At 53.6% G+C, this 140,997-nt stretch overlaps 2 protein-coding genes across 3 annotated transcripts in view; both read left to right on the forward strand.

Moving 5' to 3' along the window:
• The first annotated feature begins 10,897 nt into the window (after positions 1–10,897).
• On the forward strand, positions 10,898–117,469 carry SHB (SH2 domain containing adaptor protein B). Its single transcript, XM_004580966.4, has 6 exons — positions 10,898–12,028; positions 55,154–55,274; positions 85,347–85,562; positions 98,103–98,274; positions 100,997–101,116; positions 116,741–117,469. Exons 1-6 carry the CDS (start codon positions 11,318–11,320, stop codon positions 116,922–116,924), a joined length of 1,524 nt encoding a protein of 507 aa, XP_004581023.2. The 5' UTR covers positions 10,898–11,317; the 3' UTR covers positions 116,925–117,469.
• Positions 117,470–128,992: 11,523 nt separating this feature from the next.
• Positions 128,993–140,997, forward strand: part of SLC25A51 (solute carrier family 25 member 51) — a 12,569-nt gene continuing 564 nt past the window's right edge. The window contains exons 1-3 of one of the 2 annotated variants that reach the window (XM_058672710.1): positions 128,993–129,172; positions 132,879–133,004; positions 139,948–140,997. The exon at positions 139,948–140,997 is cut by the window's right edge and continues 564 nt beyond it. In XM_058672710.1, coding sequence (XP_058528693.1) covers positions 139,961–140,869 — 909 coding nt within the window. In that variant the 5' untranslated portion in view covers positions 128,993–129,172; positions 132,879–133,004; positions 139,948–139,960 and the 3' untranslated portion in view covers positions 140,870–140,997. Of the gene's footprint in view, positions 129,173–132,878; positions 133,005–139,933 lie in introns of both variants that reach the window. The other variant, XM_058672709.1, reaches the window with a different exon arrangement.

A 140,997-nucleotide genomic window follows, 5' to 3' on the forward strand; every position in this document is an offset into this window, starting at 1 on the left:
GCTGACCTGTAGCACAGGCTCCTTGGGGCAGAGCCTCAGTGGTAACCAGCCTGCCCATCCACCTGCTGCCAAGCTTTCATGCCCATCAGAACTCCCTGGAAGGCCACCACTTCATTTCCGGCTTCAAGAGCCTGGAATCTGCATTTATACGCGACTCATAGGTGGGAGTGAGGTCTAGGGACCTCACTTTGGGAAGGAACCCCTGCTCTAGCAAGACTCACCTGGGAGTTTATTTTTTAAAAAATACCTGAGTACATCCCACAGAAATTCTGGTTGAATTGGTCTGGAACCCAGCAGGTCACAGGAGAGATGGTTGTAAGCCTGACTTAGGGCTGAGAAACTCTGTTCTTGTCAATTTACTTGACAGAGGCTAGCGTGGGGAATCCCCTTTCCTTTCCATAGAGACCCCTGAGGATGGGTCATGGGGGCATCAGTTGAATTTGAACTGCAGATAAACAACAAACAATATACAACTATAAATATGCCCCCATTGCTCCTTAGATGCCAATTATTGTCGTTTTGTTTTTTACTAAACCTGTCAGGAGACATTTCCAGAGCACAGAAGGGACAAGGAGCTGTGGTTATCATTTTACACATAAGGAGACTGAGGGCCCAGAGGTCAGCCAGGATGTTGGGAACAGGATACAGCCTCCTGTGACATTGAACTATATAGAAGGCATGTGTCCTCATCTTGTTAGAGGTGACCAGTTGCCTGGAGGGCCAGTATGATGGAGATCTACTCAGACCTGCATTGTACTCCATCTCCATGCCCCTTCCCATCACCATCCCAAGCAATGGCTGCTCCCAGGGCCATATCAGTATTGGCCATCTCAGGGAGGAAGCTGGCTGGAAGTGGCCCTGGCCAGAGATGGCTGTGAGCAAGAACCCGTAATTGGGTAACACAAAGACAAGTGGGATTTGGCACAGGCAAAGCATGTTGGGAGAGGCCCACTTAATTCACAGAGACACTTGGAATTAGTAGTAAATTCTCTGGGACGAGATCAAGGCAGCGGCATAAACAGCTCAATTAAACTGTCGGCTCAATGCTCAATGTGCAGTAATGGTCAAAACACAGTCTTAGTCTTTAATCTAGATGGAGAGGATTATCTTTCCACCCATAATGAGATTCCTAAGACTAGTTGTACCTGATGTGAGAATAGCAGCTGGTTTCACGACATCACCGAGGACAGGCTTTGCGTGTCAGCAGGATGGGGAACCACATGGAAGGGGCTCTACTGGGTGCCACCACATTCCCAGAGCCCCCTCCAGGTGCTGGAAAGACAGGCACCAGCCACAGTCTGCCTTCCCCACTTAGGAGTCTGCATCTAACAACCAAACCCCAGGACACATCTGCTTCAGCAATGCAGCGAGTCAACACAGCATGGTACTGGCATCAGACACGCACATAGAGCAATGGAGCAGAACAGAGAGCTCAGAAATTAATTCAAGCTTCAACAGTCAACTAATTTTCAATAAAGGCACGAAACACACACACACAATGAGAAGAAGATGGTTTCTCCAAAAAACACTGTTGGGAAAACTGGATCTTGTTGTGCAAGAGAAGGATCTCGGGTTCTTGTCTTCTAACCATATACAAATATCAACTCAGAAATGAATCAAACACCCAAACAAAAGGCGTGAGACTGCTAAGACTCCTGAAAGAACACAGAGGAGAAAAGTTCCTTGAATCTAGCCTTGGCAATGGTTTTTGTTTTTTTGTTATTTTGAGTTTTTTGTTTGGTTGTTTGTTTGCTTCTTTTTTGTGTTTTGTTTTGTTTTGTTTTGTTTTGGATATCACATCAAAAGCTCAGCCAACAAAAGCAAAACCAAAAACAAGTGAGAGTACATTGAAACATCAAGCTACTGTACAACAAAGGAACCATCAGCAACATAAAAAGACAGCCTATGGATTGGCAGGAAATAGTTGCAAACCATCCAAAAAGCAATTAATAATCAAAATACATATAGAACTCATACAATTCAATGGGGAGGGGGAAAGCCAAATAACCTAACTCAAAAAATAGAGACTCTGAATATATATTTCTGCAAAGAAGACACACCAGTGGTTAACACGTAGAGGACAAGGTGCTCAAAAATGACTAATGAATAGGGAAATGCAAATTAAAACCCCAAGGAAGGAGCCTGCCTTTTGGTGGAGTGAGTTAAGCCATTGCCTAGGACACAACATCTCATATTGGCATGCCACTTTGAGTCCTGGATACTCTGCTTTCTACACAGCTTCCTGCTAATGCACCTTGGAGGATGATACCTCAAGAACTTGAGTCCCTGCCACCCACATAGGAGACCCAGATTAAGTCCCAGGCTTACGACTTTTGCCTGGCCCAGTCCTGGCTGTTGTGGACAATTGGAAAGCGAACCAGAGGAAAAGGTGTTCAGAAAAGGGAGCTGTTGTCCACTGCTGGTGGGCGAGCAAATATTTGCAGTCACATAGAACATTAAAACGGAACTACCATGTGATCCAGCAACCCAACATCTGTGTCTACACTCAGAGGAAATGAATCATAACTGTTGCATCATTATTCTCAATAGCCAAGTGTCTGGAGATGGATGAATGCATTGCTATATATACATAATATGTGTTTCAGAAAGTTTGTGGAAAGTTTGCCACAATTTTTTTAAGATTCATTTCTTTTTACTGGAAAGGTAGATATGCATAAAGAAGGAGATACAGAGAGAAAGATCTGTCCACTGGTTCATTCCTTAAGTGGCCACAACAGCCAGAGATAAACTGATCCGAAGCCAGGAGCCAGGAGTTTCTTCTGAGTCTCCCACGCGGATGCTGGGTCCCAAGGCTTTGGGCCAGCCTCCACTGCTTTCCCAGGCCACAAGCAGGGAGCTGGATGGGAAGTGGAGTAGCCAGTATACGAACTGGCACCCATATGAGATCCCAGGTGTACAAGGCAAGGATTTAACCACTAGGCTATCACACTGGGCCTGGTATAAACATTTTAAAACCCAACTATTATGAGAGGTCTTTGAAAAACTTATAGAAAATGCACACCATAAAAAAAAAATCCAGGCTACAGTTTCATTTTCCCAGTAATTCCTTGAAGTACATACATACACACACACACACACACACAGAGAGAGATATTATTCTACCCTTTTTTAAAAGATTTATTTTATTTTTATTACAAAGTCAGATATACAGAGAGGAGGAGAGACAGAGGAAGATCTTATGTCCGATGATTCACTCCCCAAGTGACTGCATCAGCCAGAGCTAAGCTGATCCGAAGCCAGGAGCCAGGAACTTCTTCCAGGTCTCCCACGTGGATGCAGAATCCCAAAGTTTTGGGCTGTCCTCAACTGTTTTCCCAGGCCACAAGCAGGGAGTGGATAGGAAATGAGGCTGCCATGATTAGAACCAGCACCCATATGGGATCCTGGTACATTCAAGGTGAGGACTTCAGCCACTTGGCCACTGCGTCGGGCCCTTTTCTGCCTTTAAAAAGAAGATCTTGAGGCCAGTGTCATAGTGCAGCAGGTTAAGCCCTTGTTTAGGAGTACAGGCATCCCATATCAGAATAAGGGTTCAAGTTCAGATACTCTGCTACTGATCCAGCTCACTGCCAAAGTGCCTGGGAAATAGCAAGTATGGCTCAAATGTTTGAACCCCTGCCATTCGTATGGGACAGTAGGATGGAATCCCTCGTTCCTGGCTTTAGACTGACCAGTCCCAACAACTGATGTCCTTTGGAGAGTGAACCAAAGGATGAAAGGTCTCTCTCTATTTCTCTCCTCTTTGCTATCTCTATCACTCTGCCTTTCAAAAATTAATAAATGGAATCTTGTTCAAAGAGACCATGCCACAACATGCATGAAATGAGAGGATACTATAGTAAGAGGAATGAGACAGACACAGAAAGAGAAAACATTGCATGATCTCACATGTACACTTGTTCTTTTTTTAAGTTGAACATATAGGGGGTGAGCATTTGACACAGTGGCTAAAACACTGCTTGGGACACCTGCATCCCATATCAGCCTCCCTCCCTGAGTGAGGGGCCCGGTTCTCTTTCCAATTCACCTTCCCACTCATGTGTGCCTCGAGAGGCAGCAGTGACTGCCAACCAATGGGGATACCCAGCCCAGCTTCCACCTAGGCCAGAAAATGAATCAGGTAGTGGTTTGGGTTTTTTTAAATAATAACTTTAAAATGTTAAAAAGTTGAATACACAGAAACAGAATAGAATGGTAGCTATTCGAGCAAAATTGGGGGATAGGATAGGGAGATGGAGGGATGTCAGTCAAAGGGTTTGGCTTTGCGGAATGAATGAGTCTTTATCATGAATAGCATTGCACTGTATACAGAACATTTCTGAGATATTTCAGTGCTGATACTACACACACACACAAAAGCAACTATGAGTACTATGAGTTTGGGGCAAAATTAATTGGCTAGAAATGACTGGAGAGGAGCCAGCTTTGTGGCATAGCAGGAGCACTGGTTCAAGTCCCAGCTGCTCCACTTCTGATTCAGCTCCCTCCTAATGGCCTGGGAAAGTAGCGGAGGATGGCCCAAGCACTTAAGCCCCTGCACCCACATAAGAGACCCAGAAGTTCCAGGCCCTTGGCTTTGGCTGAATCATTTTTGGTCATTTGAGGAGTGAGCCAGCAGATAGAAGAGCTCTCTCTCTAGGTCTCTGCTTCTCTCTCTCTAACACTGCCTTTAAAACAATTGATTTAAAGAAATCATTTCACTAGGCATGTGAATATCAAAACATGGTATACAGCTTAAATATCTGCTAATACCCATCTGTGTAACTATCCATATCCATGCATCTGTCCATGTCTGTACCTATCTCTACGAATCCTGCAAGTCTAACATGCTACCCGCTCCAGCTCAGCATCAGCAGTCAATGAACCCGAATCTGAACAGAGATGCCAAGTTGTGGCCCACAGCTCCTCTATCCAGCATGGCCTCCTCCACTCCTCGTCATTTATTCATTCCGCAAACAGCAGGTGCCTACCACCTGGCAGGCACTGCTGTGGACAGTGGGGACTTGCAGTGAACAAAAGGACCTTTCCCTACATGGGCCAGGGCAAAGACTAAACAAGAAACACAAAGAATTATGCAAAGGGGGTGGAGAAAAGGAGATGAGTGATGCTGAGTCACAGGACATGGAAAGGTAACAGGGAGGGTTATTGGGGGCTGCAGTGCTAGCCTCATGGATCACGTGATTCTCAACCGTGGCTTGAGAGAAGCCAAGGGTAAGCCTTGGGGATGCTGGGGGAGACGTTCTAGGTAGTACTGTCCAGGCTGTAAGGAAAAGATGTGTCTGGAGGGGCCCGGGGACTCTGCTGGAGGAGCAGAAAAGGGACCAGGTCCCAGAGGGACACTGTAGTCACTCTGGCCTTCACTAGAAGGGAGATGGGAATTTCAGCAGAGGGAAAACAGAATCAGACTCTTCTTTTCTTTAAGATTCTTATTGATTTATTTGAAAGTCAGAGCTCCAGAGACAGAAAATCTTCCATCTGCTGGTTTAATACCCCATAATGGGCCAGGCTGGAGTAAGGAGCCAGGAACTTCTTCCAGGTCTCCATATGGGTAGCCAGGGTCCAAACACTTGGGGTCATCCTCCACTGCTTTTTCTAGGTCATTATTAGCAGGGAGCTGGATCAGACATGGAGCAGCCAGGACATGAACTGGCACCCCTATAGGATGCCAGTGTTGTGGGCACAGGCTTTACCCGCTCTGCCACAACCCAAACTGGCACCCCTATAGGATGCCAGTGTTGTGGGCACAGGCTTTACTTGCTCTGCCACAACCCAAACTGGCCCCAATTGAATCCTTTCGGAAAAACATAATCTATCTGAGAGGATGAGAGACAGAGCTCCTATCTGCTGGTTCACACCTCCAAATGCCTGCACGACTGGGCTGGCCAACAGCAGGAAGAAGGAACTCAGTTCCAGCTTCCCCCACAGGCAAGCATTCACCACTGCTTCCCAGGGGCTACAATAGAGGCAGCCAGAGCTGGGAATCAAACCCAGACACTCCCAAAGGACACAAGCATCTTCATTGTGAGGTCAAATGTCTGCCTAGAAGCATTTTTAACAGGACCACTGGCTACTGTATTGAATTGGAAGTGGAAAAAGTGGGTATGAGATCCCGGCCATCAATCAGGCAGAGATAGAGTCAGTCCAGGGTGACAGCAGAGAAGCAAGCTGGAAGCATTTAGATTCTGCATCCTGCCTTCAGAGAGAGCACAAATGAGTGAGGTTTCTGATCTAGCATGTCAAGCAGCTAGAGCTCAATGCCTGCCCATCTACACGTCCAGCCCAGATTCCTGCCCTAGATTTTGTATCTACAGGTGGCTGATGCCAAGTCAACCAATATAACCCTTACTGTTCCCTTCAGTGTTACTACCCTTAGGAATGGGCTACCATCATTCACTGGTACTCCAAAGCCAGTGATGTGGGAATCAGGCAGAATCCAGCCTCCAAAACAACGCAGTGTAACGCAGGCTTCTGTTGTGGCACAGTGGCTTAAGCTACATGTCAGCATGCTGATTTGAGTCCCAGCTCTTCTACTTCCAATCCAGCTTCCTGCTAATATGTCAGGGAAGGGCAACAGAAGATGACCCAAGTAACTCGGGTCCCTGCCACCCACTTGGGAGACCTGGATGAGGTTTCTGGTTCTTGGCTTTGCCCTGGTTTAGCTCTGGCTGTTATGTGCCAAAATATGGAAGAGTCCTCTTTTTGTCTGCCATGCTGCCTTTCAAAATATAAACCTCTTAAGTCTTTTTTTAAGTTTTGCATATTCCAATGCCATTTATTCATTCAATAATTAAGGACAGAGTGCCTTCCATGCACTAAGTACTGTTCAAGACACCATATTAAGGTTTTTGAACAACTACAAGAGTGCACTGGCAGAGGGCACAGCACAAGCAAAGCAGTTAAAAGCCTGCTACATCTGCTCATGAAAGGCATCCTCCACAATGCCTCCCAAAGGAGTTTTATAAAATGTAAGGAGGGAAAAAATGAGACAGGGCCCAGAGCAGAGGTTCAATGGTTAAATTCTCACTTTGCAAGCACCAGGATCCCATATGGGAACCAGCTCATGCCCCAACTGTACCACTTCCCATCCAGCTCCCTGCTTGTGGCCTGGGAAAGCAGTTGAGGATGGCCCAAAGCCTTGGGACCCTGCACCCATGTGGGAGACCCGGAAGAAGCTCCTGGCTCCTGGCTTCAGATCAGCTCAGCTCTGGCCTTTGCAGTCATTTAGGGAATGAACCAGCAGATCATCTCTCCCTCTCCTCTCTCTTTCTCTCCTCTCTGTAAATCTGATCTGCTTTTCCAATAAAAATAAAACAAATCTTAAAAGAAGAAAGAGGTATTTGCTCTAATACCTGCAATTGCCTATAAGATAAAGCTCCATTCTCCCTACTTGGCACGTCACAACTGAGGGGCCATAGACCATTTTTCCTATGTGTCTCTTTAAACTACCATGTCGGGCCTGGCGGCGTAGCCTAGCGGCTAAAGTCCTCACCTTCAACGTGCCAGGATCCCATATGGGCGTTGGTTCTTATCCCGGCAGCTCCACTTTCCATCCAGCTCCCTGCTTGTGGCCTGGGAAAGCAGGCGAGGCTGACCCAAAGCTTTGGGATCCTGCACCTGTGTGGGAGACCTGGAGGAAGTTCCTGGTTCCTGGCTTCGGATCAGCACCGGCTGTTGCGCTCACTTGGGGAGTGAATCATCGGATGGAAGATCTTCCTCTCTGTCTCTCCTTCTCTCTGTATATCTGACTTTGTAATAAAAAAAAAATCTTTAAAATAAATAAATAAATAAACTACCATGTCATGGTTTCCTAAATTCTCAACTGCTCATCTCCTTCCTCAGTCACTGCTGCCAGCATGCACCTGTTTCTATGCCTTCACTTGTGTCCACGATCAGTTAAGCTGCCTTCCCATGTGCCTATGGCTCTTTGCCCCTTATTCTGGTCTGTGCTTCTCTTCTCTTGCCAGGCCATGCACAGGGATTGGTGAGAAACAGAATGGCCATGTCGACCATCTGCATCCCCTGGGGCCTGGCATACAAATGGGGCAGAGGAGGGGATACCAACCAAATTGAATGATGCTTCTGTAAAAAGATGTAGATGAGTCTGGTAGCTTGGCAGCCATCATTTGTCTGGGCCACAACAAATGACCCGGCCTGGCCTTCCTCCACACACAGTGGAAGGAGCTGCAGTCAGGAGCTGCCCAGGCCCTGTCCTTGGGGAACTGTTGGTCTAAAGCGAAAAGGTGAAACAACATGGAAAGAGAAGCAGGGCCATACCCAGCCCTTCTAACAAGAAATCAGTGTCAGGGCAGGCAGAAGAGCACCAAAGCAAAACTGCCAGAGATGACAGACATGGTCTGCAGCACCCCAGGGTGTCGGGTTAGCGATGTCAGGGGATGGGGGACCCATCCCAGCTGTGCCTCTGGTCCTCACTGCCTCAGTTTTCTCGCTCTGAAGTGGGCTGGTTGAGAAGAGTCTGTCCAGCTGAACACCCTCTATTGCTCTGACTCTCCCTGCATGACCCTGTCTCCCCCCAACCACTGGACACAACTGCTTCTGTGGCAGCTCCCTGAGGAAGACTTTTGGTGCCTTTTACCACAATGCTTTCTGCATCCGAGTCTTGGAACACAGGTCTCTTCAAGCTGCCCGACTATCTGTAGGCTGGGAAGAACCCAGAACAGCAGAGACGTGCAGGAGGTCAATGATAGAGCACTTGGAGGCTGCACAGATCCACAAGGACATGGGCAGCTCTGGGCATAGCCCTGTAGTGTGACAACAATTATGGCTTGCAAATTACACCTCAGCAGGGCCATCGCACAGGACAGCTGGCAGGTCTGATCCCAAGGCCTGCTCAAAGTTGTGGGGGGAGAATAGGGTTGTTAAAAACAAAACACAATTTTTCTCCCTAAACCTTTGTTTGGGAAACACAGAGGTAATGTTTTTTCATATAAACCGCACGTGGCACGTCACCGCAAAGGACCAGTGCCAGCACCTTTCTCCTGGGCCTAGCCAGGGAGTGGGGAAGGGAGGGAACGGAAGACCTGTGTCTGGACCGAAGGCGGGGCTTAAGACAAGGAAGTCCTGGTCTTTCAGGTTTTCTGCTGGGGCCTCCCCACATACAGGATAATTAAGTGCTGGTGCAGCAGAGGAGTGACTTAATGGGTAATTTGAGATATTTAAGTCTAGGGATACCCAAAATAAACATCTTAGCTAGGTCAGCTTTAGGTCTCCTCCCCATTTCTTCAGACACAGTATACACACACACACACACACACACACACACACACCTACCTCTTAAATGATTTCCTTGAACTACTAAATAAATAGACTTGTATTTACTTCGGCAAGGACAGGCTGAGTCACCGGTGCTGTTTTCTGTGACTGTGAGGGTCTCAGGATGCCAGGATGGTTTGCAAAATCCACAGTCCAGTCTGACCAGCTGGCTTGAGTGGCAGGCAGTCCTGCTTTCAGCAAGTGGCTCCGTGGTGCCAGCACAGCCCTCAGACACCCATCCAGGGCACACAGATGGTAAACACAGGGCACCTAACTGGGCTACGGTTTTAGAAGTCAACATTTTTAGATCCTCAGACACCCACACTTTGGGGGCCTGCCCCAGCGGGAATCACAGTGGCATTCAGCTCCTGGCAGCCACATATCCTATCAGCATGGAGCATGAGGCCTGCCATGGGTGTTGACCTTGGGAGTTGCTACACTCAGCAACCTCCACCTCCTCCTTCAGCCTTTTGTAAGTACCCGCGAAAGTCACCAAAAAAAAACCAGACTAAACACGGAATGGCACTAGCATGGCGCCAGCACCCTCAAGACTTGGAACCCAAGTCCACCTCCATGAGCGTCCTCTGGGCCTCGTTTCTCCACGTGGTTGACCCGGAGTCCAGCCACCGCCTACTACCTCATTAAAGGCTCCCATAGCCTCGCTCTGCCAGGTTGGCAGGGAACCCGGGTTAAAGGGCCGACTTCCTCAGGGGTGAAAAGGTAAGAAAACATTCCGACCGCCCCCCTAGTCCTGCTTTCCGATTGGTGCCCCGTGCAGCCGCCGCCGCCTATCCCGGCCGCATCCGTCATCTGGGTTGCTAATCCATCTCTATTAGCATAAATTTCTCCAAAGACCAGGCGCACGGGGGGCTGAACCGGAGTCTCTGTCCCTTTAAGAAAGGGGGGTGACACACAGCCACTCTGTCCCTTAGGGCGCTCCGCAGCGCATTTCCTCAGCACGCACCGGCGTCGCGAACTAGACAGGTCCAGCGTTCATCCGCCCCTGCCGCTCAACTCCATTCTTGGAGACCCCCTCCGACCCCGCTGAGGGGGAGGGGGACACAGCGCTTCCAGTCCCGGGGCTGGGGGACTGCGGACTGGCACGGCCGCGGCGCGCTGCAGGCGCACCCCGGATCCCTCTCACCCGAGGCGGAGCTGTTCGCGCTGCGGGACCCCAACGCGCCTACTGGCACGACCCGGGGGCTGGCGCCGGGACAGCCGCGGGAGGTGGCGCGTGCTGGAGCGGACCCGGGCGCCCCGAGGGCGGCGCTCCGGCTCGCGGGCTGGAGGCGGGGCCGGGCCTGCGGGGGCGGGCCGGCGAGGCGGGGCGCGCGGGCCCGGGGAGGGCGGGGCGGCGGCGCGGGGCGGGCGCTGGCCGCCCGAGTGTCACACACGCGGCGGCTTGGGAGGCGGCGGCAGCGGCAGGCGACAGGCGCCGCCGGGACGGGCACCGGGGCACGGGCGCGCGAGCTCCGGGCGGTCGCCGCTGCCTCCTTCTCACGGCTCGCTCGTTCTCTTCTAAGCTCGCTTTTCTCGTTAGCTGAGAGGGCCGAGCTCTCGCTCGCGCTTTCGGGAAGGAGGCAAAGGAAGGGTGGTGGTGGGGGGTGTGCTGAGGACGCCAAGTTCCCCCGCAGCAGCAGCCGATCCCCTGCCGCGGCGGAGGCTGCGGCTCCGACGGGACCAGGAGCGCGCGTGGCGGCGGGGCGCACGGCCAGAGCGCGGGGGGCGTCCGGGCCTTCCCGTTCTCGGCGAAGCGGAGGGCCGGGACCCCATGAGACGCGCCCGCGAGGGGCGCGAGATCCGAAGCCCGGGCGGCGCGCGGCGGAGGGCGGTGCTGCAGCTGCCGGAGCCCGAGAGCTGCCGGCAGGCGGCGGCGAGAAGTTGAACTTGGCGTCTGGAGCGGGCGCCCCGGACGCCCCGCGCCGGGGGGCCGGGGCGCCGAGGGACCTGGGCGGCAGCGCTGCCCTCCGAATGGCCGCGGCAGCGGACCCGGCACCCGCGCCGCGGCCCTAGGCGGCCTCTCGCCATGGCCAAGTGGCTGAACAAGTACTTCAGCCTGGGCAGCAGCAAAACCAAGAGCCCCCCACAGCCGCCGCGGCCGGACTACCGAGAGCAGCGGCGCCGGGGCGAGCGGCCCTCGCAACCCCCGCAGGCCGTGCCGCAAACGGCCTCGGCGTCCTGCGGTCCGGCCGCCGCCTCTTGCTTCTCAGCCTCGTCGGGCTCGCTGCCCGACGACAGCGGCAGCACGAGCGACCTTATTCGCGCCTACCGCGCACAGAAGGAGCGCGACTTCGAGGACCCCTACAACGGGCCGGGCTCGTCGCTGCGCAAACTGCGCGCCATGTGCCGCCTGGACTACTGCGGCGGCGGCGGCGGGGAGCCAGGTGGGGGCCAACGCGCCTTCTCCGCCTCGTCCGCGTCGGGCGCCGCGGGCTGCTGCTGCGCCTCCTCCGGCGCCGGCGCCGCCGCGTCTTCGTCGTCGTCCTCCGGCTCCCCGCACCTCTACCGGAGCAGCAGCGAGCGGCGGCCAGCCACGCCGGCCGAGGTGCGGTACATCTCCCCCAAGCACCGGCTCATCAAAGTGGAGAGCGCCGCGGGCGGCGGCGCGGGGGACCCTGCGGGGGGCGCCTGCTCCGGCGGCCGCACCTGGAGCCCGACGGCTTGCGGAGGCAAGAAGCTGCTCAACAAGTGCGCCGCCGCGGCCGCGGAGGAGAGCGGAGCCGGCAAGAAAGACAAGGTAAGACGCTACGTGGGCTCGCCCCCCACCAGCGGCTGCTGCTGCTGCTGCGCGCGGGGAACGCGAATCCACACCTCCACGTCGGACTAGGACTCGCGTGCCCTCAGATTGTCCCGTTTGAGTCCACAGCCCAAGAGGGCGCCTGGTTCAGGGCGCCTTGCTGGAAGTACTAGGACTCTGCGCGCCGGTTGAGTCGTAATCCGACCTGTCACCGACTTAGAAGGCGTTTACTCTGGTGTGCTTCTGCCCCCGACCCCACACACGCATTTGAATGGGAACCACCAGAGCTGGCTAAGCACTCGCCTATTTTGCACAGCTTTCTCTGTAGCACTGACTTTAAATCTCTGTCATTCCCTCTTAACTGCCCCCGTCCTGCCTCCCACCTCCCACCCCTGTGCCAGCTTCCAAATCCGGACGACCCTTTGTACTAAAGAGCTGCCGCGGAAACCCCCGTGTTAGAGCACTACACGCCTGCACTCTTGGGGGTCCTCCTGCCATCCTCATCCTTCCTGGCTCCACCCCCACCGCCCTGCCCTAGGCTGAGGGCACCTTGTGACATCAGTCTGCCCAAGTAGCAGCCCGTCTTGACCCCTCCTTTGAAGCAGGCATGTTAATTGCAGCCGGGCTCCACTCCCGTCACACGTCCCTCCCTCCTCCTTTCACACTCTAGGGACGTCCTCCCTTCCTCCATAAAATAATACTTGTTCTGTCTACTTCTGGTGGAAGGCAGTGTTTTGATTAAATCTGAGGCCCAGTGGGAGCAACGGGCGCTTAGGGCAGGGTTGCGTGGCTGTGAGCCCACTGCCTCTCTTGTTCTCCCAACATTCTTCTCCCCGAGGTAAACTTGGGCTCAGGCCTGGCTTGGGGGAGACCGATTGAAGAGTCTGGACTCTTTTTAGGTCTGGGTGATAGGAGGAAAGCAGGCTCCTACCTGCCAGCTGGTGCTTGGAAAGGGATCCCTTTTTTTGTTTTCCAGTAGGGAGGAGTAAGAGGGTACCTCTCCTCTGTGTGCTCTTTTCCAGTAGGGAGGAGTAAGAGGGTACCCCTCCTCTGTGTGCTCTGGGTCCCCACTCCCTACAGAGACCCTAGGGGACCCTTCCCATTGGTCTGCCAAGGGTGGCATGGACCACCTGCACCTCTCTCCCAGGAACCAGTTTAGGGGAAACCTGTCTGTAATTTCCTAGCCCAGAATGCCATGCCTCCATGACAAGGGAACTAGGAGCCAGGTGGCCACTCAGAAGCTGCCCAAGAGAGGGGACAGATTCCCTGGGAGCTGCTGGGCCTGTACTGAGGTACCAAGAGGCTCTTGGCAGTCTTGGGAATGGCCCAGGAGCTGTTTGTCATAGGGACTGGGGAAGCCTGGACCTCTCCCTTGCAGCCCCTCCACCTTTGTTTCCCATGACCACCCCAGACCAGGAGCCAGAACTCTGTGCCCACCTCCAAAGGTTCGGCTGGTTCCCAGAAGGCATCCTTCACAGCTTTGAGAACTTCAGTACATTTTACCCCCAAAGTTGCAACCAAAACTGTTTGGCATCCAGTGTGTTTTATGGTTAGAATGTTAAGTGCACGGAGGACTTGGCTTAAGTCCATCACCAGATATTTCTTGTGGATATTCTGGGTCCCTTGCCCTGCCAGTTGCTACTAGAGCAGGGCCTCTGGCTGAGGTGACCTGTGTGATGAATGCTGGGACAGAGGCCGCTGTGTGCTAGAATGGGTGAAACAGTGTTCCTTCAAGTGGTGCCTCACCAAGAAAGTGCTCATGACCGCAGAAGTCGAGGTCAATGACTTGAGGGGGAAGACCTTGTGTGAAAGGCAGCTTTAGAATGAGGGGTGGGTGTACACTTCAGGGGTGGGGCCATTGTCTTAGAAAAGGGGTGCTCACCAGGGGTGGCTGCAAGAGAGAGCCTGTGGCTTCAAGAAGCACAGGTGCAGGCCACAGTGTGTGGAATGGGTGGGGTAGAGGGGCAGCAGGCCTGAGTGAAGGAGGCACTTGTTTAGCAGAGAGTGGTGGAAAGGGATTTGGCTTGGCTGGAATGGTGTATCATTGACCCTGTGTGGGTGCTGGGGGCAAATGGAACTGAGAGTTGGCCTTCTCACAAGTTCCCAGAGACTCTTGGCTGCTGATCTTGCACCGTACTTTAAGCAATGTAGTGGAGACTTCTGGCTCCTCGCCCTGGGACTTTTGTAATGTCAGAAGGTCACTTGGGATGCAGAGGCTGTTGCTGCCCTATCTCTGTCCTCTGTGTGTGGCCACCTCCAGATCCTGGGCCGGTCATCCCCTGTCCATCCTCACTGCATGCAGTCTGGAGGGAGTCTACTCTTGACGGGATTTCCAGCCAGGAAGACCAGGCCTACTGCAGCTCCAGTCCTGACCCTGCCCCTCACCCATGGATGCAGGGGCACCTGCTCCCAGCATTCCACTTGGGCTGCAGCCCAGCCTGCTTTGATGAGGTGTGCGGTAAGAGTCCCAGACTCTTAAGTTCTGTGTTAAATGCCTGCGTGCCAGGCCCCTTGTGTGTGTGGTTTTGGGCATCTTTTAATTTTTTGTCTTTTTTTCTTTTTCAATGAATGAATTATTTGAAAGAGTAACAGAGCAAGAGGTCGCCATCTTCCATCCTCCGTACACTCCCTAAGTGCCCATAATGGCCAGGGCTGAGCTAGGCCGGAATCAGGGAGCAGGAACCCAGGTCCTGGGGCCAGTTTCTGCTTCCTCACAGATGCAACAGCAGGAAGGTAGGCCGGGGAAGGAGGTGGGACTGGATCCCAGGCCTGCCATCTGGGCTGCAGGTATTTTGGTAACTTGTTTCCTGGTGTTTCTGCCTTGAGAATCTGGGGTAAGAGCTGGACCCAGAGACACAGGTGGGGTTCCAAGGAGGGGCTGCAGAAGGCTTTCCTTGTCACAGTAAGCATGTGTGTATGTGGAAGGGTAGTAGGTGTGTGTACACATGAATAGAAGACTGCAGTGTGGGCCGTGTGCTCACAGATCAGAGCTTTTACGCTATGGATGGCCTTGCTTGGGGATGGCTGTGAAGTGGGGTCCCAACTTTGGCCCCATATGGGGTGCTCTTAAAAATTGGGGTGCAAGAGAAGAATGTGCTCAGAGCCATAGCCGAGGACATTCCTCCCCAGAAACAGCTGCCCTCCTCATCCAGGGGCTTGGGCTGGGAGTTAGGGGAGCGATCTGTGCAGTGCAAGGACAAGGTGGAGAGTACCCCCAGTTGCTCGGTAGAGAAAGGGACATTGCAACAGGGTCTAGAATACCTTTCGTTCAAGTTGTGCTTTATAGGAAAAACTTGGTAGTCCTTTTCTGCTCCCATTCCCAGCTCTAACACCCCATCTTTACTCCCTCAGCCAGGTCTTGTCCAGTTGGGTTTTCTGCTGAAATCTTGCTGCTTTTTTTTTTTTTTTTAATCATAATTAAATAAAGCCTGACATCAGTTTTCCCCAGGGGTTTAAACACATGCTAATGTGCACCGACACTTTTTATTTTGTCAGCATCCACAGCATGGAGTTAAATAACACGTCTCCCAGAGTTACAGAATAAATAATAGCATGGCTAACTTTTTCTGTTTTTGAGCATCCAGCAGTTTGGGAGCTGTCTGGTACACGGGAATTCAGAGAGGCATACTTGACAGCCAGTGTTCCAGGGAAGAAGTAGGGGTAGTCGGCGCTCTGGACCTGTAATGCTACATCTGCAGATTCAGGCGACCATGGGGCAGAATATATATTTTTGGTGGGAGGGAAAGGGGAAGTATGTCTGGATGGAACACAAGGGCTGACTTTTCTGGATTGCTGGCTCTGTAAACAATCCAGTACAGCAGTTATTTACATAACATTTATACCGTAAGAAGGATTTAAAGTCATTTAGAGTATGCAATTTAGAGAAAGTATATAGGAAGATGGGTGCAGGTTATATGTAAATATTGATATCCTGGACTCGGATTTGAGTGTCCATGGGGAGTCGCAGACCCAGTCCCCTGTGGATTCTGAGGGGTAACCAGACTAGCTTCACTCAAGGCTGTTCAGAGAGACAGGTGCAGCCAGAGACTGGGGGGATTGCAGCTTGCTGAGGGCTAGAGCCCAGGAGTACACAGCAGGCTGTGAGCCACCTGCATACTGGGAAGCCCAGGAGGGCTTCTTGGAGCAGGCAACCTCTGCTGACTCTGCAAGGATGAATGGGAATCAGATCACTAGCCATGACTCCCTGCATGTGCCCCCCACCCCGGAAGCCTAGAGGCTCAGTGGGGCAGGGACAGAATGGCGAATGGAGCCTATCCGGGGAAGAAAGTGTTCCCCTGCATGCCCAGTTGCCAGAACTTTTGACTTGCCTTTTGCTCGTTTTCAGAGAAGAGCACTGGTGTCCTGTGGGGGCTTGCTGGAAGCCAGAGTCAGACAGGAGAGTTCAGTCATTCCTGTTTGGTTAACAGCTGCAATCTCCAACTCTGACAGTGTCCTTGACGGTAGAGGCAAGGGCCAGACCCAGACCTGGTCCATCGCTGCTGTTTGGCTTGGGTCCTTTCTGCCTTTGCTGTCTCCCATGCCTTGGAAGCCAATGGGAGACATGCTACAGACAAGCTCCAGGGCTCCCTGGGAGGGACAAAAGGCTTCCTGCTCCCCACAGGCTGTTTCAGCTGTAGCTGCTGAACAAATCACCCCAAACTCTCTTCTTGCCAGCCAATATCTGTAAACTTTCCTTAAAGGGCCAATGAGTAAATAGCTTCAGGCTTGCCGGTCCTAGGCTCCGCTATCACTGCTCTGCAGCGCAGGCCTTGTCACAGGGAGACAGTGCAGAGATGAGGGGAGATAGCTGCCGTGCAGTGGGACTTCGCTCACAAGATCAGACAGCTGACCTGTGGGCAGATCACAGCCCTGGATGGAGCCTGCACCTCTTGAATGGTTGTTCTGGTCTCAGCTGGGCTTGCTTGCTGACGTGCATGGGGCTGCCTTCCATGTTTGGTTGGCTGGTTTAGGATGGCCTTGGGCTGTGACAGTGCAACTCTGAGTGGAGCCTCATTTTCCAGCTCGTGACCCTATGGGTGGTGGCCTATGGTTACAAGACGGTGGAAATGCCTGAGGTTCTTTGACGTTGGAGCCCAGTACACAGGGGTCCCTTTTCCTGCATCGTTACCTAAAGCGGGTCACAAGATCGGCCGAAGTCGGGAAAGGTCTGGTTACAGGAGCAAAGAGCAGGCATCCAGGCAGCTGCCCACGGCCTCGGTGCTGTCTGCCTGCTACAAGGGGCACAAAAGCTGGAGATGAGTATTCTGAAATAACTATGTATGCATAAGGTTCAAAGTTTCTCATACCAAAATAATTTTTTTAGATTTATTATTTAAAAAGCAGTTATAGCAAAAAATAGAGATCTTTTATCCACTGACTTACTCCCCAAATGGCTGAAAGGACTAGAGCTGATTCAGGCCAAAACCAGGAACCAGGAACTCCATCCGGGTTTTCCACATGGTTGGCAGGGCCTCAAATGTTTGGGCCATCTGCCATTGCTTTTCTCAGGCATATTAGCTGGGAGCTAGATCAGAGATGCCAGGGCCAGAACTGGTGCCTGTGTAGGGTGCTGGCATTGCAGGCTGATGGCTTCACTGGTCACTTAAACAAAATGTTTTTAAGAAAAATATTTATATACTTCTTCATTTGAAAGGCCAAGTTACAGAGAGAAAGAAGGAGAGGTACACACAAACACACAGATCTCCCATCTGCTGGTTCATTCCCCTAGACCACCATGACAGCCAGGGCTGGGCCAGATTGAAGCCAGGAGCTTCTTCTATGTCTCTCACCTGGGTTTGGGGGCCCAGTCACTTGGGCTGCCTACTACTGCTTTGCCAGAGAGTGGAGCAGCCAGGACTCTAACCAGCACTCCCATATGGGATGGTAGGTTCACAGGCAGCAGCTTTAGCCAGTTCACCATAAACATGGACCCCCCCAAAATAAACTTTTAATCCATTCTTGCACAAGCTTTTGAAGGTTCTCTCCTATCCACCCCCTTTGGCAGGTAAAGAAACCAAGGCTTAGAAATGTGAATGGCCTGCCAGAGTACGGAGCAAGGGTTATACCGGGCAGCCTGAACACAGAGCACACGTGCCTCATCCTGATGATTCCCACCATTGAAAGGGAGCGTGCAGGCTCTAGGGGTGCAGCAAGGTGGGTCCCTCTGCCCTGATAATCCCCCTCCAGTCTGGGCCATGGCAGTTGAAGCAGAACTGGAGTCATTTTATAGAGAAATTCCACACACAGAACTGGCACCTCCCAAGGGACTGCTGCATAGACCACATCTCTTGTAACTGTCACGTCTTCTCCTTCTAACACCAAGTGTCCCTGCCATCTAAGGACTGGCAGGTGTGTGTGTGTGCATGTCTGCTCCAGGGGCTAATATGGATGATGCCTCAACCCTCAGCCACAAGGAGCTTGAGTTTTCTCCAGGGAGATCAGATGGCTCCTCCGTCTAATACAACATCTCAGAACATGGCTGATGACCCCAGGCCTTGACTGTACCACACACACACAACAGAACCTGTGCCCACCCTCTTCCTGCGTCCTGTGACTTACCCCAAAGGTCAGCTCTCAAGAACAAATGTGCAGCAGGTATGACTTCCTCCCATCCCTCAGCTAAGCCACACCTGCTCATGGTCAGACACTTCCTCCTGTGCGGAGTTGAACTTGGCGTAGGGACAGCCAGGAAGTCATGGCCTGTGGGACAGTGGCAGCTCAGCAGGTTCATGTGCAGCAGAGCTGGGATGTCATGCTAGGGGAAGTGGGGAGGGGTGGTTTGTGTGTGTGTGCGCGTGCTCACATTACCTGGAAAGCAGAAACAGGCTGCAGTGGCCTGTGCCTTTGGAGCATCTCTGGCCTGTGTTGATTGAGCAAGTGCTGTGCACAGGCTGCTGTCAGGAGCCATGTGGACGCAGGGATGGGCCAGGTGCTGAGAGGTGTCTACCCTGAAGGGGCTTATCTTCTGGCACACATTGAAGTGAGCCACCAGATCTGCAGGACTCAGACAGAACTTGTTAGTCAACCCAGTGGCACGGGTCAGCTGAGGATTGACCTGGCATAGAGGCTGTTCCAGGCAGGATCTTGATTGCACTGACCTGGAGAAGGCAGGAAATCGTGGGGGGCGGGGAGGGGTTTGTTTTAGCTCAAGGAAGTAGGGAAGGCTTCTTGGAGGAGAAAAGGCACTTGAATCAAGGGACCATCCACAGTAATCATGGTAGCATTGCTCTCAACCAAGTGCTGCCCCATGTCACTCACTTCTCACAGTCTTTTGAGTTAGGTGTTGTTATTGTTCTCATTGATACATGTGAGAAAACTAAGACATAGAAAGTTTATAAACTTGTCCAAGGTCACACAGCCAGAGATGACAGAGGTAGGATTTGAGAGGCCAGATCTAGAGCTGGGTCATCTTTATTTGAAAGGCAGAGTTAGAGAAAAGTAGGGAGAGAAGAGGGAGACATATTTGTGTACACAGAGAGAGAGAGATCTTGCATCAGCTGGGCCTGTCTGCAGCCAGGAGCATCTTCCAGGTCTCCCACAGGGGTATAAGAGCAAATACGTGGACCACCCTCTGCTTTTTTCCCCAGGCATGTTAGCAGGGAGCTGGATCAGAAGTGGAGCAGGCAGTGTCCCAATGTGGTACGCTGGTGTTGTAGGCTGTACCTTCTTCCCCTGCTGCAACACAACAGTACCCCACCCCACCCCTGCTGCCCCAGAGTCTGGTCTTCTGACTGCCAGATGGTACCACCTCCGGCTGCCCAGACTCATGCCTGAAGGTTCCACGGCTTGCGTGAGGCTTGACTTCATCTTTGGGAGAGACCTCCATTGCCACAGTGTGAGTGACTGACTTTTACAGCCAGTGTCCCAAATGACTGCTCCCCGGCTGCAGCCCATCGCTGGCCCCTGAAACGCCCCCTTCCGCACCCACAACAGCAGAGGCTTGGTGGATAGGAGGTGGGGAGGAGGAGGGAGTGGGCCCCGCCACACTGCTGGTCCCGCTGCAGCTGGCAGCCTGCCTCTCCACATCAGCCCCTGCGTGTCGAGTTCCTCAGCGCTGGGGTGGTATGAGGTGGCTCGACCAGCACGTCGGATACAGGAAGAGTGACAGCCTGATTGATTTCCGTCTCTCTCTGTGTTTTGATTCTGGAACACTTGGCCCAGACGATTAAGGAACTTCAGCCGAGGTCCCTGCTTCCACAGTGGAATTTTTCCTCTTCCTGTTTGGTATTTTCCAGTAATATTTCTATTAATGTTTCACTTTCAGAGGCATTTGCTTCCTGAGCATTTGGGCTTTCTCACTTGCCAGCGCCTTCCTCTCAATCACTCAGTTCCTGTCCATTTTCTCTGAGGGGATCTCTCTGGATTTCCCATTAGGCAGCAAGGAAGGATCTGGGAGGTGGATCCAGGGACTCAGAGAGAGTTAGAGGCGGAGCCCAGGAATGACTCAGCCAGTGTTTTCCAAGCAGCCCTGCAGAGTAATGGTCAGGATGGGGCTCCAGGAGAATCCTGCCTTCCTCCTAACTGGAGGGGTTGGGAGAATGGGGAGAGCAGGGTGGGCCATCCCTGAGCCATGACCCACAAGTCGGACCTAAAATCCTTGGCTGCACCGCAGGGGCTCATGCCCAGCCCCTTGTCCTGATTTCCTCATGTATCACTGCCATGCAAGTTATTGCTCTAATCAAGGGCTGGGACCCTAACAGGGAGCAAGGGCAGAACCTCCCATGCTCTCCTGAACACAAGGCCAGTTGTTTGGGGCCAGGCATGTGGGGGAGAAGTCAGGCCCATTACAGGGCAGGGTAGGGGCTGCTCTACATAGCAGCTGGGCTACATAGGGCTGGCCGAGGGACTTAGGGGCAGGGTCACACAGTGGCTTCTGGAGAAGAGTATTCCAGACAGAGCAAGCACCAGGCCTGGGAGGTTCAGGGAACAGCAGCGCAAGACTAAGCATAAGTGAGTGAGGAAGTGAGCTGAGCAGGTGCTGGGGCAGGTGAGGCTGGAGGGCCTGGCCCCAGGGCACCGGAGGAGCCAGCTCTCTCCCTGTGGCTCAGAGCCGGCTGGCCCCAGGGTTAGCAGGCTGTGTCTTGGGTTTAGCTGCCTAAGGGAGGATGGGGTGAAGGGGATAAGACCCCTTGAGCCCAGCTGAGAGCAGGTACCAAAAGGAGCCCAGGTGGGAAAGTGTCATCAGACAAGGACTACAGGCTTCTCTGACGATTGCAATGTAAGAAAGTATTGCTGGGGGTGGCCATTGACAGGGTGGGGAAGCTTCTAAAGGGGCAGCTGCAACTCTGCAGAGGGGGTCAGTTAAGCGACTGAGTCCTGGGGACACAGGGTGGGATGCACTGAGGGGATGGGTGGCCCCAGATCCCCAGGGGTTCAGGAGAAGAAGTGAGCAAGGAAGGGCAGGTCCAGAGGGAGGCACAGACTGGGCGCCCCAGGCAGAAGGAATCTGGTCCACAGCACTTGGGTGGAGCAATTGTTGTTCTGTGCACTCATTGTGGCCAGAGCTTTGGGCCTGCTGTGGTGCTGCAGCTGCAGGTGATGGAGAAAGGGAGCAGGAGTGGAGTGTTGCATGGCTGAGCCAGGCACCTGGGGAAGGGGAAGTGAGCACACCACTGCCCGAGTGATGGTGGTGTATCGCTGCCCGCTTGTTGGGGTTCATCTGTATGCGGCACACAGAGCTGTGAGGGGTGGAACCCCCCCAAAGCTTCTCCAGGCTGTGGTGAAACTAAATGTGAAAATGCGTAGGAGCTGGGGACGATGGGACTTCACTGTTTTGTAGAGCATGCGTGCCCTGAGAGCCAGATAGCCCTGTAATCCCTCCAGTGCATTCCACAGCCATGCATGTGATGTGGGGACTGTGGGGCATTTGTGGAATGACACAGCCCCTCACCTGCCATCCTGCATGGTGCTGGTGCCAGGTGGTCATGCACCGAGCCTGCTTTCTCCTGGGCAGGGTGAGCTTAGATTTAGGGATGTATTTCAGTGTTTATCTCTTTGGTCACTTGTCTCCCTCTTGTAATAAAGTTAAGACAAGTTTGTTAGAGCAAACACAGACAAGTGAAGTTAAAATAGAAACCAGCCCCACTTCTACCACCCAGAGAAGCCAGTGTTAACATTTCTCTGTCTTTCCATCTCGTCATCTTTCCCTGTGTAAAAATTGATACTGTGCGTATTTTTGTCTTCATTTCTCCTGAAGACACTCACTGATCAGTGCCTACCTCATCTTGGACATTTGACAGCAGCCACTGGACAGCTGCACTGTGTGCTGGCTGCCAATTTCAGCTCTCCCTGGTTTTTGCTAACCCCACAGCGCTGTAAATGAACACCTTTGTGGCTCCGTTCCTGGTGTGGGTCTGTGATTACTTCCCTGGGATTGATTCCGAGAAGGCGAATTGTTGGATCAGACAGCGCAAGTCTTGATGCATGCTTTCAGGTTGTATTCCAGACTTCACGAGTTCACGCCTGTTCTCACACAACCCTGGGAATTCTAATGCAGTTTAAATTGTGGTGTCTGGGCTCACAGGTGGAGACCGGCGTTGACCGATCATGCTGCTTTTCTAGAATCATCCATCTTCTGGCCATCCATCTCCACACAGAGTACCTTGTAGATGAAGGAGACAGCTGTTTACCTGCTGGTTTTCAAAAGTTTGTGATTGTTTTTAAGATTTCTTTTTATTTGAAAGTCAGAGTTACAGAAAAGAGACAGATCCACAGAAAGATCTTCCATCCACTGATGCACTGCTCAAATGGCTGCAATGACCACAGCAGGGCTGATCCAAAGCTGGAAACTGGGAGCTTCTTCTGGGTCTCCCAAGTAGGTGCAGGGGCCCAAAAACTTGAGCCCTCTTCAGCTGCTTTCCCAGACACTTTAGCAGGGAGCAGGATCAGAAGGGGAGCAGCAGGGACACAAACCAGCATCCATATGGGATGCTGGTGCTGCAAGTGGAGCCGGCTGTACCCTGGCACCAGCCCCTGTGTTTGGTTTTGTGGTTCTGTCTGTTGACTGCTGCATTAGGTGAATTACTTTCTGTTGTTGGAGCCCTTCTTGATCGTACCATATGGAAAAGCCACCCTTTTGCCATTCATTCTGTGTGCTAATGCTGCAAGGGGTTCCCCCACCCTTCCTTTCTCACTTTGAAAGTTTAATCTGTCTGCAGTGTGATTGCATGGTACAGGCCAGGGTTGCAATTTTGTTTTCTAAGCAACTAGAGTGTTTTGGACATCCTCTCCTCTTGCTTGCTCGTGATCTGTCTGTGTTTCTTCAGGTGCCTTTCAGACTTAAATATTTGGACTCCGTCTCCTCCCGCCTGTGTCTAGATCTCGTCGGCGATTATGATCACGATGGAGAAGGCGCGTCTTCATAACATGATACCTCTCGTCTGCAGCTTATTATAACTTCACCTCCTGACACCTAAGGGAGATAACTGGGTATTAGCTCCATGGATTTGGATGTGGTGAGTGGGTTGTAGCCAGGAAAGCCTTACCTCATTCCTGAGAAGTGTCGGCCTCCTCCTCTCGTCCTCCTTATCCTCCTCCAGGACCCCGATGCTGGGCTATCTAGGTATATGTGGGGTGGTCTATGCTGCCTATCTAGCTCTAACTGGGAGAATCTTATTTGAAAAGTAGTTACAGAGAGGGATATTTCATGCACCAGTTCACTCCCAAACAGCTGGAGCTGGGCTGATCTGAAACCTGGAGTCCAGAGCTTCTTCTGGATTTCCCATGTGGGTGCAGGGGCCTAAGCACTAGGGGCCATTTTCTGCTGCTTTCCCAGACACCTTAAAAGGGAGCTAGATCAAAAGTAGAGCAGCTGGGGCTTGAACCAGCACAGGTATGGGATGCTGGTGCCATAGGTGGAGGCTTAATTTGCTGTGCCATGGCATTAGCCCCTGTTTCCAGACTTTTGAGGAGGGAGGGACAGAGGGACACGAAGTCTGGTTGCCTTCCCAGCACATTTTTTAATGTAGAAGCCTGCCCAGCTGTGTTGCTGCAAGCTACCAGGCTAAGGCCTGGGGTCAGTCAGATAATTAAGCCTGCCAGGAGCTCTAACTTCAGCCCCTAGGAGGGAGTGTTGGAAAGGCCCCATGGGCATGTCTCAGGCAAGACCCAGAGAGTCAGGGGAGCGACCCCCCACCCCACACCCTCAGTAGGGCAGCCTGCAGCCAGCTGCTGGGAGGAGACACAGCCAGAGGTCTTCTGGCGTCCTGCGGTGTCCAGCAGTGAGAGCCCCTCCGGGACCTCTCTGCCTGTCTCTTCTCTGGCCCTGGTCTTCTGTCTGGGAGTTCTGTCACCGTATCTGCTTGACACTGCTGTCAAAGGAGCAGTGCCCTGCAGGAGTGTCCCGGGGAAATAAATCCAGAAACTCAGGGGGCTTCTGGAACACTGGTGGACACTTCAAGGGGCCTCAACAGCTGGGGGTCTCTGCCCAATTTGCTGCATCTCCACCACCAGAGCCCTTTTTTTTTTCTGGATCCCTGGGCTCCAGCTCTGTAATGATGGGGCTTTGATTTCCCAGGAGAGAGCCTGGGTGTTGGTGTTTTTTGTTTGTTTCTTTGGACATTCCTCAGGTGACAGTGGCCGCAGCCAGGGCCACTGCCTCATGTCTCTGGGTGATTTGACCCATCTATCTGTGCCTAGAAACCGCTGGCAATGAGGAAAGATTTGTCACCTCCCAGGTCCGCTGCATTTGCAAGGCTGGGACTGAAAGGGGTGAGGGGAAGGAGGAGTGTTTCTTTTGAAAGGAATTTATTTATTTAATTTGCTGGAGTGATAGAAGGGAGAGATGGCTCTTCCATCTGCTAGTTCACTCCTCACCTGCTACCCTACAGCCTGGACTAGGCCACGCCAAAGTCCAGATCCTGGAATTCCATCTGGGTATTCCATACATGGAGAGAGCCGGGATAGGCATGTGGAGATTCAAGCACTTGAGCCATTGCCTCCTGTTGCCTCACAGGATTGCGTTAGCAGGAAGCTGAACCACAAGCAAACCAGGCTCTCTGTTATGGGATGTAGGCAACCCAAGTGGTGTTACTTGAAAGTTTGTTTTTCTGGCGTCTAGTCTGGCTTCATACGCATCTGCTGGTGTTGACGGGAGCTCTGTTGCCTGAACTCACGTCTCCTGTAGGGTCAGCTGCTGCCTTGGTCTGAGTCTTTGAGGTCCAGTCGGACCAGTCCAGCCCAGCTCCTCCCGCATGAGAATCCTTAGATGTGTGATGGTATCTTCAAGGTCAAGAGGAACCACAGGCTGCAGCGCCGCCCCACAGAGCCAGCTGCCCAGAAGGGACACCACCTGCTCAGAGCAGGGGCCCTTCAGTGTCACAGGTGAGGAGGGTCTTGATGTGGCCCAAACCCCAAATGCACTGCCTGAAGGAGGGAGTGAGTGGGCCACTGAGATGTTAACTGGGCAGACCAGTGATGAGATGGGGAACAAGTTTGATGTCACAGGTGGGTTTGGGGGAAGGAGAGGAGGGTAGCTCTCAGGGGTGGCCTTACCATCCATCCAGAACCTTACAGCCTATGTTGATAGCAAGTGGGACAGCAGTTGCTCAGCTGAGAGCTGCCTGGTGGCACGGGGCTGGGTGGGCCAGTGTAGGTGCCCCCACTATCTGCTGCAGACACAGCAGGACCCTGAGACTATTTTGCTGAGGTGGCGCAGACGAAGCACTGGCTTTAGGGTCAGAAGTCCTGAGCTCAAATTCTAGTCTGATGTTTGACAACTAACTCAGTAGCCTAGGGCAGGAGGAGACCGCCGCCACCCCCCAACCCCCTGGCCCCCCACCCTCGACCCAGAATGACAGATAGCATTTTCCTGTTGGCTCTGTCGGTCTCTGAAAATCGAGAATGATTCTCAAAGAGGATTGGAGGGGATGGAGCTCCATGTGTTGGGTCATTGCAAGGGCTGAGTAAATGGCCAGGCATCGTATCGTGCTGGAGCAGGGTCTGAGTAGCTGGGGCCCAGCTGGTGTTGAGCAGTTCCTGGGCGGATAGGTGCCTGGGTAGAGAGCAAGAGTGGCTTTTCGGGTAGATTGTAAGGATTAGGGGTGGGGGAATCCCGGGTTTCTGTGTTGTCTTGGCCACAGTCCATCTCAGGCCTCAGTCCAGCCTTGAACTCTGGACTTCCAGTTGCCACTGCCAAGCCAGTGCTGCTGCTTCCCTTTCTGGCCTGGGGGAGGGGTTGGAACCCCCCTCCCTGCCCCGCCAGTGGCCCAGGTCCTTGTTGCAGTGGGTCAGTTTGTGGTCAGTCCCCACAGCTGGAGAGAGGCTCAAACTGTCATTGGGGTCACCCCTGTGTGGAAGGGGCCTGTATGTGCACCAGCTTCCTGACCCCCACAGCACTCCCTTGGAGGTGAGACAGGGAAACTGAGGCAAGCAGGTGAGCTGGGGGTCAAGCACAGGCAGACAGTCTTGTTTCTGTGTCCATCCCTTGATCACCATGCTCCGCAGATGCAGATAACGGTGACAGAGGTTAGATCAGTGTCATCTGACCACCTCAGAACCACGAGACCAGAGCAGTTTAGAAACCATAGCTCTCTGCTGTGGATGAAATTTCTGGTGCCTTGGGATAGTGCTGCTATGAAGTGTCAAGGAAGGCTTCACAGAACCAGTGGCTTGTGAACCAAGCCTTCACAGACGAGGAAGGTTGGGGCAGGGGCCACCTTGTGGCATAGCGGGTTGAGTTACCACTTGCCATCCTGGCGTCCTGTTGGAGCATCTGCTTGAGTCCCAGCTCTTCCACTTCTGACCCAGCTCCCTATTACTGTGACCGGAAAGACATCTGAGAATGGCCTCAGTACTAGGGCTACTGTGTTCACTGGGGAGACCTAGGTGGAGTTCCTGACTCCTGCCTAGAGCCTGGCCCAATTCTGTCCATTTGGGGGGTGAACCAATGGAATTAAGGAAGATCTTTCTCTCACTCTCTATAACTGCCTTTAAGTAAAACAAATGCCTATTAAAAAAAAAAAAAAACACAAACCAGTATAGTCTAGGAGGGGTCCTGTGATGGTCCCAGTGGCTGATGGTGATGCAGTGGGTGTGGGGAAGACCTTCAGGGCCAGGCACATCTTGGTGTGGTTTCTGTGGGTATTGAGAGCAGGTGGAGCAAGGCTGCAACAGAATGGGCTCTGTGCCTTGGGAAAACCAGGGTGTCTGCAGCTTGAAATGGTGGAGTGGCGATAGCAGGTGTTTTAGGTGCAGGCAGGAAGGGCCCGGCCTGTGTCTGCATCCCCAGTACTACAACAGTCTGCCCTGCCACTCTCAGATGGCACCGGCCCATTGGGGGCATTTATGGAGCATGAGTCAGGAAGAGGGATTTTTCTGGATGGCCAGGTGTCTCATAGCCAAGACGCCCTCTCTCAGAGTTTGTCCATGACTCGGTCTAGCCAACAATTTATCCACCGCCTGTTAGAGGCAGACAGAATGCTTGCCCAAGGGTGCCATGTCTGGTCAGGGGTTCAGGGTGGGGTGGCTATGCATGATCCCTTCACTTCGTGCTGGTAGAGAGCTATACAAAGGATGATCCTGAACATATCCCACATCTAGTCCCTGCAGAAACATGGAGCAGGAAAGGCCAGAGCCACAGATGGTCAACCCCTGAGGAGAGTGTACAGACCCAAGGAAATGGGGTACAGGCTGGAAGAGTCCCAGGATGTCCAAGGCAGTGAGAAGGAAACCAAGGATGACTTCAGGCTGTTGCCGACCTTGGGAGGTTCGCCAAGGAACACTAAGTGCTTAGGATCCTTCATGATGCCTGGAGGGAAACATGAGCCTGGAGGAGGATGTTTGCTGAGCTTTCTCAGGGAGCCCTCCAGGACCCCAGGTCAAGCCTGTGACCCAGCCACTCCAGGCCTGCAGAGTCCAGGAGTCAGGTGGCCGCCAGCATGCTCTTGCTGCCCGCCTGGCTTCCACAGGGCTCCAGATCCCTTGGCAGACCATCTGTGGTGTGACTGTGGAGTGACAAGGTGTGAGGTGGTGTCATCACCCCCTAGGCACCTGCCAGAACAACCAAGAACATCAAGATAGCCTGCATCACAAGATAGCCTGGCCCGAGGACTGACAGAGCCTGCGCACACCTGGGGTCTCACCTACACATCCCAAGATTTGCCTGCACACTTGGTTCTGATTCCGTAATCCCCAAGAGTCTGACTTTGAAGTCACAGGGGAGCTTCCTGTCATTGGGAGGATCCCTGGGTTTGGAAAGGCCCTGGATAGTCATTAGCTGGGGAACCTCCAGTGAGAGCCACTAGGCTTGCTGATGGGAGGGCTGGTCTGCCTAGGCAGGCAGGGAGTGCCGGGGTGGGGAGACGCTGCTCCTCCTCCATCTCTTTCTAGTGCTGCTCAGCTCTCTCTCAAGTAGAAGTGCTCTGTCCCTGAGGGAATAGTTATCTGTCACTCCTGAGTGGTTATAAGATATACTTTTTTTTTTTTAATTCTGACTTTCTGCAGCTTCATTCCCCAAATACCTACAAGAATCATGGCTGGTCTGGCCAAAGTCTGAAGCTGAGAACTTGACCCAGGTCTCCCACATGGATGCAAGGACTTCCTTGCACCTCCCAGGATGTGTGCCCCAATATGGGATGCAGCATACACACGTGCCCCGGATAAAAAGCTGTGATCAGTGGCTGCTTCTGGCTTCAGCTTGCTTCTGTATGTGCTGGCATGCCAGACTAGGAGATTACTCTAGGTCTGGCAGCCTGTCGTTCCACTTGCACTCCAACACTTTCCTTAGTCTGAAAAGAGATGTTAGTGGAGTACTTTGATTGCTTGGGAGTTATTTGACACTGGGACAATTCTGGTGGCAGCCTTCCTGGTTATGGACGAGAGATTTTGGATCTTCAAAACCTGCAGCAAGGGAAGTCGGGGCCTGCCGAGTAGGAAGAAGCCTGACTTCCTTAGGAGATCAGTGGGTTGGAATTTCAAAGCCTCCTCTGAACCTGAGATGGAATTTATAGTCGCAGCCTGAAGCTTATTGGTGAATTCAGTTGTCATTGCTAAATCCTCTGGTAACCATCGTGGAATGCCACTTTCTACTTCCTAGTTCTCCTGTGGCAGAGAACTTTTTTCACATGGCTAAATAAGAGAGAAATCACTTAAGCCCTTGAGGGAAGGACAGGTGGTGGCATCTGCCTGAAGTGGTCCTGGGCCTGGAGGCTCCTAGTGTTGCCTGCTGTGGACAGGTGGAGCTAAAGTCACACATTGTGGCTGGGCACTGTACATCAACATCCACTTGATTTGAAAAAGCCCACGTCGCACCTGCATCTACTGAACCCCTGGCCTCTTAGTCTGGGTTCAAGTGGGTGGGGCTGCAACTTACGGCAGGTTACCTGACCTTCCGCTACTACCACCCCACCAGTTTTCCATTTTTGGAATGAGGCTGTTGCTCCCTATCCTGATATCCATCTGTCAGCCAGGAATGCAGCTCTGGTAGGACTTGGTCAATCAACGTTGCCCTAAAAATGCCATAGACTTGGTTCTGAGTGACAGGAAGGGGACTGAAAATGGAGAACAGCATGGACAAAGCCAACCCCATGTTGCTGCTGTGGCACCCCCTGGAGCCCTCTTAGGGACTTACCCTGAGGATGGAATGAAAATAGTGACTCTGTAAGTCCCACAAGAGCATTTGGGGAAAAAACAAACAAGCACAAAGAGCTGGGGATTCCCTAAAATATCCAACCTCGGGCACCAGCTCACACGTGATGCATGCCACTGGTGAACCAGTGAGAGCTGGGTTGAGCAACTCCGGTGCCAAACAGTCTCCAGGAAGCAGGAGAGAAGAAATGTTGGTGTTCTTGGCCCCTTACCCCATGGCCTACCTCTATGTGGAGATAAAAGGGCCAGCATGAAACTGGCCAGGAAAACTGGCAGGCTGGAAGAGGTTGCAGGTTTTAAAGAGATTGTTGTCTGGTGGCAAGTGTGAATTTAAAAGACTCTTGAGTTGGGAGGTCAGGAGGGGAAAGGGGAGGGAAGGTGAGGAAGTTGGGGCTGTGTCCTCCCAGCGGGGAGCTTTTGCTGGGGCCATCTGAATGAGTTGTTGAACTTCAAAGCCAGGGCTCAGAGTGTCTCACAGTGTTGGAATGCTGGCGATGAGGATTGCAGGAAGTGGTGACAGGCCCTTTGTTATATAAGCTCACCAGGCTTGCTCATGGGTGCCAGCGCCAGCCACTCCACCTCCCTACCCTTCCAGCCCATGCCCTCTCCCTGCCAGTGCCCACTTACTATACCGGGACCTGTATGGGAACTGCACAGTCAGGTGCCGGAAGCTAAAAGTCATGCCCTAGATCACACGGGACTGTTCTACCATAAGGTGAAGGGCCTGAGTGACTGGCATTCATTGTTAATAATCCAGTCTGGACTTGGGGATCTTGCCAGGAGAGAACACTTCCCATGGCTGCCTGCCGAAGTCAGAGCGGCCTGCTTTGCTTGTGGACCTGCTGTTGGCAGGCCCTAAGTGCGCTGTTCATGCAGAGGCCAGGGCTGGCCTAGCCTCCCCGCCCCCTCCCCCATCACACCACCCCAAGCAGATTGCAAGTCTCCCTCCTTCTGCTAACTTCCCTGTGGGAGGCCCTTGCACATGACAGGTGCCCAGTGATGCCTTGCAGCCTCCAAGAGGTCTCTGTGCCAAAGGGGTGTGTGCGGACATGCTTCTGGGTAAGAAGAGCCATGAGGCTTCAGGTGGAAAACAGCCCCGCCTCGTGCCTGCCTGAAACTTTGTGCTGCTTCTGATAGAGGTGTGGGGGGAGGGGGAGCACCTGCTGGACACTGCTCTGCTGGGCATTGTGATCCCTGCGGGAAAGTGGGAAGGAAAATGGCCTCCCCTTTCCATACAAGGATGCAGAAATGGAGGGGGCCAGGGGACGTGCCCAAGTCCTGCCTGCTAGACTTAGGTTTTTGTTGACATTCCTGTGTTAGCTTGGAAACTCGGCACTGGGCTCCTTGAGAACATGTTCTTGTTTTTTATTTACCCACCTCTCTCTCTTTCACACACACACACACACACACACATATTGAGGGGGCACACAGAATCCAGGACACCAGTATGAATAGAACTCATGGATGTCCCATGGCTGGGTAACTTTGGGCAAGCAGCCTCCCATCTCTGGACCATTTGTTAAGATGGCCAAGAGTCCTCTCACCAGACCCTCAACAGCTACCCCTGGACCACAGGTACCCTAGGAAGAGGCAGTCATAAGCCCCAAGTGACTGAGGGGTTTTTGTTGGTGGTAGTTTTTTTGTTTTGTTTTGTTTTTTCATGTGCAGGCAAAGTCCCAAATGCCAGGCGATTCTGTTGTCCCCAGTTAAAGAGACCATAAGAAGTCAAACTGCACAACATTCTCATGAAACCACATCTCTCCCCGTGATTGCAGTCCCTCCTGGGTGGAAGGCATGCATCCTGCCCCCAGCAGGCCAGCACAGTTCTCTGCTTGGTAGTATCACCCACCTTCTCACTTGAATGGGTTTGGAGAAGCCCTGGGCACTTTCCACTCCAGAGAGTGGAAGATTTAGCACCCGAAGATGTTATAGGAAAAATGTGAGACCTCCTCTGAGGGCATTCCTTGGAGAAGCCCCATCTCCCCGAGGGACCTTGGGCATGAATCTGACTCCCTCGGTCACGGTGACTGCCCACTCTGGTGGGCACATGTGAGTTTTTTCATGTCTGTAACGGAGTCAAGAGGTATTTCCTGTGTGGAACATAGCAGACTTACCTGGGACTTGGCGGCAGCCCAGCTTTTGCTGCAGGGACTCCCTTATGCCCTTGTAGTGCAGAAGGGAGAGTGATGCGTGGAAGAACGGGTGTGGTGGCTGTGTCCCAGGTGTACTTTCACTGATCCTGGGTCTAAAAGGAGGGTAGGCACCTTTTCTGCATGGTCTCACAGGATCACCTTGTAAACCTATTTGGCCCTCCAGATTGCATAAAGAACCCTTCCCACCAACCCTGATGTCTTGCCAGCTGCCTTTGGCTACACAGACATGGCCAGTGTCCTCATGTCAGAAGGCATTTGTGTCTTCAAACACTGCTGGCTTCCTCTACATGGAGGAACCCCTGTCCATTGGGTTCATAGTAAAGAGGTGGACACTCCAGGTCCCCACATTGTAAGACGCTGTCAGGACAAAAGCCTCGTTACTGATAAGTCTTGAGGCCTGAGACTTAAGCCTCCCATCCTCCAGAAGTGGCTCCAGACAGGTCGTGGCTTCCGTCGCGTACAGGCTTCTGGTCTGGTGCTCCAGTTCACCCTCTCTTAGAGAAGCTTTTCGTTGGCCCCATCACTTCTCCCCCTTGCAGCAGGATGAAGAGTACCTTCCATGCTTCTGTGTCCGCAAGTGCCTGCAGCATCTTTGTATCAAGCTTCCTCCTTGAGGGCTGGCTCAGCTGTCCTTCCTTTTCAGGACATGTCCCCTTCTCCTGCCTTCCCTGTCTGCAGGTACCTGTGTCCCAACTGTGTGCCAAAAGCAAAGCACATCGTTGTGTGGTGCTGCCCCTGCAGGGTCACAGTGTGAGTCTCAAAGTCTTCAGAAACTCCAGCATGAGGGAAAGCGCTAGTAGTCCCACCCAGAGAGCCAAGACAACCTACGTTCCAGGTAGCTGGTGGCCACCAATAGGCCAAGGGACTGGGCTGCCTGACTCTGGGGTGGCGGTCAGACTTCGGGGAGCATCTGAGAAGAGCAGTAGGTGGGAGTGGTGCTTATGACCAAGTGCTGAGTGATGCTTGCAGTATGCCCAGCTTGTTGTTTTTTTTTTTTAATGCTGCTAATGTAGTTGATCAGAATGAGAGGGATTAAGGGTTAGGGAAGAGTGGGTATGATCATTGTTTGCAGGTTTTATATTTCTTTTGCCTGTGTCTAGGGGAGGGATAGGCAAGAGGAGAAGCCATACCCAACTTCCCACCCGCCCTAGCACCCAGGGATCGGGGACGGCCACCCATTATTGACCCAGAGTCCTAATGTGGTGTATGCTGCAAGGGTTCTGCCCAAGTGGTTTAAAAAGTTCTGAAATGTTGTTGATCTCACCAATCCAAGAATGAGAGAACACTTTCAACGTTCACTGGTGACATAGTCCTTCTTGCAGTCTCCTTTCGCCCAGATATTTGGTGTCGTCATTGGCTGGGATACATGTTCAATTTGTTCTGTTCTCCTTCCAACTACTTTGGTAACAGATGTCTTCTGAAGGCCCTGAAGTATGCCCAGCTTTTAAAACTTCAGAACTCACAGGTATGATTTGCACCAGCGTCAGGGCTCCTCTAGCATCCACCTGGCACAGATGAATGAGGCTAGGAGATTTTTCTGAAAAGATTTGGCTGCAGCCAGATATGAAAGGCTGCAGATACCAAGGAGTTCATTGAGGCCTCCTCCCATAGGAGTGGGGACACTCAGGGACAGGTGTGTACAAGAAGGGGCGACTGCGCCACATGGGACATGCACACCCCATTATTTGCCCTTTGCAGTAGGACTGAAATGCCAACTAATGAGGTACTGGGCTGGCTGCACAAAGCGTTTCCTTGTGCCGCAGAGGCAAGGCTGGCCTCAGAGCCAGTTGGCCACAGGCCTCCCTGTAATTTATGTGCAGTGGCAGGTCGGAGTGGGCTGCCAGGCAGAGCCAGGGCTTGCCTGCCTCTCCAGGCCACTGCCTCGGCTTGCCGGCTGCAGCTCAGGGGCTGTGGTCCTGCTGGGAGGCCTGCCCTGGGAGAACTGGCCTTGCTGTGCTAGTACATTCTGGAAGGATTAAGAGCACCCAGGTTTGGCCTGGTCATTCCCTGTACTTGCTCATGCAGTTAAAGATTCTGCTGGGGTGAGGGTGGGAGGTACCACTGATGCTTGATTTCCTTCTCTCTGCTACTGCTCCTCCAGCTCCAGGTGGTCTCCGACTATCCCCCTTGTCTCTCCCCCACCCCACCCTTCCCCAGGATCACCAAAGGAGGGTGTGCTTAGATGGGGAACTGAATGCCCAGTTCAGCTGCCAACCCCCAGAATCTGAGGTGGGTATAAAGGGGGCAGGGTTGTGTTACATTGTTTACTGGGTGCCCCTTAGTGTGGGTGCTGTGAAGAATGCAGAACAGGTTGCTGTGGGGTAGGCAGAGGCAAGGTGGGGACGGAAGAGCTGACACCAGCCCTTCCTTCCCCAGCAAGGCCAAACAGAGTGGCTTCTAGGAAGGGAAGCTGGGGAGTCTTCTTGGAGGAGGTGGCCTTGAAAAATGGTTGGCTGTGGAAGAGTTGATAGGTCTCCAAGCAGAGGATAGAGCCTGGGTCTGATCATGGCAACCGGCAAGGGCGGGCAGGGACTGGTAGGAAGGGTGTGGGGGCTGGAGTGCAGCGTGGACAGTGGAGCCATGAGCACCTGCCGTCCGGGGCCCTTCAGGGGGTCTGCCAGGCCCCTGGATGGGCCTTGGTTCCTGCATGAACCCTAGGGAATCCACAGGGTCCAGCCCACCATGCGGGTACTTGGCAAGCACAATAGGAATTAATAGACACTCGACTTCTAGGCTGGGTCAGGTCGCCCCGGAAAGCCAGTGCCTGGCCAGACTGGAATTGGACTCCTGCTGCTCTGGCCACGGCTGCCCTGCTCTGTTGGCCAGAGCCTGTCAGAAGCGATTTCCGAGGGACAGCGACAGATGGGTGAGATGGCAGATGCCTGCTCTGACACCCCGCTGCAGCTGGGGCGGGCAAATGCTGGCTCCTCAGGCACTTCACAGCTTGCCCCCTCCCACTCCATGAGGCGGAGAGCACAGGAACTTCCACTTCCTGTTCCAGGGCTGGAGCCTCTGTGCCCACGCATTGTCCGCAGTTGGCACTGCCCCCTTAGCAATGTAAGGGCGGGCGAGCTGTCTGCAGGGAAGGTTTGTCTCTAGGTGACAGTTGAATACAGTGGACAGCTTCTAGTTTGCCTGGGACATCAGGAGCTCTCACTGCAAGGCTAGCGTTGTGCTCTCAACAGCTTTCCTAGATTTCCTGGGGACGGCCACCAAAGCTGGACACAGACACAGTGGCCCCGCCCCAGGACCTCCGCCCTGGACCTGCTTGAGGACCACCGGTGCCTCTGGGAAATCAGACAGCATCCTCAGCACGTTCTCCTTGTCTGCCTGATGCTCCTGGGCGGGCTTTATAATTAGAAACCCCGGCAGCTGCAGCTAATGACTTTCCCAGGAGATGGATAAGGCACCGACCCAGGAGAAAATTGAAGAACAGAAAACAGGCAGGGAAAGAGGTGGGTTGCTTCCCAGTAAGGCCCAAAGCACCATCTGAAAAACATGTTTGCAACCGAGTCTGGCTGGCTACGCTCTGGCAAGTGGGAAACCTTCCACCTCCTCACCATCTCCCCCCCACTGTGCTGCCATAACAGGACTCAGTGTGTGCCTTCCTCACTGGGCCGGCAATAACCTCTGCCGACATCCTGTCCCTGTGGAAAAATCACCACTCAGGGCATCGCTCCGCTTCTCAGAAACCCGTGGTGCTTTTACCAATAACATTCAGTTATTCAGCACTCAAGCCCCACCCACTCCCAGCACACACTTGTCCCTGTGTCCTCCACCTGTCGCACCAAGACTGTCTTCTCCTGCCCCAGCATCTTCCCCTATGTTCATGCCTGATCCCAGTTGGGAATGTAATCTGGGCTCAGATGGTGCCCCTCGGGGAAGCTGTCTGTCATCCACTTGTGCCCTGGGCCTGGCTCAGGACTGCCCTGCCCCCCTGCTTCCTGGCTGCTGGCCTGACTAGGAGGCAGGCTTGGGCTCAGGGGCAAGGGCTTGCCTGGCACCAGGACATGTGGGACCGGGGTCTGTTGTCCGTGTGGTGGTTGTGGCACTCTCTTGCTAGGGTGTGTGTTGTAGTTTGAAGAGAAGAGGGCATGTCCCAGCCCCCGCCCAGGTCACCGGTCTCCTGGAAGCTGACCTCCTTCTGGGCATCAGTAGCATTCTGGGGGCAGCAGCTGCATTTTTCCATCCCACCCTGCATACTGCCCCCCTGAGCAGGTGTCACACCTCTGCTTCATCACCAGGCCCCGCCGAGGTCAGCATCAACCTCTAACTTCACCCTAAATTCCCATTTCTACCATTGCACTCCTCACTTGCTTCCAAACCCTCCAGTGTCATATACTGAGCTCTTTTTTAAACTGCAAATTGAGTGGTTTTCATTTTATTTGAAAGGCAGAGATACTATCCAATGGTTCACATCCCCAGTGTCCACAACAGCCAAGGCCAGGACCTCAGGTCTTTGTGGGGCACTGAAGGCATCAGCTGCTGTCCGATTCCCCCCTTCCCCATCCCCATGTGTATTGGCAGGAGCCTGGCGCTACTCCCCTCGTACCTGTGTGATCTCCCTTATATGCCTTGGCACTGACACTCCCACCTGAATCCATGAGAAACTACCTCGTCCTTCAGGAAGCAGCTTTGGGCTGTCTCTGCAGCCCCTCCCCCACGCCACGTCTGAGGCAACCCCAGCCTTAGTGATAACACGAACTTGAACATGTGACTTGCCACACATGCATTCGTTTCCTTCTCTGTCACCTTCCACAGATCATCCTGTTTATGGTGCTCACCAAGCCGCAGAGATTGCCCAGGCCAGACACATTGCCAGCCCGGGGCCTGCAGCCTAGCCCTTCCCCATCTTGTCTTGCACCCTCTTGGTCTCTTGCAACCTGGCTGTGCAGCCTCAGCACACAGCATAACAGAGAGATTTCAACTTGACTTTAGGAAGAACTTCCAACACAGAAAAAAAACATCCTCCTCACTTAGATGCTATGACCAATCAGGAGAGAGTTGGGTTGTTTGGTGGAGTTTCAGTCCCCAGCACTGGGGCAGCCTCGGAGGCTGGCAGGCCTGACAACAGCATTGCCCTGTGCTGTGCCTGCCCTCTGCTTCCTCTCCAGCCAACAGTGTGAAGAATGCCCACACCACCAGCCTGGGTCAGCCTGGCCTACTCAGCAGGTGCCTGGCTTCTCACCCACAGGCCATTCTCATTCATGCCTTTATGCTCTGACTGACAGCTGTCCCCTTCTGGAGTTTGGTCTGCCTCTGCCAACTCTTGCTTGCTGTCATCTTGTCCCTTTTCCAGCTCCAAGAAGCTTAGGCAGCTCCTAGGCTGGCCAACAATCCCTTGGGCAGGGAGCAGAGTTGAGGGGATGGAATGTCTCTGTGTTTGCAAGGAAGAGGTGGAGGGTGAAGACGAGAGAGCCTGGGAGTCTGTCTGCCTGTGCTGTGTGGTCGTGCGCTTGTTTCTTAACCTCTCTGGGTCAAGTTCCTCACTTCTAAAGTTCATATTTTTCATTGGCCATATGCCAGGCCCTGATACCTAGGCCTGGATCTAGACCCTATCTTGGAGGCCCCAGTTCTGGGCACCTTAGTGATCATGGAGAGACAACTTCCAGATGTATGAGATGAGCAGGTGACGCTCAGAACCGGAAACGTTTCATCAACTCTGCAGGGTGTTACCCCTGGAAAGAGGGCTGGAACCTGGGGCTGCTGGGTCCTATGCTTTTGATATTTGAAGGTCCTGATTAGGCTGCTTCCCAGCTATCTCCCGCCCCACTTCACCCCCAGCATGGACCACATGAGCTCAGGCACATCTGTGGAGGGGCAAGGGGTCAGACAGCTCCAGACAACCAGACCCAGGCTGGGTGGAGATGATCCTGGTAGCTGTTTGGAGTTCTCCAGATGCGGTTTGACCTGATTTTTTAGAAGCTCCTACAGCTCATCAGGAGTCGGTGAGACTGCTTTCAGTCTGTGGGAAAGGAGCCAGACGTTTTGAAAGTCTCATGAGAATGTGGCAGGCTTTGAAATGTCACTCTTGAGTCCCCCCTCCAGGCTGGAGTTAAGGCCATCTGTGGGCCCTGGCTGACCTGCAAACTCCCACAGGACCAGCATAGAACCCATTTCAGCTTCACTCCTACCCTCCCACCACAGGAAGCCTGAAGGGAGGGGTCCTCTGCACAGGGATGGGGGGGCAGTCAGGGTGATGACATCACACTGTGACCCAGAAAGGACAGTGGGCCTGGCTGTTCTGCCCACTTTACAAAGCAGCAGAGGCCCAGAGAGGTTGAACAAGCTCCCCAAGGTGACACAGCCACTGTTGGCATTCCTGTCCTCAAGCCCTGTGTTCTGAGGACTAGATAGAAACTAAACATCCAGTGACAAAAAAAAGGGACTATCCCCTGGGAGGACACAGCACAGGCAGAGCCTTTGGGGGAGGAGTTGGGGCTGATGAGTGCTGTGGGGCATGACATCACTGGGCTGGAAACCTAGACAGAGGTGAGATAGGGAAGTCTCCAAGTGTCACAGGGTCCCCCAGTCATGTGGTGCCAAGACAGGGCTGACGCTCCTCCCGCCACCAAGCCTTTAGTGCTTTGCTTGAGCCTGTCCTGAGAAGATAGCTAACTCTCTCTCTAGGAAGAGAGGGGTTCTTGCTAGCTTGCCCCAGGCCAAAAGCCAGGGTTTGCCAGGGGTGGTACAGAGAGCTGGGTTTCCCACAGCCTGTGTGATGCTACCCTGCACTCTGGCTCCCTTTGGGTCTGTCTTGCCATCTCTGAATGGGGGCAGTTTCAAGGTCATGTCTAAAGTCCTTTGAGCCTATCTCTGGGACAGAGCACCTGAATTTGAATGCCCAACCATCCTCTTGGCTCAGTAGAGAGAAGGGAAGGTCTGGGGCCACCCATGGAGCTCCTGCAGGCTGCCCCCCTCTGCCCCTGGGAGAGGGCAGGGTGCCCAGGTTTGTCCTGTGTGCTGGGGCTCTCAACTGCTCTGAAGACGCTGAGATCATCGCCTCGGTGGCTGCCCAGCCCCAACCAAGCTCTTGCAACATTGCCTAGGGCTGCAGGGGGTTCCTGGTGCCTGAGCCCTTTGTGTGTGGGCAGTGCCCCAGGCCGCTAGCACGTTTTGGCAGGTCCACAGTGGTGTCATTGGTAAAGAGTTTCCTGTGGCTGCAGTCGCTCATCAGGGCTGGAGAAGCAGAGATTTTACAGCTGCCTTTTGTTCTTCCCAGATACTAATAAACTTTTAGAAATTGGGTTCAAATGGTGCTTTTTGGGAGCAAGATAGAGGCTCTGGGAGCTCTTGGTGCGTCTGAGGTCACAAAGTTGGAGCCCCATGCCTTAGAAACACCCTGTGGCTGGTGTTTCTCTGAATTGTACTGGCTCTGAGCACCCCGAGCCCTGCTATTAGGGGGTTTTGTACACGTGCACCTGCCATGGTACAGGGCAGAGACCTGGGGCTGCAATTCTGCAGGGCAGAGCCCTTGCAGATAGTTTGGACTCACTGCACGCCTTGTGCGAGTCACTGGCCTGGGGTTGGGAATCAGTGATTGGGTAACAAAATGTTGGCACATGCCTGTTTCTGCTAAGAGACCAGTGTTCGTCCAGTGTGGGTACGCGGTAGCCCAGGTCCTCGGGATAGTTTGGAAAACACTGGTCACCCGCCCCATTTTGGCCTATTTCTGGGTGTGGAACTCAAGCCTTGGAGGATTGTGCAAGCTCCCCAGCTGGTGCTCATGTAGTATGCAGCCTTTTTGGACTGAAGCCGGAATTGCTAACCTGTTTGTACAGCAATTGTTCTGTATGTGGCCATAGTGGTGGGCATAGATGCTGAGCCCTGAGAGACCCTGAAGTAGCCACTGTTTAGATCTTTCTGGAAAAGGTGTGCTGACACCTTCCTAGACCTTGAAAAGAGGCCCTCCGCATCTTTGTCAAACTGTCCTCAGGACCTGGGACCATGGGAGTGTTGTGAGTTTCAGGACTGAGATGATTTGGAATGATCTGGTGCTTCCTGAGAAATGAGATCCCGTCCCTGAGAGTTGTTGCCTACCTCCAACATCTTGTTTCTGGGTGTCATGCTTGTCATCATGCCATGCTCCTGGGGAGGGAATTGTTTGCATGGCAGAGAGCACCTAGAAAGTGAGAGGGGATTAACCTGCAAATGCTGCTCCCCACCTCACCCTGGTCCTTAGTCCTGTGCTTGGGGTACAGAAAAACTCTCAGGAGGAGCCTTAGTCCCAGGCCTTCTTCCTGCCAGGTGCCATATCGCCTCCTGCCCCAAGCCTCTAAGCTCACTGTTGGATACTCTTCCTAAAGTCAAGTTTAACTTTTTCTGTAAGCTCTACCCACACTCTGTGCCCTCTGACCCCACATCTGCTCCCCTTTCCTCAAACATCCTCTTCCTGGGTCAATTACACCCATGAGATACAGAGTCCAGGCTGTCTGTCATTATGGTGACTGACAGCTCTTAATGTGCACGGTCCCAGGTGGGCTAGCCTTTTGGCACAGCAAGATGAGCCTCTGCCTGCCACACCAGCATCCCATACCTGCACTGGTTTCAGTCTCAGCTACTTCATTTCTGATCCAGCTCCCTGCCAAGGTACCCAGAGAAGTAGCAGAAGATGGCCCAAAAATGCATGGGTCCCTGCCACCCAGATGGGAGACCTGGATGGAGTTCCAGGCTCCCAGTATCAACCTGGTCCAACCTTGACTGTTGGGGCATTTGGGGGAGTAAACCAGTGGATGTCCCTCCCTCTCTTTAACTCTTGATTTTCATGTCTTTAAAAAAAAAAAAAAAGATTAAGTTCAGGACCAGTAGGCAATGTGGCTGCCCAAGGGCCTGCCAGTTTGTACAGTGGAGGGACCAGTAGTGGATACTGCCCGGTCGGCACTGTAGTCCTGTCAGCACTGGGAGGCTTGGCCAGACCACAGGAGCACAACTTTACTTGAACCAAAGTCCCGCATCACAGGGGTCCCACATATGTGTGGCACGTTGTGACACTATTTCCCCCTCCTACACAGGGTTGGTTTTACGGATGCCACAGGACTTCACCCAGGGGCCTGGGCCTTCCTGGCTTGCCCCCAGGGTGGGAGGGGCACACTTTCACCTGCCAGGGGGCGTGTGGCCATGAGAGAGCTTCATGTGGCCTGAACAGAGGTTAATGCTCTTAGTGGCAAAGGGTGGGAGCCCCATCATTACTGGGGCCTGCGCCTCAATGGTAGAACCCGTTTTACCTGTTAGATGCCCTCAGCGTGGGGAGGTCAAGAATGGGAATCCAATTTTCTCCTGAAAACCCAAGCCACTTGGGGAAGTGGTTCCTAAATCAAGGAGACAGTGCTGGGGAGAGCGTCAGCATTTTACAACAGTTTTGCCTGGGTGGAGGAAGCTGTGGTCAGCACTGGGGACCCCTCCTACCTTCTGCTCGCCAAACAGGCTTGCCCAGACCAGCCCATAGGCTAAAAGGCTGGGTCTGCGACAGGTCCGCTTCTGGGACGCAGGATCGAAGGGATGGTCTGTGGCCCTGCTGCCCACTGATCAGAGGATGACATGACCAAATGTGGGCACATGATCTCTCAAGCGGACTCTCTGGGCTCCCCCACCCCTAATCTCTAGCTAGCTGGGTCACTGGAACATTGAAGGAAATGCCTCAGAGGGTCGGCTGGCTTCTGGAGCTGCGGGTTGGCAAAGCCGCCTCCCACTAATCTAGTGGCCCTGGTGCCTCCTGTTATCTGCAAGAAATGGACGTTAGGCAGCACCCAGTAATCTTAGGGGGACACTGCTGTCTTAGGAGGACACTGCTTCAAGTTCATCCTTGACACACACACGCCCCCCTGGGCACCACCAGCAACCCTCAACTATCAACTCTATGTTGGTCTCTGGCTGGTGGCGCCAGCCAACATCCTTCAATCTTCACTTGCAGTTGGGCTTAATCCTAATATGATGAAAAATGAACCAGCTCTGCTGTAACATCCCCTTGAGACTGTTTCCGCCAAAGGCAAGGTGACAGGAAGAGAAGAAGTGAGAGATCTCTCATCTGGTTCACTCCCCAGCTAGGGCTGGGCCAGGCTGAAGCAAGGAGGAGCCAGGACTCCGTCTAGGTCTTCCCATGGTGACTGGGGCCTGGCCAAGATTTAGGGGTGAGGAGTGGGTGTTCGGTGCAGTGGTTAGGGTTTGCTATCTCAGTACTTGGGTCACAGTTTCTTACTGTGTGCACCCTGGGAGGCAGCGGGTGGTAATGCTTCAAGGCCTTGGGTTGTTGCCACTCCAATGGGAGACCTGGCTGAATTTCTGGCTCCTGGTTTCAGCCTGGCCCAGGCCTGGCTGTGGCTGGCATTTGAGGAATGGATCATTTGAGCAGTATGTGGGAGATTTCTTTCTGGGTGTCTGCCTTTCAAATAAATGAATTTTAAAAAATTTTAGTGGGATTAGGGTGTGGGGAGGGGGTGCCTGGGACTATTCATGGGGTGAGTAAGCAACTGGTATTGCTTCCTTCTAGTGTAAGGGAGAGGACTCCCCCATACAGTACATGTGGGTTTTTTTGTTTGTTTTTTGTTTTGTTTTGTTTTGCTTTGCTTTTTTGGTGGGTGGGGAGAGTGTGTTGAGTGGGATGCCCAAGGCAGGAAGCATAAGGCTGGTGGAGGATGGGGGAGGGGAAGAGCTGGAAATCCAGGAGCAAGTGCAGAGCAAGTACAGGCTGTGAGCGGAAGCCCTGCTTCCCTAGGTGTGGCTGGGCAGGTGCAGGGGTGTTGTTGGAGTCCCTGGGGCAGCTGGGGAAGAGGAAGGGTGGTTCCCAGCACCCGGCTGATGGAGGGTGTGTCCGGGTGGCCCTTTCCCAGGGTTAGCACCTGTGAGCCAAATTGGCAGAGCCGCCTCCTCTTCCTATCAAGCCTCGCATCAGAGGTGCTGTGGCTGCCAGGAAGGAGCTGGTACATGAGGAACTCCCGCTACAGCCATTGGGTGGTTTGGGAGAGCTGGTGTGCTGGTGTGACACCCACCTGGGTCAAAACCAGCATGGTCTTGGGTACTCTGAGACCTTGAGGAAATTCTTGTGGCTTCTTGGAGCTTTGGTTTTTCTCATCTGCCTCTTTGGGGATGGGCGGGGGCGGCCTCCCGGCCTCAAATAGGAAGGTGGACCCAGACAGAGACAGCCACACCTGTTAATCTAGAGTAGGAGTGGGGAACCGACCTCCTGCCAAGGGCCATTGGGGGTATTCATAACGTCATTCACAGGCCACAAAAAGCCATGAACTTAAAAGCTAGCCTGCTGTAGGTGTGTGGAGTTTAGAGTCCTGCCTGCCACCACCTGGGCAGTGCCAGAACCTGTGATTTCACAGGTCATATAAGCCTTCTAACCCTGGCTGTTGGGCTCAGCTGCTGTGAGTCTCAACTGGTGGAGATGGGGGACAGTGTGTTGAGGATCCCTGTGACAGCTGCAGCATCAGCCAGGGGCTATCCTCCTCCCTGCCCCACCCCCATCCCAGTGTACTCAGCAGTGGATCAAAGTTTGCTCTGTTGCAAACTTTATGCTGGAATCCAGAACAAGAGACCTGTTCTCCAGTCAGGAGGGATTGTTTCTTCCATCCTCACCAGTGACTGATGGCCTGCCTTTGAGAAGGGGCGGGGGGTGGGGGTGGGATGTGACCAGGGCCTGGTGCAGGGAGCGCTTGCTCCAGCCAGCACTGTTCTGATTTTCCCAGAGGACAAGCCAGGCAGGAAAGGCCAGCAAGCTTAAGCCGGGACTTGTCCACCAGACTCCCAAGGGGTCCGCCAAGGGACTTCGCTATTTTCAAAAGCAGGCTAAAAAGACTAAAATGCCCATTGGTCTAGTGTGTCCACTGAAAAGCCTGTGGTCCCAGGGCAGTGATAACATGTTAAAGTCAGGGAGGTTTGTTTGAAAGGCAGAGAGAGAGATTCTATCTTTTGATTTACTACTCAAATGACTGAAGTGAGGAGCTAGGAACCCTATCTGGGTCTCCTATAGCGGTGGCACCTTCTGCTGCCTCCCAGGGTACATATTAGCAGCAAGCTGGATCAGAAGCAGTCACTGGGACTCGAACACGGGCTGTCCAGTAAGGGTTGTGGGCATCCTGACTTGCACCAGGCACCTGCCCCATGGGTATTCATAGTGGAGTGAAGGTTTTTTTTCCCTCGGAAGACTGTCCTTCTGCCTCAATTCCTTTTTGCTGTTGCTTGATTGTTTTTATTCTTTCCCTTATAAAATGTGGGTGGGAGCAGAGCTGTCAGCTGTCTCTTAGTGGTCGTTATGGTGTGTTTTTCCTCTTGTTTGCTGTTACAGCAAATGAATGCCACCTTTTCCATTCTACAGATGGGGAAACCAAGGTACCAACAGCATGGTTTAGCTAAGGGTGCTTAGCCAGAGTGAGAGGAAGGAAACTCCCCGTGGAAACCTGTGGATGTCGGGAACCGTTTACATCAGCTTTGTAATTGATGGGGACCCTGCCCCGTGCAAAATAAGAATTCAGGGCCCTTCATTCCAGAATTAAGAATTTCAGGATGCTGATAGCAGAGTGTTCACATAAGGGCAGGACCCTATGTAATTCCACAAGGCCACACCACACACAGGTGAACCTGGCCCTAGGGACCATAAATGTCCCAGCCCCTGACATATGGGCATCTTAACATAAGAGCCTACAGTACTTAACCCAGGAAATCAAGTGTGTGGAGGCCAGGCTGTTTACCCTCTTCCAGGATCCCCATTCCAAGTGCATCCTCGGCTCTGACAGCCCTCTGGCATGAAGCTGGGGGAGGGGCATCCAGGCAGTGGGGGAGGTTCCTGGAGGAGGGCTGGCTGGCCATCTGGCCAGCAGAGTTTGCCCTGGGACAACATATCCGGGACCAGGGGGTCTGAGGTTGGATCCCAAGGTCATCTGTCCCTGGAGCCGAGGCCATACTTAATGTAGGCTAAGGTTGGGGGAGGGGCCAGGCAGGTGCTCTCTGACCAGGAACAAGCAGTAGTGGGTGTGGAAGAGCCAGGCCCAGTCCGATTACAGAGTTCAGTGGCCACAGTTGTGAGTCAGTGCCCCTGCTGGACTCCCCTTGCTGGATCGTTGGGTGGAGGGCAGGCTGCCATCCATCGCCCTGTTTTCCTGGGCTGTGCCAGAAGCTCGAACTCCCAACTCCATAGCACCTATAGAGAAAACAAATGCACTTTGTGCGGAGAAGTGCATGCATTATCTGCCTTTGTGTACATATTTACATGCAGGCTGAGGAAAATGTGCCAGGCACCAAGATGTGCTTGTCATGTGCACTGAGTATAACTTTTTTTAAAAAGGTATATTATTTGAGATAGAGATGGAGCTATAGAATGATCTTCTATCTTCTCACTCACTGCTGAAAAAGCTGCAGTGGCTGGGACTGGATCAGGCCAAAGCCAGGAGCCTGAAACTCCAGCTGGGTCTCAATCATGGGTAGCAGTGGCTCAGAGACTTGTACCAGCCTCTGCTGCTTCTCCCAGGTGTGTTAGCAGGGAGCTGGATCAGAAGTGGAGCATCAGGGACCTGAATTTTTCTGATACACTCTGATATGTGATGCTGGCGGCACAAGCAGCAGTTTAAGCTGCTGCACCACAGTGCCCACCTCAGCATGTGACAGGTGCTAATTAATTTAAATGTCCCAGCAACCGTATGAGGTCGGTCTTAGTACTAGAACGTTACAAATAAGGACAGTAAGGCATGGAGAGTTCCAGTTGGTCGTGTCATTTTGCCAAGGTCCTGCAGCCTGGAAGCAGGCCAGTCCTTGAGCAACAGCGTGACTGTTTGCATTGTCCTTGAGAGGCCCCTTGTTGGCACATAGGGTCCCCTCAGCAGACTGCCTGTTCTAGAATTAGTTACATGTTGACTTGTTAGGTGGATGTAGGAGTGACCAGGGATCCGGGGCGTGGAGGGAGGCTCCCGGATGAGAGATTTGCTGGAGCCTGTCAAAGCTCACTGGACTGTGCCCACCAATCCTGCTTCTGAAGTGCGATGGGTACGGCAGTGACTGGGTGGAGATTCTGCACATGTGGGTAGTAGGAGCCCTCCTCTGCTTTTTTTCCACGCCATGGAGCAGGTAGCTGAACGGGAGGTGGAGCAGCAGGACTTGACCCGTCAGCCCTATGGGATGCTGGCATTACAGGTGACTATGCCACAGCATCAGCTCCATGTTTTAAGCAGTGAGTAGATTCCTGGCCATTTGGTTCTACAGCATAGGATGTCTTCTCGGGCCTTAGGGCTGGATTTTACCTCCTCTATATTTCTATCTGGGATCTGAGCAGGACAGGGTACCTGAAACGGAAGCCAAGAAAGGTGCCAAGAAAGGGATCACTGGGGCCCAGCGTGATAGCATAGCAATTAAAGTCCTCGCCTTGAACGCGCCCCGGGATCCCATATGGGTGCCGGTTCTAATCCCGGCTGCTGCACTTCCCATCCAGCTCCCTGCTCGTAGCCTGGGAAAGCAGTTGAGGACGGCCCAAAGCTTTGGGACCCTGCACCCGTGTGGGAGATGTGGAATAAGTTCCTGGCTCCTGGCTTTGGATCGGTGTGCACCAGCCATTGTGGGCACTTAGGGAGTGAATCATCGGACCAAAGATCTTCCTCTCTGTATATCTGACTTTGCAATTAAAAAATTAAAATAAATCTTTAAAAAAAAGAAAGGGGTCACTGAAGGCATGTGCATATCTTGGGGAGTGGGGGGAGCAAAGCCGGATTTCTGGCATCTCCAGCTATGCAGAGTCTGGAGGAGGACTCTACCTAGGTAGGTTTGTGCACGGGCACAGGCAGCAGGTGCGGTCAAGGGCCCACCAAACTGGCCTTCTCCAGGCAGCTGGACACCACATCTCTGAGCCCAAGGGCTTTGTCCAGAACCTGGGAGTAGGGTTAGCTTTTACCCACACACTTGGGGACAGGAGAGGCCATGCCAGTGTCTGCTAGGGTGATATCTGATGCCCCCTCCCAAATCCTTCATTCTTGGCAGGATCATCCCAAGGTAAGGGCTGGGCACAGCTTCTTGGCGTTTCCCTTTGTGCTCAGTTCCAACTGTCCACCTTGCAAGGGCGCCTTCCCTTCTACAGCCTGCAGTGTCACCCTCCTATCTCCCCTCAGAGAAACCACTTGGTCTAGGATCTGGGTCTGGGGAGCTGAAAGGCTGAGTGCCCTGGGGGCCTCTCACTCTGGGGCACAATGGGGTCTTAGTGTTTGTTTCCTCTGCCTGGTTCACAAGCCTTGTGAGTAGCATCTGCCCTTGACCCTGCCTAGACGCTGCCAAGAGCAGCCCTAATAGAACCAGCTTTCTGATGGTTGATACATAGAACTGAATGATGCCAGCACTGATATGGGTGACATTGCAGAGCCCTGTCCACAGTCATTGTGCTAGACACTTGCGTGTGCCCAGTGCAAAAGGATTGTTTCTTAGCCTGGGTGACTGCGCATGACCAAGATCACCCCAATCTTGGTTGCGGGGTTGCTGGTGCTACTTCCAAAAGGGAACCAACATGGTCTGATCCTCCCCTGTCAGTGGGAGCCTCAAATGCTGTGTTGTACCCGTGACCGGCGCTCCCTATGACTTGCAGACGCCCCAGTCCACCTCGTGGGAGATGTGCCATGAATCATCCTGATTGGCCCCAACTTAGAGAGAATGGAGCCAGGTTCTAGTTCCCCTAGCTGTTGGTTATCGGTAGGCGCCAGGTTCCCATGCTCTGCGTCTGTCTGCAGCCCGCTCTCCCTTGGGGTATCTGCGGTGAGCGCAGGAAGTATACCCAAGCAGGTGAGGAGGGGGTCTCGGGGACTCCTGCTTACCCTGGGTCCCACACAGGGCATGGGGTGGGGGGCGGGGCTGTTGTTAGTGGTGCCCTGTTGTGCAGGAAAGGCCCTGGCTTTGGGAGCGCTGCTGTTTGGTTTTGCATACTTTTTCCATGAGCACATTGGAGTTGCTGCTGTTGCACAGAACCTCTGGACCCATGAGAAAGCCTCGCGGGCATTCCCAATCCTTTCCTGGGAAACAAGGAGGGGACAGACTAGCCGTGTCCAAGCAGGGTGGAAGAATGCCCTGAGTGAAGCTGCCTCCTACCCCATTGGGGAAGCAGGCTGGATGTTGAAGGATACAGGTCAGCCAGTGAAGGAGATTCTCTCCTGTTTAGGTTTAGCGGAAGGCAGGTTTTGTCACCATGTCACCTACAGTTCTGCTGGTGTCACCCATAGACTTGGAATTCTCCGGTGGCTACTTGCCCAGTCCACTGTAGGGCCTGTGTCTGTCACTGAATGGCCAGGCAGACCGCTCCTCCAGACTTAGTTTCCTCCATGAGACAAGGGAATCCATCAGACAAGGGCCGGATTAAGACAAAAGGGATGCTTGTGGAGCACCTGCTGTCTTCCAGGCCTCTACTCACAGGCTCCTTTCAGAGATGAATCGACAGAGGCACCGAGAGGGTAATAACTTGAGCCTTCTGCCACCTGTGTACCTGCTCTTGGCTGCCACATTCCCCTCACCCTCCCAGCCTCAGCCCTGCAGGAGGAAGATGAGGCAGACCTGGCTGAGGCTTCCTGGCTAGGGCTGCTCTGAGCATTTTGCAGACAGCAGCATAGCCCCAGGATGGGGGAACTTGAACTTGGAGAGGAAGGAGTGTCACAGAGTGAAGGTTGTCAGGGTCCAAGAAAGTCAGGTCAGAGCTTGGGTGGGGCTGGAGGGGAACTCCACATGGACCTGTCTTATTAGCATCAGACCCGCCTCCCGTGGGAGCCAGCTGTAGTCCTCCCATGGGGTAGTTATGCCCTGAGAATTTGAGAGATGGATAGAAGAGGACCAAAAACAAAATCCACTTGGGTGTCTCAGATACCGTGTGGACCTGGGAGTTAGCAAACACGAGTTTGGTTGCGTGTTTCTGGCACTGACCTCGCTAAGGTCATCCCTCCTGATCTGTCCCTTGTGAATTCAGAGATTGTAGCATTTTTTTTATTTAATTTTTTTATGGTGCAGGTAGAGAATGCAGATCAGAGTCCTTGGCACAAACCACACAGGCAGCAGTGGGAGGCATAAAGAGGCACATCTCCTGGTGAGGCTGCAGGCCTGTGGGTGCTTCTGTCCTCAGGCGCAAGGGGGTGGCGCCAACTTCTCCACCTGGAGGCCCTGGCTGAGAGCAGTTTGGGAGATTCTAGGATTAAACTGTGTTTGAGTGCAAACCAGAACCTTCTACTGCTCATGAGATGCTGTCCCTTCTGCCTGACCATGAGGCTCTGGAGTAAACAGAGTACAGGTCTCAGCTCTGCAGCAGGGGCCTCCACAGCCCACACTGCAGGGGGTTAAACTGAAAGAGTGTGGTGTATATGTGAGAGAGAAAGAGAGGCGGGCAGGAGGCAGAGCCCCAAGGAGCTGGCGGCAGAGGCTGTAATTTGGAGTGCATTTTTCCTGACAAGCTGGAGCCTGCAGGTGTCTCAACAAGCAGCTGTGGCGTGGGAGGGGCAGGACTGGAAAGACCAGTGGTGGTGACCCCCCTCTCCTCCTGCATATGGGGCAGGTCTGAAAAGAGGCATCTACCGTGGAACCCCAGAGGTCAGCATGAAGAGACGCAGCAGGAGGATGGCTGTGGGGAGGTGGATCCCCGCCCTGCCACCTTACCAGTGGCTGCAGACGCAAGGGGTAGCAGAGCCCTTTTAACAAGGAGCTCTCTGTGGCAGAGAGGGGGGCCCTGGCCCTGGACCTGGGGAGGGCGTAACTCCTATGTAGAAATGAAGCCAGGAAGCTGTCCTGGTGTGCACCCCCACCTTCCTCGTTGGCAGCTGATGGTGTGCACAGAGCTAATTAATCTTTCCCAAATGAGTTTCCTCACACGTCAGAAATGATGTATTGGCACACCTGCAAAGAGAGCTGGTCCACAATGGTCAGAGCCTGGGATGGGGAGAGGCGAGCAGGAAGCCTTGGCTTACATGGTGATGCCATAACCCCATTTGGTGTCACAGCCAGGTTCTGTGCAGCCTAGACATGGGGCGGAGATGAGGAGTGCACCTGCTCTGCCTCCCACACCCAGGCAGAGTGGCCATGAGGGTCCCCAGAGTTTCTGTGCCTCTTGGCCACATGCCCCAGTTGGTGCCCCAGCGTATCACAGCAGGGAGGGATGGTCCGCAGGTGAGTCTTTGCCTCAGTTTTCAGTCTCTCCTGGACCTAGGTTAAGTACTTGGCCAGGTCTTAGATGCCCAGGATGGGACGGGGGGCCCTTACCTGGTACATGATGGGCTGTGCCCCACATGACAGAGGCTCCCTTTTTCAAGTGAGCTGCCCGTTCCTGAGTGTCTTATGTCCTTCCTAAGTCTCCAAGCTTGGCAACTGGGACTTCAGAGCAGTGCAAAATATCTACCCACAGACCCTTCCCCACCAACTAGCCCCCTGCAGAACCCTGTGTCTGTGTTATCTTCTCTTGCTTGACCTCTCCTGTGGCCCTCAGGCCTGCTCAGCCTGGGATGGGACAGAGGTGTGGAGGTTTCTGGTTGCAGCAACCACCCCTTGAGTCTTCCAGGTCCCCAGTGGGCCTCACAGGTCCACTGCAGGCGGGGCACTGCGTGTTGAATTACAATGGAGTCAGCACCCTGCAGTTGCCTTGCAAAGACAGAGACAATGCATTCTCTTCCCTGATGGTGAAAGCAATTCTAATGGAAGGGTTTCCACTGGGGGTTTGTGACCTCGCTAACAGCACTTCCATAGCAGTCTCAACGTTATCAGTTGTCAAATTCTCAAAGATCCCATGACCCCAGTGCTCTCTTGGAAACTGACAGGCCTGATAACCCATTAGTGGGAAAACAGTCCCCCTGGAGACATAGAGCACCTTCCCAGATATGTTCACATGCAGTTTGCCTTGGGGCAGAGCAGAAGGAAGTCATAGGTTTGGCAGAAATTGGGGGCTTTGTAGGGGTGCTGCCTCTTCACTTTCCAAGGAGGTGCAAGCCATGCAGAACCTGCACTCCCACTCCATCCACAGAATCCAGGGGAAGGCTAAGGCTCCATGGCGTGGCTAGTTGCAATGGACAGCAAGGGCATGAGCAGGCGGCCTAGGGGAGCTGATGGAGATGGCATGGGTCTCTTGTCCCTCTTTTGAGCAGGTTTGGTGGCTTCAGCAATGGTTCTTGCTGGCAGCTCTTCCTGGGCAAGGCGATCTCCCTGGAGGGATTTGCTAAGGGCCAAGCAGAGAACTTGACCTGAAAGTGTCTGTAATAACAGAGCCATTGACTTTCCTCTGGGGGGCAGGGACCTTCTTCCCCAGGGCCATGTTGCTCAGTCTGGGACCAGCCCCTTACATCCCACCTTCTAGAAGTGAACCAAGGCCAAGGTGTGCACTAGGTCTGCCCTTACTACCACTGACCCCCAGGGGGAGGAAGCAGAGTGCTGCAGTTCACAAGACAGGTATTGCTTTGAGGAACAGGGCTGAGAGAAAGCTGGGGAAAATGAAAATTTCAGCATGCCTTTGGACCCTGTGGGGAAGGGACAGGTTCCAGCCTGCTAGTTCCTAAACTTTCCTGATGCAAATCGCCTGACTTGCTTGTTAAATTCAGGGATTATTGGGGGGGGTCTAGGAATCTGTTTTCTTAACAAGCATTCCAGGTCAGGCCTGTCTTCAGGAAGGTTTGGGAAACAGCCTGTCTGGTGTACCAAAGCTGCTGTATGAAAGGGGAAGTCTTTTCTTGTTCCTTTACATTAGAGCATGCATCTGCAGGTGCACTCCCCAAATGCCTGCTGAGGCTGGGACAGGGCAAAGCTGAAGCTGGGAGCCAGGAACTCATTCCAGTGGTGGAGTCCCAAGTCTTGGAGCCAGCACCACTGTCCACTGGGGTGGACATTAACAGGAAGTTGGAATTAGGAGCTAGAGCTGATTTCTGTTACATTTTTTACACATATGTAGTATGTTGTATTTCTCTTCTTCAACCTTTCTTTCCACTCAAAGGCATGGAGATGGTTTTCTTTTTAATTTTTGTATTATTCCACAGGGTGGACTAGTGCTTGGCAAGAGTAGTTACTGTATGGGCTCGGCAGCATGGCCTAGTGGCTAAGGTCCTTGCCTTGATCCCATATGGCCGCTGGTTCTAATCCCGGCAGCTCCACTTCCTCTCTGTCTCTCCTCCTCTCAGTATATCTGACTTTGTAATAAAAATAAAATAAATCTTTAAAAAAAAAAAAAAGAGTAGTTACTGTGCTGTCACCTCCTTGTTTGCTTCCGGGAGCATCCTTGCCCATATCTCCTTCTGCACCTTCGGGAATAAGTATTGAGAAGGCAGATAACTGGGCCAAGGTCTGTGCACCTGGGGATTTGAATAGACTTGTCCCAAAGTTAGCCTTGAAAGCAGCTCAGCCCCTGTACACCCCCAGGGAGGATAGGGTAGAGGGCCCAGTGGTCTACACAGGTGTAGCCATATCTTGCAAAAGCAACTGAAACACCTCCCCAGTGTACAGGCAAGTGTGGCCAGGTAGCAACACCTGCTTCTCTAATACCTCCCCTTTGGGGAAGAACAGGAAGACAACTTCCTACCACGAAACTAAACCCCTGAGCTAAAATTGCCAGGGCCTGAAGACTGTTGGAAGGGACCGAGTTGCACCCAACAGCATGTGTGGAATGGAGAAAGGAAGCACGAAGAAGAGGCCCTGCTGGTTAGGCAGAGGCAGGGGACAGCCTGCCCTTTGCTGCCTCTGCTCCCCACACTTAAATTCAGTGCAGCCTTCATTTTCAGGTCAGTCCTGACTTCTCTCCCCTCCACATAGCTGTGCAGACCCAGGAAGGGATCTGATGGACACCACATCTTTGCCAGCCTAAAACCAAAAGGAGAGCTTCCGGTGAGCCCGGGTAACCTGGACTGCTTAGGAGTCCCTGACTGTCCCTTTTGGTCAGATGGTTCCATTAGATCCAGGGCACTTGTTCGCTTACTGGAGTGTCATAAAGCAAAACAGAAGCAAACCTGGCAGGATCCAAGCCCACCTCTGGGAGAACTGCCTCCCTTTCTTTTGGAAGAGCAGCAGGTCTTGCTGGAGCCACCTCCTGGGCCATCCTGCTTGACACTGAGCCCCAAGCAGCTTGGACAGCAGTTACTGTCTGGTCCTGGTGACTGGTATCCACAGCACAGGGTCAGGCCCTCTGGAGAACTCTAGCAGAACTGTCTCCTAACACCTGGTTCTGTCTACTCCCTAAGCCAGTACTTCACTGTGTATAAGGCTGAGTGGAATCATACCATGTTTTCTGGGCTTCAGGTTCTTCAAACCTCCAATTCCCTTCCCCCCACCACCATCACTTTGAAGTTAGAAAGCAAATTGATTAAATATCCCTCTTAGGAAACTTCCTACTTGCTGCTTGAACAAACAAAATCCCGTACTTTTTTTTTTTTTTCAGATGTCAGCAGGTGTAACAGGAACCATATGTCAGCGGAGACCAGGGGTTCTGCTGGGTTTTAGGATTTGTAAATTCTTACAACGGAAGTAAGCGGGGCAGGCAGCTTGGGGGCCCTGTGACAGCCTGCACTCAGATCTCACTGTAATTAGAAAATAGAGATGGCGCCCACTGAATCGCTGAGCTCCCTGAGCTCCTGTCCCACAGCGAACAAAGATGTGGTTTATGTCCTCCAAGCCTCGCCGCTGACAGATTGCAGAGCCCTTCCAAGAGAGCTGGAGCACCAAGCTCCCTGCAGTTTTCTGTGCGCCCCAGTGAACACCCCCCCCCCCAATGATTATTTTCTTGAGGGAAAGATTGGCTCCTTTAGACTAGGGTGTTCATATGGAACGGTGACCACGAGGCTGTCTGGGAGGACAGGACTGCCATTCCATGCTGGCCACAGCAGGTGCCTCATCTTTACCCTGGGGTCCTCTGAACTCTGGGCCCCTGACTGTGTGCTCCTCACCCTCCCAAGCAGCTGAACCATTCTGTCAGACAGTATGGGTCTATCTCCTTATGTCATTTTCTGCCTAATGTGTTTTGCAAATGGCAGAGTAGAAATATCAAATGAAAGACATGGCCAGGCTAGCTCTCCACCACCCCCTCCTTTCCCCAGCTGGGCGTCCTGTCATTGGAGCCGGTGAGCCTTCAGAAAGGCTGCGATTACCCTGTCAGCATCTGGAAGTGGCTCCCCACTGGGACTCCCTCCTTGCGAGGCAGCCAGGGTGCAGCTGACACCCAGCAAGGCTTTCCACTTTGAAGCTTGTTCTTGTTTGGGGAGTAGAGACCATTGTGCACTCTCCCCCACCCTCCAGCGTACACCCCCACACACACCCACCACGCGCACCAGGGACTGAGCTGCAGCCTGCCATTCCTCTGTGGGACTTTACATTCCAAGCTGCTGCCCGCGGTCACTGGAGCACCCTGCCAAGTGCTGCCACAAGCCACCCTTTACCAGGCAGACAAAGAGGGGTGGTTATTCCCTCCCCCAGGGGTTTACAGCCCCTCAAATGCCTCACATTCCAGGGAGCTGGGAAAGATGAGACTCCTGGGGTTTCTAATTAAACCCACCATTTAAATAACAATGCCTAGGACACCCCCGCCCCTATAGGGTGGAGAGAAAGACCAGCCTACCCTTCCCCGAAAGAGCCAGCCCGGGTGGCTTCAGCCTGGAGACTTGACCTGACCCATTTTCCTTTGCCACTGTATGCCTGTGTGACCCTGGGGGCAGGCACTGGGGAGTCTGTGCCAAGACTGGGGTCCCTTCCCCAGCCTCTCCTATTTGCTACATCCCTTTGTGACATCTTGGGTGTGGGGTCAACATGGACCTGGCCTTTGCCCACCCCTAGAGCAACAGGCAGTATCCTCCGCCTCCGCCTGCCAGTCTTGTGTTGCTTGAGGCCATGGAGGGTCCTGGTCAGGTCCTGCCCCTCCACCTTCAGTTGGGGGAGTGTGTGTCCATCGGTCCATCCGTCCCTGAGCTGCTCTCGTGCTTTCTCTGGGCTTTGCCCTGTGTTGATGTCATCACATTGCTGTGTGATGACCCAAGGCATGGTTGTGTTCCAGCACCGGGGGACAGCACAGCACCAGCTGTAATCATCTCTATCCGAGCACCGAGCCTCAGCCCACACCAGGAGTGCCAGCATTTCTGGTCCCTCTGTGGTCTTCCTTCCAACTTGTCTTGAGTTTTCCTCTGTTTCCAAGCCACTGCACTGAGCGGTGCTCATTCTCTCCAGAAACACCCTTGCAGGCTCCATGCATTTTGTTGCCCCTGCTCCGGTATCCCTTCTGGTCTCACCTGACTTGTCCACAGCCAGTCAGGCAGTGTGTGCCCCAGACCCTAAGGACCCTCCCTCAGGCCCAGAGCAGTGTCAGGGTGGAGCACCACTTGCCACACCCCCTGCTTCTCCTAGCTCAGCTGATGTCTGCTGGAGCAAAATGTGGCTGTGAACCACAGAGAAATAGCCAAAGGTGGCCTCACGCTACACTGTCTTCCTCCTGCAGGTGACCATAGCTGATGACTACTCGGATCCCTTTGATGCCAAGAACGATCTCAAAAGCAAAGCGGGAAAGGGTGAGAGTGCTGGCTACATGGAACCCTACGAGGCCCAGAGGATCATGACAGGTAAGGCCATGTGACAGGTTCAGGGAGCCCCAGGGCCCTGTGTGTCTGGGGACACAAGCTGCAAGGGCCTCTCTCAGTTCCTCATTGTTGGCTGTTATGTCATTGAGTGCTTTCTCTTGATTCCTCGTGAATTAGAGGAAGGAAGGGATAGGAAGTGACACAGGACATTGAATGCATCCTGCACCTGTGCTGAACATCAGCTCCCAGGGCTGCAGATCATGCAGGACAATCAGTGGGGAGTCTTGGCTGCGAATCTAGGATCCACCTCTGGGTCTCTCAGCCTTATGCTCCCTGTGGAGACTGGGACAGTGGCAGGTGACCACAGGGCCCTGGGCCTGCCTTCCCAAGGCCTGCCCTCACCCTTATCCCATCACCCTAATTCCAGCTTCAGCAGAGAGAGAGACAGAGAGACAGAGAGACAGAGAGAGAGAGAGAGTGTGTGTGTGTGTGTATAGTATTGGTCCAGGGCCCTGAGATCCCCAAGAGGGGGGCTGATGTTTTCCTCCAGTTACTCAGGGAAGCAGGTCCACTGATGGGTGCTCAGGCCCTGTGGAAAGCTGCCACCCTCCACTGAGAGACATAGGCCGGGGCTACAGCCAGCACCTCCCTCCTTGTAGCTTGGCTGTCTGCAGGCCTGGCCTGAGTTTAGACGAATGGCCGTGACAGCTGCGACTTTGGGACACTCTGGCAGTGTCAGCGTGTCAGGCCCCCGAGGGCTCTTGGAAATCATCCTAACCCCCACAGCCTCATTTTATAGATGAGGGAGGCTGGGGGTGGGGGAAGAGAGACTTGCCAGAGACACACAGTGAGTTGGGGGCCAAATGCCAAGAGTGGATGGTGCTTTTCAGGGTAGACTTTGGGGTGGATGCTAAGGTTTCCCAGACACAAAGAAATAGCAGGTGGGCATCACACCTCCTACCCTTCCAGGCTCCTTAGCTGCATGTTAAGTGGCTCAGGCCTGGTACACTGGATACAGGGGCAGAGTTGGGAGTAGAGGTGAGGGGTGGCACATGGAGGATCTGCCCCTACCTGGCACCTTGGAGAGCTGGAGGAACAACTCCTCAGCTGGGTGGCATTGTCCTGAGGGACTTGGGCTTTTGATGAGGGTGTACCCCATGGGCAGGTGCTTAAGGGGCAGCCACAGGGCAGGGGGAGCCTTCTTCAGCATGGCAGTGTTCTAGGAAGGGACTGGCAGCGCAGAAGGTGGTAGGAGAAGCAAGATCCAGCTTTCAGGGTGACCCCCATGGGGTGATGTTACTTTTGATTGGGAGGGGGAAATGGACATGTGTGCACGCAAGCATGGGTCTTAGGTACAGGGCAGCCTCTTGGTGTAACAAGACCATGCTTGGGACAGGAACCCATGCAGAAGGATCCAAGCTGGGGGTCATGCTGGTCTGGAGTAGCCACTTGCCCCTACCCCTCAAACGGTTGTGCCCTGCATAGCAGTGGCCTTGACATGGGTAGTAAGGAGCACTTCTGGCTGCTAAACAAACATTTGACTTTGGTGATATGTCCTGTTTCACTTCCGGGTGGCAGTGGAGCGCCCCGTGTGATGGCTCAATGGCTAAATCCTCACCTTGCATGTACCAGAATTCCATATGAGTAAAGCCAGTTCATCTCCCAGCACTTTTATTTCTCACCAGGCTCCCTGCTTGTGGCCTGTTAAAGCAGTAGAGGATAGTCCAAACCCTTGGACTCTGAACCTGCGTAGGAGACCTAGAAGAGTCCCTGGCTTCAGATCAGCTCAGCTCTGGCCTTTGTGGCCACTTAGGAGTAAACCATCAGGTGGAGGATCTTTCTCTGTCTCTCCTCCTCTCTGTAAATCTACCTTTCCAATAAAAAAGAAAAATAAATCTTTTTAAAAAAAAAACAGTGGCAATAGAAGCACTAGCCCAGATCTCTCCCACTTGCTGGTAGCACTTGAGCCATCCCTACTTGGCAAGAACAAACAGGCACAGAGAGGTTAAGTAAGTAGCCTAGAGCAACCCAACCAGTCAGTCAGTTGCTGGGCTGAATTTCTAAGGCCCTCTTTTGTATGGTTATTAATGTTTTCATTTTTATTTGAAAGAGAATGGCTGTTTGTTTTGTTTTACTGTTTGTTGGTTTTACTCTCCAAATGCCCATAATAGCCAGAAGTGGGCCAGGCCAAAGTCAGGAACCGGAAGCTCCATCCAGATATGTGATGATGAGGTTTTAAGAGCATATAGAGTTCAGTTGGGATCGTGAGACCCCGGTTCACCCATAGGCACAGAGCAATTCTTTTTTTTTTTTTTAAAGATTTATTTATTTTTATTACAAAATCAGATATACAGAGAGGAGGAGAGACAAAGAGGAAGATCTTCCGTCCAATGATTCGCTCCCCAAGTGAGCCGGAACAGCCAGTGCTGTGCTGATCCAAAGCCGGGAACCAGGAACCTCTTCCTCCAGGTCTCCCACGCGGGTGCAGGGTCCCAAAGCTTTGGGCCGTCCTCGACTGCTTTCCCAGGCCACAAGCAGGGAGCTGGATGGGAAGTGGAGCTGCTGGGATTAGAACCGGTGCCCATATGGGATCCTGGGGCGAGTTCAAGGCGAGGACTTTAGCCGCTAGGCCACAGCGCCAGGCCCAGGCACAGAACAATTCTTCAAGATCTTTCCCTCTCCCACCACTGGCCTTCTTCCCCATCCCCTCCCCCCTGCTCCTGGGAATTCCTAACAGTACCCCTGGCAAGGTAGTGACATCTATGTTGGTCACCCAGTTTGTTTGGTGGGCTTCCCTGAGTTACCCTGTACATTTCACAGCAGCCTGGCATTTCACCCACACGATACATTCACCATGCCCATTTCAAAGAGGAGAATCCTGAGTCCCAGCACCAGGACTAAACATCCACTTCTGGAACCCTCACCTGCCGCTAACACACACCACTACCACCACCATGTTCATCCGTGTGCTCCATGGACAGAACTGGAAAGTTTGCAGCTCCCAGCACCCCTTTGCTGTGATCACCCCTTCATCTCCACCAGCATCCCTGATAAATCCAAGTGTCATCTCCCAGGGTGACTCACCTGAGCATCCATTGAGAAGTTTTTCATGTAATTTTTAATATGCAAGCAATTACACATAAAGAAATCCTTAACGTGTTTGTGTTATTAAATCAGCTTTATGGTGTAATAAGAGGAAATGAAAGGAAAGTAATCTTGACCTCACACACAGCCCCACTACCCTGACATGGCTCTCTCATATGTCTGTGCTGTGCCACCAACCACCCATGGCAACATTGTGCCAGCAGCAGGCATGCTCTATCTGGAGCCAGGCCCCAGTTTTCCAGAGAAGAGAGGTGGCCTTTCCCATCAAAGCCAGGCTTTCTGAGAGAACTGTGGCTTGTGCTGTGTTAAGTAACAGCTTTTTGGTGTCCAGGAGAAAGGAAGTGTAATAGGGGCGGGGTGATACTGGCTTCGGCTCTGCCCCTCACCTACTGTGTGGCTCTGGCACAGTGCGCATTTCCCTTCCCTCATCTGTAGCATCGGATTCTACCTTCTTCCTTGGACGTCTCGAGGACCCAACAAGGTAGCAGATCTGGGTTGTCTTTCGAGCCCTGCTTCTATAGTTCCAGGGTTTTCCCTCTGCTGCCCTTGGTAGGAGAGAGGTCTGTTTTCCCTTACCTGAGGCACCAGTCCACCCCTAGCCCCCATCTCCTCCCAGGGGCTCTTCCAAATCCTCTCACCTTCCAGTTCTGAACTAAACTAGCCCTCCTGAAGTTCAGCAGGGGCTTCTTGGAGGAGGGGGCCTTTGAAGCTTGACCCAGGTGTCAGGGGCTGGCTCTGCATCTGCTCCCCCAGATTCCAGCTTCCGCTGGTGTTTGCTGTCCTCCCTCCCACAGGTTCCAGGCCATGCTGTTTCTCGTTGAACTAGGGCATCAAAGGGTTTCCTGTACCAGGCCCCTAAGCTCAGTTGTTTCCATGCTGTGCCTAGGAACTACTCTATATAGTTAGGAGCCCGCTCTGACCCCCCACTGCACTCATACTTCCCTAACGTACTCTCCCCTCTGGGTGGCTGCAGGCTTCGGCCAGTCCTGCTGGTCACTGTGCTTGCCCAGCTGGTGTGTGACAGAATAGAACTGTCCTTTCCATCCAATGTCCTCTTTCTACTCGAAGCCCTGGGGGGTGGGAGAAAGCACATGCCAGCCAAGGTCACATAGCAAGCTATGAAGGCAAATCTGGTGTGCGATGCAGGACACAACACTGGGAATCTCACACGCACTTCCTCCAACCTGGCAGGCAAGGAGGCCCGGCCCCTGGACTGTGTGGAGTGCCCTGACAGGTCTGTCATTTACCAGTGACTTACCTACCGGACAGGAAGGAGATAATCGAGTGTAAATAGATCTCACGTTAGTCACCGATGACTTTCCCCTTGTTGAGAAACAGCCAGGCTCACACACCCAGACCAGTGGTGCTCACCTGCTAAGCTGTGGGGCCGGCTGGAAGCTGGATTTCCCTGGTGATGGTGACCGGGTGGGAGTGGGGCTGCACTCTGGGAACAGCTTCCTAATCTCTCCCCTCTCTCCCCTGGGGCACTTGGCACTTAGGCACATTCAGGTTTTCCAGAAGGTTGCAGTGTAGCAGGTCTGGGACAAGTCCAAGAGACAGATTGTCACTGCTGGCGCACCCAGCCAGGGCCATCAGCGAGGGTCCCTGCCCCCAGGGTTGGGGGTACACTGGTACCCTGCTAAGCCCTCGATGCCTGTGGTTGTATGGCACATAGGAAAGAGAAAACCTGGTATGGGAGGGTGGTGTTGTGGCTGTCTAGGCCAACAAAGCCATACTTGGTCGTCCCTTTCTGAGCTCAATCTTGATCTGTGACAGTTGGAACTGTTTACTTTGTCTCACTCAGCATTTCATCCTGTTGATAATTGGTCTCAACCCAAGAGGCAGATGTCACATGGACACAGGTATCTGTTTGGTGCCCAGTGCAGTGCCTGGCACACAGCAGGTGCTTGGTACATATCAGTCAAGTGAATGAATGTGTCTGTTAACTCCAAGGACCCAGGGCAGGAGTCCAGAGACCCCCTAACCTGCCCCTGAAAGTGCCAGATGTAGAAGGTCAGAGCTCAACTCATTCTTAAATGGTTGGCACAGGGTTAGAAAGGAACTGGCTTTGGCCTCAAGGGCTGGGAGCCAGGTGGGAGCTAGGCCGGAAACCTGTGGTACTATCTTCTGCCCAGTTCTGTCTCTAGCTGGCGGATCACATGGGGATGACAGGGTTGTGCCTCCCTGGGCTGGCAGCTCACCTAGGATAAGGGATGGATCTTACCCTGTCTTCCCATCTGTTCCAGCTCTATGAATGAGTGACACGCACACAGGTCTGTATGGGGAAGAATTAAGAAACCCAAAAACATAGTCAATGAATACTACAGATGACTGCTTTTGCTTGCCACCATTCCCTCACTTGAAAGGACAGGACCTGGTCAGAAGGGCGGTGACCATGTTCTTGGTGGGTGTTGATGAGCACCTGCCACATGTAGCACTGGCCTGGCTGGCTCTAGGCTGTATCCATGAACACCGTCCCTGTTCTCCTGGAGCTTGCAGTCCCAGTACACACCAATGGCAGGGTTTATCCAGCCACGACCTCCATCAATTCATTTCTCAGATTCCGGGACCCTATAAGGACCATCGCCTGCAAAGTCAGGGACTTTCTCCAAGTCAGGATCAGGTGGACACCTGTCTGCAGGTACCCCAGCCCCTTTCAGCAGGTAGGCTGTCTGAGCTGTCGTCTGAGGACAAGGGCATGTTCCCCTGTGTTCTTGGCCTTGGTTGGAGCTCATACTCTCAGCATTGCCCTTCTCCATGCTGCTGTTAGCCAGCCCCAAGGTGTGGGGCCCAGGGTGATGACTGTCCCATCAAGGTCCCGGATGCCTACAGATGCAACCAGATCCCCCCTTTCTTCCTGGTGACTGGGAGAGAAAAGATGTGTTTCACCCAAGGTGGCCCCACAACACACACTCTGCACCTGCGCAGCTCTGCACATCAGAATCCCAGGACAGCAGGCAGAAACCGCGGAAAACCACTGTCCCAAGATAGGCTCAGGGGGTCAGATTTAGCTCCTGGCCCTGTGTGTTGGGCAGACATGGAAACAGGGACAGGTTACAGTCAGGAAGTTGTTGATGAAGTTGCGTCATCTAGGGTTGTGGGATGGATTAGTGCCATGATGAGCAAGAGGCCGGGAGACTAGCCCCATGGCCCTGACAGTCAGAAGGTTGAGGTGGGTGCCAAGGCTAGTGCTGCAGGACCCTGGGGTGCAGTGTACAGGGAGAGGGGAGGAGCTCCAGCCAGAGTCCTCAGTGTGTGGGAGGGCAGGAGCATCAGTTATCCCAGCTGAGAGGTGGAAGGGAGGTTCCAGGAGGTGGGTGCCCGGGAGAGACTGAGGTACATTGGTGCGTTAGAATCAGGTCACAGGGCCTGGGAGCTGCTGGTCCAGCTAGTGGCTGCTTTGCAGGGCAGGCCAGAGGGGCCATCCAGCCCACCCCTCTGAAGTCTGAAAAAGATGCAGTGACTCACTCCACACCCTGTGATTTGGCTAATTAATCAGTCCCCTCCTGCTGGAAGCCTGCTGAGATGACAGAGCCCTGTATTTAAGCGGAGCCTTTGATGGATAAGGCCAGTCCCCCTCACCTCTCCACCCCCCAGGCAAAAGCAGGTGTGACTGTTTCCATGTTGCAGGTAAACAAGCTGAGTCATGGTGGCCCCCCTGCTCCTGCCCAACTGGGACAGGCGTGCTGAGTAGGAACAGGTCTAGGTCTATTTTGTTTTTTAATCAGGTGTTTCTTTTTAATACGAAACATTTCATGAATTTGCATGTCATTGTTGCACAGGGGCAGCGCATATACTAAAATTGGATTAATACAGAAAAGTATATCTTACAGAAATGTGGCCAAGATTCCAACAGGGTGGCCCCAGAAGAAGCTGGGCCAGGAACCTCAGTGCTGCATGGTGGATGGCAGGTGCCAGGCTTGGGCCATGAAGGCTGCGCTGCAGGCAGTCATGCAGCAGGTGCCTTGTGCAGCAGGTGCCTCGGGCCTGCTTGAGTCCCTTCCCTTGCACTGCCCTGCTGGTCTTTTCATGGACAGGCAGTGCAAACATAAATCAATAAAAGCCAGCCTCTCTTTCCCCTTTTCAGTTGCTTGCAGGCTCAGCACTGCACCAGGCCCCCTGAAACAGTGACACTGGAGGAGCAGTAGTCCCCAAGGGTACTGTCCTCCTTTCCACCCTGTCCATGATCTGTGTTTCTGCTGACACAGCACTCAGCATGTCCCTTGGTCATTAATTTATCTGCTGAGAACGGGAGGTCAGAATCCCGGGGATGGGGTAGGGTAGGGTAGGGTGGGGGATCAGGCAGGGGTAAGGACTCTCCCCTCAAGGCCGTCGACGCCTGGGGCTTTGCCAGGGAAGGATGCTGCCTCCCCAAAAACCTGCTGGCTTTTATGGGATGCTTGCAAGCCATCACCAAATTCCTCCCCAAATGACAGACTCTCCCATCCTTGCAGGGGCCTTGAGCCACCCCCAATTCCTGTTGGCCTGTGGTTCAGAGGGAGGCAGGAGGCATGCCTTCTGTCTGCTAGTCCTTGGGTGTCCATGGGGGGCCTGGCATATATAGTCCTTTCACCACGCTGCTTCTCACAAGGCCACGTTGTGCGACATCCCACTCCAAAATAGGGGATCCTTTCAAATCTTTGCACTGCTCTTGGTCCTCGAGACCACTCACAAGCAGGTCAGTGGTCCCTGGAGCCTGGGTGGATCTGTGCATGCAAGAGATAGAAGGCTGGAATCAGCATGGGCCACTCCAGCAGGCTGCAGAACAGCTGGCAGGGAATAGTGCCCACTTTCTCGGCCTATGCTGTTTCCCACTCTTGGTCCGAGCCACTTCTGCCACAAGGGCCTTGACTAGGGAAGAGAACCCAGAGCCATGGTCGAGGATGGGCACTGGGGTGCATGGGGCAGAGGAGCAGCCATGTCTCAGGTTTCTATTCTCAGTCTTTTGAATGTGAAGCTGAGGAGGGGGCTTTGCAGAACACCTTTTGAGTCCCTACTGTACTAGGATGCTGGACTCAGTATAGAGCTAGATGGTAGTATTTGCCTAAGGCCTACCATGCACCTGTGTGAGGCAGGGTGGCCATGTGACTGTGATCTGTGGCCCATGTGGACATAGAACCCTGTCCTGTAACGGGGGCTGCAGGGCATGTGGCCTCCATTTGCTTCTAGGGTGTAGACATCGGTCAGGGCAGTCTCCTCCACCTGGTGCTGGGTGAAGGGCATGGCCCCAGCCCAGGCACACTGAAGAAGAAATGACTGAGGATTTAGTCCCACATAGAACTACCCAAGGGCACCCTCTGTGATTTGCAGTAGGGGCCTCAGAATAATAAGGACACTACCCAGAATGGACTGGATGAGGCCACTGGCTTGCCCAGCCCTGCCCCCACTTTCTCTCCCAAGCATAGGCAATGTTTGCATTCTTTTCATAATTTATGCCCAGAAATTAAGAAGGCTGGGCTTGTGATTCATATACTCAGCCCGTTGACCCTGGACTTGCAGCTGATTTTCATCTGGACCAAGAGGTGTCATAAATTCCTGAGGTTCCCCATGCAGCTGATAAAAAGCTCCTGGCCACCTGTCATCTGTCATGCCAAGCCCTGAGCTCTGTGTCTGGCTCCTTCACAGTTACAGAAGCTTGCAGTCAAATCCACCATGTGGTATTTTTGCTGTTGTTTGTTTGTTTGTTTGTTTTGGCTGGTTTTGACCTGAACTATACCTGATGCTGAAGGGAAAACTTGCACTTAGCTCTCCAAACCTTTCCTGTCTATGGCAGTGTTCCTTGAAAAAGTGAGAATCTTTTCTTTTTTTTAAAGATTTATTTATTTTTATTGCAAAGTCAGATATGCAGAGGAGGAAGATCTTCCGTCCGATGATTCACTCCCCAAGTGAGCCGCAACTGCCGGTGCTGTGCTGATCCGAAGCCGGGAACCAGGAACCTCTTCCAGGTCTCCCACGCGGGTGCAGGGTCCCAAAGCTTTGGGCCATCCTCGACTGCTTTCCCAGGCCACAAGCAGGGAGCTGGATGGGAAGTGGAGCTGCTGGGATTAGAACCGGTGCCCATATGGGATCCTGGGGCGAGTTCAAGGTGAGGACTTTAGCTGCTAGGCCACGACGCCGGGCCCAAGAAAGTGAGAATTTTAAGAGCTAGGGTCTTAAGACCCTCTGCCCCAGCCCAGGGTCACTGCTTATGGCCTCCTGCAGCCAGGGTCCCTTGGTCGAGGGGGTGGCCTGGTTCCCTGTGACGAGTGCCCCAGTCTTTGCAGTGGCCTGTGCCTTAGGAGCTGCCACCCACCTATCCCTGCAGGAGTCCATCTGAGTCCTCCTGTCTGCTCAGGGTGCAGGTTCTCACCTCTCCCTGTGAGGGAAGCCCGTTTGTTTCAGGAGGTCTTGGGTTGTGTGATCAGTCAGGCTAGCTGGCCTTGCTCTCTGTCTCCTCCAGGAGCTTGGACTTAACTCCCATGTGGGGGGTTTTGGCCCATCCACATTTATATTTATTTATCCTTCCAAAGGACTGTAGAGCGCTCTCTTAGACATTATCTCATTTCATCCTCAGAATAACCCTGGAGGCGGCGCTTGTTCATCTCCTGTTTAACACAGAGAAACTGAAAAGCAGAAACCAAGGGCCAGCAGGAGGCATTCCCGGATGGGAGCCAGGGTCTCTCTCTCTCTCTCTCTCTCTTTCTCTCTCTCTCTCCCTCCCTGCCTTCCCGCTGCCGAGCGCCAGTCCTGGGCCCTGGACCAGGTCCTGCCAGGAGGGATCAGGGTCCATGAGTCACTCGCCACCTCACCTGCCTTCCAGAGCTCAGGGACTGAGGAAGCACATGGTCTCTTCTCCTCCCTCACACCTTCCCAGTCTGTGGAGGCCTCCACAGATCCATGTGGGAAAACTGCCTTGTCCAGGACTCCGTATGCTAGTGTGGGCTGCTGGGAAAGACAGCTTGTGGCTTCCAAGGGAACTCGCCCAGTCAGAGGGCCCAGTCAGGCTTCTTCCCACCCTCAGGGGCTGCCCATGGCCATGGACCCTGACCTCACCCTGCAGCAAAACAGGACTGCAGAGTACCCAGCTCCAACAGAGTTCTCCCCCAACCCGCCTTGAATGAGGCTTCCAGGTCGAAGCTTGCAAAGGGCATGGCCTGGACCAGCTGCCTTCAGTTGAAGGTCAGACATGTTCAGGAACTGCCCAGTTCACAGACAGCCTTGTGTGGGTTCCCACTTGGGGCGGAGAGGGCTCAGTCATGTCCATAGGGAGCCTGGGTTTGACACTAGATGTGGAGCTGAAATCATACAATGGTGCCTGCATCAGAGAGCTGGGCTTAGCCCTTAGCTCCTGGAGTGCCCCATCTGCCTGGAGTGCCCCCTGCAAGGGGTGGCTGCTTTTTTCTCCGGGACCCAGGGTCCAGCCTGGCAGAAACTACATCAGTATTAACCTGCCCACCCATTCTGGTCTCAGGCCATGAAAGACCAAGTCTTATCCTGATGCCACAAAAGAAAAGCAGTGGCAAGCAAGGAACCATGTCCCGATGTTGCTTCTCTGGTCTTGTTCCAGTCCTGCAGGCAGGTGAAGAGGGCTTGTTGCTGTCCACATGATACAGGCAGGAAAAGAGAGTTCCAGAGAGATTAAGGGACGGGGCTGGAGTTGTCTAGAGCTCAGACCCCTGCCCCTGCAAGCCAGTTGTGGTTTATTTTATGAGCTCTCTCAAACCCTGACCCCACGGCTCACCGATTTTGGAGGGCTCAGAGTACCAAGCATGCATTAGGACTGCAAGTGAGGGCCAGTGCTGCAGGCTAAGTCACACCAGAGTCCACATATGTACTGTACAGGTGAGCCCAGCACGCCACACAGAAGCAAGCTTGTCTGGCCTGGGGGCGGCCTCCCTAGGGGGGAATCCGTATATGTCTGGGGCTGGCTGGCTGGCTGGCTGGCTGGCCAGGCTCTCAACCCTGACCCAGGCCAGGCTGAAGGGCAAATTTCCCTGAAGTCCCTTGAGTGCAGGCCCTTCCATGTCAGCTCATACCACAGTCATAGAGCAAGCCAAGGGCAAGGTGGGTGGGCAGTGTCAAGATACAGATTCCCAGCCTGTCTTTGGTTCTGGTGCAGACAGCCCCTGCTGTAACAGAGGCTCCAGCCCAGAGTCGTGCCGCTCGGGCCTGGATGTCTATAGTATCCTTCTCCTCTACTTCCACTATTGCCATCTTTGTGTCTCTCTGTCCACTGTAGGGAGTGGACATTTGTGTTTTCCCACCATTCCAACACAAGTCTTAGAGACCTGCCTCAAGGTGCAGACAGCAGAGGAAAACTCTCACTCTGGGATTGGGGGTTCTGGTTGCATGGGCCCAGAGCCATAGTTCTTGCTATCAGCGGCAGGTGCATCTTTGTACAGCGAAGTCGAACAGAGCTGGAGGTGGAGGTTGTTGCCTGGGGGATGGTGAGCTGCAGGATTCAGGAGCCGATCCCAGCTTGCTCCTGTAGTTCTTGGTTGGACTTGATCGAGGCAGTGCCCCTCCTAAGGCCTCAGTTTTTCCTATCCCCAAAGACAGGGTCTCCATCTGACCCTGATAGGCAGTGTTGGGTGCTTGCCTGTCTTGCTGATGGTTGTATTATCAGTGAACACGCTGGATGCTCCCAGGCTTAGGGACACACCATACAAAATCCTCATGCATGTTGCCCGTTGGGCTTGGCCGCTATCATCTGGGAGCCTTCATGCATTTGTGTGTTCATCCCCAGCTGCCATCAGACTTGCACTCCGTGTGTGACATCTGGTGTCAGCAACCTCTACTTGGCACCCTGGAAGCCTGTTTTAAGAGCTGTCGGCACACCAGCCTCCCTAGGGGGATGTTTTTCCACAGAAGCCAGCTTCCAAATGAGGTCCTAATTTCACCATCACTTACTTTCAAAATAATTTTGCATGTACCTTAAAGGATTGTCATCATCACGTGCACCATTAAAGGAGCAGTTTTTAGTGACCCCTCCCTCTGCCCTGGTCTCCCCAGTGCCTGCATTGCCCTTCTCACCTTGCCCCCCCACCCTTGTAGGGGAGCTGGGGGGAGGTCAGAGGAGCACAAAGGAGAGGGGCTGGCAGGACCCAGCTCCAGCCCGCTGGGCTCAGCCTCCCTGCATCCTGCCTGCCCTCTGTCCCCTGATGAGTTTCGCAGGCCTAGAGGATCAGGTTACCCTCCTGCCTTGTCCCACACATCCAGATGCAGGCTTGCTTCAGCCACAGCAATCCCAGGCAGCCGCCCCTTGAGATGCTTGGAGCACCCCTCCCACACCCGCTGCTTTCCTGTGTGAACTCTCATTGGCCTCTACTCCCGTAGGACCTACCCAACATCCTCTCCTTCCTAATGTCCAGCCTAGAGGGTAGAAAGCAACACAGGAAGGACTTGTAGAGTTGGAATGGAAACAGTCTTTACCTTGCTGTCGTCCAAGCCTCTCCTTTGAACTGGGGTCTGAGGACTGCTCATGCAGAAACCAGCTGGCTTATTGTGGCTAGGGGTGCTCTCCTGTGGTCCCCTGCGAGATGAGCCCATGCCGAGGATTTCAACGTTGTCAGAGCACGTGCTGCTGGTATGAGTTTGTAGACGGGTCATGCGGCAGCACTTGTCTGGCAGGGATGGACCGTGAGCCTCCCGGGTGTCTGTCTGCGGTTATTGGAAGTTTACAGTTTACAGAAACCTTTGTGGTCAGGAAGCCTAGGCTGGCAGGAGAGCAATGGGACCAAGCACCAGGCTGGGCTTCCCGAGCCATACCCGCCACTGATCACTGGTGCCTGGGAATTTAAATCCTGAATTCAGGGCTGAGGATGCCGCACATCCTTCTCTGTGAGAAGGCAGCTCCTGGGGATGAGGTGGCACTGGATGAAGGCAGCTGTAGCTGTGCCACAACAAAACATGGCTAATGCCTGGGCACAGGCTCAGCTTGTTTGCCCACACACAGTGCATGCCTGAGTCAGGAACAAGCATGGTTCTGATCGTATCCACCCCTCATCTCAGGACCCAAGAGTCTGTTGTCCATTCTCATACTTGCCCTTGACATGTACTGCAAAGCTGCTATCCACCCTGGACACCTGCTGTTCGCCAGATTTGCCCATTGGCCTCAAGGAAAAGGAAAAGGCCGCTCACAGGAGGGAAGATCCGTAAGACTTCAGGCATGGCCTAAGAGCCAGTAGGCCTCAGAAGAGGCAGCAAGACCACCCGCAAGGTCAGCCACAAGACAAGATGATTATGGGGGGGTGGCAGATGTCACAGAAGGCCAGCAGTGCCATCCATGGTCATTTCACACCACCTGCTTGAGCTGAGCCCCTGTGTGACAGACATAAGTGAGACAGGCTGCAGAGTGAGGCAGGTATGGGTCCAAGTAGAGCTCCTTCACATGATGGGATGGGGATGCCCAAAGGGATGTCACAATTGCTTGGATCCCAAGGAAGAGTGGCAGGCAAGAGCAACATCCAAGGAGTCAAGGCTTTGACTTGAGTCCAGGAGGGAAGGAGAGCTGAGCTGGACCTGAAGGAGGGCTAGCATGGTGGCCTTGGGGACACACCCATGGCTTCGGAGGTGTTAGGCTGGGTCCTGGGGATCATACAGAGGTGGATGCCATGTGGGAAAGAGGATCAAGATGGCCGGAAGGGATGCCAGTAGCGCTGTGTGGCCAGCACAGCTGGAGCCTCATGGCCTGTTGTTCAGTGGGTACTTTCTGAACCCCCGAGAGGGTTTTTGGGCTTTATCCTCTGAACCTTAGCATTGTCTCCCTACCCAACCATCAGCTTCTCTTTTCCCCTGAATCCAATGATGGAGCTCATGGGACTCCTGCTGATACCAGACAGGCACCAAGGGCCACTTGAGACACACAGATTTATCCCTTGGAGCCTCTGCTCTGGATTGAAAAAAAAGACCTAGGTCAAGTTGGAAAATTAATCCAGGTCCAGAAATCAAAGAAGTCACAGGGCCGTGAAAGCCAGCTGTGTGGATGTCTCGGAATGAATTGGTGTGTGACTCCGACATCATTGACGCCAGCGTCGGGTGCTCTAGGGACAGACTTCCTCTCCAGGTGGTTAAGGACAGCACTTGAAGGAGGTAAGAGTGAGGCCTGGCCTTAAGGACCTTTGGGTGTTGAAAAGAGGGGCTGCTGGGGGGTGGGGAGCAGCCTGTGACCTTAGCCAGACGCCTGCACGTCAGCAGTTGCCCTGACGGTCATGACTCTGACTCTGCTTGGCATTCAGGCGGCAGGGGGAGGGGGGCAGTTAGTGTGGTGCAGATAAGGGCTGTTGGCTCCCACCGCTTTATCTAAGTGCTGCCCTCAGACCTACTTAGTGTAGGTCTGTGCCTTGTGAACACCCGCATCCCAGGATTCCACGCATGCTCAAGCCTCAGACCTGGGTGAAGGACCCTCTGTCTGATGGCCAGCCAGGCTGCAAGGCCATCATCCCTTGTTCCGTTTCTGCCCTCCTCAGCAGGCTCAGCAGGAGCCCCAGATAAGCACAGAGCCTGTGATGCAGACAGGATCCTTGACAGGCTGGTATTGCATAAGGTAGGGCAGGGTCCAAGTCCATCTGAAAACTGAGATGTTTGGTCATGGCTGTAGACAGGTAGTCCTGCTGGCTTCCCCGGGGTCAGGGGAGGTGGAGGAGGAGGGCACCCTCTCTGGACAGACCACAGCCCCCTGTGGGCACACAGAGTGGCAGTTGCCATTTCAGCTGGGACACTTTGCAAAACAGCCATTTCAGGTTATGTCCACCACAGAGGAGAATCTCTATGAAGCCCCCCTTGCCTTTCCCCTCCCTCCACCAGCAGCATCGCATTTGAAACAATGGGAGTTTCCTAGTGAACCTAGTAGGAGGAATTAGTGGCAAATGAAAACCCCCAGAAAGCAGAGTGATCTGACCTATTGTGTGGAAGTGATGGACATGGGCCAGCTGGATGCTAAAACACATCTGGCTAAAATGAGGATGACTTGGGGTCTGAGTGAGCTAAAAACCATTGCTTCTGGCGAACCAAAGCGGGTGCGGGCACTGTTGAGGGTCACAGGAACAGCCACCTTTGCTTCCGACGGTAAGCGCTGGGTGCCTTGACAGCTCCTTCCTGGCATATAATTAGGGCCTCGCTGGATCCAAGTGTCCTCCTCCACCTGTTGAATCCACTCTCCTCTTTGCTCCCCGGTGCCCAGCGCCTCCTGCTCCCTCCAACTGTGCATGATGCTGTCAGTGAAGAAGCAAACTGTGCAGGCAACTTCCCCTGCCTGACAAACATCCCGCTGGGACATCTGAGGACCTGTCCTCTCCCAGGCTGGAGCATTCTCCCACACTGACAGACAACGGCCAGCCCTTGGCTTCAATTGGCAGCAAGACCAGGAGAAATGGAGCCTGTCTGTCGCCTATGGCAGCCAGCAGGTGCCTGAAATATCAGGCCTTAGGGGCCAGTGGGTCTGCCCAGCAGAGTCTGAGGATTCCTCCAGAGGGTGTGGTGGGTGGGACTCCCCTTCTCCCAGAGGCAACTCGCCTCTTTGTCTCAGCCCAGGGAGTGAGAGCTGGATGTCCCCCACCCCCTCAATCATGTGGCCTGTGACTGGCGCCTCCCTCTGTCCAGGGTATGTGAGTGAAATCTGAAGTGTCACGTGTCTGTCTACATGGCAGCGACTGTCATGTGAAGTTTGCTTAGCCTGTCCACTCAGCTGTCCCTCCGCGTCAGTGTTATAGGGTCCCAGCTGCTGGCCAAGCACCTCATACAAACACATGAGTTACCCAGTGCAACATCCAGGAAGGCAGCCCCACATCTCCATATTAGGAGGGAGTTATGATACAATGCAAAGGAAGGAGGGTGCATTGTGGGAGGAACCGTGCCAAAATAGGGATCCAATGATGTCTGTCCAGAACTTTGACAGCGAGTCCTCGGTAGGCCATATATCAAACTTCAGATTCATGAAGCTGAAGCAGATTCTGTCAAAGGGTACCACAGAAGGCCAGTGTCACAGTTGTGTTCTGGTGGACACAGCACCGATTGGCTGGCGGTGTATTCATCCCGCCTGTCAGCCAGGACTCGGGCTCGGCTGTGCACACATGTGCACAGATTCTCCTGGAATGTGGAACACATGTGCAGGAGGACGTGGTCTGCAAGGCTCTCATATGTCCTTCATCTGACTTTATTTACCAACCCCCTGAAGTTGACATTAATGCTCTCTCCACAACACAGCACAAGCTGCTGAGGTTCCTCACTAGAGCTGGTCCCTGCCCCCGTACGGGCCAAGCTAGCAAATGGCAGAGCTTGAATCCACAACTCCCAGTCCTGTACTTGCAGGGTTTGGCTGATGGGTTCTGTTTCTGGAGTCTCAGCGGGGAGATACGGATGCTTTCGAAATGCAATTGCACTTATGCCAGTGTGAGTGAGATTGGGGGAGGGTGGGGAAGAAGAGTATCGTATTTTCTGTTGGCTTGTTGCTTACTGGGGTCTGCTGACATGGCACAGATGTCAGGGATCTGGGAGCCCAGAGAGGGTGGAGGAATTGCCGAGTCACCCAGCTCGGTGGCCCAACTTAAGAGTCCAAGGCATTTTTGTCCCTGAGGCTTTCTCATCTCTCTTGTTCATTGGTGTTGTTGCAGCTGTGGATAAAGCATTATAAGGAAGGCACAGGCAGCATGAGGATGACCGGGGTCCCTTTGCTGCTTGAGGGAAAGGGGCAGATCCTGGAGTGCTAAGGCAAGAACAGGCCAAGCTCCTGGCTGCCAGCCCATGCCCCACCCAGGCCTCCCTTCCTGAACTGAGTTTTCTGTGGGTTTTTGAGCCAGCAGGCAGTGCTGCTCTTGGGGTTGGCCTGTTTCTGTATAAGCTTTTCAGCTTCCTAGTTGGATGAGAACCCTAAATTTCAGGCTACAGACAAGCCCTCTTTACAGAACTGGACTGCAGTCCCCAGCTCCTACCACAGTTGCTCATGTCTCATCGCGAGCCCATACTTCCACTGTTGGTTATTTTGGGGTGGGAACTTTATCTTTTCCGTCTGGTGCCACTTGGTTGCCCTGTCTCGCTGGGGTTATATTTTCTGTCTAGCAGTCATGTGTGCCGCAGCTGCCGTATTTTTAACTTGATTCATTTTTTTTCTCTCTCTGATTTCCCTTCTCGTCTAATTAAAGGCACACACATGCACGCTGCCACCTTTCTCAGTTTCACCTAGTTCCCACTCACTGGGTCACAGGACTTTAGAAGGTGAGTGCTGACCCTCACCTGGTGCCAGGCAGAAGGAAGGGGCAGGGGCGGTGCCTCCTGCAGAAGCCCTCTGCCTGCTGCATCACTGGTCTCTCCACCTCTGCCACTCAGTGCTGGCTGAGAGCCTTGTGCGTGTGCATCTTGTGGGCCACCATACAAAGGGAACCTACTGACCAGCATGGGCTGGGTGCTCCAAGGGGCCTGGGACTAGAAACTAACCTAAGCATCTCCGAGATCTGTGGCCATCACTGGCACCCACAGAATTTGGCTCTGGTTGCAGGTGCTGGTTGAGGACCTGTGGTCAGTGGACTCAATGTGCTGGTATTATTCAGGTCATTTACTCTTCTCTGTGTGTGGCAGCCAGGCATCTGTGAGAATCCAGCCTGAAGTCTGAAGAAATGAGTCTTGGGAACAGGATTTACCCAGTGCTTAAATCTGCAATAAAGGTGATGGGTTCAGGAGGTTCAGCCAGGAGAACGAGCCGAGCTGACCGGCCCATCCCCTGCCTCACCCTCTCTCATCAGAGTCGAGATCCTCACCCCATTACCCATTTTGCCCCATTTCTTTTCTTCTTCTTCTTTTTTTTTTTTTTTTTTTTTTTTTTGCAGCTGTGGAAGGATTCCATTTATTTATTGGCAAATAATTATTGAGCATTTTTTGTTTTTGGGTTTTTTTGTTTGTTTTATGACAGTTTCATAGGTTCTGGGATTCTCCCAACCCCTCCCCATGGCTCCCCCCCCATTTCTTATATGGGGTCAGGCAACCTCTCTCATCCATGAATGTGAACTTGTCATACTGCCTGCAAGCATTCCCCCTCTGGCTGCACCCCACACACAGGCCAGGAGTCACCTTCCTGGAGATGGGCCATTGAGGCCCTCGCTCAATTCATCCCCTGCCTCTGCCCTGGCCTGGCCTGTCCCCGGGGCTCGTACAGTACTCCCAGCTTAAGGCCCAACTCGCTCACAAGTGCCGGCACTGACAACAATAATGCTCAAGAGGGTAGTGTGTGCACACACCATGTTTGCAACTTCCTGTCATACATGTATTTAATGATTCCATTGAAGAATTGCACCATTGAATAAGGCCATTCAGCACATGATGTATAGGAGGTAAGATCTGTCTCCAGAGATGAGTCTTAATCATTTGTGTATTCTCTTAGCTCGTCACTCGTGCACTTACAAAATTACACATCTCCTTATACTTATAAACATACTTGTCTATGTATAATCTGGAGTGGTGGAGCTTTTTTCTGTTGACAGGCCATACAAAAACAACCAAGTTTAAAATGAGCCTGCTGTGGATTTATTATTGGATTTCAAGTTCTGCCTGTAGGTGGCCTTGGCAGGGCCAGAGTAGATGATTCTGTGGGCTGTGTAAGGGGCTGGCTGAAACACCACCCCATTAAGCACCATTCCCCATTACCACTCCTGTCGGGGGGCTGTCTGTCGCCTCTTTTGTTTGGTCCTGTGATGCATCTGGGCCCAAGGGTGCCTAGTCATTCTCCCAAACATCCTTGCCCATTTGTTTCTCTGTGTGTGTGTGTCTGGATACTGTCATGGAGTAGGTTTCTGAAAGTAGAGTTTCATTTTCCTCCATGCTGCCAGGTTCACCTCTGAAAAGGCTATTTCCCATTTATAATTCCTCCAGCAGCCTCTGAGGACAGTGCTTTTTGCAAGGATAGACACCTGGTAAGTTAGGAATTTGAGGAAGGTGGTGTGTGTCGTTCAGAGCATCTCTGGAGTTAGGCTCTGTGCTGGGACTCCCAGGAGCTATGTCAAGAAGAGATATACTTGAACTGGGTTGGGGGTGGGAGCTGAGCATGCATAACAGCTGGAAAGTGGCAGAGAAGTCGCCACCAAACCCAAGGCAAGGAGGGACCGCCAGCAACCCAGTTGGGTTCATCTTTACCTCTGTAATGTCCCATGGGCCTTCAGTACTTGGTGTCCCACATTGAACACACAAAGGGACTTGTATTTCCTGGGGTAGGTGGCTGTATTTCAGGCTGGACCTGTACTGATCCTTGCCCCATGGCTTTGACCACTGCCTGGCCAGGTGGGACTCTCTTGCTATACTCTTGTGGCTTTGGTACTGTCAGGATCTCTTGGATGTGAACTTGCAGGTCCTCTCCAGGGAATTGCTGAGAAGGTACATGCCCAGCTCTTTGAGATCAGAAGGAAGAGTGACAGGTGGGCCCCCTGCCTTGTGGGACAGAGCTTTCCTCCTCAAGATTGTCTTCACCTGTGTTGATCTGGTATTTGTAGGAACTGTTCCACAGGAAGGGGAGCACATGCAGCCAGTCCAAGGACTCTACACAGAAGCAGGCACGTGTTTGTTAGGGTTCTCTGATGTGTGTGTGAGAGATAGGACTTGGCCCCCAGGACTGTGAAGCCTAGTGGGTCATCCCATTGGCTGGTGAGATTGCAGACCAACACAAGGGGAGCCATTTGTTGCGTTTCCAGACCTAGCCTGAAAGCCTGGGAACCAAGTGAGTCACAGGCATAGCTCAAGTGCAATAGCAGGCAAGGGGCCACTGCCCCAGTTCAGAGGCAGGAGAGGAGAGGGGTGGGGAGGTCCTGCCTGTTTGGGCCCTGTGCAGGCAGTTCTTTAGTGGATTGAGTGAGACCCATGCATGGGGCTGAGGGGCAGTCTGCTTTATTCAGTCTACCCATTTAAGTACCCTCACCAAGACATCCAGCATCAGGTGTGATCAAATATCTGGGTACCCCTTACACCATCCAGGTTGATCCACTGAACAAGGTTCTCATTACCCATTGAAGTTGTATTGTGGGAGAGTTTGCAGCAGGTGCCTAGGATGCTGAGGTCAGAGACCCCCACATGTGGGTTGGGTACTACTGGAGAGGTCCACTTTGGCCTTGACACGCCAGAGCCACCATGTGTGTCTAAGCATGAGTCAGAGAGTCAAACCCTAGGGACTCTGCGGTCAGAAGGACCTGTCAGGCCATCCAGTTGCACCCCGCTTGCCTCATCTGCCAGGGAATCTAGGCGCCATGGGTTGGGCAGTTGACTAAGGTCACCCAGCCAGTGAGTGAGGGCCACTCTGGCCCTGAGCTAGTAGTCTTATCACTGTCCAGAAGGCTCAGGTTGTCGCTAAGTCTGTCTCTTGAAGCAGTTCCAGAGTGGGAGGCCAGGCAGAGACCTCGCCAGATTTCAGCAAGTTGCTTCCTCCTGGGCAGCTGCCCTGGGTGTAGGGCACTATGCCTGCAGCAAGCACCTTGGTATCAACCATTGAGCCCATGGCCAGCCCCAGGCGTGCAGGCAGGATTTGACCCATTTGGCAGGAGAGCCTGGCAGGGGGAGGGAAGAGTCATGCCCAAGAGCGGGTCCTAGCTCTGCACCTGCTGCATCTTATGTAAGCAGTGCCTCAGTGCCAGAGTGGTGGCCACCCCTAGACTGCATCCCTGACGGGTAACCTCTTCTTCAGATCCTCTGTTTTCCTCCCAGATTGCCCATGACAGTTCTCATCAGGACATGTGTGTAGCCTTTGGAAAATGAACCTTAAGGCTGGGAGGGGCCTGCAAGATGACTCCCGTGACCCTGATGGGTGTACACCCTGACAGCAGAGGGGAGGCGGGGCTTGCTACAGACCTGAACATGTGCATTTCCTTTTGTACCTGGCAGGATGGAGGGAGCACCACCCCAGGTGGTGGAAAAGCAGTGTAGACAACTTCACAGGCAAGGACATGAGTCTCTGGAGTCAGGCTGGCTCTGGCCATCCTTGGAATGCTGTCACCTGGAAGTCCCACCTCAGAAAGCTGCTGGAGACCAGCTGCACTGCACATGGCCCAAGCCCCGGCACTTGGCAGTGCTTTGAGGTGGTGCCTCGCCAGCCCCAGCCCCAGCCACTCTGCTGCCCTCAGCTGCAGGCATATGTCACTTAGGTGGGAAGGGGTTGTGTGTGTTTTGGGGGCCTGGATGAGAACATGCAGCATTCACCCCCACTGCACCCTTCCCCCACCCAGGGCAGGCACCGCCACCACTGGTTCCATGTGAAAGCCACTCCCATGGTGTGATCCCATTAGAGTGGGTGTCAGCCCTCTCTGGAGCCCAGAACCCACCGTGCCCAGCAGACTGGAAGATTTGCCATCAGTATAGGACTGGCCCCCCAGTATGGGCTCCTCTGCCAGTACTTGGGAGCCCTGCTGCTGCTGGCCGTGTTTACTGAGGCCCCGACCTCTCCCTGCAGCATGGGGAGGTGAGCGATGTCCACCCCAAGGATGCCACTGCCAGTCTATGCCAACCTCTACCCCTTGTAAGTGCCAGGGCTGCTGCGTTAGTGCTCTTCTCAGTTTTTTTTCTGTCCGGAATCCTTGGCATCCTTGGCCCACTTCTGGGAAGGGCGGAGGCCTGAATGGTGTTATCAGTGGCCCATGACCATGCCCTGAGTTTCCTGCTGCCTTCTACTAGGGCTATGGTAAGGAGGCACAGGGCAGTAACCTGATTACGAGTCCTCCTCCAGCTTCCTGCCCTCGGCGTCTGCACCCACGGGTCCTCCAGAACTCAGCCTCATCTCCTTTGGGTGGCCTCCCCATTCCCATCTGCTTGGCAAACCCCAGGCATCAGGCAACATAAACTTGCAAAAGTTGAATTTTGCCTAAAAACCCCTCTGGGTTTTTTCTCTCCCTCCAAAGCTCTGTGTGTGCTTGGGCTGCCTCTGTCGCCTTTTGCCCGGCTTCTCCTGCCTCTTCCTGCCTCTTCCTTGAATACACTCTCCTCTCTTGTGAGTCCAGCAGTTGTTGGTGGTGACACGGCCAGCCTCCTTGGAGCATCCCTGACCAGTTTCCTTGCACACAGTTTGAGGGCCTAGGACTTGCCGCCTCCTCCAGGAAGTCTTTGTAAACCCTTAGGACTGAGTTCACTTTCTGCTTCCACCAAGCTGTCAGTGTCTGTGTGCTTGATGCTCCCTGGAGCTGTGAGCCCCTGCCACTGTCAGAGCCTCTGTTTGTGGATTATCCCTTGTTGGATGGCATCCAAGTCTGAACCTGAAATTTATGCATACCTCGTAGATACCTTCTACACATACCTGGAGGCCTTTTTGCACACTTTTTTTAAATTTATTGCACTTGTATTTTGACCATGACCTGTCAGGTGAGGTCAGGTGTTAGATTTTCTTCTTGTGGCATCATGTCAGCACCCAGAAAGCTTTGGCTCTCACTTGTGCATCTTGGGTCTGAGTAACTTCCTTCCAGTGTCTGGAGCAGCACCTGATGCTGCAAGCCTCCTGTTACTGACGTGGTGCATAGGGAGGTGGTGCCCAGCAGCACCATCTGGGTCCCTAGTCTCCCACCTAGGAACGCTGTAGGTGTTTGAGGAAAAATAAGCAGGTAGGGCTTCCCACCTGGTCAGCCTAGAAACCAACAGCTGTCTCCCAAGTGAGTGGCTCTTTTAAGGAGAGAAGTCCCATTCCCACCCTTCCCGGGGCCTGGAGCAACATTGAGCTCACCCCAGGAAGTCTCCCAGAGGACTTGCATGCAAAAGCAGCAGGTTGAAAGATGCGGAGTGACAGGCTGGGCTGATGGACTCAGTGGTCACTGCGCCCCTGCTGAGGCCTGCATAGCCTTGTTCTCCGTGATGAACGTGCAAGTGCACAGGCAGTGTCTCCCCTCTGCTGCCTCAAGCCAGAGAGGGCTCCTGGGCAGGTGAGAAAGGCTGGCTAGCGCCACAGCCAGGCCTTTTCCTCTCTCCCCCCTGGAGCTGAACATAGGCAAGCAGGCCAGGCAGGTTTGCCGGGAGCACCCGCCCGCCTGCCTGCCCTAGCCACTCTACACAGCTATTGTTCCTGCCCCACGCCCCTGCTTCCGCACAGCTCCCCCTCTGTTGCTTGGGTGTTGCTATGCATGCCTGGAAAAAAGATGGCAAAAGAACTCTAATTAGTCAGTCTCCTGGCTTCTGGACAGCTCCGGAAACGACTAGAATGAGGTGGGGCCCCAGGGGTAGGGGTGAGGGGAGCCTCCTGCTTATGTGAGCGTTGTCTCCAGGCCTGGCTCTGACCTGCCCTGCCCTGCCCTACCCTTCCCTTGCTGGGCCACAAGGGGCACACACAGGAGGCTTGCTAGCCCAGGCTGCCACCCTCAGCCTTGGCCCCTGACTTGCAGCACCTGCCGGGGTGGAGGGGAGGTCAGGGCTGATCGTTGCCTGGAAGCTGGCTGGGCTGCGGCTTGTGTGCAGTGAGCCATGGCTTCTGCCACTCATGCAGCTCATCCCTCAGACCGTGGTAGTGTTGTGCTTTTTGTGTTTATATTCTTATTGTTTTGCTTTTTTATCTAACATTTAATTGAAAGGCAAAGCAACACACAGAGATCTTCCATCCACTGGTTCATTCCCCCAAATGTCCACAATTGTTAGAGCTGGGCCAAACTGAAACTAGGAGCCAGAATCTTCTTTCAGGTCTCCCATGTGGGTGCAGAAACCCAAGTACTTGGGCCATCTTCTGCTGCCTTCCCTGTGCATTAGCAGGGAACTGGGTCAGAAGTGGAGTAGCTGGGACTTGAACCAGTTCTCTGATATGGGATACCAGCATCAACTTAATGTGCTGTGCCACCACACTGGCCCCCTGAATGTGCTTGTTAATACCTGAGGAAGATGCACCTACTTCCTGCAGATTCTTCCCTGCTGCTCTGTCCCCCTCTCTGGCCCTCAGTTTCCCAATCTAGCCAGTGTGATGATTGTAGACACACATGAGCACTCTGCTGCTATGGCTCCACTGTACTATACTGCCTCACCCTGAACATTTGCTTTTCTTCTAACCTTCTTATTAATAAATGTATCATAAATCATGTTACAAGTATATTTAGATGAATGACTACCTGCTATCAAAGTATAGATCTGAGGCTTCCCATAATGTCCACATGTAACAAGGCTGTTAGGGAAAGAGTTACAAATCTGGCTAAAACAAAGGACAGGTGCAGGGACCCTTCCCTAAGTTGTCACAGCTCCTGAGGTTCAGGGTCACAGCTAACTCAGTGCATCAGCAGCTAAAGCAGGAAAAGGAAAAAGGCACTCAGCAGAAGGTGTGGTGCATTGCTGGGAGTGCAGAAACAGAAGAGCCACTTGGGGAGACTGGGTGACAGCTTCCTACAAAACCAGGCATGCTTGTATCAGGATCCAGAAGTCATGCTTCAAGTGGAACGTCTGGCATCCAAAGTCTGAAACGCAAAAAGCTTGGAACAAGTTTTCAGATTAGGGAGGCTGAATATCCATAGGAACATCCCAGAATCCAAAAAAGCATTTCTACCTCAAAGCATTTTAACCAAGGGACCTTCAACCTGTAGCTTGGATTTACCCAGGAGTGTCAGAAACTTATTAGCCATGCACAAATCTGCACATAGGTATTTATAACTGGGAAACAACCAAGATGTTTCTTTCAGTAAGTGAATGGATACATCAACTTCACTATACGCAGACAATTGAGCACTGAAGGGAAAGAGCGAGGGCAGGCATTTGGCACGGCAGTCAAGCCACTGCTTGGGACAGCCACATCCCATGGTAGAGTGCCCGGGTTTGCATCCCATCTCTGCTGTTGATTACAGCACTTCCTGTTGCACACCCTGGGAGGCAGCAGGTAAAAGCTCAAGTACTTGGTGTCTCCTGGTAAAGAGACACGTAGCAAGTTTCTGGCCGTCAGCTTTAGTCTAACCCAGCCATGGCTGTAACAGGCATTTGAGGAGTAAACCAGTAGGTGGAAGAGTCTCTATTCATCTTTCTATCTCTCTGCCATTTAAATAAATTAGTGGTTTTTAAGTTTTTTTTTTTTTTAATTTTAATGGCACAGTTACAAAGAAGAACAGAGAGAGGGGGGACTCTTCCATTTGCTGACTGCATTCCTCAAATGGCCACAGCACCTAGAAATGGCCCAACCACTTGGGTCATCCTCTGATGCTTTCCCAGGCAAATGAGCAGGGAGCTGGATCAGAAGTGGAGTAGCTAGGACTCAAACCAGCAGCTATATGGGATGCTGGCACTGCAGGCAGTGAGTTAACCTGGTATACCACAGCCCCCAAACTGAAACCAGCACCCATACAGAATATCAGGCACTGTAGGTGGTAGCTTAACTTGTTATGTCACAGCCCTGGGCCCTAAATTGATATTTTTTTAAAAATGAACTATCAAAGCATGAAGAGACATAGGAGAAACTAAAGTGCATATGATGAAGAGAAAAGAGTCAACCTGGAAATCTATTCAGTGTCATTCCGCCTATAAGATGTTCAGGAAAGGGCCTGGAACAGTAGCCTAATGGCTGAAGTCCTCACCTTGCATGCACCGGGATCCCATATGGGCATTTATATATATATATATAAATGGGCATTTATATATATATATATATATAAAGAAGCAGTGATTGCAGGTGTTGGGGCAAGGGAGAAAGAGGTGGCTCACAAGGGTTTCAGGGCGGGGTGGCTGCTCCGTGAGACACTGTAAGGGTGGACACATGGCATTCCGTGCATACCCGGAGCTGCTGGTGACCACTGTGACTCCGAATGGTGATGCTGTGTCAAAGTGCAGGCTCATCCATTGTCACAGATGCCTCATCATCGGGGGTGGAGGGGGCTGTGAGGGAAGGGTCCCTCATTCAGCTCATGACCCACTCCTGGCCGCAGTCTGTGGGCAGCGCACCTGCCTGGCCGTCCCAGTGAGTGTGCCCAGGCCTTCCCTGCCTTCTCCGACTCTGAGGAAAAGGCCCCATTCTTCTGTCCTTGCTCCACACGCCGTTCCACTTGAAACCCTTTTGTGCTCCCGAGTTCAGCGGAAATCCCCACCCTGTCAATTTAATGTTTCTGCTTGCTGCCTAAGAGGCATGAAATCACAGCCTGCCACCCTCAAAGTAAAGGGCACTTTCTATAAATGCATAGATAGCAAGGCCCCAGGAACCTGTGACTTAAAACATCTGGTCCCCCAGCTCCTCTATTGGACCATCATGAATCAGCCTGGCTAATAAGGGGGACGGGCCTGGTCATTAGGCCAGAGACAGCGAGGGCTGCCGAGCGGGCCTGGGAGGGTGGCCCTCGGCTTCCCAGGGCTCTGGGCCAGCCTCTCCTGGGAGGGGAGCTGCCGCTTGGACAGGCAGTTTCCCCAGGGAGTGGCAGCTGCTTCCTAAAGCTGCATGGCTCCTCAAGGCCTCCCAGCAGGAAATCATATTTACTTTCATGTGTTTCTGCCTTAATTACATTCTTTCCTCTTCCAAGTATCTTTATTCATTATTTAAAAACAATTTTGAGAAACAACAAGGCCCTCAGCCCTTCCCAGCATGCAGTGGCTGTCTGCAATGCTGCTGCGAGCCTACAGCCCCTATTCCTGTGTCTGGATTTACTGCATTGCTGTCATCAGAGTGTAGCTGTGACAGGGCAGGATGGGTGAGGTCAGATGCAGCAAATTCCCTTTGGGGAGTCGCATTGTTGGGAATGTGTCCTGAAAACCTGCACAAGATGCTTTACCCTGGTCGCATAAACAGTCTCGGTGCTTTGCTTTTCAGCTCTGCATAATTTCATGCACGCTCGGCCGTTGGAGCTACATAATCTTCCAATTTGTCATCTTAATGGCTGCTTAATATTCCATCCAGTTAACATACCATCATTTACTTAACTGTTGACTATTGTCAAGGCCTTAATGAAAATTCCAATTCACCATGTAATACAAGGGGAAGGAGGCTGGGTTGAATGGTTTCCGTTCTCCCTGTGCTGCGCTTGCTTGCACACGTTAGCAGCCTGGCTCAGCTTCAGGAGGGCACAGATGCTCCCGCAACAGTAAATCCTGGGTGAGAGGTGTGGGACGTCACAGCTCATCTGCTTCCTGGGCTGCCTTTTGTCCAGGATCCTCACCTCTTCTGAGCACGGTGCCTTTTCACAGCTGTCAGGGACTTTCCACCGCACACTACAGTTTGGGGTCAAGAGTGGCTTCCGGCTGTCCATCCTACCCATGACCGCCAGGTGTTTGGAACGAGAGCCAGCAGCAGTAGTGCTCCTGCAGACAGGACTCTGGAAAGTGTGCGTGTGTGAACTGCTGCACGGTGCTTGTGAACAGGAAGGTGATTCACCCAGGGCAGGCCCCTGCTAGCTGTCCACCTGTGGTCTACAGCCCGCCCCCCAGATGGCAGCTAATGCTTCCAGGCCAGGGTTGACCCACAGCAACAGCAAGAGCCAGCCCAACAGTTTGGTAGACTTAGGAATTTACACCATTGTGGGCTGGTTTGGGTTTGGGATTTTTTTTAATTTACTTGGAAGGCAGAGTTACTGAGAGGGAGAGAAACACAGAGACAGAGGTCATTGCCAAGGTGTCCACAATGGCCAAGACTGGGCCAGGCTGGAGCCAAGAACCAGGAGCTTCTTCTGGGTCTCTCATATGGATGGCAGAGGCCCAAACACTTGGAGCATCCCCTGCTGCTTTCCCAGGCCTTCAGCAGCAAGCTGGATCAGAAGTGGAACATCCAGGACTCAAATGAATGTTCATTTGGGATGGCAACACACAGGTGGCAGCTTAACATACCTGCACCACAGCACTGGGTCCCTACAGCCTTTCCATGGCACTTACCAGTTGGTCTTCACCTTAGTGTAGCAAACTTCTACCTTGTGGCCCTTTCTTCTCATCGCCTCTCCCTCCCTCTGTGCCAACCATCCCAGGTGTCTCACACAACCCAGTAGAAGTCATGCTTTGCCAATGTTTGAAACACCTTCTCACAGATATTTCATTTTAGGATTTCTGAGAAACTGGTAGCAAAGTTTTTCTCTCTACACTCCATCTAGAGAGAAAAAATTATTCTTTGCCAAAGAAAAGATCTGGCCCCACCCCCAGGCCCACTGTGAGGGGCTTTTCATCAGGAGAGAGAAAGCCGCAGGCCCCTCCGAGCAGGCCCCACCAAGTGGTTTTTATTCTCATTCATTCTTTGCCTGTGCAGCACCTCTATTGTTTCACCAAGGCTGGGCTTCTTGTGCGCCCCACAAGCTGGCCTTGGAGCACAAAGCCTGAAAGCAGCGCCTGCTCTGCCTTGGAGGGGCTGTGTCCTTCCTTCCTAGCTTGTGTGAGCTGCTCCTCAAGGTGCGTGTGGGTTTCTGCCTGGTCCTTATGCCTTCAAGATTCCTAGCTGAGGAAGGAGATGGGCCCACCCTTCCTCCCCCACCACCTTCTCAGATTACTGGGTGTGCTGGCATGGATGGGCAGCAAATACCCGTGTGGCAGGATGCTCCCCAGCCTTGGGAAGGATGCCGTACCACACATGGTGCTCCAACATGCCAGAGACTAGGGTGCATCATGCTAAGTGGAACGAGCCTGTAGCAGCTGCACAAACACCAGATTGCAGCTGTTAGAGGCACCCAGGTCGGTCAGAGTGGGAAAGCACAGGCCAGCGTGCAGGGTGCCTGGCACCAGGAAGCTCAGTGTTCTGTGATGCAGGGTTTCCGCTTGGAAGATAACCAAGTGCAAAAGGCAGAGAGTAGCTGTGGTTGTGCAACTTTGTAGATGTATCCAGGCCACTAAATTATGCCCTCCAACAGAGCCAAAACAGTGAATGTGGTTAGGAGTGTTTTGCTGCTCTGAAACCTCAAGGAGGCAGCCAGCGTGTTCTTCTCATTGGTACTGCCTTGGCTTGCCTGGCCCTCCTGCAGGGCATGCAGCACCCCCTCTTGTCAGCTCCCTGGCCGTCTTTTCCTGCGACCTGGCCCCAGGGCCCTTGACCTACCAAGTGTGCTGGTGGCTAGGGTCCCTGTGGACTCCCTGTGAGTAACCTGAACAGCCCACCTTCCCCGTGTCTCCAACATGGAGCCCCTGCACACAGGTATGTCCACAACCCACAGCGAATCACAACTCACCCTCTACCCAGGAAGCCCCTGATGGCACATCCTAGTTTCTCTATTTCCAGCACTGTTACCATTCACATCCCTTTTTAAGCAGCAGCCAATACAGATATCCCGTCTAGGGCCTGGTCCAGCTGGGCGATCATCCTCCAGTCCACCTAAGCCCGGCCTTGGCATCCTCTCTGGACTACAGGAGCCCCTTCCTCTCTCAGAAGTTCCCGAATGTGTGGGTCCAGCTAGATGACAGGCTGGTTAGGGCGGGCTCTAGGGCAGATTGAAAGGCAGGGGAAGATTGCTCGGGCTTCACAGGGGAGAAAGGCGCCATCTGGGATCCTTCTAGTCAGACCCTTTGCTTGTTGGTGCTTTGAAGTGTGTGAGAGAGAATTGAGAATCAGTTGGCCCTGTTTGCTGGTTGTACAGCTTGTACAGCTGGGGACTGGGAGGTAGTAAGAACACACCTGTGACTTCATATTCATGTCTGGGCACTGCCCTGTAAAACTTAGGTTAGGGACCAGCATCACAATGGATGGAGGTGCTACTTGAAATGCCAGCATCCTGTAAAGGAGTGCCAGTTAAAGTCCTGCCCAGCTACTTGGCTTACTCTCCAGGTCCCTAGAAGGCAACAGGTGACAACTCGAATATTTGAGTCACTGACACCCATGTGGGAGACCCAGATAGAGTTCCAGGCTGCATGCAGGCTTGGGCCTGGCCCAGCCGCAGATACTTGGGGCGTTTGGGGAAGCAAACCAGCAGGTAGAAACTTGCTTTCAGTTTATGTAAGTGAACATTTAAAGAGAGAGAAATTGAAATGACTGATCTCAGTGGGTACATGTGTGCAGAGCCCAGAGCCTGTACTGTTTGTGTACAAGCTTTGCCCGGCAGAGCAGGATGCTGCCCTTGCCTCGCTGGCCAGCGTCTCTGAGCTCACGGGCAGGCGTGCCCTGGTGGGGATCCCCGGGGAGGAAGCGCGTGCTACACACCCAATGGCATCTCTGCTTCCTTCCTTGTCGGCCCGCAGAATTCCAGCGGCAGGAAAGCGTCCGCTCCCAGCACAGAGGCATACAACTGTACGACACCCCTTATGAGCCCGAAGGCCAGAGTGTTGACTCGGACTCAGAGAGCACCGTCAGTCCCCGGCTGCGCGAGAGCAAGCTGCCCCAGGATGATGACAGGCCCGCCGACGAGTATGACCAGCCTTGGGAGTGGAACCGGGTCACCCTCCCAGCCCTGGCAGGTAGGGAGCCCTTGTGCTGCTCAGCGTGCTCCATGGGTAAAGGGAGCGTACATGGGCAACAGTCGCCCCCTGCCCTGCAACAGACCCTGGGGGCTTTGACCAACCAGCCATTTTGGCTGGGATCCCCTCAAAGATGACATAGGTCTCAGAGGGTGCCAGGCCATGGAGAGGCTCCAGGTTTCTGCCCTGCAGGATCTCAAGTCCCTTCTGCAAGGCCCAACTGCTGTCATCCTTCTTCACTCTCTTGGTCCTACAGAGGATAACATCCTCACTCTGCCACATCCAGAGTTCAGACTAAGCTTTCTAAGAAACTAAGAGAAACCCCAGTCTACACTGCAGCTCCTACTGAGCTGGAGGGAGGCCGGACAGTCCCATCCTGGGCCAGCTTGGCTCAGGCAACCCAGCCCAGCTTACAGGATGTGGTCCCTGGCTCCGCCTCTCCAGCAGGAGCCAGCAGCATTGGCATGCTGCCCTTAAGAGGTTGAGCCTGGCCCTCCTCCTAGCCAAGAACTCTCCAAGAGGCTTTCTGGAAGCTGGGTGTCCATCATTCTGCCACAGCCCCTCTCATGCAGCCCTTCTGGCTCTGTGGCCTGGCCACAGGGGTCCCACATAGTTCACCTGTGCTCACACACCGCAGACCTGATCTCCTCTTTCACATCTTTGCACAGACTATGGTCTGAGAGTCAGACAAGGTGGGGTGTGTGATCCTGAAAGATAAGGTTCAGCCCAAGTGTCTACCGGGAGAGGTAGCTTTGCTGGGTGTCTGTCTATCCATGCGCAGCCATTGAACGGGGTGGCCTAGGAAAGTGTTCACTATTAATGCTGGGAGACAGCAAGCCACATGCAAACATGTGTTTGTTCACTTGAGATTTGGGGCCTGAGAGAAGTCAGCAACCAATTAATTCTCACCACGCTGAAGCTCCCATAAAGTACACTTGGACTTGAATCTGCCCTTTGTTCATAGACAGCTAGACCCATCTGCTCTTTCCAGCACCCAGCAGTGAACCCTGGTTCAGTCCTGGGCCCCTACATTATCAGCTGAGCTGTCCTGCCTCAGACATGTCACTGAACACAGCATGCCCCATGCAAAGCCCACATTCCTGTCCCATGAAACAGCCTCTCTGCCTCCCGCCACCCGGGACAATTCCGCACCTGCTATCAGAGCCAGCTGAAACGTAGCCATCACACTACAGCCTCGATGGCTTTCTCACCTACCCCTGTCCGCTGCCCCATCAGGTTTGCCACACACATCACTGGCGGAACATTTCTTGCACCACATCAAGATTAGTTCTGTAGGTGTTGCTATCACCTGTCAGGCCGCGGGCTCCCCAGGGACACTGCACCTCATCACCTCACCACATCCTTAGCACCTGGTGGAGAGCCATAATCAAGGTCTCACCCCACCCCCTCCCCACAGTGGCTTGAGATTCTGGCTCGGGCATGGTACCGGACTCCACGCACCCCTGGCTGATGGATAAGAAGCCGATTCCCTCCAGGCCTGGGAAGAGCTGTTTGCTGAAGGGGCTGACTGGCTCCTACAAACACTGAGGGCCAAAGGCTGTGCCGTGAGAGCAGCAGGTGTGGGTGCTTACCCAGGCATGAACCGGCCAGCTGTGGATCACATGAGGGCTCCTGGTACCCTGGGGTGCTCTTAGCTCGTGTCTGTTTTGCTGTTCAAAGTGTGGAAACTGCACCAGCAGCATCCACTCCCCTTAAGAGCTGGGGACAAGAGCAAGGCTTCAGGCCCCTATACCTGTGTAGAGTTAGTCTGGGTTGCTATCTTTTTTATTTATTTTTAAGAGTGACACACAGAATCCTTACACCAAGATAACCCCTAAGGGTGAAAAGGAACCCAAGCAGCTGGGAATAAAATTGGCCTTCTGATAAGGGATGCCAGTGTCACAAGCAGTGGCCTACCTCAGCACACTTAACATGTTTTAGCAACATGCCCAGGTAGGGGCTGGGGGTAGGGGTTGTGTGTGTGTGTGCACCTACCCTCGAGGACCACATCTTTCCAAAACTTCTCAGGCCAGAACTGCCCCCTTCTGCCCAGTAGAACCTAAGACTAATTTCTGAGCCCACAAGTGGGCACTGCCGCCCTGGTTCTGCATCCATGGTTACTGGTCCCCTGTGTCATGAATCAGCCATCCTGGGCTGTTGAGAGAAGACAGATGTAGGCTCCTGTCCCTGTCTATGTCCCTTCACTTCACACCTGCTGCTTCTGGCTCCACTTTGCCCACCATGCTGGAGGGATGCCATGCTCACACTGGCCACTAGTCATAGCCATTTCCTCCCCCAGCATGATAGAGCACAGCATAGGCAGGTAGGATGCATCTTCACAAGTTCCCACCCCCTTAATAGCAGAAGAGCGGGAGAGGTTGAAAGGCCTCCTGGGCAGATACAGTAAGGATGGCTGGCAGCAGCTCGCTGGGCTTGCAAAAGTGTCTTGCTGACCCTGTGTGTTCACCCAGCAGTGCAGTTACTCAGGAATGTAGGCCAGTGTTCCCACCTGCATCAGTGGTGTGTGTGTACACACATACATGGATACTCCTGCTTGAACAAGTCGCCTGTATGGTTAAGGAGGGCCTGGTTGGGCCCTGACCTTACTGCAGCAGCTGTACCTATTAGAAATGCCTCTCAATCCCTCTCAACTTCTAGGACTGGGCAGCCTGGGGTATGGGATCCATTGGGTGAATTTACCTGGGCAAAATCATCCCCTTCTGTGCTTAGCCCTTGTATTCTCTGATTCAGTGTATTTAGCCTGGGTGAGGGATCCTAAGGAATGTGTTCACAATTCCCAAGTGCAGAGCTTGTGAGAGGGCCCATGGGCCAGGTCAGGCTTGCCAGCCCAGGTACATGGACAGCATTTCCGAGAGACTTAACAGTGTGTCATGAGCTGCCCACTCCTCAAGGGTTTGCAAGCAGAAGCTCTGGCAAGGCAAGGTTGGCAACAGGAGGCTGGCCTGCCGCCAGCTACAGGAGTACAGCCAGGCTTCACCTGCACTGCCACAGTGCCCTCCTTCTTTGCCACTTGTCTTGCATCTGGGGAGGGAGCCCATGGGCTCTCTGCTTCAGGATGCAGCCCAGCACATGCACAGGTAGTGTTGATGCCCATTCTGTCCACTGCCTTAGACTTCTCACCCTCCAGTCATGAGTAAAACAGCCATCCTGAGGTATGCAGTGTCTTTGTTCCTTGGGACAGCCCTCCACTTCTCCCAGAGGTTGTAGACTGCTGGGTGAGACATCCCATGTGTTCTTCCAGGGACCCTGGGTGTTTCACACTCATTTATCCTGCAAGAGGTTGGTGTGGCCTCAGCTAAAGCCCTGTGACTTGTCAGAGCCTAGTCCCTGCCCCCTAAGGACACACAGCCGGTTAGACCATTCCCCACAGGCTCTGTCCACCAAGCTGCCAGTCCACCACCCCTCTCCCCACCCTCCCACCACAACCTGCCAGGGACAGCTGCCTTCCAGAGCTGGCTGGGCCCCACTGTGGCCTGCTGTGAGTCACCCTGTGCAAGTCTGCATGGCCACATATTATAAGGCCACAGGTAAATCCAGAAATGGCCTTCTTCCCCTCGATGTGTAGCCAAAGGATGCCACCTGTCTGGAAGTGAGTCTGTTGGAAAAGTGGGTCTTCCTGACTCCATGGCTTGGTGGTGCCTCTGGTGAGGGGAGCAGGTGGATCCTGCACACAAGGAGAGGCCACAGGCTGGGCGGGCAAGCTGGAGAAGCAGGGCCTAGTGGTAGGAGCAGGGTCTGCACCTGACCTGGGAGCCCCAATTCCCTCACCAGGAAAGTAAGGAAGGGTATCCCCACTGCAAGACAGCACATCAGGGGAGCAGGGTGGCGTAGCCAGTGCTTGCCATGTGCCTGCTGTGTGTACATTGCCCATTCCTCCTGGATCTTACTTCCTTCTCTTAGTTTCTTACTTTGGAAACTAAGGCCCAAAGACAAGAAATAACCAGGCCCTAATCCCATTGGATGTGTACCTCTCCCCTAACCCCTCGCCCCATGCCAGCCTGGATTGAATCCATGACCATGGATTGAATCCAGATGCATCCATGACCATCACTGAAGCCTGCCAGCAGCCTCCTGTGCCTTCTGTATCCTGCAGCCTCAGCTGGTGCAGGGCCTCTGGAGGGGCTGCAACTGAGGATGCTCTGAACAGGTGCCAGGGGTCACAGGAGTTGTGCTGCTGGTTGCTCATGTTCTGCCACCACTCAAAACAAGGAGGTACCCCACACAGCAGAGTCCCACTTGCACCTGACCTCCTGGGGAAAATGAGGCAGGCACAGGTGTGCCAGGGGGCTGCTGAAAACTCCATGGCAGAGCCAGCGAGGCCAGGCACAGGGGATGGAGCCACGTTTTCCTTTTAACCCAGCAAGTAGAGCTAAGGGTGTGCTAATCTGCGGTTGAGTCTGGGATGCAGGTAATCCGGGTGTGTGATGGAGGAGCCATTTGGATGGGGAGGAGAGGGGTGCGTGTGGCACCCCAGATAGAGATCCTCGGGAAACAAAATCTTCTCATGTGTGACTCACTGTCTGAAGGTGTATCTCCAACGAAATTACTTTTTAGGCACCGTCCTGGGCTCAGCCTGAGACAGGTCTGCCTGCTGCCATAGGTAGAAGACAGACATGACTCAAACTAGTTCTTTGGCACAACATGCTTATTTGGGGTCCTTGTCTTTCTCCCCGCCCTCCACCCTACTGCTTGGTGGGTTCCTCACCTGGAAGGCATCAGACCATGCATCTTTCACATAGATCGCAGCTTCGGGACCTCAGATGGGCTGTGTAGTCCCCCCAACCTTTAGTTTTCCCAGCTGTAGAATGGGCTTAGGCACAGCTGTGTACCATCTGGGGACTCCGTGACAATCCAGTGAGAAGATCGGGCAGAAAGTCATTGCAAGTCCCTGGAGGGTGTCGCGTTTGTCAGATCAGACTTCTTATAGTGTGCAGGGGAGGCTTGCTGTATTAAATAAAGCGTAGCTTCATATAGAAGCCATATTCATGAACCGACTCTAAAGCAGCCACCGAGGGCCCATTCACTAAGCTCATTCTGGCAGTGAGTGGAAAACAGCCCCTAGTCCTGTAGGAAACCCTAGGAATGTATCCCACCAGCAGTTAGCACCCCAAGTCTCCAGAGGCTTCTGTTCTTCTTCAGTCCCTCACAAGGATGAGGCCCCTGGGCGTGGGGAGCCCCTCCCCATTCCAGGGGTGACACATGTACATTGGTTGGTTTACCTGGAACAGGTAATCTCAAGCTTGAGTCACCCAGAGGAAGAGTTGAAGCCACTGTGTGGCCCCACCCTGAGTCCTTGATTCAGAAGGCCCAAGAACCTGCATTTTCAGCAGATGGCTATGGGGACCTGGGACCCCACTGTGAGAGCCAGAGTGGATAGAGTACATGCTGGCGGCTAGGTGAAGGGTCAGAACGGAGTTAGGGGGGCGTGTCGCCTACTCCAAGAAGTCTCCTAGGCTCACCCTGGTTAAAACCAGGTCCCCTCCTCTGGGTTCCCACCACAGCCTGAACCAGTGTCACCAGCCAGATCTGCACTTGTCACTTTTGGTGTGAGCAGGGCTAGCAGCTGTGCCATTCACCCCTTTTGAACCCCTTCTGGATTTCAGCCGGTGAGGCTGCAAGGGCAGAGATAGGGAAAGTGAGGTGTCAGCTGTGTCTGTTCCCTAAGCAGTCCTCAGTCACCTTGGAACCAACGCAATTAGAGACCTGAATTTAGAAAACCCTAAAGTTGACGGGGGCAGAGAAAGATTGGACACTGTGGCCCCGGGGGTGTCCTTGGGTGCTGTTTCAGTTACGCTTACATAGAGACTGCCAATAGAACCCTTCGTCTTGGGTGGGAATGGGGTAGCTGAGGCAGAAACAGAGCCACCTGCTCCCTGCTGTACGCTCCCAGTGTACATGCACGGAGGCTACACGTGGGGCACTGCCCTGTGCTTGCTGTGCCCACAGCACCCCGTGACTCAGCCCCGCCTGCCCAGGTAAACACGCCTGGACTCGGATTCTGTGGACTGCGGGGGAGGGGAGACCTTCGACCTGGCCACAGCACCTGCTGCACCCACCAATGCCATCTCCGCCCAGCTGGCTCCCGGGATGGTTCCTGCCCTCTGCATAGCCACCCAGAATGCCCTGGGCCCCGGAAGGAAATGAACAATCGCCGCTTGGGAGGCGGGAGCTTTGTGCTCTGTAATGAGTAACAGTTGTAATTAATGTTTAACACGTGTGAACAGCAGGTCTGACGAGGAAAGGGGGTGGGTTTCAGCAGGAGATCTGGATCGCCGGCTTCCTGTGGCTAATGTGTTACCGGAGACAGGTTTTTCCAGTAGGCTTTCTGTTTGAGACTCGCCCGAATTCACTGGGTGACCCACAAGGAAGACATCAGCGTCGCCTGCTAGCTGCACTGGACGGGCCTTTTTCGTCCCATGGTTGGAGGAAGAGGCTGAGGGGTGTGGTGGGGGCTCAGAGTTCTTCATGTGGATCTGAGAGGTCCCAGATAGCTGTCGTGGTCCCTACCTGGGTCCCACCTAGCTCAGTGTCCCCTGCAATGGAGCACTTAGTTGCACTGGGGCAGGGGGTTAGGAGTTGGATTATGAAAGAAATCGAACCTCAGGAATGCAGGAAGGCTTCAGGAAATGGGTAGGGGGCGAGGCTGCTGTCCCAGAGGGAGTGTGCGTAGTTCCTGCATGCCACGCACTGTCCCCCAGCTGGGAGGCCTGCAGGCGAGGGCTCTGGGTACTGTGGTCAACCTGTCTGAACGCCCAGGTGGAACGGCAAGGGTTCCTGCCTATGTGAGGATCAGCTGCAATCAGGAGGCCACGCCAGGCGGTGGCTGAGCTGTGGTGGCAGTCCAGGCATGTCAGGTAGCCTCTCAGAGCTGTGTGTACAGCTGGCGCCCAGCTTGTATCCTCCTAGCCCCCCTCGTAGCTGTGTGCAGCAGGCAGTGACAAAAACACACAGCTGGCCTGAGACTGTGAACCACACAGCTGGGGCAACTCGTCTCTGCATGGCCCCATGCAAGTCCTAGACTTGTCCATGATGGAGAAGTCACTTTCTCAGGGACTGGGGTTCCAATATCAGCATGGGGGTGCCTGCTGGTGGGCCACCCGCCTCAGTCTTGAGCAGGTCCCAAGTACATTAGAGAGGTGGGCTTGACCCCTAACTCAGGGAAGGGACTAAAGGAGGGATTGGGCCAGGTGAGCTGGTTATAAAGGCCTGTTCAGTTAGTTGCCTTTGCTTCTGCATCTATAAAGTGGTGTGGTGCCTGGCAGTAAGAGTTGAGGACATAGTGAATGCTCAGTGGGGGCTTCTGGCATCACTGTCTTCACCACAGCTGTCTCAAGAACATGGTGCTCCGTGGACAGAATTTGTGCCGAACTTGCTATGGCCTGTAGGATTTGAGAGAGTTGGGTCATGTCCAGGTTCAAGTGGAGCTGTTGACGAGGCAAGGGGTGGAAGGGGGAGTGTGACATCAGTTTTGCAGGCCTCTCTTTCTCACCTGCAACACAAGTTATGACAGGACAGTGGCTTCCTCTACCCATGGCCTGTGCCTTGGATTGCCTGTGGCCAGGTGCCCAGCTCTGGCTGTCCACGTGTCCCATGGGAGGGGATCACAGATCAGAAGCCAGAGCCACACCTCAACCAGGCCTGCCTCCCCAGCCCAGTGGCGCTCCTGGGACCCAGGTGGCGGTGACAAAGAGGGCCTGTGTTCTCTGCTTCTCCTATACTGGGTGGCCATGCAGTGCCCCAGGGCCTGCCCATGGTTGTGAGGTGAACACAGAGGCCCCTTGTTGGTGATCCTACAAGCACAAGCTGAACATTTGCTGGGGCACACGCTATCTTACAACCTGCCTGGAAGGAGAGCCAGGCTCCAGGGCCTCCATTTCTCCATCCACAAAATGGGTCTTCAAGGAGACCCTTTCAAGACATTCAAGGAAAACAAAGCTATGTTTTATGGGGTTATTCTGCTACACAAGGATTTGGTGTGCGTGCGTAGGTTTTTCAGGATGTTTACTTCCCAGGAGTTTGTCGGTGAGGATCAGTTGTGATTGGAAAGTGAGCAGCAGGAACTTGTGGTGCAGATGGAGTTTGTCATCAGCAGGTGTCTGCGTTGTTGTGAATGTTTCTGGCAATTTGCTGGACCTCGGGTTAAGTCATCCATTGCCTCCTCCCCAACCAGTAATACATGGTCTTGCTCCTTGTCTGCTCATAGGGACACAGCTGTAGCACAGAAGGCACACGGGGAGTCCCAGCTTAGGGCTTGCATAGCTCAGGGGCCCATGCCCGGGGCCAGCTCCTGGACCTGGTGAGTCGAGAGTGATAGACATCCAGGAGTGAATACCAGGCCCTCCTCTCAGTGTATGGTTAGCAAATGCAGCCCATGTTCCCTTCCAACTTCTCTTTTGCTCCCTTTCAAACAAAATGAATGAATGAATGAATGAATGAATTTTTGGAGGAACAGGTACCCCCTGAGTCTTCTACAGTGCCCGTCGATGCATAGGAAGCACTAAATAAAGTTTAGGCCATTTTTCCAAACTGTTAGTGCTCCTGTGGCCTTTCTGATTGATGAGTGGAGACTCTGAGGTCTCTCGGAGCTTCCGGCTCACTGGGGTATTGTGGTGGGAAGAAGGTGGCATCTAATACCTGGAAGGAGGGTTTGTAAGCTCACCTGTGACCATGGGCACTGATGGAGGTGCCTTGGAATTGACCTCCAGTCGTTGACGGGGATCACACTTCGAGATTGATGGAGGTCAGGTCTGCCAATTCCAGATGGTGGGTTCCAAAAGCCTGGAAGGGAAGCCAGAACAAGGGGAAGGTCTGAAGGGGTGTCAAAACATTCCAGAAGGTGTCTAGACCGAGATGGAGGGCTAGCCGAGCCCTGGAGTGTGTGAGCCAGGCCAGCCCCAGGTGCAGTGAGAGGGCCTCCCAGCACCTCATCTTCCCAGCTCCAACCCTTGCTTCTTCGCCCCTGCAGGGATCCCAACTTCCATTTTTAATTGCCTATAGGTGGGATTAATTAGGCTTCCTCATTTTAACAGCTCACGTGGCGGCGGGCGGGGGGGTGCACATTCTCTGTCTAAATGCTGATATTCTTCGGGGGAATTGTGTCTTTATCTTTGGCAGAGAAAAAAATCACTAAAGTAAAAGAAATTGCCACTTTAAATTGCAGATTAAAGAGAAACTTAATTAGAAGGAATGAAAGCAGTTGTGTTTGAAGCTTTTGTTCTTAATTTTTTTCTTTTGCTGCACCCGGGAGTTTGCATATTTGTATTTTAGGTGAAATGATTTTCCTAATTAAGCCTGTCAGTCATCACCACCTGTTCTCTCTAAACTATATGGCTGTATTATTAAGCTTGCCAGCGAATGTATAAATTAATTCAGTGGGGAATTGTGGTGTTGACTAGGACATTCGGAGGTTTTATCCAATTTACCGTATATGAAAACTGATATTTTTCTCTCCGATAAAGCAAAACAGCAGCTCATTAAGTCTCCTCTTGTCGTCTTCCCTTGAGTACCTGTTTATGTAAGCAGGTGTGTTGCTAGGCGTGGACACTGGGAGCAGAGGTGGCACAGCCCCCTGCCCTCAACTCACGGGCACCCTGCAAGAAGACTGACTGAGAAAACTGACCAAGTGGGTCTTGGGGGTGAGGTCAGGGACAGCATCCTGGGAAAGGTGACCCCCAGACAGTTAAGTGGAATCAGGTGAAGAGGTTGGGGACCGCTTCCTGATTGTTCCACGTGCACACCTCTGCCATCCCACCACAGAAATTCCTGCCCTGATCTTAATTGGTGCCATCCCAGTGTGCCTGCTGTGGATATGACTCACACCCCAGCCCCAGCCCTGCTCCCTGGGACAGCCAAGAGGCCTTCGCTGTCTGTATGTGGCTGGCTGCAGATAAGAGCCAGACAAGAAAGCCCGAGCCCTCAGCAAGTCCTCACCCCACCAGCTCCCCGACCTGGCATCCAGGGCTGTGGGCAGTTCTAGGCCAGCACCGGGCCTTCGTTCAACTTCAGAAAGTTTGAGAGTCTTCCTACCCCTCCATGCAGTGCCCAGGCCTCAGGGCCGTCCCCACTCCTGCGCTCATGCTCCATCTGGGACCCTGCACAGGTCCTGCTGTCTCTCCCTTATATCCCCCAGCACCTGCTCTCATCATCCATTAAAGCCCATTAAAAACACTTTTTTTTAAGGAGCTATTTTAGGCTCACAACAAAATTGAATGGAAAAGACCAGAGAGCTGACACATACCCCTGCCCTTCCTGTCTTTACCATGCAGCAGTCCTGTCACAAAGTATGAAGCAAATATCCCATTAAAAAAGTAAAACTCAGACCCGGGTTATGGTCCAGCAGATTAAGTAAGTCGGCCTGCCCAGGCATCCCGTGTGAATGCCCATTCAAATCCTGGCTGCTTTACGTCCAATCTAGCTCCCTGCTCATGGCACCCAGGAAAGCAACAGAAGATGGCCTAAATTCTTGGGCCCCTGTCACTCACAGGGAAGATCCGAATGAAGTTCCTGGCTCCTGGCTTCAGCCTGGCATAGCCCCAGCCTTGGCAGCCACTTGAGGAGTGAGCCAGCAGATCAACGATCTCAGTCTCTGTCCCTATCTCTCTGTCACTCTGACTTTCTAAGAAATAAGTCAATCTGACTTTCCCCATCAGAATGTCTCAGCAGCTCCCGCCTTTGGCACCATGTCTTCCTCCTTCCTCTCCATCTACTGAACCATGTTTCTGCTGCACTCAAAGCAAAAGCTTACCCCAGGGCCTTGGAGCTTGGTCTCTCCTCTGCAAATGTCTTTCCCATGGATGTATCTCCTCCCCCAGCTGTTTATACAGAGGCCTCCTTGCAGAGGCCTGCCCTGCTGTCCCCTGCCATCTCCCTCACTCATCACCAGCTGCTGAGAAGCTCACGTCCAGTGCCTTTATCTCCTCACCAGGACCAAGAGCTCTGTTTTGTTCCTGACCTTGAACCATGGCCGGTGCCAGTGTATGCACATTGTAGAAGGTCATAGGTAACATCTACAGGACTGCAGGACAAACAGGCTGGCCACATGTTCTACACAGTCCCCAGGGGCCGGAGATGGCCCTTGCTGCTATCCACTGTGACATTGCTACAGAGGAGTGTCTGTAAGGGTCGGGAGTACGTAGAAGTGTCCGAGGGAGGTGGTTGTTGGTGGATGAGTCTAGAACAGGTTTCATGCCTGTTTCTGGGTCCCAGCAGACAGCACTGCACCACTGTCCACAAGCAAGGGTTGAGTGCTGTCAACCTGGGGTTGCAAATCCGGGCTAGCGAGGAAACTTCTGCCTATATGTGTGGCTCAGCCAAGGATGTGTCTTGTGGACCTACAGCCAGATGTTTTGCCAGCCATGCCTGGTTGACCCAGTGTCCCATGCATGCCAGGCACCTGTTCTTGTCACACCTCACAAAGTGGTGACATGGGAGATGGGGCCTCAGAAAGATTCACTTGCTTAGCCAAGTCCATACTGGTCCCTGGCAGGTTACAGAAAGGGGTTCAGGACCCTTGGGACCTTCCATGGAGCCTTCTGGGTTCCCCGTGTTTGCACGGAGCTGATGTGATGGTAATAAAAGTGGATAGTTGTCTTTAAGGTTTATTGATTTACCTGAAAGGCAGATCACAAAAAGTAAGATACACAGATCTTCCACCTGCTAGTTCACTCCTCAAATGGTCAGTATAGCCAGGGCTGGGCGGAACTAAAGCCAAGAGCCAGGAACTCCATCCAGGTCTCCCATGTGGAGGGTAGGGGGTCAAGTACCTGGGCTGTCTTCCCCTCCATTCTGAAGTGCATTAACAGGGAACTGGATCAGGAACAGAGCAGCCGGGTCTTGAACCAACAGGCTAATATGGATGCCATCCTGGTAAACAGCAGCTTAATCCACTGCGGGACAGTGCTGGCCCCAGAAGTAAATATTTGAAGTTTATGAAATATTCACTGACTCCCCACAAGACAGTCTGTGTGCAGTGGCTGATTTAAATCCTCAAGGAGTAGGAACCCTCAATACCCCTGTGCTTCAGAGGAATCAGGCCCACAGACAGCCTGCAAGGTAGACCAGCTATTCCCCAGGACTTTGACCAGCGGATCCTGTTTTACCTTTATAGGGTTATCTGTAGGGTCTTAGCTTCACCCAGTTGTTGGCTGAGTCCAGGACGGGCTGCCTGTGTACCCCGAGGCCCACACAGGGTAGTCTGAATAAAGAGGAACAGAGTTGGGGACTGCAAAAGGACCCCTGAGCAGAGCTCCCACAGCAGCAAGGAGCTAGATGGACCAGTGTGGCCCTCGCCAGGGACAGGAGGGGAGGAGCTCCTTGGAGGCAGGTTGCTGGCCCAGAGGGAGAGCCTTGACCCCTCACTGGAGACCCTCGCAGACCCTCAAACCTGCTGTGGGGCTCAGCAGCACGTGTGTTGTGTCCTCAAAAACTAGAGTCCCATCAGCCCTGTTTGCCACTGCTCCCCATTCCCCCAACCCTTAGACCAAGCTGCCAGTCACCATGCACTCTCTTTGTGCCCTGCAGCCCAGTTCAACGGCAACGAGAAGCGGCAGTCATCCCCTTCACCTTCCCGGGACCGGCGACGTCAGCTTCGTGCCCCTGGAGGAGGCTTCAAGCCCATCAAACATGGCAGCCCTGAGTTCTGCGGGATCCTGGGCGAGAGAGTAGACCCCACCGTCCCACTCGAGAAGCAAATGTAAGTGTGGGAGTGGTGCCATCAAGCATGATGGGATGGAGGGGTCCTGGCAGGACTTCAGGGGTCCCCTTGTGTACCCTCTGTTCCCTTGATCAAGTATACCTTGAGGCTCATGGAAGGTCAAGGCCACCCACAAGTCAGCAACATGCCTGACCTCCTGCGTGCCCCTTCTGGCAGCCAGGCCATGTCTTGGCCCACCTGTGACCTCTGAGGGCCTGATTTCTTTTCTGGCTTGCAGCTCTGTTTCTACACCCAGGCTGCTGGGTACCAGCTGAACGAATCCTCTCCTCTCTTCATCTCCTTCCCTAGAGGTTTCCCACCTGTGTTCATTGGCCTGTCCCTGAATTTTCCAGCCCTCTCCCTCCTAACCATCCCCAGCACTGCCCTGGGCCAGGCACATCGCTGCGTTGCCCTTTAACCACAGTCATCATCTCCTTGCTCTAAGACTCCCTCTCACCTGCAGGGAGGAGTTCCATTTCTCTAACCTGCCATCTGCCCTGGGAATTGCCCCCAAACTCTACTTTTTGGCTTCCACCCCTAGCTGGTATCCCTTACCTTCCCTCCCTGCCTTACTTGGCCTGAAGGTTGTACTTACTGGGATCACGCCCACTTCACACTTGCCACTGTCTGACATGGCTGCTAGGTCAGCCTGCTGACTACCCCCACCCCCACTCTGCATCAGCTCTGGGAGATCAAGGGAGTAGCAAGTGATGAGTAAATACTGGGCAAGTTAATGGACCTCTGCTGGGACCATGGTGACAGTGGAGTCGTGCTAATCCCCAGCTGTGCCCTGACCCAGTGGCTCCAGGAAATCCAGCTACGTCCCCTACATGCTCCGGCCCGGAATATCTCCTCCATCCAGGCAGAGCCTAGCAGCCAAGCCCAGCAGCAGCTGTCATGGACATCCCCTGGGGCCAGCGGCGCCCAGCCTGCCCAGATCCCCAGCACCTTGACCCAGTGCCCTCCGCCCCTTGTCTCTTTGCATCCTCGACCCCAGGTTCCCCGACTTTTGTCTGCCTGTGAAGTCTCAGGGGAAGGAAGCAGCAGCTTAGCTTGTTTACCCCAGGGATTACCTTTAATAAGTACCCAGAGGCCCGAGGGGCTGTGCCCTGGGGAGGGGCAGATGCCGGGCAGGACTTCTCTGGGGAGGTCCTCCTAAATCACTGGTGTTGTCAGCTCCCCAGCGCCGCCTTACACAGTCTCTCCCTAGGGCAGACTCACCCAGGCTGTGGGCTCCCATTTCCTTGGGTAGCTCCGTCTGCGTCTCCCAGCTGCGGCCATGCTAACTGGTGGCAACACAGCTTGGGCCTCAGGTCTCTAGGAACATTTTAGTGGTGGCAGCCCATGCATCCTCCGTGTCCCTCTTGATTTCTCTGTAACTTCAGGAAGGAGGGGTTGCAGTCTGCATGGTTACACACACACACACACACACACACACACACTCTTCTCCCCTCTGCTGGCCAGTTACATAGCCACCTCCTGGACAGACAGCAGTTCAGTCTTGTTCTCATTAGATAGAGGCAGTCACACCTGCTTCCCCAAGACCTGGCTTTTTCTAAGCACCATTGATAACTGTGTGACAGTCATGCTGCCATTTGTTGAGGGACAGGTAGCACACAGTGGCAAGTGCCTATGGAAATATTCACCCTGGGCCTCCCAGAGGCACCACCTGCAGGGCAGCGTGGTGTCCTCGCTCACACACATACAGCCGCTGGCCAGGCAGGAACCTGCAGAGGGGCGGAAGAGGGACTCACCCACACGCGGGTGGTGGGATCAGACTCTAGCTGCTGCCAATGCTTCTTGGTGACCTTACCACTGCCAGGCTCTGCCTCAACCCTGGCCACCATCTCTGCTGCTTTTGGCAGCCCCTTCTACACTGCCTGCCTCTCAGACACACTCATAGAAGCAAGGGGTATTCTGGGCCTATTGCTGTCAGGCAGATGAGAGTCTACTGACCAAAAACTCCACCCCTCCCAAAAGCCAGCAGTTACAAGTGGTTCTGTGTTGGGGGTATTGGGCAGATGCAGGCTCCACTCCTTCTCTGCTGCTCCCCTCTGTGATGCTGGAGTACCCACATGCCCAACCAGGGCCACTGGCCAGCAGTACGATGCAGCCATCTCACTGCTGTGCCCAGTCCAAAGTAACAAGCTTGCCCGTAAATGTCACAGAGAGAGGGTGGCCCCCGAGTCAGTGCCTTCTGATGACTTCCTTGTCACCCAGAGAAAGGCACCTGCTTTGGGACATCCCCCTCTAGCCATGCTGGCCCTGGGCTGCTTCCAAAACCCACCTGCCAGGCCCCTGCCTAGGCCCTCGCACCTGCTCTTTCCCAGACCAGAATAAGCACCTTTTCGTAGCTTCCTCCCTTGCAGTCTATACTCTCTCTCTGGGATGTCCCCCACAGCCCCCTGCTGGAAATGACAGTCTCCCTGCAACTCCCAGGCCCTGTGGTCATGTGGCCTGGCTGTGTGACAACCAGCGGGCCTGCTGCCCAGCTCCCCCACCACAGCGGGAACTTCCCCTGGGGGAGGGTACTCTGGGCTTCCGGCACCACTCTCTCCTGGGAGTTGCTGAAAATCTGTTCTATGAGCAGACAGGTGCACGTGTACCTAGCAACCAAAGACAGTCAGGGGCATGCCTCCCTCAGGTGCCAGGGCCATGGGCGCCCCTTGACTGCCCTGTGCTTGCTACGCTCTGAGCTTACTCTACCTCCCCCTACCCACAGATGGTATCACGGAGCCATCAGCAGAGGAGACGCTGAGAACCTGCTGCGACTGTGCAAGGAGTGCAGCTACCTTGTCCGGAACAGCCAAACCAGCAAGCACGATTACTCCCTCTCCTTGAAGTGAGTACCACCCCTGCCCGCCCACCCAGCTCCGTGAGGCCACACACTCCCCCCGAGTTTGTGTCCTTTCAGGAAGCTTGCTGGCAGGAGTTAAAGCGGACCTTCTTTTTTCTCTTCTCTTTTGTAATGATTTACTTATTTCCTTGTTGAGACTTACTTATTTTACTAAAAGAGTTACAGAGATCTCCTATCTGCTGGTTCACTCTCCAAATGACTTCAGCTGGGGCCAGGCTGAAGCCCCCAAGCCTGGAACTCCAAGTCTCCTATGTGAGTAACAGGAACCCAAGCTCTTGGAGCATCCTCCGTTTCGACAAACCTCTGTGGTAGCCATTGCTGCCTTCCTCAGAGAGAGGGTCTTCTCCCAGGATTTATCCAGCCAGGACTGTGGGAACCCACAGCCCCTCAGCCCCCTTCAAGCTCATGATAGCCCTCTGATGAGGGACATATGTCCACCTTCTGTAGATGAGCAAACTGAAGAGCACGGTGAGAGGGTGTGGTCCACGTGGCAGGGCCAGGGCTCGAGTTCCACTGCTGCTGGGAGAGCAGCCCTTTTCCTGTGCCCCGGCCATTGTCTGGGCTGACCTGATTTGCATGCCTCATACCTGTTGGGAAGAATCCAAGCAGCGTTGGGGATGGGGGGCAGTGGTGGAGGGGTGTGTGTTTGCATGCATGCACTTGCACCTGTATGCATGCGTGTGCTCATTCATTCCTCACCTGCAAGGCTTGCTGTCAGGATGGGTGGGCCCAGGAGTAAGGGAAAGGCATCAGGACAGGGACCCCACTATTGAGTACCACTACTGAGTGATGCCTAAGAGACTATCTACAGCCCATTTTATGGGTAAGAAAACTGAGGCCCAGAGAAAGGGGCACAAATAAAACTTCATGACATAATTGGGGTATAAACCCAGATCCTTCAGCCAGCGCAAAACCCATAGCAGCCATGAGACCCTCTGCCCACCTTCCCTTCTGTCCCACTCACCCAGTGACGGAGAGCTGGCCTGCTGGGATGCTGACGAGGGCACTGTGCTCACCACCTTCGCCCACAGATCTCCTGGCAGGGACTGGTAAAGAAGCCCTTGGCAGCACCAGCCATCCCGGGAGGCCTGGGTTGTGATCCCCATCGCTCTATCAGAGAATCGCCTGTGGAAACCCGTCTGTCTGGGCCGGGGCTGGGAAGGGCAGGCCTGAAGGCCCAAGGGCCCTCTGCAAAAGAACTGACTGAATACACAGCAAAGGGGTGGGTACCCAGTGCCATGCAGAGGTTGGGATAGCTGCTCTGTTCATGCCTCAGGCCAGTGCCAAAGCCCGTAGTGCCACCTGCTGAGCAACCAGGCTATGTGGCAGCTTAGCAAGGAATCCACACCCTGCCATGCCCAGACAGCAGCCACATACACAGGCCCAGCTCACGAGTAGGTCTCAGGGCCTGCAGGGCCATGTGCCCTCCTCCCTGCTCCTGCTCCCTGGTGTGTACTGTCAGCAACGGACATGACCTTGGTTGGTCCCACCACCTCTCTGCACTCTGCCGTCCTCATCTGTGCCCTGGAGGTGGCAGTGGCCCACTCCCAGGCAGCCACATCTGTACCATCTTGGCATCATGGTCTCCTGCCCCTGATTCCTGATATCAGCCCTATTGTTAGCACAAAGTCCATTTTTTCCCCCGAGAACCACAGGAAGGACCCAATGTCCAAAGTTCAGGACTGGGCACTGCTCGGTGCTCACTGGATAACCTTGAACAAGCTCCTTCCCTTCTCTGAGTCTTGGTGTCACCACTGCTGGCCATGCAGGGTACTCCCATCTCTGCTTTAGGAGTTGTTAAAACTCCACACACATCCAGGTGACCCAGTCTGCAGGTCCAACAACCCCTTTGTTCCCAGTGTGCTCTGACTAAATCCAGTGCACCTTCCAGGCCCGGAAAAGAGGAGGGTGACAGGGAGATGGCTCAGAAGCCTAAGCTGGCTGGACCCCAGGCAAGAACGTTCTGCATTCAGGCCTCAGGCTCATCTTCTCCTACTCATTCTGTCAGTCCAGTCACAGGGACTGCAGCTTAGATGGCTGGTCTGAGCCCAGAGGGGCTGGAGGTGGAGGTATAGTTTTGCATGCTTGTCTAGAGCTATCAGGTCACCACCCCTCGAAGGCCAGAAGGCTGGATGTACCTGCTGAGCTGTCCTGGAATCCCCACACTGGGGTGAGAGAGGAGTGAGTTGACCCATCCTGGCCTGGGCCAGACTGCCCGCTCAGAGGGAGGTGGGCTTGTTTCCCAGAACAGCCAGCCCCAAGTGCACCTGCTGACCACAGAACAAGGTCTTGGCATTCATCACCTTGACTGTGGTGGATGGTCCTAGTACTGAGTGTCCTAGCTGCTTGGGGTGGACACCAGCTCTGTCGATTGGCATGTGAGGGGCAGGGCCTGCCTGGATAAGTGGGGTGGGGCACAGCATTCCCCACGCAGGCAGGGTGCACACTGACACTGGAATCCTAGCTATGCCGCTTCCCGCCTGCCTTTAGCCGCTTCCACCCAGAGCCTCAGCTTTTGCTCTGGGTGGAGGGAAGACTGGGGAAGTCCAACCTCTGAGGACAAGGTCCTCCACCCATCCCATGCATCTGAACCCTCTGTACCAGGCACTGGGCTGGGCATCAGAGAGCAAGTGAGCATGCCAAGCCAGTTCCAGCTGTGTCTCACTGCGGGACATTCTGCCTGAATGGGGTAATCTAGGAGCCCCAAGATGGCACTTGGGTAGACAGCCAGGAAGAGCTATAGTGGGGAGCCTCAGGGAGAAGTCAGGCATGTGTCTCAGGTGGAGGCAGTAGCCTGGGCAAAACCACCACACACTGCAGGAGAGCCCTACGGACTTAAGCATCTCCTCCCACAGAGGAGCTGGGACACAGCTCTCAGTGTCAGGGACCCCCAACAGAGGTTCCACTTGGGGGAACTCCCTACCCCCTCTCCAATTCCCAAGTCTCTACTTTGCCATGTCAATAGATATTGCATGTGCCAGAAGTCCCACATATGTATCCTGGGCCCCTCCACACACACACACCAGCCTGCCATTGCCCCAAATGACAGTGGCAGCAGAAAACACTGCCCTCCTGCTCATCCCGGGGAGCAGGGAACCACGTGGCCAACTAGGGTCGCCCTAGTCCCTTTGCTTTGTATGTAAGGAAGCTGACATTTGTAATGGTTCATGACTGCCCAGCTGGCAGCTGAATCCCAGGCCAGGCTGCCACCCCCTGTGTCTCAGAAGTCACCCTCCACAAGGGGACCTTCAGAGACCTGGCCTCATTGCCTCCATCACTTCCCACTCCCCCTATTCCCCTGGCTGGGTCTCCACAGGTTGTTGGGTTCCCCCTCCCTCTTTTAATCCTAGCACCCACCCCTGGCCCCTGGACATGCTCACACCAGCCTGGGGAAGCTGAGAGCTTGGTCTTGAGAGATTGGCAAGAAGAAATCAAACTCCAGCATCATCTCCCACCTCCTCTGGCAAGATAGGTGTAGGGAAACAGAATGGAGGATCCCCAGCAATCCTTCTCCATGGATGGCCCTCCACAAGTCCTGGCTTCCAAGTTCCTGCCAAGCAATGCAGACATGAGGCACATGGGAACTCCCCAGGGGTAGGGAGGAGCAGGGACAGTGCACACAGGAAATCCCCAGCTCCAACAAGTCATGAAAGTCCCAAACCCAACGGAGGAAGCCGCCCCTGAGTCCTCACAAAAGGGGCCTCTGGCTTTGGAATCCCAAAGGCAAACAGCCAGAGTCCAGTGCTCCAGAGCTGCTTCCGGGTGCCCCAGCCTGATGGCCCAGATGCCTCCCTCCCCCTCCTCCCACCTCCATCCCTGTTCAATGTCAGTGACTTATGGAGTTGTAGGTTAACAGGAAGTCCTTGAATCCTCCCCTGGTCACCCATAGAAGATATATCAAAAACAACCCAAGGGAGATGTTCCTATGGGCCAGCAAGGAAGGCGAGGACTTGAAGAGGATGTGATTGAAGGGAGAGCAGGGCTTAGGTCAGGTACAGGGCGGTGAGAGCAGACCAAGCCCGGAGGCTGTGAACTACAGAGCACACTAATGTCAAGGGGGGCTGCTTGAGCTGCAAAGGAGGCCTGTCATGAGAGGCCCAGGAGGTGGTGGGCAGTTCAGGAGCAGGCAGGCTGGCCAAGTCCAGGGCTGGAAGCCCTTTGCAAGCTGCAGAGGGAGAACCACAGGCTCGGTAGTCAGAAAGCCAAGAGTTCAAGTCCCATCTCCACCGTACAGCAACCATGCAATGCTAGGCAGCTGGCTGTGCATCCCTGATTGTTGCCTAAGAAGGAGGGCTTGGCAGGAAAGCCCCTTACATGGCACTGTGCCTCAGGAGCTTCTGGTCCTCTCTGCTCCCTGGCTGTTCCAGAGACTTTAGACATTGCCGTAGAAGCTGCAAAGGGGGTAGAATCCTAGGGGACAAAGCCAGCTTGTCTCTGCTCTGCTGCATGGATGTGGGTTCACTTCTCCCGCCTTGTGCTTCTGTAAGAATCAGGCCCCGGGTTTGGGTAAGCGCACCTGCTTCCAGTCTGGGGGGCTGCAGGGAGATCCCAGGATCCATTCTCCAACTGGGATTGGTAGGAAGGCACCACTCACTTCCTCTGCTGGATGAGTTTTTCTTGTCCCCTCATTAATTTATGCAGCAAGGGAGCATGTTTTCCAACAGTGGCCTGTCTGGGTCCAGTGGGCAGCTGCATGATCAATCATGGTTTGTGGCGGCTGACAGCCAGGAACAAGCAGGAAGAATGCTGGGCGGGGTGGGAGAATGGGCTGAAGGCTGGCTGACCAAGGTTCCTGCAGGTGCCCCTTCTCCTCCATCCTTATGTAGTTACACTCACCTTACATCACAGTTAGGGAAAAAAAAGGCTGGGCATGTCATCCTGATGCTCTGCCTCATAGACTACACCCCTTTCTTCTCGAGGGTCTTGGGCCCAGCTAGGTCTCTGTATGCTTTGGCCCCAGGACCTAGGCTAGGCTCTCTGAGTGGGACCATGAACCCCCACCAGGTGTTTCTCTGATACCTCTCCCTGGATCGCAGCAGCATGCCAGAGGCCCAGATCTCCTGGGCAAGAGGAGGTTAGTCTGTCTGACTACAATCCCCTGGCCAGGATGCCTGACTAGCCCCCAGGGGAGTCTGCTTCCGGCCCCCAAACAGCTGTTAGAGAAGGCACAGCTCTGTGGTCCTCCCCGCTTACCAGGAGGGGAAACTGAGACTTTGACAGCTTCATGAATGCGTCCCAGGTGGGACACATGACCGGGAAAGGCCTAGGGAGTCAGCTGTTTGTTCCCAGAAGTTCTCCATCTCCCGCCAGGGGCTGGGAGTAGAAGAAGCCAGAGGAGGGAGAGAGGCCGGGGTGGCTCAGGGGTGCAGACCCTCCTCTGTCTGGCTGTGTATACGTGATGGATCGGGGAAAGGACTGGCTGCTGAGCAGCCAGTGGGAGAAGAGAGGAGGGGCATGGAGTCAGTGCCATGGGTGGGTTTTGGGAACAGCTGGGTGGGGGACAGCATGGCTAGCTGGCAATATGGACCTGAAATATAGTTGGTTTTGAGAGAAAAGCAGGCCCCTCTCCCGCCCCAACTCATCTCCTGTCTTCCCACCACTACCTGAAATCCAACCGTTAGAGGAGCCCTCGCACATTCTGCCATGCCCGGTCTATTTGACTGGTTGGGGCGGGGGTAGGAAGGGTGTCCTTCCCGACCTGCCCATCCCCCTCCCTGCCAGCAGGCAGAGTTGCCCTTTGTACCCTGAGAACAAAGCTCTGTCCTGTCCAGCCTTCCTGGCCACTCTTGGGGTCTGGGATCCTTCCACCAGCATCTGCCTGGCTGGTAAGGCCGCCAGAGCAGGCATCCGGTCTCCCTGACCTGCCAGCCCGTTCATGCCCCGAGGCAGCTGCCTTTGAGCTCCAGGTGGTCCAAGGAGGAAAAGCATTTCTTTCCACTCACGTCTCCAACATCTTTATACTTTGATATATTCAACAGCAGCCCTGGACCACGAGTGGTTCCTCCATCCCCACTGGCAGGGAGGACTCAGAAGCTAAACAGAACAGAAATTGGGATTATTTGTACAGTCGTGGTGCCGGCCCTAGGGACATGAGTGTGCTGTGGGCTTTCGCATCACTTCAAGTTCAGTAAACAACAAGGCCCCTTTGGCAAATGGCATTGCCCCCGTCCTTGATCCAGTGGCATCCAGTGGGACTCAGGCTGTTGGCTTGCAACAGTGTCAAGTGCCGGCTTGGGCCATTCCCCAGGCCTCAGCAGTGACAGCTGGAGGAAGCAATTAGAATGGTTTAGGTGGAAACCATGGCTGGAGGGGTGAGGCGGGGTGGCTAGTCTCTCTTCTCGCTTCTCTTTCTTTCTTTCTTCCTTTTTTTAAAAAAAATTATTTATTTTTATTACAAAGTCAGATATACAGAGGAGGAGGAAGATCTTCCGTCCAATGATTCACTCCCCAAGTGAGCGCAACGGCTGGTGCTGTGCCAATCCGGAGCCAGGAGCCAGGAACTTCCTCCAGGTCTCTTATGTGGGTGCAGGGTCCCAAGGCTTTGGGCTGTGCTTGACTGCTTTCCCAGGCCACAAGCAGGGAGCTGGATAGGAAGTGGAGCTGTCGGGATTGGAACCCACGCCCATATGGGTCCTGACGCATTCAAGGCGAGGACTTTATAGCCATTAGGCCACCATGCCAGGCCCTATTTATTTTTATTGCAAAGAGAGACAGAGAGACGGAGAGGAAGATCTTCCGTCCAATGATTCACTTCCCAAGTGCCTGCAGTGGCTGGAGCTGAGCCATTCTGAAACCAAGAGCCAGGAGTTCTTCCAGGTCTTCCACATGGGTACAGGGTCCCAAGGTTTTCGGCCATCCCCAACTGCTTTCCCAGGCCACAAGCAGGGAAGCGGGGCTGTCGAGATTAGAACTGGCACCCACATAGGATTCCAGCACATTCAAGGTGAGGACTTCTAGCCACTTGGCCACTTCACCAGGCCCTCTCACTCCTCTTTCTCTGCCTTCTGCGGAGGGCTTTCTGGAGGAGGGAGCCTCTGCAAGGTTTATGGCTAACCAGGCGGCCTCTGTGCAGTCCCTCCCCCGCCAGCCTCCGGGTTCTCTTCTAAAAAGCATCACTCAGTTTGAATTTCCAGGTGGAAACTGGAGTGCATGAACTTGGAGCTCCTGCTTTCCAATACCGCTATGGCAGCCACAGCTGCCGACCTTGACCCTCAAGATGAGAGTATGACCTTGTGGCTGAGTGAGGATGTCTTTGTCACTTTGTCACTGTCTTCCTATCTCCCCACCACCAGTGGACCTGGCACGTAGCAGGTGCTTGGGGGGACAGGCGGGATTCTATTCAGGAGAAAAATAATGACAGCATCCCAGAAGAGCTATGACATTGAGCGAATGGTAGAATTCAACCCAGTCCAGAAGTGCTTATCACAGACATAGGCTCGTGGGTGGGGCAAAAATAAAGGAAGTTCTTGCACCAAGTTGTGGTGCACAGCAGCTGTCTGAAAGGGTGAAGTGGCAGGTGACTCGTTTTTTGTTTGTTTGTTTGTTTGTTTTTGCATCTTTTGCTTGTGTATTTAGATTTTCTACAGTGAACCTCCTTTATTTTGCTTCTGTTTTTTAAAAAATTTCTTTATTTGGGGTCTCCTGCAATGGCTCAGTGGTTAAAATCCTTGCCTTGAATGCGCTGGGATCCCATATGGTTGCTGGTTCGTGTCCCGGTTGCTCCACTTTCCATCCAGCTCCCTGCTTGTGGCCTGGGAAAGACTGGCCCAAAGCCTTGGGACCCTGCACCCACATGGGAGACCCAGAAGAAGCTCCTGGCTCCTGGCTTTGTCTCGGCTTAGTACTGGCTGTTGCAGTCACTTGGGGAGTGAATCAGCAGATGGAATATCTTTCTCTCTCTGTCTCTTTTTCTCTATTAATATGTCTTTCCAATAAAAATAAATGAGTCTTTTTTTAAAAAAATTCTTTATTTGAAAGCTAGAATGATACAGAGTTTTTTTGAACCTGCATGTTCACTCCCGAAATGGCTGCAGCAGCCAGAGCCGGTCCAGGCCAAAGCCAGGAGCCCAGAACTCCATCCTTGTCTCCCACATGGGTGGCAGGGGCCCCCAAGCACCTGAACTGTCTTCTCCTGTTTTGCCCAAGTGAATGAGCAGGAAGCTGGATCAGAGTGGAGTGGCTGGGACTTCAGTGAGAGCCCCGACAAGGGATACCTGTGTCATAGGTGGCAGGCAGCTTTACCAGGTGCCGTCACAATGCCAGCCCCTGTTTTCATTTTTGTTTTGTTTTGAAGTGAGGTGAAGCCAGAAACTCCTTGTCTGTGGGTGGTAGGAGACCTGATTTGGCTCTTGGTTCCATTTTGAGTTTTTCTTTGTGGCTTACCTGTGCCAGTTGTCTGGGGTTGGTCATCACACCGTAGAGCATCAGGGCAAGAGTATGCACTGCCCAGAGCCAGCATCCCTGGTTCAGATTTCATTCTACCTCTTAGCACCCCTGCAGCCTCACTTTCTGCATCTGTACAATGGGAGTAGTGGCCAGACTGCTTCCCAGGACCCCTGTGGACATAAACGATGCAGTGATCAGTGATACGCCTTATGCACTCTTGAGCTGTCATGATCCATTCTGTCCAGCTCCTCCAACCTGTCTGCTTGGCCCTTGAGGACAGACCTCAGAGAGGCAAAGGGCTCCCCCAGGGCCATATTCCCAGGCTGGCGGCATCCCTTCCACAGCCCCCACCACCTCCTGCTTGCCAAGGAGTAACCCAGTTTCCCATGGTTTCCTGCTGACTCTGCAGGCACAGGCCTCTGTGTCGCTGAACACAGCTGCTGGTAGAAGCATGTCATGGAACCCACCTCAGTACCAGCGTTCAGAGCCAGGGCAGGATGTCTCCGAGTCAGGGAGAAGTGTGCTGGCGGTGCCAGCAAACACCAGGGTACTTACATGAGCTCTGACGTGAGCCAGGGCTAAGCCGAGGCAGCCCGCACAGGTGGCAACATGACCCCATCGTGGATGTAAGGCTTCCCGCCAGGAAACACATGCTTCTCTCTGTCCTGAGTCATTCACTCAGGTCTTCCATCCATGGGAGCTGCGCTTTTCAACAAAGTTCTTGGTCCCAACAGTGAAAAACTTGTTGGGAGCCTATAGCATGCAGCTGTACTGGGAAAGCTGGTCATCTCCATGGCCCTATGCAGGCTGAGTAATACAATAAAGGCCATACCATCAGGGGAGTCCCCAGGCTGTGTTTATGGAGGCTCCACCATCCTAGGGAGGAGGTGCCACTGTCTCAAGGAGTGTCAAGCCCTCCCTGGCTGGCATCGCACTTCTCAGTGTGGCCGAAGCTGGTAGGCTGCTATTACTCTTTGGGCTCTGTGTCTTCACAGCTGAGCCACATGTGGATACCTGTTGACAGTGGTGTGTCCAGGAGCCCCTGTCCTTTAGGGCCAGGGAGGAAGGGAGCACAGAACGGTGGGCCTTGACAGTCAGCAGACACCAGAAAGAAATTTGGTATAGACTGTGGGGGTTGCAGACAGATCTGCCAAGGCTGAGGTGCCAGAATAGAGTGGGAGGGGGAGAGACACTTCTGGCCTTTCATCTCAGCCAGGGTAGCCCGGAGGGGCTGGCACCATCTGCCAGGGTGGGCATCCATGGGCCACACACAGGTCATGGAGCAAGTCTTCCACGCACAGAGCCAGAGAAGCTATTTTGGTGAAGAATAAATTAGGAGGACCCGGCACGGTAGCCTAGCAGTTAAAGTCCTTGCCTTGCATGCACCAGGATCCCATATGGGTGCCGGTTTTAATTCTGGCAGCCCTGCTTCCCATCAACTCCCTGCTTGTGACCTGGGAGAGCAGTTGAGGATGGCCCAAAACCTTGGAACCCACGTGAGAGATCTGGAAGAACTCCTGGCTCCTGGCTTTGGATTGGCTCAACCCCAGCCATCATGGCCACTTGGAGAGTGAGTCAATGGATGCAAGATCTTCCTCTCTGTCTCTCCTCTTCTCTGTATATCTGACTTTCCAGTTTTAAAAAAATAAACATAAATTAGGCGATGGGGCCATCACGGTTGAAAGAACCAGAATGGTGCTTCCCAGGCATGAGCGTGCGTCCATGTTGTGTGGAGCGGAGTGTCTGGTTGCTAGTGTGGCCGGGGCTGTGGGCTTGAAATGGAGTCCTACTTCCCTCTTTCAGCCCAGGGCTCCTGGGGTGTCTGCAATAAGAGGATGGGCTCCTGTTTACCATCCAAAGGGGCATTCATTCCTCTGCACATGCTGTGATAAGCTCTACGTGCCACATTGGAGAGGCTTCAAGGTGGGCAGGCCTCAGCCAGCAACCCTTCCTGTCTATATTGCACAGATGGGGAAACTGAGTCTCAACAGGGCATCTGCTCAAGCTCCCAGAGCCATTGGCTCTCACTCTGATAGTAAACGACTCCCCATTTCAAAGGTGAATAGACTGAGACCTAGGTCCCCCAGGATGATTGGGAATCTCCCGCTATGAACCACTGTCATTCATAGAATTGGCAGAGACCTTTGGGCTGTCTGGTTGGCTAAGTGTCCCCTCTCCCCCAACACCTCTGTCCTGCCCTGTGTACCTTAGAAACCCCAGGGAGGAGAAAGCCCCCCTCAGGTTAGATGCAGGGGCCACCGAGCAGGGTGATCTGTTTGGGTCCCTCTGGATCCCAACTGTAGTTGAAGGAGAAGCTTTGTGGGCAGTGTGTCCCTGCATTGCTGGGCTAGCAACTGCTGTGAGAGTAGCTGTTAAGGCCAGCAGCTGTGTCACCTGTGGCCAGGGCTCCTAGGGTACGAGCCTGGGAGCAGGTAAGAGCTCCTGACTCAAGGATGGGGAATGACGAGGGGCGTGCTGCCATCACTGCAGGGCTAGAGTGTCAGAGCCAATGGTGGTGTCCACAGTGGGGGGGCATGGGGGCCCGGAGCAAGGGCATTCTGACCCCTGAGCATTACCAAACGGAGCTAACTCTGCCGCCCGGCGCACCAAGTAGTCTCAAAGCCCCCCAACTGGGGTCTCCTGTCCCCCTGTTGGATGCACACAGTCAGCACTCAATAGATGCGGGAGACCATTTATGACTGTGTGTTTCACAGAGAGGCCTCTCCTCCTCACTGCCACGCTCACAGGTCCCCTGTTTGGCATCGTGCCTCCGAGATGGTGTGAAATCCCCATTTGGTGTTCCTGGACATGGACCTTAGGGCAGAAGCACCCTGTCCAACATCGGCCAGCATTGAGGTTCTGCTCAGCCTAGGAACTGCCTAGCCGTATCCAGAGCTTCTGGATGGTCAGTGTGACTGAGAGCAACAGACCAGGCATACAGACAACAGACGCGCACAGGGTTCGGCTCCGACGGCATGAGCCAGCCAGGCAGACCAGATGGCCAGCAACTCACTTGCCATCTCCTGCCCAGCGTGCGAGAAGCAGGCTCCTGACAGGGCTCCCAAGCCTTGAGTCCTGCATCTCCATCAGGGCCCTGCTCTTGACCTCAAAAACCAGAGATGGAATCTGCTGACAACCCTATCTCAGCTTGCCAGGCTGCTTCCCCGGAACACTGCCCGGGAGCAAGGCTCCTAAGGGAATTCTGGAGTGCCCACCTCGGTGCCCAGCTTGGCTGTGGAAGCTAGCTGTCCTGGGTCAGGAGTCAGGTTCGAGCTGGCCATCCCCCAGTGTCTTCAGGCCCCAGTATAGTACCCTGCCCCGGGTGGGTAGGGGAGTCCTTTCTCCCTCTGCAGCCCCGAGGGTGGACTCTATTGGTACCTCCCTTTCACAGGTGGTAAGTTCAAGGCACTGACTGCCCACTAGGGAAGGCCGGAGTTTAACCTCGCTGGCACCTGGGGCCAGACTGTGGTCACAGGGAGCAGGCATGTGTCTGGGTATCCCTGGCCTCTGGATGCTAGGAGCACCCCCATGTCTCCCAAATACTGCTGGATAATTCAAGGTGCTAGGGGGAGTGCAGAGCAGACATTGAGCACCATTGGTCTCAGAGGAGCATAGGCTGGTGGGGGTCAGCCTCAGGACAAGGGAAGCCTCCTTTGCCCAAGTGGTGGTGTCCATGCTATTGGTGCAGCCTTCATAGAGAGCTCACTCTGTCATCCCACTGTCTCAAGCCTGAGGGTCCACTGGGACTGGGACTGTACCACCTCTTTCCTACCATGAGGGCACCCATTTGGTGAGACAGAACTGTGCCCGTGTCATCAGTGGAATCTGAGTTTGAGTGCGGGTCTTGCTTATCCCACCTCAGAGTGGGCCTGGTGCTCCCGCCGTGTGCCAGGCGTGGGCCGTCAGGAAGAATACACAGGACAGGGCTCCCTGCGTGAGAATCTCACGAGTTTGCAGTGGTAAGAGCCCACTTCCGGGCGTGCTGTCTGCCCACTGGGGAGCCACGGATCGGATCGTTCAGGCTCCCAAGAGCAGTTCCCTTTCCGACTCAGCGGCCACCAGAAAGCCTGTGTGTGCCACTTTCTGTAACGGGTCCTCCCTTGCTATCCTCTGAGGACAATTCCTTTTCCTTCTCCTGCATAAATATTGCATGCAAGTATTTTTTTAAAGTCATTTCATCGTGAAAAGAAGCGATTTAACATAACTATCACCCGCAAACCTTCATGAAATATGCATTGAGCAATTAGGTCTAAAAGCGAGAGGTGAGGCCTCACACCCCGCTCCCATGGGCAGGAGGGTGGCCGGCGGCAGCTGCAGGCTGCGCAGTGTTTTATTAAACCCGTGATGATGAAGCGAGGTGGGGTGTGTTTGATAATCTGGGTGTTGGGGAAGAGCGTTTTGTGATGGTAATGAGGCAGGTCACCCACTAGAGGGACCCTCCTCCGGGTCACTTTGCTCTCTCAAGCTGTCCTATCAAAGGAGACCACAGGGAAGCTCCCCAGGGGATCAGTGCTGCCCCCTTGGCCTTGAAGAGACTGAGCCCACATGGCTGGGTCTGACTTCACCTGCAGGCCTCCCACCTTACTCATACTGCAGGCTCCAAGGCGCCCAAAAGGGGGTGAAGGGAGATGAACCCCCAGTCTTTGGTCTTTGGCCTGTTAGAGAAGCCCCGGCCCTGCTGGGCACACACCTTACCCTGAGATTTTCATCTCTTCCTTTGCATACCAGCAGGCCCCGCTGGTAGGGAGGCATTGAGGAAAGTGTGGAGGCCTTTAGCCTGAGCTGTCCCACCTCCCTGTCAGCAGTGGAGAGCAAGACAACACATGGGGATTTTATTATTATTAATCATTATTATTATTATTTGAAACTCAGATCTTCCATCTCCACTGATTCATTCCCCAAGTGCCTGCAGTCACGTGAACTCAAAATTTCTGCCATATCTCCCACATGGATGGCAGGGGCACAAACGCTGCAGCTGTACCTGCTGCCTCCTGGGGCGTGCCTTAGCCAAAGGCCGCAGGTACAAGAGCAGCTGGGACTTGAACCCACGCCCTCAGCTGGGTACATGGGCACATCAGGTGGCATCCTCACCACCATGTACAATGCCTGCCCTACTGGAATCTCTCAACACCTACAGAAGTTCCTCCCTCTGCCACTTTCAACCTTCAGCGGCATGGGAGACACTGCCACCATCACTAGCCTCCCTGCTGGGTGACAGATTTCACGGAAACTCATGTGGGATGCAAGGTTGGCCGGAACCTGCTTGCCTTCACAACTGTGGTGTCGGGCTCAGCCCCACCTGCCACTGCCACCTGTCCTCTATAGCCTCTGCTCTGCCCTGAGTTCTTACACCCCCAGGCATTACCAGCTTGGTACCTCCCAAGGTCGTACCCTGTTGCCTGCCCAGCATCCTTCATGCCCACAGCCCTGTACCCTGGCCCATACACATACCCCGTGGAATTCTATCTGGGTCTCCCTAGTGGGTGCAGGGGCCCAAGCACTTAGGCCATCCTCCTCTGCTTTCCCAGGCACATTAGCAGGGACCTGAATAGGTGGTGGGACTGGAACCAGCTGTTCCACTCTCCCCACTGTATTATTCCCAGCCACTCAGCTCCGTGGTGCAGTCACAGTCCTTGGTGGGCTGGCTTGGGATTGGCCATCCTGCCCATGGCCAGTAGAGGAGTGCCGGCCCCCATGAGGTTTCATGTTCCTCATCTGGCACCCCTGTGGCCCAAGCCAGTGTACCCGGTGCTCCCCAGCTGCGACGGTGATGGAGGCCTCCGATGCAGTGACCCCTCGCTGGGGAAGCAGAGCTTGCCACGGGCGCTGTAATTAGAACCTCAGCAGCCTTAAAAAATCTTGATTTAAATTTCAGTTCTTTACAGGAATTATTCTCTCTTGAAACTGTAATTGCTCTCCAAATGATTTCCTTGAAGCCAGGGGTGACATCTCTAAATACATTATTACGTGCAGATGTGGTGCTCAGCGCCTGCACTTCATTAGCCATTTGTTCTGCCCGTTTGAAAATGGTCCTGGAACCAGATTAAGGTATTAATAGAGCGGGCTCTCAAGGAGCCCAGCGCCAGCTACAGGAGGCATTGGTGGGGTCCCCCAGTGCAAGGGTGGGAGCAATACAAGTGACAGAAAGGAACCAGAGGGCAGCTGCTGGCCAGGCCACCACCTCCTGGAAGCAGAGCCCTGTGGGGCAACCTCCTGCTCCCTGATTAGCCCTCAGCCACTGTCAGGTCACAGGTGTCCAGGATTGGCCAAGGGCAAAGGAAAGACAGTGGCTGGAGAGATGGGAATGAGATGCCTCACCCATGCTAGTGCAAAGGTCCCAGCCACTGTGGCCACCTCAGGCTGTACCCCGCCTGGAGTGCTGACCCAGGGGAGGCTGCCTGGTCCATAGGGCACCTGCTCTGCCCTCGTCTCCACCAGTGCCCTGCATCCAGCAGACACCTCCAGAATCTTCCTCCAGGCGGGTGGGAAGCTGGCCTGATGGGCAGGGAGCGGGGCCTGGATGATGCTGTCTGTGGAACTGGGCTCCAGCAGGCAAGAGCAGGTGGCTGTGCAGGCGCCTCTGGAGGCATCATACAAGCACCAGGCCAAAAAGATACTGCTGGGCCTTAGAGAAGGAATGTCTCATCTGCTGACACTCCAAGACAGAACACCCAAGACTTAACGGCGAGGCTGATTCCTCTGGGGCGAGCCCCCAGGATCTACATGGCATGGTGGGTGGCTTCACCGCGGGAGCTTGGGAGACCCTGCACAGGAATGTGGATGCTGTGCAAGGAGCTGTGTGAATGCTTCGGGGTGATGATGTCCCCCAGTGGTCTGATCAGAACTAGTCCCCTGGCTAACTACATGCAAGGCAAGTTGGGAAATGTAGTCCCTGGCCAGACATCCCCTTCCCAAGGACCAGGTGCTACTGCTCAAGTGGGAACAGCTTGCTTGCCATCCTGGCCTGCCACACTCAGTTTCCTCACTCATCAGTTGGGGTGGGGGAGGGAGAGTAGTGACCCCTGCTACCCCTGGTGAGGTGCTGGATTCAGGGGTGCTCCCGGGCCCAGCTTTCTGGTGTGGAGACGTACAACTGCTGGCTGCTTGGGGGCTGACAACCACCGGAGCAAGAATTGCCAAATGCCACCGAGCGAGCCGGCCACGTGGTCACCTTGGTCTCCTGTCCTGCAGGTTCTTAACCAGGCTCTGTGTTTGATTCCACAGGAGTAATCAGGGTTTCATGCACATGAAACTGGCCAAAACCAAAGAGAAATACGTCCTGGGCCAGAACAGCCCACCGTTCGACAGCGTCCCAGAAGTCATCCACTACTACACCACCCGGAAGCTGCCCATCAAAGGTGCGGAGCACCTGTCCCTCCTCTACCCAGTGGCCGTGCGGACCCTGTGAGCAGAGCGGCCCGGGGTGGGTGCTGGGACCCTGCAGCTGCCCCTGCCCACCTGCTGCCAGTGACCAGTCTGTGTCATGTGTATGGTACCACTGCGTGTCCCTAGAAGGCTGTCGCCACTCACCACTCGGCCGGGGCTGGAGAAGGCCTAGTTGAAAGCGACAGGGGGGGACAGAAGCCGCCCCAGCCCCCACCCGAACCCTTCCTGAGTTTCTGTGAATTAAACTATTTGCAAATCCAAAGAGATGCCTGGGAAGGATGAACAAAAACAAAGCTGCCCAGAGGGAGGGCGGGGCACCAGCTCCCCGTTGGGTTGCTTTGTTCTCCCTGGGGAGCTCACCCCTTGAGGGGCAGGCCGGAAGCCCAGGGCTCCCAGCCCAGCCTGGGGGGTACGCCTGTGTGGTGCACTTGGGCTCCCATGGACAAAGGCTGTGCTCCCGGAAGCTCAGCACCATCAACAGGACATCTTCAACCAATGGTGTGCGGTCCAAAAGAGGCTTCAATTATTTATGAAGAGGGCGTGTAAATAAAACAGTCATTTAATATATATTCTTAATCCTTTTTTGGAAAAAAAAAATCTTCCAGAGATGGGGCTCTTAAGCCTGCTGTTGTCAAACCCAGAGCAAGGGCCGTCTCCTCTGGGCCCTCCATGGGGTCGCAGACTGGGACAGTCAGCAGTGGTCCATGGGCCTGGAACATCACTTGGGGGCGGAGGGGGCGGTCCTGAAACCTCTCCTTCCCAAAGTGTCCTGCAAGACCCTGCCCCCACCCTCTGGCCTCAGTGGTGACCTTGGCCAGGGCCCTCCAGTGTGGCTGCAGCAGCGCTTCCCTCCCAGTCCCCAGTCGGTGCAGCAGCACTGCCTTGAGGGAAGGGAGGCAGGGAGAGGGACAGGAACCTGCCTGCAGGCACACAGCAAATCAAGCTCCAGGAACCCGGGTCACAAGACAGCAGCAGCCCAGCTCCCCAGCACATGGAGCCTGTGCCCTGGTCCCAGGATGGCAGCAGCCTAGCTCCCCGGGTACATGGAGCCCATGCCCTGGCCCCAGGATGGCAGCAGCCCAGCTCCCCGGGTACATAGAGCCCATGCCCTGGCCCCAGGATGGCAGCAGCCCCGCTCCCCAGGTACATGGAGCCTGCCATGGTCTGTCCTGCCTGAGTCCAGCTCCAGCCTGGGTTTCGGAACTCGGGAAGGGTGCGTGGATGAGGCGCAGAAAGAAAGAGACGGACCACTAGGATTCCATGATGATAGTGGACTATGCAATAAAGCCGTCCGCTTTATTTATACAGAATCAGTCAAACTCTGGCTCAGACTTTTTACGTCATGATCAAATGGGTGTTGCTAAAGATAATTCTGCCATTTGTTTCACCTAAGGCAAGCTCAATCAGTAACACATACCTCTTGAATCAGCTAAGGGCGGAAATGTAACGCAGGAGGCAGGACCCAAAGATCAAAGGAAGAGGGAAAGAATGGGCTTCCCCTTTACCTGGAGACTAGCACCCTTGATCAGCACAAGGTCAGTAGGGGAAAAGAGGATTCTAAGTGAAGGTAACTGCTATGCCTCTGATTAGCATAGGATCAAAGGGGGCAGCCATACGTTAACCCGTTAACTCTGCAGAGGCAGACAATGCCTAAATAAATTACAGAAATCTCAGTGGGATAGTCCGGTGTCCATGCAAAGGGAGGCGGAGCTGCATTCAGGTGATCTAGAGGTATTCCCGGCGGAGCCCTGCTGCACAGCAGGAGGTTCCTTGCGGCCCTGCCAGCAATGGAACAATACTCTTTACACCTTCCTGTCTTCCACACCCATCACACGGACCCCAGCACTGTCCATTTTCACACAGATGGAGTCTGTGCATTAGTAGACATCAGTCTTGCCCCATCCTTGACAGGAGCAGGGCTCTAACTGCACATTCAGGGCAGATGGCCCCCCAGAGTGCTACCACTCATTTCCTGGGCTTTGCTACACATACACACACACACACACACACCCCACCTATACAAACGATCTAGTTTGGGCACAGGTGCCAGAGCCATCACCAAGCTCACGTCTCTCTTACCCTCATGGCATGAGTCTGGGCACCGTCCTCCCTGGTGCCATGGCCAGCAGGTGCTGGCACTGGGTGCTACTCTGTCACAAGCAGTTCGGGCGGGGGGCAGAGGATGGCAGCTGCAAAGGGGAAGAGCTTACCATGCCTCCCACCGAGTTAGGGCAAAGTGGAACTAAAAGTTGTGCCAACTAGGTGATGGTGTGGTCTTCTGCCTTTGGTGGGCAAAACCATTTTGCTAATGGGTTATCATTAGTGGCCACTGGCCTCTGGGGTCATCCTGGTGTGTTTCCTGGGACCATGGGCTGTTTGCAAAGAAGCCAACCTTGACTCCATAGCTGTCTCACGGTTTCCAAAGCATCCCTCCCATCAGGGGAAGGGGGGAGAGAGGGAGGAGTGCTGCATGTGGCAGGGGTGTGTACGAGGGGACGGAGGTAGGGAGTGTGCACCTGTCTGTCCCAGGGAGGAGCTGCTACAGAGCTCAGGCATGTGGCAGGTGGGGCGGGCTAAGGCTGCACCTTGGAAGGTTCTGTCGTTGTAGCCTGCAGGGCGCTCTGAGGACTACAGCCACACCTGCCTCTACACCTCCAGAAAGGCCGCCCTCCCCCTTGAAGGGACTCCTGGGACCCTCTGCCTGCTGCTTCCGTCCTCAGGGCCCAGGCGGGTAGAGGAGCCAGCTTACAGGATGGGAGCTGCCAAAAGGCATTCTTCCCCCTCCGCTCCCTGAACCGCTCCCTCTTCTTCCTCCTATTGTGGCCATTTCCTTCACCAGCGTGTGTGCACGTTTTCTTGGACACCTAACAATCGAAATGGCAGCCGCCTTTCCGAAGCGCCTTAAGAGGTTACCGCCGTGGGCTGGGGGGTCTGGGCTGCTGCTTCAGTTTATATACAATATTTATGTATCTTTATTGGAAAGGGAGATCTACAGAGAGGAGAGACAGAAGTTCCAGGCCACAAGCAGGAGCTGGATGGGAAAGAGAGCAGCTGGGACACGAACTGGTGCCCATATGGGATACCAGTGGATGCAAGGCAAGGATTTAGCCATTAAGCTTCTGCACTGGGCCCTGTATTTTTATTTTTTTTCTTTCATCTGCTACCAGCCCAGGGAAGAGGGGGGCAGGTGAGGGGAGTGAAGACACACGCCATCCAAGAGCAGAACGTTTGTCCTGCTGCAGGGCTCCATTCCTCCCTCTCACGGCCACCAGGCCCTGAGCCAGCCCCCTGCTGTGTGCTCTGCCATCCACGAGGAATAGAAGAGGCGGCAAACTTCCCCACAGGCTCAATCTGCCCAGGCCTGGCCAGGGGGCAAGCCCTGCAGACATCCAGCCGGCTTCCAGCCAGCTGGGGAGGAGGGCCGACAGCCTCCCCTGCAGTCCCAGCACCCAGACCCTCAGGCAGAGGCAGGACCAGCCCACCAGGCCCACCTTGCACCCCTCATGGACCCTGGGGTCAGTGTGTGCTAAAACCCCAGCAGGTGTGCAGGACAGAAAATGTCCCTCCCACCTGCCAGAAGCGGCCAAAGACCAAATCAGGCAAAGTTGTCCAGAAGGTGCTGGCTCTTTCCTGAACTATCTCAGGAACTTGCTGCTGAAATAGTCCTAGTCTGTGACCCCATAGGAGGATGGGTGTTAACACGAAACTGGTAAGATAATGGGCTCACCCAGTGCTTCAGGCTGTCCCAGCGAGCAGGGGACCCTCCTGCTTCCCAGAGTGCTCCATGGTGGAAACGGCATGTTTGAGCGGACATTCGCTGAGTGCGCACCCACCGCTCCTGGGCGCTCCTGGACAGGAAGTCTCCATGGTAGACACGGGATCATGTGTGACGGAGCGCAGGCCAGTGGTCTGCTAGGGGTGGGGGGATTAAGAACAGTCAGGTCCTGGAAGAGGAAGTTTCCTGGGAGTCAGGGTGTGGGGTGGGGGAACACCTCCAGGCCCCTCAAAATCCCTTTACACAGACCCGAGGGGCAGATACATTGAGGAGAGGGCATGGTATCCTGGCCACAGTGCCCACAGGGTCAGCCAGCACTCAGGGACCAAGCAGGATAACAAAGAGGAGAGTCCACTTCTAGAAACTTCTAGAAACTGCTTTGCAGCGTGGTGGGGCATCAGGGCTGTTTTCCCTTCAAAGTTGAGTTGAACAGCATGGAGCACAGGATGAACTAACGGATGGCCAAGAGTAGGCCCCTTGGGCACTGGTGGAACACATCATCCCCAGCCAGAGTCCACTGTGGAGGGCCAGGCATCTTCTCTGCATAGGGACCCAGCTGGACAGGCCAGATGCTAAGGCCCAGAAAGGGACAGAGACTTGCTCAGGACCACACAGCAAGTCCATCTCCACGTGCCGGGTGGGGCTCAAACGGTCAGCTCAGAAGGTGAACTTGGCCAAGCACAGCAGGGCTGGGAGGCATAGCAGAGGGTGGGAGAGTCTTCTCCAAGCTTATGAAACAATATTGTCCTTGCTGGTTTCCTCTGGAGCGGGAGTAACCACTGTCCCCTCTGGCCTTGGGGGCAGGGGCTTTGGGAGGGCAGCCGCTGAAGGAGCCATCAGTGAGGTTTTGCTGCCCTCGTGTGGTTGCATTTGGAATTGCAGTCAGCAGGTCTTAACGACAGAAATTGAAACCCCTAGGAGGAAGAGGCAGGTTGCCCAGAGTGGTGCTTGGTGGGAGCCCCAGCAGGAGGGACCCCCATACAGCATCTACGGGCAGCCCAAGTTAAGGAAATAGTAGTGCTGCATCTTCCCTCTGCACCCTGCTCCAAGGCCTCAATTCCCGGCTCCACTGAGAAGGAAGGACTGGCCATACTAGCACAGAAACAGTTCTAACTGATTATAAAATTAATATGGGGCCAGAGTGGTGGCATGAAGCCTGCATCCCATTGTCGGAGGGCCTTTTCAGGCCCCGATTGCTCCCACTCCAGTCCCAGCCCCCAGCTGACACACCTGGAAGCAGCAGATGACCTGAGGGCTTGGGCCCCAGTACCCACATGGGAAACCCCAGTGAGTCCCTGGCCCCTGGCTTTGACCTGGCCCAGTGGTAGCCATTGTGGGCGCTTAGGGGAGTGACTCAGTGGATGGAAGCTCTGTCTCTTAACATTCTGCCTTTCAAATAGCTAATGAATTGTTTCACACAATGATGAACTTCATTGCCCTAAATTTGTCTTTTTAGGAAAATACAAAAGAGAAAGTAAAAATAGCTCTGAAGTTAGAACCTTGTACCATCAGTGTCTTCAAGTGCCACCCAGCTCTTCCCTTAAACATACCCAATGAATTCAATATGACCGGCCTCAGGCGGCATTTCCACTCCCAGGTTCCCTGTGCCCCATTTGCCACCCACCACCGTGCAGGGCCATGTCCTTTTGGGCTTCGTGGCATGCAAGCTCTCACGATTGCTTCTCTTTCTGCAGAGCTGCTCGTTGCTCCCCCTTGATCCAGTTGATATGCCAGCAGTTGTGAGGGTGTGTGTGTTCTGGACTCTTCCTAAGGAAATGCCTCCCTGCACTGGAGGCAAGGAACAGCTCTTGGGCTTTCATCCCCCCAGAGACACAGTGGATCATCTTCCCCCCACTGTGACAGCACACATGTGCACCCCAAAGCAAAGCTGCTCAGTTCCATGGAAGGACTGGGCACAGTGTAAGCTGGACAAGGCAGCCAAGTTCAAGTGCTCGGGCGAGGGAGGAGAGTGGTGGAAGGCTGCCCGACACTGCTTGGTGGGTGACCAGTTGTCCCTGCTTAGGGCTGCCCAAGTCTTTCTGCATTGTAACAGGGTAATACGGAGCAAAACCACAGCAGTTGATTCTGTCACCTTAGTCTCCGTCTCACAGAGTGACCCTGAGGTCACCTTGCAAGAACAAGACCTTGGGCTGGGAGGCATGGGAGGTACCCAGAGCGGCTCACAGGGAGGCCTGCCTTCCTGGGGCACAGGAAACAGAGTGAAGGGGAGTTGGGGTAGAGCCTGCAACTCGGGCTCCAGGGCAAGCTCCACCCCCAGCAGCCACACTAAGAGCTGCCCAAAGCTTCCAGTTCCTCCACCGGCAGAAGGCGCTGAAGCAGTGAGCGCGCTAGGCCACTGCGGGGCTCCCAAATGGCCTGTGCCAACTCCCCCAGCAAGCCCCAGCTGTAGAAGTCAGTCTTCCAATGAGGTCAGCCAGGAGAAGAGCAGCTGCGATGCCACAGAATTTCAAAGGAAACTTCCTAGAGGGCCTGGGGGACAAGGGCAGGAAGCTGCCCTGGCAGAGGAGCAAGTGGGGCTGGCAGTCCCTGTGCAGATAAAGGATATGCTCGCCTACTGACCGTCCGGAAGGAGGAAGAGCACAGCAGCCTGCCTCGTCCCCTGCCCTCAGCGTCTGCCTACAGCCCAGCTTCGGGCTCCCTACGAACCCCAGCCTCAAGAATGTCAGAAGTTGAATTTAGCAGCCAGGGCCCAGTTCACAGGTGGGCGGAGGACAGGAGGAGAGGAGGACATGGTCGCTTCTGCCCCAGGAGCCAGGAAGTGGGTGACATCAGCTTCTGAGTCCCTTTGCTTCCCTGGAGGACAATTGAGCTCATCCATCAGGTGTGGTCTGCCCATCCCAGGGGTGCCTCATGCGGGGCCTCAGAAAGTAGACAATCCCTGAAGGACCCCATTCTGCAGACAGGAAGACTGAGGCCCTGAGAGCAGGAGGATTTCCTGGCAGGTGCATCACCAGGAAGGGGTAGTTCCCAGATTCCAAGCAGAGTGTCCCAAACATGCAAATGAGGTGGAAATCTCAAGCAGTGACAACCCAGGCTGACCTGCAAACGTATGTGGTTATATCGACCCAACCTTTTCTAGATAAAAACGTGTTTGTGTTTCCCAAGTCCAGTTCACTCCAATTCCAAATAAGGTGTCCCCTGACCCCATCCAGAAGTCAGCCACTTTTCTGAGCTGCCTGTAGTTGTCCCTGGGGTTTGGCCCCAAGGTAGGTGGGTGGCAGGAGAGCAGAGGTCTTCTGTTTTGCCCTGTAGTGCTTCTTCCCTCCCTGGGCTTTTCCTGGCACCTGCCTGTCTTCACTCCCAGTAGTGCTTGGTGACTCACCTCTTCCAAGGAGCCTTCCTGGATGGCAGCGGATATAGCTTCCCATTCCGATCCACACGTGCTGTGTTCTATGCCTTTCTCAAGCAGCACTGGTCTCTAGGACTGACTGGGCTCTGAGCCCTACAGGAGGGACCCCGTGTTCACCCGTATCTCATTAGGACAAACTAGCACACTAATTCCTTTTTTTTTTTTTTTTAATTTATTTATCTTAAAGGCAGAATTAGGGCGAGAGAAACAGAGACAGAGAGAGAAATCTTCCATCTACTGTTTCACTTCCCAAATGCCCACAGCAGTCATGATTGGGCCAGCCTGAAGCCAGGAGCCAAGGTCACCATCCAGGTCTCCACGTGGGTGGCAGGGACCATCCTCTGCTGCCTTCCCAGGCCATGAGCAGGGAGCTGGTGGCAAGTGGAGCCGCTGGAACATGAACTGGTGTCTCTATGGGATCCCAGCACTTGCAAGGTGAGGCTTTAGCCACTGAGCCATCACACTGGGCACTATGGGGGATTTTTTGCTTGTTATTTTTTGTTTTGTTTTATTTTTGTTTTTATTTGTTTTGATGGAACTTCTATAACCGAGACACTAGGCCCCGTCTCCCATCTGCCATGGTGCGTCACAGGGTGAGACTGTTGACCCTTGAGCTGGATTCACCTGGTTGGGAGCCTGTCTTTCAGCAAGCTCCTAGGTAACATGGTAACGCGGTGTTGCCATCTGCGGAGCCTGCGTTGCTGGGCAGCTGCAAGGGGCTCTTGTCTTTAGGGACACACAGCTCTCAGGCTTCCCCTCAGCATGCATGGGGAGCCCAGCCCCACCCCCGCTTCTGTATGCCCACAAGATCACAGTCATGAATGGGGACGGGGGATTGTTTGAAGTTTGGCTGATTTTGAAAATGGTTGTAAAGTAAAACAGAGCAAAATCACTATTAGTGAGGCCTCACTCACATGAGAACAAACAAAAGCAGGGTGAATATTACCACAGAGTAGGCTAAGCCTCTGCCTGCAGTGGGCACTGGTTCAAATCCTGATTGCCCCACTTCTGATCCAGCTCCCTGCTCTTGGCTGGGAAAGCAGCGGAGAATGGCTCAAGTCCTTGGGTGCCTGCAATCATGTGGGAGACCCAGAAGAAGCTCCTGGCTCCTGGCTTTGAACCACCCTGGCGTTGCAGCCAGCTGGGGAAGCAACCAGAGATGGAAGATTTTTCTCTCTTTCTCCTGCTGGCTTGAAAATAAATAAATAATTCTTCTTTAAAAAAATAAATGAAACACTCTCACAGACGTGTAAGGTGAAACCTGGCTCCCTTCTGTGTGGTGTATGTAAAGGGGTCTTCAAAGAACACGTGGGAAATGGGTGGTACAACAAAATAAAAACAGGGTTGATTTCCATCTTTGCATGGAATACACTTACCTCTTCTCTCCGTGTTCCCACCAGCCGCTTGAAGCGCCCTCAAACACAGATACCCTGGAGTTGCCACACTGGATGGCACTCACGGGAGTCAGGTCTGGGCTCACATAAGACACGAGGTTTCTCTTTAGGAACCCCACCACCACCAAATGGATGACTGGACTTAAAATCTGACTACAGGGATGATCACAGAATCTGTGGTCTGACCTTGGAATGCATGCATCAGACCTGGGCCTCCCTGCTCACTGAAGCTTGTGCAGTGGATGGCATACCCAGGTGCACATTGGGGATGTGGCAGTCCACTGAAGCCTGAAGAGGACACCTGGTACCATGGCAGAGGATGGAGGGCAGAATAAATTGGATAACCCTCTTGGCCAAACTTTCACAGCAAGTATCTGGGCGATTGGAAATTCTAAAATGTACTATCTCAACCAATGGACCTTGGAAGAATTTTCTTATCCTTGGAGCCACAAACTCAACTGTGTCTCAGAGCTATCAATCTCACTTGAGCAGCACCCTCAGAACATGCCCCACTTTGGGGACCCTAGGATGACATCAAGTGGCCAACACCCCACTCCTGGGTACTGATGCATTTGGCTGCTGGGAGCGGCCCTTTCTCCCTCTCTCCTCCCCTAGATACAAGAAGAAAAAAAACCAGAAGCAATTATTGCATCCACTTTTCCCCATACCTCGACCCTTCCCACCCTAACCAGTGGTCCACATGGACATACATCCTTCTCAACCACATAAACAACATCAAAAACAAAATACATTTATAAAAAAGACAAGAAGATGAGTCAAGGAGGGAGGGAGGGAGACAGTCCTGGAAGCCACAGACCAGCCCTAGGGACAGGAGGACCGCACAATCCTAGCCCAACCAGGGCCAGAAGGGGGAGGGTGCTGACAGCACAGAGGGCTCTGCAGCAGGAGGCTGTGAGGTCAGCAGTGACGGGACATGAACATGAAACAAGCAGAGCCTCCCAGCACAAACCATGCACAGTGCAGGGGCGTGAACCAAGATATGAAACCACAGGGACAGTGACAGCAACAGCCACAGGGCCAGGCTGGCCCAGAAGAGGGAGCCCGGGCAAGAAGGGCAGTGATGTGGAAATGCACAGAGGATTGCACAGGCCTGGCCAGTGCAAGCCAGAGGGAAAGAAAGGACGCTGATCCCTTGCTGGGGGTGAGTACAAATGACCAACTGCTGCCTGGCAGTAGCTGAGACTGTCCCTCGCAGCTTGCACACAGCTGTTTCTATGAACACAATCCATGGAAGCTGAGGGCATCAGGAAACTTTCTAGAAAGCATTGTGTAGAGTAGGGGAACCAGGAGTGCTTGAGCAAATGTCCATCTGCAGGCTCCAGCATCCAGTATAGGGTTGCAGAGGGCCTCAGGCGGGTCTGGTCCCAGCTCAGCAACTAATCGCAGCTTCTTCTGGGGCTCACTGGGAAAGGCAGCAGGGCGTGGCCCACGTCACACACAGACCTGCATGGCTTGGGGCAGGCTTTGGACTGCCCAGCGCCTTGGCCACTGTGGCATTGAAGGAACAGCCACCAGATGCGAGCATGCTCCCCCTCTCTGCCTCCCTAAGAATCCAGATCCTCACTTAAGTTTTCAAAGATTGATTTCTCTGGTGGCCGGTACGGTAGCCTAGTGGCTAAAGTCCTTGCTTTGTATGCCCCGGGATCCCATATGGACACCAGTTCTAATCCCGGTAGCCCCGCTTCCTATTGAGCTCCCTGCTTGTGGCCTGGGAAAGTAGCAGAAGACGGCACAAAGCCTTGGGACCCTGCACCCGCGTGGGAGACATGGAAGCAGCTCCTGGCTCCTGGCTTTGGATCAGCTCAGCTCTGGCCATTGCAGCTACTTGGGGAGTTAGCCAGCAGATATAAGATCTTTCTCCTTTCTGTAAATATGACTTTCCAATAAAAATAAATAAAATCTAAATTAAAAAAATTTTTTTTTCTGAAAGGCAGAGTTACTTACAAAGAGAAAGAAAAATCTTCCCTCCACTGATTAAATCCCTAAATAGCTCCCAACGACCAGAGCTGGGCCCATCTGCAGCCAGGAACTTCTTCTGGTCTCCCTTCTTCTACAGAGCTACCTTCTGCTACTTTCCCAGGTGCATTCGCAGGGAGCTGGACTGGAAGCGGAGCAACCAGAACACGAACTGGCTCCCATATGAGATGCCAGCACTGCAGGTAGCACCTGACCCACCATGCCATAGCACTGGCCCCAAGATCCTCAGTTTCACTAGCACTCCTCTCCGTTTCTCTAAAGCACACTCTGCCCAGCACCCCCCCTTTTTTGGGGGGGGGGTGCAAGCACTTAATTGGAGGACCAGAGAAAAGCCAGCACCTTTGCAAGCCGGCAGTGGGAAAGATGCCTTCACAGGTGACTATAACACGGGGTGGGAAATCAAAAGAGCCTTGTCCCCCTCCCCAAACTTTGTGCCAATGGCAAAGGCAAGAGTGTGGAGTGATCAGGGAAGACTTCAGGAGGAGGCGGCCATGGGACCTTGAAGGGCTACCACGTTTGGTGACGGCTGGATGGTGAAGGAGAAGGCAGGGTTAAAGAAACACAGGGATGGGTAGAACACTGAGAGATCAGCCGTGGGCTGACGCACAGAGAGGCTGAGGGGCGCCGCGGCAGGCTGCTGAGCTGGGAGCGACAAGCCATGTGCAGGCTGCAGAGAGGCACAGCAGTTGAAGGGAGTGAATAAGCAGGAAGAGTGTGGGTGGAGGAGGCGGAGCGATGGGGGGTGGGGGTGGCACTGACTGGATGCCCAGGAACTGGGTTTTGCATCAGGACATCCAAGCCTTGGGTCTTCCACACAGCCCAGGACCAGCCAATGGAGGGCCTGGGGGTCTCTGGCCATTGTGGCCTGCAGCCCTCTACCCCAGAGCTCCTGAGTCAGGGATGCCCCGCCTGTATGTTTCAGGGAACCACCACTGTGTTCTGATCTTGTATTAGTTGCCTCTGCTTACCAACATGCCAGGTGGCTATCTGGCTTCTTTATTTTTTTGAATGAGACAAGGCGGTCGCACCACACAGGCAAACACCATTTCGTGGTTAACGCCTCTCCCTGACTGCTGCCCCATTCATTGCTCCCGAGCTCTTCCTTCTGCGCTCTGATGAGGCACCAGGTGTCTGCCTCTGATAGTCCATGGGCCCAGGAGTGTCCGCCCCGGCCACCAGCTCTTTGAAATCCATCACCTCAGAGTGCGAAACTCCTCCTCTTCCTCCTTCCTGCTTCTCTCCACGAGAAAAGCCTCCTCCGGGCTCTAGGTGTTCAGTCTGGTGTGTTGAGGAGCCTTCCCCGGAGCGGGTCTGCGCCTGCATCGGACGTCTTGGGGACCCTAATCCCGTCCCCAGCCAAAACCCCGATAGACGAGCCAGCCCTGGGCACGGTGCCACAGTCCGCGCACGCGCCCTGACACCGCTCCAGAAGGCACCGGCTGTTTCTGGACCGGTGAGGCCACCGTACGGCGTCCGGGATTCCGTGCCCCAGTTGGCGGGATCCCGGAGCCTGACGGGGTGACCCTCTGCCCGAGCCCGGTGGACAGCGACCCGGGGAGGCCCGCAGCCCCACCGGCCGCCTGCGGACGCCGGGAGGCCCGGGGCGGGCGCAGGGCTCCTGTCACGTGACCGGCGGCTCGGCCGAGGTGTGCGCCTGCGCGGGGGCTGCCGGCGCTCCGGGCCGCTCGCTGGGCGTCCTGCGCGGCTCCGGGCCTGGGCGCCCGCGGCGATGGGTGAGTGCGGGGAGGAGAGGGGCGCCCCCGGTCCCAGGTGGGGAGGCGGGGCAGCCGAGGGAGCAGCCTCCCTCCTCGCAGCCCAGCCAGTGCCCCCTGCGCCCCGGGGCGAGCCCCGGCTCTTCGGGCCCGGCGGCTGCAGGCCCCGCCCGGGGCGGTGCGCGCAGCGAGGAGCGGCTGGGCTGCCGCGTTCCCGCAGGGCTCACCGGGCTGCTTCCCTGGCGCGGGCGGCTGTGCTGGTCCTTGGGACGCGCGGACCCACCAGGGCAAGGACGCTCCTCGCAGGGCCTCCCCCAACCCTGGGTGACCGGGCATCCGGCCGGCTTCCCTGGGGACTCCTCACCCCGGAGTGTCGGAGACCCAAGGTTGCCTTGGTGATGGCGGTCGGGTCCGACCTGCTGCTATATCTCTTTTCACCGATTGGGAGGACCGTGCACTGGACTCCCTGAGAACGCTTGCTGTGCGATACCGTGTTTACAGCCTTATGGGAAGCTTGGTGGGGGATGCAGGGCTTTTCGGGGTGAACCTGGGGGTGGCCGTCCGCGTGCGGATCATCTGGTGCAAAGTGTGACTGCCTGGGGTGTGTCAGCGCATCAGCTGTGTTTACACTTTCCGCGGGAGCTTTGTTTGGTGCCATATGGCTCTACCCAGCTGGTCTTGAGCCCTCCTCAGTCTTGTGTACCTGTGAAGAGAAACCCTCGGAAAAAAATCGATGGTCACCTTGGCAGTTTGAGCCTGCCCTGGCTTGTATCTCGTGAAGCTCAAGCGTGCGGTCCCAGTCCCTTACGGGTTCTAACTCCATGTTAGGACTTTGGGGTTCCCTAGCGCATCTCAAAGGGAAACGATGTTTCCTGCATCTGCTGTGTACCTGAGCTCCGAGGAGTGGATTTCAAGTCGTGGTAGCCAGGACCAGAACCCCGGGCAGAGCCGTGGGACTTGACATCCCTGGAGAGCTACATTCGCCCTCTTGCCCAGTTTCTGCGCTGAGACCTTCGTGCCGGGGTCACATCTGAGCGCGTGCAGCCCGCGGGGGTTATAAATTACAGTGAGTTTTTTCGGACTTTATACCTTCTTAGGCCACAGAAGTTCGGCACTCGCTACTGCCTTGGTTGAGACATGGTGCTTTGGGTAGCTGATAAGGGTCAAGTTACAGGGGTTAATTTTGCAGAAAGTTATCCTTGTTGAAGATTTTATTTATTTTTTTTCCTTGTTGAAGATTTTAAATACCTAAGTTAGTTCAGTTAAAACACAAATTTAGTTGTGTTCACAGTGCAAATAATTGCAAGCTGCTCTGCCCCAGAGTTCTGTGCACACTGTCTTCCCACTGCTTCGCCAAGAGCCGGTTCACACCGTGGTGTGCAGCTGGGAACTAGAGGGCAGCCTGAATGCCCCAAGGCCAGAAGGGTTTCATAACATCCCTCGTTCCCATCCAGGTTTACTTGTTGAAACTCAGATTATAATGTGCTTTAGTGTTCTTAGAAGTCTTAAAATAGGGGCCGGAGACGTGGTGCAGCAAGTTAAACTGCCACCTGCCACATTGCCATCCCATAGGAGCCCTAATGTGGCTCCTCCATTTCTGATCTAGTTCCCTATAATGTGCCTGGAAAGCCGGTGAGGATGACCCAAAAACTGGAGCCTCGGCCACTGCTGTGGGACACCCTGTGGGAGTTGTGGCATCTGACTTCAACACGCCTCAGCCATGACTGTTGCAGCCCCATAGGAGTGAGCCAGTAGATGGAAGACAGCTTTCTGTTCTCTCTGCCTCTCCCAACCCCTTCAAATAAATCAATTTTTTTAAAGATTTATTTATTTTTATTACAAAGTCAGATATACAGAGAGAGGAGGAGAGACAGAGAAGAAGATTTCCCGTCCGATGATTCACTCCCCAAGTGAGCCGCAACGGGCCAGTGCGTGCCGATCCGATGTCGGGAACCAAGAATCTCTTCCGGGTCTCCCACGTGGGTGCAGGGTCCCAAAGCTTTGGGCCATCCTCAACTGCTTTCCCAGGCCACAAGCAGGGAGCTGGATGGGAAGTGGAGCTGCCAGGATTAGAACCGGCGCCCATATGGGATCCCGGGGCGTTCAAGGTGAGGACTTTAGCTGCTAGGCCACGCCGCTGGGCCCATAAATCAATTTTTAAAAATAAATTTTCTTAGAACACTTTGATTTTGTAGTCCATGAATGACTGGCTTCCTTAGCCAGTTTTCTGCTTTGTTACTGAGAGTCAGTACACACTAGATGAAGTACCTGTCATTTGCACAATTTGAGAAAGTAGTAAAATATTCCAGTAAAAATGAAAAGCGTAGGGCCCGGCGTAATAGTATAGTGGCTAAAGTCCTCGCCTTGCATGCGCCACCAGGATCCCATGTAGGCACCGGTTCTAATCCCAGTGGCCTTGCTTCCCATCCAGCTCCCTACTTGTGGCCTGGGAAAGCAGCTGAGGACAGCCCAAAGCCTTGGGACCCTGCACCCGCATGAGAGACCTGGAAGAGCTCCTGGCTCCTGGCTTCGGATTGGCTCAGCCCTGGCCATTGCGGTCACTTGGGGAGTGAACCATCGGATGGAAGATCTTCCTCTCTGTCTCTCCTCCTCTCTGTATATCTGACTTTCCAATAAAAATAAATCTTTATAAGAAATAAATAAATAAATAAATCTTTAAAAAAAAGTTTCAAAGATGAAAGACATAATAAATGGATAGTAGAACAGACTCTGCTGGAGGTCAGACGAATATAAAAGTAGGTAAACTGGGTACTCTCCTCCAGAAGAAAATAGAACATAAAGGCACAAGGTTGCAAATAACTGGTTTTTCTTTTAAGATTTATTTATTTTTTTTAATTGGGAAGACAGATTTACAGAGAAGGAAATACAGAGAGAAAGATCTTCCATCTGCTGGTTCAATCCCCAAGTGGCCACACCGCCAGAGCTGAGCTGATCCAAAACCAGGAGCCTGGAACCTCTTGCGAGTCTCCCACACAGATACAGAGTCCCAAGCTTTGGGCCATCCTCGACTACTTTCCCAGGCCACAAGCAGGGAGCTGGATGGTAAGTGGAGCAGCTAGGGTATGAACTGGCGCCCATATGGGGTCCAGGCACATGCACGCCCAGGAATTTAGCCACTAGGCTACCATGCTGGGCCCTGCAAGTAACTTTTTAAAACATAAAGCACTTTATTTTTTTTTAACAATTTTTTAATAATCTTACTTAGTTGATTAGGGAACAAAGGGTCAAGGGTACAGGGTGAAAGTGGGTAATACCATTGTTTCCACACCAATATCATTTTTCCCTGTATCTGGGGTCAGGGAAAAAAACAAAGGGAAAAGCCCCACCCAACCTCCCACCTATCCCAGATCCCCAACGGGAGGCGCGCTCTGAGGGTCCTGCTCATACAGTTTTGATAGTTCATCAGTTCTGGATTGCTGCCAATCTCTCAGTTCCAATCGCAATGAACCCTATTCAGAGTCCACTGGCTGACAGTCTCTTCATGGTTGGGGTTCTAAGATCAGCAGTTCAGTTGGAGGGATCTCCAAAGAAACTTCGTCCGAGATGATCCCAGGCCTGATTCTTGTGCGAGTTTGCTAGTACATAGTCCGACACCGTCCGCAACACCAATCAGCTTATGCTCATGCTGGTCGCTGGGATTGACATAAAGCACTTTATAAGGCTGTGGAATTTAAACCAGACTTTCCTTTTCGCCCCCCTCCTCTAGGAAACCCAGTTATTGCAGCGGACTGCCAAAGACAGAGTCCAGCCAACCCAGGAACCATGGCAGAGGTCAGGAAAGCCAACAGAAGTCTCTGTGGCTTCCAAGCAGCAGGCTCAGGTGGGGTGACAGGTGAGTCCTTTGAAATCCCAAGGATCACATAACTGATTCCACAGCCAGGGGGCCAGGGGAATGCTCATGCTGGGCCTGAGCAGAAGGTAGCACTGAAACCAGAAGCCTGATAGGAATAGTGATAGGAATAGTGAAGGGAAAATTAGAAACAGTTGCTAGCCAGTGAGAAGAGATGGCCAGGTAGCATTCATCCCCATTATCCCCATCAGCTAAGGAAACAGCCAGGCAGCTTGCTAACCTAACAGTCTCTGCGACTTCTGATTGCTCTGATTGTTCAGGTGACAATCTTTCAGGTCTGTGATGGTGCAGAAAATGGCCCATGGGCCTTTGCAGCGCACCCTGAATTTTGATTTTTTTCCTTGGCAGATGCAACTCATTGGGTCTGTGAGGCTGAGGAGCTCGAGAGTGGGTAGAGTGTATCAAATTCCCCTTTAACTTAGGGTGTTTTCCAAGGTGGTTATTAGGACACAGTCCAACCATATAGATTGAGGTATGGTGCACACCCACTCAGGGCTTCAGAAAAAAACATACCAACAGCTGGTCCTGGTGTGTCCCTTCTGTACCCCACACAGTCCTCTCTGATACCTGACCTGTGTTCACTCAGCAGAGCCAGTCTGAAGGGTGGGCAGCATCCTGTTCAAAACAAGGAGAGTGAGTCAGAGAGGGGAGTGACATCAGAGGTCAAACAGTGGGTGTGGCCTGGGATCACGGAGGCTTCCTGCATTTCACCCAAGCGCAGGGTTGCCCCTGCATGAGTGACAGTGGCTGAACTCAGGCACACAGAAGTGTATGTTTCCTATGCTAAGCTGAGCATTAGTACTAGAAAAATGGAATCTATTTTAACGAATGCCACAGTTTTATAGTCAACTGTGGTGGGGGCAAGAATTTATGCTTTTATTGCCGCCTTTGTATTTGGATGAGCATGAAGTTTTGTGGTTTTAGTGTAGTTTATCAGATCAGAGCAGTGGGCTTGGGCACCGTCCTTCATGTCTGTGCCCCTGAGACACATGGGGGTGAATAGGGAGCAGGAACTGACCTTGCATGACTCAGCTGTGTCATGTTGCTTGGTCTCCGCAAAGCCACTGGGACCTGGATTATGAACCCTCAGATGACAAGAACTTCCTGTTGTTCAAAGTGGAAGCCAGCATCATGCCTAATGGTAATCTCTGGCAGAGTTTCCCCAAAAGTCAAGAAAAATTATGAGATGTTCATCTTACCATAATTCAGTTTTACTCCAGGAAGCCTTAGTTAACCCAGTGAGAAGGAAGAAAGCAGAACTCCCTTGCTGAAAAGCAGGCAGAATGCTCTGCGAGCACTATCGCATGTGGTCAGAGCTGAGAGCAGTCTCCCGGAAAGCTGAGAAATAGTGGGAGGGCTCGGTTGGCTGAGTCTGAGCTCCAGGCACAAGAATGGGGAACTTTTTCATGTGCGGACAAAAAATGTGCTAGAATGAGCAACCTATTCATAGCTAGTGGCTGAAAAGGTGAAAACTGCTCAGTGCCAGAGGTAGCCTGGACTTCACCAAAAAAGTACTTCAGAGCCATGAAGTTGTAGATGGGAAGACACCATGCCCTTGTGAGATAGACTTGGCTCTGCTGAGAGCATTTGGTGCTACAGTTGGCTAAAGCAGGTTAGTACTGGATCAGTGTGGGAAAAGAATGAAATGAAGGGGAAAAAAGCAAATGCTCTAAGTGTTTAGATTAAGCAAACTGCCAATGGAAAGCAAATGCATTAGTCAGCGATGTTGGCAGTCTCTTATCTTAGTCCCACTGCTTGTACTGGAAATTCACAAGGTGAAGGTGTGGATGATAAGGGATAGCTTAGATGTTCTGGAAGCATGCCTGGATTAGCTGCTTATAATTTAGGAATAATAAAGTCCTGCCAAGGCAGACGTAAGATCTATAAGCCAAAGAAGATTGTTTTTGTGGGGTAGGTTTTTTTTTTTTTAATTGATTAAATGATTTGCAAGGCAGTGTTACAGAGAGGGAGAGATGGAGATCTTCTATCCACTGGCTCACTCTCCAAATGGGCACAGCGGCCAGGCTTGGGTCAGGCTGAAGCCAAATGCCTGGGACTCCAGCCAATTCATCTACCACTTGGTGGCAAGGCCCTGAGTACTTGAACTGTCCCCCACTGCTTTCTCTGGCTCATGAAACTGGGAGCTAGAGCAGACGTGGAGCCAGGAGTCAAACCAACACTCATACAGTATGTTCACATCACACATGGTGCTATATCGCGATACCATCCCCTCATTCTGTTTTTGAGAGACAGATCTACCTGCCTGCTCATTCCCGAGGTATCAGCAATCCTGGCCAGGGCCAGAAGGTGGGAACATGGCAAGAACCCACTCAGTGGAGCCCTCACTGCTGCCGCCAGGGTCTGCAGTGGCCAGAAGCTGGAGTCGGGAGCCGGAGCTGCGCTGTGGGATGCGGTGTCGGCTGGGAGGCTGATTGCTGCTCTCCTGGCAGGCAGTTCTGACATCCACTTCAAGAACTTGGGTATCACGACGATGGTACAGACAAGGTGGCAAAAGCATTTGCCACAATTTGAGCAGTATTGCTCTTCATGTGTGAGAATATTTTATAGTTCAGTAAGGGAAAAACATAAGTTCCAACAGAAAAATTTTGGAAACTCATGAAAATTAGGAAATTCATGGAATTTTTTCAAACTTTATTTACTTATTTGTAAGGTAGAGTGACAGAGCTCTTCCATCCTGTTTCACAAATGCGCAAAACAGTTGGGACTGGGTCAGCCCTGAATCAGGAGCCAGAGATTCCTTGTGAGTCTTCTACCTGAGTAACAGGGCCCCACGTATTGAACCACCACCTGTTCCTACCAGGTGCAGGTTAGCAGAAGTTGGCTCAGAAGCAGAGGTGGGACTTGATCCCAGGAACTCTGATAGGACCAGCATGCTGGCATCCCAAGCAGCAGCGTAACTTGCTATGCCATCATGCCTGCCCTATTCCACATTATTAAAGGGCACAACAGTGTTCGTTGGAATGGGTTTAAGGTTTGCCCATCATGGCCTAGTTTCAGAGGGACACAGAGAGCAGAAGCAGTGATGTAAACAGGAGATGGGATCAGTAGGGCAGGACCTTCACCTGAAGGCATGCGGCCCTTCAGAGTGCTCTCTGTGCTCATTACACATCTCAAAGTGGTCATTGTGCACCTTGCTTGTTTTCACATAAGAACATCTCTTTTTACTTCATCTTGAAATGATGGGTCAGTTGGAAGAGGGCAGGGAGTAAGGAGTGAATGAGGCCCAAGCCAAGTGAGCTGCAAGAGACCCAAGGAGGAGGGCTGTGCAGGCTGGAGCCTGGAGACGGGGAGTGTCTACCAGTTCTTCCCCTAAGCCCTCCGGTGTTCCTTCTGTGGGTTTTCACATGAGTGACTCATTCGTTGTTTGTTCCTGGATCCTTGAGCAGTTCAGCTCTAAGGAACCTCATCATGGGCCTGGCACAATGGCTCAGCTGGCTGATCCTTCCCCTGCAAGCTCCAGGATCCCATATGGTCACTGGTTTGTATCCCAGCTGCTCCACTTTCCATCCAGCTCCCTGCTTGTGGCCTAGGAAAGCAATCGAGGACAGCCTAAAGCCTTGGGACCCTGCACTCACGGGAGACCCAGAAGAAGCTCCTGGCTCCTTGGTTTGGATTGTCTCATCTCATTATGGCCACTTGGGGAGTGAATCAGTGAACAGAAGATCTCTGTAAATCTGCCTTCCCAACAAAAATAAATAAATAAATCTTAAAAAAAAAAAGGGGGGGCCCGGCGGCGTGGCCTAGCAGCTAAAGTCCTCGCCTTGAACGTCCCGGGATCCCATATGGGCGCTGGTTCTAATCCCGGCAGCTCCACTTCCCATCCAGCTCCCTGCTTGTGGCCTGGGAAAGCAGTCGAGGACGGCCCAAATTTTTGGGACCCTGCACCCGTGTGGGAGACCCGGAAGAGGTTCCTGGTCCCAGCATCGGATCGGCGCGCACCAGCCTGTTGCGGCTCACTTGGGGAGTGAAACATCGGATGGAAGATCTTCCTCTCTGTGTCTCTCCTCCTCTCTGTATATCCGGCTTTCCAATAATAATAAAATCTTTAAAAAAAAAAAAAAGGAATCTTGCTGCTCCCAGCTGAGTACAGGTGACTCCCTCCCAGATCCGAGTGCTTCCTGGCTGTTAGTACTGTGCTGACACGCCTGTCACAGCAGGTCTCCTCGGGCATGTGAAATGCCATGTTTCTCAGGCTCAGGATGCACCACGGTCATCCAGATGGACAGTGCCAGGATTTTGCCCCACCACTGTGAAGCTCCTTGGGGACAGCCAGGTGACTGTGTGGACATGTGATTCCTGACTGGACTGTAATGATAAAAACTTATCAGTTTTAAAACTTATTTCTTATTTCCTTTTTATTTTTTTTTTTCCTGTTTGTTTGGAAGGCAGAGAGATTCCATCCACTTGTTCTCTCCTCAAGTGCTCACACCAGTCGGGTCTGAAACACGCCAAAGCCAGGAGCTGGGATTTTGTTCCAGGTCTGCCCTTTGGGTGGTCCTGCCCTAAGCCCTGAACCATTGTCTGCCACCTTCCCAGGGTGTACATCAGCAGGAAGCTGGCCCAAAGACAGAGCTAGGTGCCCACCATGCATTCAGCATGGGATGTGGGCATCCCAAAGTAGTGTCTTCCTGACTGTAGCGACTGCCCCTCCCTGCTGCTATTGTAACATCTGTGCAGCAAAATAGCCTGTCCTATGGATTCATCCTGAAGACGCATGGCTATTACTGATGAGCGTTTAGTTTGTAGTCAGCATTTTTATTGTGAGCATCGTTGTGACTGCCTGGTAGTTGAATCTGTGGATCTTGGGAGGAACCATGTTATGGAGGTCATGTGTGAGCTCTAGCTGGTTCTCAGCCAGTCCCTACAGCCTGGGGCTAAACAGGGCTGCTTCCTTCTGTCGCTGTGGCTGCCTGCCCTTGGCTGTAACAGACTTGTGTGCTTCCTATTGGGCCCTCGGATGTGTTTGGGCTGCTTCCTTCTTGACTGTTGTGACTGCTGCTGTAGGGAAACTGCCCCAGCAGGGTCTACTTCCGCTTACTTTGGTTAGATACCAGTAGTGGGATTGCCGGATCCCATGGAGGTTCTGTCTAGTTTTTTGAGGAGCCACCACCATGCTGTTTTTCTTTGTGTTTGTACCATTTCGCCATCCTATCAGCAGTGCACCAGGGTTCCAAATTCACGTCCTCACTCAGAATTGTCACCTTCTGCATTTTGGAGTTTTTGTTTTGTTTTTGATCATCAATGGGTGTGGAGTGTTTGGTGTACAATTGGAGGATTGATTTGTGTTTCTCTGATGCTTAGTGATGTTAGGACATCTTTCTACTCTCCTTGCTATTTGTACATCATATTCAAGGAAATGTTGATTCAGGTCCCTGGCCCATTGTTTCAATCAGGTTATTTGATCTTCTGTTAGTATTTTAGTTAAATATGATTCTTTACTGTTGAGAAATTAAAAATATTTAGCCTGCTGGATTTAAAATATAATAAAGATGCTTATGATTTCTAGGACCATCTGTGGTGTGGGAATTTGGATCTGTTTTGGGGAAAGGGTGGGTGGGTCAGGTCATAGGGAGAATCCATTTAGATGACTGACCAGACACACCTTACATTTCATGGAAGCAGGTGTATTACGAAGTGGGGCTTGGCCTTGGAGCAAACTCAGGGAATAAGCCTGTGTACTTAGGCACTGCGTCCTTGTCTGCATTATCTGAGGTGGCCATCTTTTCCCTCAGGGCAGCCTCCCAGGGTCATTGCCATCCAGGGTGTGGTGGCAGGGTTGTGAGCTCTGGAGTCTATGTCACTTCAGATTGTCAACTCCACCAGTGACTAACGTAACTGAATGAAGGAGAATGTTGGGTTTTACCCCTTTCATGGAGTTGTTTTGAGAGTGAAGAGGGGGCAAGTGTAGGCCTAGTGCACACCTGCAGGCCAGCCTCAGCCATGCTCTGCCACACCTGCTCCTCCCAGGGTGCATGCTCAGTGCCCATCACCCCCGACACAGACATACACGGGGCTACTGGGGGTGCCATTGCTTACCTTAGCAGATTCTCCTGCCAGTCTGTGAGTTCCTGGTCTTTGGCTCTCTGACACGCAGCAAGGGTTGTATTGGTAGATATGCAGTACATCTAAGTAGGACTAGGCAATGTTGTCCAGTGGGGCTCAGGGCTCCTTTACATCCTGAAAGTCCTGTAGACTTTGGTAAAATATTTTATGAGTTGAAAGCAGAATTTTTTTTAAGGGTTTATTTTATTTATTTGGAAGGCAGGTTTATAGAGAGAGGGAGAGATAAGAGAGGTCTTCCACCACTGGTTCACTCCCCACATGGCCTCAGTGGCCAAGGCGAGAAGCCAGGAGCTTCATCTGGGTCTTCCACCTCCTGAGAGCAGGGGCCCAGACCCTCAGGCCATCCTCTGATACTTTCCCAGGAGCATTAGCAGGGAGCTGGATCGGAAGCAGAACAGCCAGGACTTAAACTGGTATCATCCAGGTGGCAGCTTAACTCATTACACCACAGAACTACCCCAAAAACAGAAATTGTAAATGTTGTTTTTTCACATAACGACAATAAGTCCATAATATGTTAACATATCAGATTTTCATTGAAAAGGACTATGCCTTCTCCCTGCTTTCAAAATTAGATGGAGTTTCCTGTGCGCATCTGCAGTCCGTCCTCAGCTGGTGCGGCTGGAGTGTGTGCATGAAGTGTAGCCTCACCCCCAGTCATGCGGGAAGGGGGCAACCCTGTGGGATCACCTCTCAAGATACCCGAGACCCACTGATACAGTCTAACAGGGAATGCGTGTCCAGAAACTGGAGGAGAGATTAGGGAGGAGGCTCAGTGTGTTCAGCTCTCTGCGAAAGGTTTACCCATTGTCGTTTATTGTCTGCAGATTAAAAAAAAAAGTCCTTCATGAGAAATGACTTGGAGCAACATGATGGATTCTGAAGCTCATGAGAAGAGGCCGCCCATCCTGGCGTCCCCGAAGCAGGACCTGGCGCCCCACATCGCCAACGTGGGCGACATGAGGCACTACCTGTGCGGCTGCTGCGCAGCCTTTAACAACGTGGCCATCACCTTCCCCATCCAGAAGGTCCTCTTCCGGCAGCAGCTCTACGGCATCAGGACACGCGATGCTGTGCTGCAGCTGCGCAGGGATGGGCTGCGGAACCTGTACCGCGGCATCCTGCCGCCGCTGCTGCAGAAGACCACCACGCTGGCGCTCATGTTCGGCCTGTACGAGGACCTGTCCTGCCTGCTGGGCAAGCACGTGAGCGCGCCCACATTCGCAACCCGCGGCGTGGCAGCCGTGCTGGCAGGCACGACGGAGGCCATCTTCACACCACTGGAGAGAGTACAGACGCTGCTGCAAGACCACCGGCACCACGACAAGTTTACCAACACCTACCAAGCCTTCCGGGCGCTGCGGCCCCATGGCATTGGTGAGTACTACCGGGGCCTTGTGCCCATCCTCTTCCGGAATGGATTCAGCAATGTCCTTTTTTTTGGCCTGCGGGGTCCCATCAAGGAGTACTTGCCCACCGCCACAAGTCACAGTGCCCATCTGGTCAACGACTTCATCTGTGGGGGCCTCCTGGGTGCCATGCTAGGCTTCTTGTTCTTCCCAATTAATGTCGTGAAAACTCGCATCCAGTCCCAGATCGGAGGGGACTTCCAGTCTTTCCCCAAGGTCTTCAAAACCATCTGGCTGGAACGGGACCGGAAGCTGATAAACCTCTTCAGAGGCGCCCATCTGAACTACCACCGCTCCCTCATCTCATGGGGCATCATCAATGCAACGTACGAGTTCCTGCTAAAGGTCATATGAGAAGGGCTTTCCCACCAGGGAGGTGCCGTCATCAGCTGCGTAGACCCAGCAAGAAGGCCACCAGGCCGCATTTCCACTTGGCCCAAATACCGATTGGCATCCTAGGTCTAGGCCACAGTGGGTTATGG

Source organism: Ochotona princeps, chromosome 14 (assembly GCF_030435755.1).
Source record: "Ochotona princeps isolate mOchPri1 chromosome 14, mOchPri1.hap1, whole genome shotgun sequence".
In the NCBI taxonomy this organism is placed as follows: domain Eukaryota; kingdom Metazoa; phylum Chordata; class Mammalia; order Lagomorpha; family Ochotonidae; genus Ochotona; species Ochotona princeps.

What these genes read in the sequence shown, in the direction of transcription:
- SHB (XM_004580966.4), top strand. Translation starts at nt 11,318, where the DNA reads ATGGCCAAGTGGCTGAACAAGTACTTCAGCCTGGGCAGCAGCAAAACC. An exon ending in GGCCCAGAGGATCATGACAG is followed by an intron (nt 55,275 to 85,346) that starts GTAAGGCCATGT and finishes GTCGGCCCGCAG; the next exon opens with AATTCCAGCGGCAGGAAAGC. An exon ending in GATTACTCCCTCTCCTTGAA is followed by an intron (nt 101,117 to 116,740) that starts GTGAGTACCACC and finishes TTGATTCCACAG; the next exon opens with GAGTAATCAGGGTTTCATGC.